The sequence below is a fragment of the Phodopus roborovskii genome, unplaced genomic scaffold, assembly GCF_943737965.1.
Source record: "Phodopus roborovskii unplaced genomic scaffold, PHOROB, whole genome shotgun sequence".
Taxonomy (NCBI): Eukaryota; Metazoa; Chordata; class Mammalia; order Rodentia; family Cricetidae; genus Phodopus; species Phodopus roborovskii.
In genome coordinates this window covers 1,637,116-1,781,294 of record NW_026126549.1, presented here as the reverse complement: position 1 = coordinate 1,781,294, position 144,179 = coordinate 1,637,116, and the positions used below count along the sequence as shown (strand labels likewise).

At 45.1% G+C, this 144,179-nt stretch overlaps 2 protein-coding genes across 3 annotated transcripts; one reads left to right on the top strand and one right to left on the bottom strand.

Annotated features, from left to right (window-relative positions):
- The first annotated feature begins 31,881 nt into the window (after positions 1-31,881).
- Fgf1 (fibroblast growth factor 1) lies at positions 31,882-116,100 on the top strand. 2 transcript variants are annotated; one of them, XM_051201022.1, is made up of 4 exons: positions 31,882-32,200; positions 95,500-95,702; positions 107,216-107,319; positions 112,624-116,100. In XM_051201022.1, exons 2-4 carry the CDS (start codon positions 95,534-95,536, stop codon positions 112,813-112,815), a joined length of 465 nt encoding a protein of 154 aa, XP_051056979.1. In that variant the 5' UTR covers positions 31,882-32,200; positions 95,500-95,533; the 3' UTR covers positions 112,816-116,100. The 2 variants fall into 2 exon arrangements, with proteins under 2 accessions (XP_051056979.1, XP_051056978.1); XM_051201021.1 differs by having other exon boundaries at positions 31,894-32,200; positions 112,621-116,100.
- On the bottom strand, positions 110,288-110,877 carry LOC127234193 (60S ribosomal protein L29). The gene has a single exon (XM_051201023.1). It carries the CDS (start codon positions 110,857-110,859, stop codon positions 110,392-110,394), a length of 468 nt encoding a protein of 155 aa, XP_051056980.1. The 5' UTR covers positions 110,860-110,877; the 3' UTR covers positions 110,288-110,391.
- Positions 116,101-144,179: the final 28,079 nt, after the last annotated feature.

Sequence of the window (144,179 nt, the reverse complement as noted above, 5' to 3'; positions counted from 1 at the left end):
GTCATCATACCCTAAGGAGAAGGGCACCCCAGTGTTCAAATACTCCTGGATAGATTGGATGCTCAGGCACACAGAGTATTATACTAGTCCTCTATTAAAGAGGAGGCTTGAAAAGTCAGATCATGGAGGAAAATCATGGCTAATGTCTTTGTGAAACTATCCAGTCACCATTTCCCTAGTCCTTGAGTGTAAGATTGGGGTTGATGAATTTAGCGGTTAGGGTAGTAACAACATTGAATCATTGGCCTGAAGGATAAGAGACCAACCATTAAAGCTGCCACCTCCTCTTTACCAAAACAGTAAACAAAAAATATTGTATGTGGGATGGAAACAGCAACACTATTAAAAAATCTAAGAGAAGGACCAGGGCTGTTGTAGCTCAGTGGAATGCTTTCCTGTCTACATGAAGTCCTGGGTTTGATCCCAGCATCAACTAGGTATGGCAGTGCATGCTTATAATTTCTGAGAAGGTAGAAGCTGGAAGATTGGAAGATCAGTGGCTTCTTCACTGCATAGGGAGTTTGATTCCAGGCTGGGCTATGTGAGACCCCTGTCCAAATCAACAACAATGAAACAAAACAAAACTCAACAACAAAACTCTCAACAATCTGAACATGGTGGTTTGTTTATAATTCCAACAGTTAGGAGGATGAGTAAGGAAGAACCTCAACTTCAAGGCCATGGGCTATACAGTGAGTTCCAGGCTAGCCCAGGCTACTGCCATATGTCCTAAGACCCTAAGGCATGCAAGACTGACAGTCCATCTTACATCTTCATTTGTTGAGGACCAGGTAAATCCTGGAGACTGACTGCTGTTACAAGCTCCTCTGAAGGGTGTCCTTGAGCTTGGTGGCAGCATTGAATGTGGCACTGAGCTAAAGAAGGTTAATAAGGCCCCCTCCCCACCCCAGGAAGTGTACAGCCATTGGCTTGACTCATAAATTCTTTCCTATTCTACTTAGGAGAGAGGATCTGTACTGTCTCACTTTATCATAAAACTGATAACACCGATTTGTTTTTGTCACCGGGCTATTTTAAGTCCCCTGTTCTCATTGTAAGACAGCCTGAAGAGCACTGTGCCCCTGGAACTCCCACAGAATAATCACAGGGAAGCCTCTTGTTGATGGCATCACACTGTTCTGACAGAATGCACCAGGAGTGACTAACTGTGGGAAAGCTTGCTGAGACAAGGGTACCTCACAAGGGGGAAGGAATGCTATAAAGACTCTGGGGCTGCCACTTGCCATGAGTTGACAGAATGTCTCCTCTAAGGTAAAAGATACCATTGCAGCTCCCAGTGGGAGAATCACAGCACAGCCCTGGGATTTCAGAACAGGATCATGTTGTCTGTGTCAGACAAGCACATGCTATAAGAGAAGCCACTCCTCATGGGCATAGAACTGGCAGACAGTTCACTTGGCCATGGGGAACAAATTGATCATCTGTCTGAAACTACCTGTTATGAGCTGGGATCTGTGAATCTACGAAGTCACAAAGTTGAACATGCTTAGCGTGCTATATTGTATGGAATCAACTTTCATCAACAGACAACTCTCAGGTCCCCTGTCACATGTGATGATATAAACTGTGTCCTCGCCAGCAACAATATCCAGAAGTTTAGGGAGCAGCTAGGCAATAGTTGTTCTCATGGATAGCTTGTGTATGCAGCCTTTGTCTTAGTCAGAGTACTGTTGCTGTGAAGAGACATCATGGCCAAGGCAACTCTTACAAAAGAAAAAAAGAATGGAACTGGGGCTTACTTACAATTTCAGAGGCTAAGTTTGCTACCATCGTGGCAGGGAACATGGTGGCATGCAGGTAGGTGCAGTAGCTGTAGCTGCAGCTGAGGGTTACATCCTAATATGTAGGCAGAGAGTGCCTGGCATGGAGTTTCGAAATCCCAAAGCCCACCCTAGTTGCACACTTTCTCAAACAAGGCTATAACTACTAATCTGTCTAATCCTTTCAAATAGTGCCACTCCCTGATGACTAAGCATTCAAATGTATGACCCATGGGAGCCATTATTATTCAAATCACCATAGCCTTCACAGGGCACTGGCATGTGATCCATCAAACTCATCATACAAAAGCATCCATATCATTGAGCCTCAAGGACTTCTAAAGGCACAGCTGAAGGATGGGGGTCATGCATTAAATCAGAGATCTCAAGATGCCTCTGAATTCTCAGAAATCAGTAGAATCAGGAGCGGCCCCATTTACCATTAAGCCTATACATGCACCCTGGGACTTTGGATTGCCTGTTCTCTACAGCTACAGTAACTCGAGTTGAGAACTATGAGGCTCCTTCATCACCAGGAAAGCCACAAAGATCTGCAGATCTGCAGAAGTGATAAAACTAGAGGTGAATGAAATTGTAAGTGGATAGAGGAGAGGGAGATGATAAGAACTGATTCAAAACTATTGCTGCCCTAACAGCCATAATTGGTCCCCATTGAGTAAGTGAGAGAAGGGGGAGGAAGGGAGAAAGGGAGAGAGAGAGAAAGAGAAAGAGAGAGACAGACAGAGAGAGAGAGACAGAGAGACAGAGAGAGAGAGAGAGAGAGAGAGAGACAGGGAGAATGTATAAATGTGGGAAGACCAGAGATACACCTTGGGTACTGTTTCTCAGACAGGATCTCTCACTAAATCCAGGTCACCATTTTTCTACATGGGTGCTAGGGATCCAATTGGGGTTCTCTTTGCATGACAAGCATTTCACTGGTTGGACTATCTCCCCAGCTTGTAATCAGCTCTGACTTCCTTCTAATGTTCACCTGAGCAACAGATACCAATGGAGCTATAGAGGAGCTGAGTACGTATGAAGGAGAGCAGTTGTGAGCATGAGGCTGGATTGTTGAAGGCATGGGGATCCACCACTGAGTGTCCCTTGAAGAGACAACCTGCTGTGAGGACTACAATTTACTGACAGTCTTCAGCCTCTTCACATTCAACTTCATGTTCATGCTGGGACCACTTGCTCCCCAAACATCTCCTAGCCAAAGACTGATAATGTCAGAAGTTATGAAGCCATGTCATTTTCTAGCCAGTATGGACCTCTTTTGGGGCATGCTCCTGCTGGAAATGCCAGTATGTTCTCAGAACCACATTGCAATCTAAAACTCATCTTAGGTCCTCTTTCCTTCTCCTTCTCCCTTTCATGAAGTCTGAAGGTTCTCCTTAACTAACTCCTGCCTCTTGACCTCTTCATCTTTCCTGAAAGTTATAGCCAATAAACCTCTGGCACCTCTAATGGCCTCTTGGCATCTGCTGCCCAGGGGTCTGACTCAACAGCCTTCCACACTGGGATGGACAAGGACTCTGGAGCTTGCATGGCTCTTGAAGAAGAGAATTAAAACAGAGGGTCAGAGTGTGCTTCCTAAAATGCAAACAGGGATTGTGACTTTCCTGTAGGAAAGGGATGAGCACACAAAACAGAACAGAGGAAGAATGTGGAGCCTGCCAGTCTCCTTTGCTGCCTTATCCCCATACCTAGGCCTCTGAGTAGTGAGCAATCTTGGGCTCAGCCCTTGGATACTTCAATTCTTTTTTAACAAAATCCCTAGTTAAAGAGTATTGTGGACTTTTATGGCTTTTGGTGGAGATGCTGAAGACTCTCAAATTTATATGACAGATCATCAAAATTAAAAGATCTATGCTTCAAAGGATAAAATCAAGAAACAAAAGACAAGCCACAGGATAGGAAGAAATGTTTGAGATTCTAGTATCAGCTAAGAACTTCATCCAGAGTATTCGAGGAAGCCTTGCTACTCAATACCAAACAGACACACAACCCAAATGAGGAAAATAGACAAGTAATTTAAACAGCTATTTCCTCCAAAGCAAATATACAATTGACCATCGAGAGAGAGAGAGAGAGAGAGAGAGAGAGAGAGAGAGAGAGAGAGAGAGAGAGAGAGAGAGATGTTCAAAATCCTTACTCACTGGGGAAAAACAAACCAAAACCACAATAGGACTTCCACTTTCTCATTTACTAGCTAGAATATACAGAAAAGCCTATTAATTACTAGAAGAGACCAGAGTGCTCAGATCTTGCTGATGAGACTGTAAATGGCAACCAAACAGTAGGTTGGTTCTACCTGAAGGTGTCAAAGTATGCTATGACCCAACATTTCTCTCCAGAGTATACCAAAGAGGACAAAATACACACACTCACACAGCAACTTGTATGTAACTTGTGTGTAAGCACTCACAGTAGCTTTAACTGCAAACTATTTGAAGGTCCATTAAGTAATAAGCAGACAAACCAAACACAGTGGAATACTACTAAGGGATGGATTATTGATGCAGATGAGTGGACCTTAAGAACATTATCCATTGTGATGACAGGCTGGCCAGTACACCTGCCTGGAGTTTATGTGGGTACTGGGGATCTGAACTCCAGTCCTCACACTGTACAGCAAATTATTTACCCACTGAGCCATCTCCCCTTTCCCTACCATTGCCTTCTTATGGGTCAGACTCTCTTTCCCAAAACTTAAGACACTGAAGTTTCAAGTGCAATGCCTCTGAATATGATTGAATGTGACTTTAGAGGCCATGGAGGTGGCCTCTAAAGCTATCTGATTGTTGCCTTTAGGAGATACCAACAGACACAGAGAAGACATGGGGATTGTGCACATGGAGAAAGACTGTGTAAGGACATGCCAAGAAGGCTGTCATTAAAAATTAAGGACAGGGCTGGGAGATAGCTCGGGGATAAAGGCAGTTGATGCCAAGCCTAATGACTTGCTTTGGATTCCTGGTCCCCACATGGTGGAAGGAGAGAACCAAGTTGTTCTCTGGCCTTCATAAGCACACACTTGCTGAGGAACAATCCTTCAGTACACTGTGTGACTATGGGTTGCTATGATTGGTTTAATGAACAAGCTGACTGGCCAATAGCTGAACAGGATACAGTTAGCCTGTATTCTCAGCCAAACTGAGAATGAAGGGATGAAGAAGGGCGGAGTCAGAGGAGTGCCCGGCCAGATGCAGAGTGATGCAGACAGACAAAATGGCATAGAGGTAAGAGCCTGGGGGCAGCACATAGACTGATAGAAATGGCTGAAGTTGTAAGAGCTAATTAGGAACAAGCCTGAGGTATTGGCTGAACATTTGTAATTAATATCAAGCCTCAGAGTGGTTACTTTGGAACGGACAGTTGGGACAGGAAAACTCTACCTACACATATCAATAAATGTGAAGGAAAAACAAGCAGGGATTGGGGTATGGTTCAAAGGTGGAACACATGCCTAGCAAGCTCACAGCCCCAGGTTCCTCCTCTAGCACCACCAGAAAAATAGTGACAAACCTGAGAGGGGCTTTGGGAACAAGCCAAACCTGAGAACACATCCACCTGGACCTTCTAGCCTCTAAATTATAAGGCTGTCCACTGATGCACCAGCCACCCAGTCTGCTACTTTACTGTGGAAGTCTGAGCAAACGCTCCTACCCACAACCTATTCCCCACCATCTAGCCTTTCCTCCAATTCCCTCTGTATCCAAAGTTGGCCTTAAACTCCTGCTCTCCCCTCTTATCTCCCAAATGCTGGCACTCTACGATGTGCACCAACCTGCCTCAGCGATGCTATCGCTCTCTGCTGTCATCCACTCTCTGCATGCCCTCCCTCTACTCTGACCTCTCCTCCACCTGTGCCGGCTGTTGCACAGCTCCAGGCGGCAGCCATGCTTCTTTGCCCCTTCCTCCCAGCCCGCTTCCCTCTGCTGGGGCCACTCTGGCCCTGTAGATGTTCCAGATATAACTCCTGGCATGCTGCTTGGCTTTGTCCCCAAGCTGAAACACTTCTCTCCCACACATCCGGTGGCTCACTTCCTCACCCTACAGCTTGGTGTCCAAATGTTGTCACTCCCTGAGGGGACTTCCCCCAGCGATGCTATTCAAAACCACCATGGCCATTTTCTGCGCCAGGGAATGATGTTTCATCTTGCTTTTTTAGCGCTTCTCATCCCACATCCAGAGTTGCTATGGACTTCATTGCTTATCTATTGTTTCCAGCCTCATCTTCCCTCATACTCCACACCCTATGTCCCCCTCCACTCACACCCCCACCCCACATCCCTATCTACCCCGCCCATACCCCACTCACATCTATGTCCACCCCTGCTAGAAAGTCTGCCCCATGAAGACAGGAACTTGACAGCCTCTTGGCTATCACCTTGTGCCTAGGGCAGTGCCTGACCTTTGCTTCAAGATCAATGAAGCTGACCTTTCACTAATAAAGGAAGAGGTAAAGAGACTGAGCTTCATCCAGGGTGTCTTTTAAGGCTGGGTGCTTCTTCTCTTGAAAAAAAAAAATACCAAAAATCTCAGAACCAAATTTATGTGCTATCTTTGGTAGACATACCAGAGGATTTATGCACAAATCTGCTGGTTTTGTTGTTTTTGCTTGCTTCATTTCCCCCTTTGTTTATATTCCTTTTCCTGGGATAGTCTACCTTTCTGTTGGCTATCTTCATTTTCTGAAATGTTACTGAACGCTGTGAAAAGTGTGTGGAGGTTTCCGGTCTGCCATGGCTGTTGGCTCTCTGGCTGCCACAGGGGCTGAGAGGAAGGTACTGAACAAATCCTAGCCCATTTTTTTAAGTGGACACAGATTTGTCTTGTGTCAGGCATCCCTGGGGGAATTGTGCAGCTCTGCACATTCTCCCAGGGATCATTAGCTGCAGAGGAGGACCTCACGGTCACAGAGAAGTCATGGAAAAACAGTGAGGAGGCAGCTGTGTCTCCTTACTCTGTAATCTGTTGGGCCAAAGTTGAAGAGAGTGCTTTCAAACTTGCCTGCCCTGAAGGGCACAAGGAAGGTTTCTTCTGGGTTAACTGCCTGGGTGCCAGCAACTGCGTGAACAGAGCCGGCATTGTCCCACAGGCTGAGTCCCTAGAGAACAGCACTGCTCTTTTCTCCACGTGGAAGGTTCCCCATGGCTGGAAGTAAAGCCACACTGAGCTACCTCACAGACATTAGGAATGCATCCCTCTGCTCCCTCAGAGGTCAGAACCTCTAGGCTGAAGTCAGTGTCGGCAGCCACTGCACCCACAGGCACTGGCCCAGACTGCTGAAGGGAGAGTGAGGCCAAGCTGGCTGAGAAATAAATGCTGGACTGCTTCGAGGCCAAGAAGAGGTTTCCATGGAGAACTGTGCTGGTCATTTTGCACCCTCAGTTTGGGCTCAAGGGCTGGGTCAGCACCCAGGTGAGGAACGCCGTGTTTTTCCATCACAGTTTCTTGGCCTCTGACTCAAGGTGGCCTCAAATGACACCACTTTCCTACCTTTCTTTGTCTTATGTTGGCAGACACTTAGTTTGGCTCCTGAAGACTGGTTGAGTCTGGAAAAGAGATCGAGGGTCTGTGAGGGAGAAACCTGAGCTTTGAGGCTAAGCTCTCCACATCACAGTGCATCAGCGATTTCCACACTGCACCTCTGCTGCAGGTTACCTCTTAAAAATGAAGCTGCCGGGGCTGCAGGGTGGAGCTCAGTGGATGGAATGCGTCTTAGTTTCACATTCTTCATTTCCCTCTTTGTTTCTATCTTTTTCTGCATTTCATTGTCTATGACAAGTCTTGAAATGTTATGAAGCAATGTGAAAAGCATGTCTAGGCGTTTTGTCCTTCTATGGCTGTTTGCTCTGCAGCTGCTGGGTGGTGGGTGTGAGAGAAGCATTCGGAAGCTATGAGCATCATATCCATACACATAATCCTAGCACTTGGGAGGCTAAATCAGAAGTAGGATAAATGTTCTTCCTCAGCTACATACTGAATTTGAAGCTACTCTGGAATAGAGACCATTGTCTCCATAGATAGACGGATGGATGGATGGATGAAAGTAATTAAGTAAAGCTGTCCATGTTCTAGAGCTGTTTGTTTGTTTAGTGGGCTTAGGTAGGCACAAGGACCCTGCATCCTTAACAACTACCATGGGTGCTAGGATACAGGCAGACTAAGATCGCACTGTGTGAAATTAGTCTATAGAACTGGCGAACAATACTGACGGTCCCAGACCCTGAGGGATAGAGTGAAAGCAAGAGGTAATAAAGAAACTGAACTTCAAATCAGAATCTTTTCCTGGACAGTAAGACTCAATGTGTTACTCTTTTTGTCTTTCTTTTTCTTTCCCCCCTGAGACAGGGTTTTTCTGTGGGTAGCCCTGGCTGTCCTGGAGTTTACTTTGCAGACCAGACAGGCCTTGAACTCACAGAGATCCACTTATCTCTGGCTCCCAAATGCTGGGATTAAAGGTGTCTGCTCCCACGCCTGTCTCACAATGTGTTACTCTTGTGGCACCAGGCAGCAGAAGTGAACCATGGCTCTCAGCCCAGCCACTTGAGGTAATAATCATCACTACCTGTAATGCATTGCCAAGCTAGGGTGTTCAGCAGCTTTGGTGTAAAGACACATTTTTGATTAATAATCTTCAACTTACAATGGAATTCTGAGGAGTCTGGGTCTCACCCATGCCTGTCGATCCAGAATGTTATTTTTCACAGAGAAATCTGGCACACTGATAAGTGGACTCTACTGCTGCAGAAATTATTTCATTCAGAAAAAAACACCCAGCTCAACTTTAATTTTGATGTCTCATTCTTGGGTTCTTATCATCACCTGAACATCCTCACACAGACCTGGTATAGAAACCTTGGGAGAACCCTCCTTGTATAGGGCAGAGGAGAAGGCTGGGTGGATAGAGCACTCACTGGATATCACCTGGTTGAAATGATAGCTCCAGGATCAATAAATACAGTGGAAAGTGATTAAGGAAGACACTGGACATCAATCTGCAACCTGACCTCTAATCGCATATGTACTCACTTATGTATGAATATATACATGTGTACCCAACATACACAAACACACAAACATTCGGACAAAACAAAATACTGCATGGTGGCCTAGCAGCAAAGAAAGGCCCACGGCTGTCATTAGTGATTTTTACCTTAGCCATTCTGACAGGAGTAAGATGGTATCTCAGAGTCATGTTGATTTGCAATTTCCCTGATGGCTAAGGATGTTGAACATTTCTTTAAGTATATCTCAGCCATCTGAGATTCCATTGTTGAGAGTTCTCTGTTTAGATCCATTTTTTAAAATTCAATTATTTGGTTTTTTGATGTCTAGATCTTTGAGTTCTTTATATATTTTGGAGATCAGCTCTCTGTCAGATGTGGGGTTGGTGAAGACTTTTTCCCATTCTGTGGGCTCCTGTTTTGTCCTATGGACAGTGTCTTTTGCCTTACAGAAGTCTTCAGTTTAATGAGGTCTCATGCCGGAGAGGATGTGGAGCAATGGGAATACTCCACCACTGCTGGTGGGAGTGCAAACTTGTACAGCCACTTTGGAAATCAATATGGTGGTTTCTCAGAAAACTGAGAATCAATCTATCACAAGACCCTGCTATACCAACCATTCTTGGGTATATAACCAAAGGATGCTCAATCCTATCACAAAGGCATTTGTTCAGCTATGTTCATAGCAGAGTTATTCAAAATAGCCACAACCTGGAAACAACCTAGATGATCCTCAACCGAAGATACAATGTAGTATTACTCAGTTCTTAAAAACAATGATGTCAGGAAATCTGAAGGCAGATGGATAGAACTAGAAAAAAATCATCCTGAGCAAGGTAACCCAGACCCAAAAAGACAAACATGGCATGAACTCATTCATAAATGGATATTAACTCTAAAAGTAAAGGATAACCAGGCTACAACCCATAGCCCCAAGAGGCTAGGTTAAAAAAAAAAAAAAAAAAAAAAAAAGAGGGCCCAAAGGGGGACGTATGGATTTCCCCAGGAAAGGGAAATAGATGAGATCTCCTGGATAGACTGGGGGGGGGGGATGAGAACATGGGAGATTGGCTTGGGGAGTGGATGGAGGGGGAGAGTCTTAATATGGGGGGGTGGCATTTGAGGGCCAGATAGAAACATGGTGCAAAGGAAACGCCCAGGAACCCACAAGGATGACCCCAGCTAAGACTCCTAGCAATAGTGGAGAGGGTGCCTGGACTGGCCTTCCCCTGCAATCAGATTGGTAACTACCCCAATTGTCATCAGAAAGTCTTCATCCAGTAACTGATGGAAACAGATGCAGAGCCCAACAGTCAAGCAATGGGCCAAGCTTGAAGAATCCTGTTGAAGGGGGGGGGGAGGGTTGTAGAGCCAGGGAGATCAAGGTCAGTACAAGGGAAGCCACAGAAACAACTAACCTGGGCTCACAAGCACTGACAAAGTCTGAACAGATAACTAGGAAGCCTGCACGGAACCAGCTTCTACATATGTGTGACAGTTGTATAGCTTAGTCTACTAGGGGGACCCCTGGGGTTGATCTGCTCTGAGTTAGTCTGGAAGAAGTAAGGCATTGGTGGCAGCTGTATCTTTGAGTCATCCAGGAGCCACTGTGGTGGGCATGCATCCTGTGCAGCAACATCCTGCCACCAGATGGGCTCTTCCTTGCCAGGTGCCACTCTGCTGCAGATGCCTGGGGGACAGCGCTCTGCCAGAAGGGCTGTCTGCAACAGGAGCAGTGATGTAAGCTGCAGGAGTGAGTAATAGATGAGATGGCATGCAGACAAGCCCACAGGCAAATTATGGCCCATTCAAGTGCAGGATCTGTGGTTACACTTGCCTGTGGCATATCCCACAACTAACACGAGTCAGAGCAGCCTGCCAGACAGCATTGCCATTGAGGGCTAGGCTCTGCTGAAATGTGCCTTCCCCCACAGCACATTTATCCATCTCACTGGCAGCAAACACTCTCCAGGGCCTTCTCTGGAGCCTGTCTACGTGCTCAAAGATTGGCCCCTTACTTCCCAGCACCCTTACCAGTATCCCTATGTCCTCCTCTCCATTGGCAGTCCCAAGAAAGTTCTTCACTTCCCGTCCCCTGGCTCCTGGTGACACCAGCTCAACACCCTGTCCCCCTCTGGTGTTTCCAACAGCTGCTTTCCACATTGCTTTGGAGTCCATGAAAATGACCCCTGCATGCTCTGTGTTTTCCCTCGGCCCCTGGTCTGGTATAGAGCCCTAAGACTGCATAGGTGCTTGTAGAATGACTAACGTCAGCACCCTCAGGTGTCATCAGATAAGGGACTCTGAGAAGATGCTGGCATGCAGGATAGGGTTCTTCCGTTTCACCTCTTGGCAGAAGTGTGAACAGATCAAATATCAGCGTGGTTTTATCACCAGGGATATGTAGGAAGGTGTCCTGACTACGGAGCAGTGGCTCTAGTCCCTGAGACTACTTTATCCTGGGGGATGGGGAGCAGCCGTGGAAACACATGGCAAATGTGGGGTTCACTCCTATAATCCCAACACTCCAGAGGCTGAGGCAGGGAGATACTTGTGAGTTCAAGGCCAGCCTGGGCTATGGAGCTTATTTTTAAATATCTTTATTATTGTTCTTTTAGCTGAAATTGTTGACACAAGCTTGTGATCTCAACACTTGGGAGGCAGAGGCAGGGGACTCACTGAAAGTTCCAGGCAAGCCTAGACTACAAAATGACACTTTGTCTCAAAAAAAACAAACAAACAAAAACCAAAACAAACAAACAAACAAACAGACAAAAAACCAAAATGGTATATGTCTAAGGGTCAGGGTCAGGGGTCAGGGTCGGGCATCCAGAACACACCTATAAATTTAACTATTAGAAGACTTTAGTCAGGGGGTCATAAATTCAAGGACAATCTGAGCTCTGGATGGAGACCCTGTCTCCAAAACAGTAACAAAACCCAAAGAATAAACAACAGGACCAGAGAACACTGGACCCAGAGCCACAGATCCTACAGAGTGTCACAGGACCTGAGAACTGAATTCCCTAAGCTACTAACAGGTGGTGGCTGGATGCAGATACTGCATCTTGGAACCTCACTCTGAGAAACCTGTCTCTAACTTGCAAGGGCAAGGTCTACGTAAACCCCCAAATTTTATCACTTTGGGGATCTTCAGAAAGAAAGGTGGAGGTTTCCTCATGCCCCCTTCACTACTGAGCCTTCCCTTTTCAGAACCCTTGTGGGGTGCACAGATGCTCATGGCTGAGTTGAGGGTGCCCCCTAGTGGTCTATATGAAAACCAACCTGCTCTTTAATGCCTTTGCCTTTACAAGGTAAGCCAACCTTTAAATTGTATCTGCATGAAAAAAAGAACCAGGGAACTATGCTCACCATTGGCAAGGATCCTGTCCAGGTGCAGAGGAGGGCCAGAGGCCCATTGGCTGCATGCTGGGTGAAACAGGTGGCCTGCTAATGATACCATGGCTTTGGAAATTTTGTTCAAATGAGAAGTCTAAGACTTACTGTATTTAAAAAATCAAGATGGAGTCTAAGGTCAACTTAAGAAAAAGTGGTCATAAAAAAATTTTTAAAACAAAAATAAAGGAAAAGTGGCCATGAGAACTAACCTTTGCAAGACGTTCCCTGTGAGCTGCGCACTGTGCTCCACACTGGACATACCTTATCTCCTCTCATAGACCCATCAGGTAAGTGTGTGGTAATTGCCCTGCTAGAGTCCCTGTTAAAGAGACCCCAAGTTTAAGAAGTTTGCCCAAGATTGCCCAAATAGCAACTGGCAGAGAAGTGAGAGGGAAGAAAGGAGAGGGGATTGGGGGGGGGGAACAAGTGCATTTGATACAATTTACTGTCCGCTACTTTTACTAATTATTTATTATTGCTTAGTAATAATTAATTATGGTCAACAGGTAGAAGCAACCCAAGCATCCACTGCTGGACAACTGGCAAAATGAGTAGTGCTGCATACAGTGGAGTGTTACCCAGCCTCAAACAGGAAGGGCATTCTGCCACAAGCTGTCACATGGGTAAACCTTGAAGACATCAGGTTAAGAGGAGTAAGCCAGACACAGAAGGATAAATACTACTTGATCCCACCCTCCAGACTGCCCGGAGGGATCGAAGGGGGGATGGTGGCTGCCTGAAGCTAAGGGGTTTGGAGGACTGAGCAGTTACTGTCAGCCAGTCGGAAATGATGAAAGATTTGTGGAGATGGAAGGTGGTGATGGTTGCATAATTATGAGAATGTACACTTAAAAACAGTTAAACTGTAAACTTTGTTATGTCTGTTTCGATATAACTAAAACCATCTGTCGACCAATGGGTTCCAAATTGAGTCGTGTGAGGTTCCCCCAGACCCTTCAGCCTCATTCTGGGGGAGGGGAGGGGAGTTCACTGTAAGTATCCAGGATCCCCCTAAAGGACTACAGGCTATACAACCCAAACTTCTAATTTCAGGGACTCTGAGATGTGCAGATGCACCCAGAGGGGAAGGGGGAACACCCAGCCATTGGCTAACTGCCCCCACCCCATGAGACAGTACCACATCCTGTTGCCATAGAGAATAGCATCTCCCAGATCCCCACTGGCTCATGTGCTGGCATGGGAGGTCCAGGCACTGTACCCTGGGGCGGGCCAGCAGGGGCAGGGTAGTGAAAAGCCAGCACCTAGCCTATGCCTCCCTTGCCTGGCAGCATCCTCCATCAGCCCTTGCAAGAAGAAGCCATTGTAACCACTGAGAACAACATTTGAAATATCTCTAATTAAGGAGAAATACAGAATGGGTTTTCTAAGATGAGAATACACAAGGCAGGAATAAATTACATTTTTCATGCTCCTCCCGCTTTACTCCCAAGCCAAACAGATGTTATTTTTATCAAATAACTCTGTATGCTGTGACATGCTTTGCCAACTTTCTATTATTAGACAAATCAGGGAAAATCTGAGTTTGAGTTCCCTTGGAGTAATCCTTCCCTCCCAGTTTTGCCTGGTTGGGGAAGAATGTAATGACTTGGGAGGGGACCTTGACCTATCAATAGAAATAACAGGGAAATGGCAGCCACCAAAGACTCATGTTGGTGCCAAAACTTCCTAGAAATGGGTTCTTCCTCCTTGGAAATGGTATCAATTGTGGCATCACCCCAGATGCCACAGCTGTGGGACAGGAAAAAAAAAAAAAAAAAACAGGCATTCTAGAATAGTCACAACAACATCCTCACCCCACTCCTTTGAGGGGGCCTTAGTCTCCACCAGCTAAATTCTGGTACATTTCTGCTACAGAATATGGAAACTCGGGAAGGGATATTTGAAAGATGCCATTCTGTGGGTGGGATAACTTGGCAGGGCCACCTAAGAAAGGGCTCTCTCTTCTGAAAAAAGCAGACGAGGTCAGAAGGCCAGGGGGAGGGTAAAAGAGACAGAACCAGGGGGTGCTGAATTATGGGGTGGGAATTCCAGAGACAGATTCAGGAGGTGGAGAAGATGGTAGGCTGTCATTAGGAGACAAGCAAGGGAGATTTTTCAGAAATGCCATTGGTACTATGCATGGAATCCACTACCACCACCCACCCAGCCCTTTGGCATTTTAAAGAGCTTTCAGGAAAGACATAAATTAACTTAAAAACTATGCTTTGCATTGGGGACTAGTGTTTACTCCAAGCATCCTGACTATTGGAAGGCTGGAATGTAATAGGAAGAAGTCCCCCCCTTGCCCTCATTTCTCCCTGCAACTTGTCCTATCCTTAGTACATTTGAAACTGATGTCTTGCACTGGGGATAACCCCAAGTGCTTTTCTGGTTTCTTTTGACTAGGTAATAGCCATTTTGTTGTTGTTGTTGTTGTTTAGTTGTAGGATTGAGAGGGTCTCATTGTGCAGCCCAGGTTGGCCTTGATTCCACTATCCTCCTGCTTCAGTCTGGTGAATGCTGGCTTTCTAGGTGCGGGGCCATCACACCAGGCCTGGGAGGTTTTTGTTTTGTTTGTTTTCACGAGTATTGAAATTTGGAGTGTTGTATTTTAAAAGCCCATGTTTCCTTTTCTTTTTCTTGTACTGACAACTGGTGATAAAAGCCCCCCCACCCCCCCGGCCACCAGGTCAACACCTAACCCAGCATCCACGACTCTCACAAGTGCAGCTGCATGCATGACTGGCTGTTTACATTACCCATCATCTGGTCAGGGCAAACTAAAGATGTCAGACCTGTGTTCCTACTGGCTGTTGGCAACGAGAAAAGCAGACAAACTGAAAATGAAATCTTCTCAAAGGCATCGGAGGCAGAGAGTTCATGAAGGAGCCACCACAAAGGGGTCTTGGGAATGCTGGCACCTGAGGCAGCAAGCTCAGTAGATGGGGTATTTATTCCTTCTGGAAAAGACAACTCAGGAAGGGAGAGGTTACACCACAGCTCGGTATGCGTCCGTGGAGAAAAGCTGGAATACAGTGTCTACCAAATGAGGGAGTGCCTGTAACCTCCAGTCTTGAGCCAGAACCCCCATAGAACTGTACCTTGGGACTGGATGGATTGGAAGCAGACGGGGTTTTGCAAAGCCCCAGCCAACATCCAATTAACTTAATTCATCAAATTAGAATGAGGTGATCCCAGACTGCTATGGCTCCCAGGTGCCTTGCAGAAGCAATGTAAATACTCTCTGGAGAAATATAATAACATCCTATAACATCCAAATAAGCCTGTCATACATAAAAATAACCAAGGACACATGGACATAAGGCAATATGGAAGCGATTCAGCAGAAACAACTATAATAGAAAAAGTTCCAGAGAACTACAGTAATTTGGAGTTAGCAGAAAAGGAGTTGAAAATTATTATGGTTGGGTTAGAGAGATGGCTCAGTGAAAAAGGATACTTACCACTAAGCCTTGAGAACTTGGGACCCATATGGTGGAAGCAGGGAACTGACTCCCAAAAGTCCTCTGACTTCCATAGTGCTTAGTGGCATGCATGTGGCCATACATGTGCATAAACATAAACACAAAATAAATAAATGTAAAAAATTTCATATTATGTTTACTAAATGAGATAAGTTACATGAAAAGAAGTAGAGACATGAAAACCTACAAAAAGAAGATAATTTGATTTAAACAAACCAAATAGAAATTTAGAACTGAAAAATATTACTACAAAACTTTAGCTGAATGTAGTGGCAGAGGTAAATGGGCCAGCTTGGTCTACACAGCAAGTCCCCTGCCAACAAAGGTTACATAAAGGGACCCTGACACAAAACCAACAAACAAAGTAGCCAAATGCAGGAGCTTGACAGATTAAACACAGCTGTAGGGAGGTGCAGGTCAGAAGAAAACATCAAGATAAACACAGAGTAACAACATGATGGAAAATGGCTATAGGGAAAATAAGAAGGTAAAAGATGAAAATTGAGGTTCCAGAAAGAAGCGAGACAAAGAGCAGGGAAGCAGCAGTAGTTGAAGAGAAAATGGTTGAGACATTGCCAACAGTGACTAAAGACATCAAATGGCATATTCTGAAAGCCCAGAGAGCCAGAAGCAGGGCACATTTTTTTAAAGTACATTACAGTAAAATAGATAAAACCAAACATAAATAGATAAGAAGGTCAGATAGCCACCATTGTTTTAATAGACATAAACAAGGAAAGTAGAAATAAGCGAAAGATAAACAACGCAGGTGACCAAAGAAACTAGTCATCACCCTAGAATTCTACACTCAGCGAAAATAGCCTCTAATATTTAAAAAGAAATTAATATAGATTCAGGAACTTTTACCAGCACAAAAACTAAAGGGTGTTCTTTGTGGAAAAGCAAAATGGTTGAAGATGACAGATTAGGGAAAGGAAGTACAGAGATGCAACATAACAATATCTGCTGGGAACCGCCTGAAACAGAGTACAAGCTGATCCTACATTCCAAACAGCTGGACAAAACAGCCCTACAGACTACAGCTAGGATATCTGAATCTTCTTCGAATCCCCCAAGACAGCGCCCCTTACCAGCAGGAAGTAGTTTGGAAAGAACGACGCCCAAATTCCCAAATATTGTGTATAAATGTTTGTTTTCATTTAATTGGACTTTGTTATATAAAATTAAATAAAAAATACTCTATATGCATAAAAAAAACAATATCTGCTGGGAAATAAGAAACATCAAAATGTCTTAGGAGCACATATAAATCAGGAGGGGGATTAACTGAATGAGAATGAAAATGTTCAAAGGTCCTTGTAACATTATGGAAGAAGATAAAAATGCCAATTAACAGCCTGGTGGTGGTGGCCCATGCCTTTAATCCCAGCACTTGGGAGGCAGAGGCAGGTGGATCTCTGTGAGACTGAGGCTAGCCCGGTCTACAGAGCTAGATCCAGGACAGGCTCCAAAGCCACAGAGAAACCCTGTTTCGAAAAACAAACAGACAAAAAGTGCCAATTAACATTAGACATGGAGAACTCGTGGTCTCATATTGTAACCTCTAAAGTTACCTCCAAAGAACAGTCAAGAGATACAGAACTTCCAACATAATAGAGCGAAAAATGAAATATCCAATTTCTGCAAAAACAAGGAATAAAAAAGCATAGAACACACACAAGAAATGTAATTTAAAACTAAGAGAGCAGGGGCAGGAGGATTGGCTTATACCTCAAAATTCTGTCACAAAGAAAATAAACAAGAGAAAGAGAAACAATAACATGGGAATTTAAAAACAGGAGTGGTGGTTAATGCTTGTAATCCAGTTACTTCAGAGACTGAGGCAGGAGGATCATAAATTTGAGGTGGGCTTAGACAATTCAAAGAAACTTTGTTTCCAAGTAAATTAAAGGGACTTGAGATGTAGCTAGGTGGCAGAGCACTCGGCATAGCATGTGAAAAATTCTAGGTATAAAATTCCCAGTACCAAGAGGAAAAGTACTTTGGGTTTAAGTCTAGGAAGATTGGCTGTTACAGTAAATGAAAATGAACTAAGTGCTTTAATTAAAAGTCGTCATAGAACTGGCTAAAACTTTATTCACTGTCCATAAAAAGGTCTGAAACTTTGTATTAAAATGAAAGTATAGAATGGTAATATAAATGCTAATAAAATTATAATAAAGTTAATAGGAATTGCAGTACTATTGGACAAAGTGGACTTGTAAGCTAAAAACAATAGGCAGTTAAAGATGATGATAAAGATTTAATCCCCCATGGTTATAAAATCTGCACAAACCATATGACATGCTGTATAAAGATGGCACTGATAAAAGCTGCCCGCAGTGAGCAGATAGATGAGTGGGCAACCCAGCTAGTTTGCTAGGTTCTCTGCCCTCTAGAGGTAATCACGATCAGGGATTCGGTGAGAATTTCTCCAAAATCATGTGCTTATGCAAAAAGCTCTTATTGGTCAGTGTTTTATCATGGCAACAAAAAAGCAAACAGGACATTCTCTTTCTGTCTTAACTGTCTAGAAGCCTTTTTTCCTGAAGTGTCTCCATCATTTTGTTCAGACTCTTGGAGTATTATTCTTGGCTTAGATTTCATGTCTCCAGAGCAGCTACCTTTCCTCTTTTCACTATGAATGAAGCTGGTGCCCAGGGTCAAAATCCATCGTGCATTCCTGCCTCATTAAATACCCACTTTGTTAGCACTTAACCAAGCTGAATTCTCGTGGCTCACTTGAGTAATTATTAACCTGCTTCCTTCACTCAGTGTCCTCAAGGTAGCCATGGCAAAGAATTCAGCATGTAACAAGTTGGATTTTGCCCACTGTTTTCATCTTTGGTATCTAAAGGCTTGGCAGAGGGTAGATGTTCAGTGAACAGAGCATGACCTCTGCTATCAGGCAGCAATAGTCAGCCCTGGTGAGCCACAATCTTCATGAATGTTCAATGTTTCTGAAACAACTCTAAAAATGTTCCCTGTACATTAAAATTGATATGCTAAGGGGCATCTACATCAATCACTTCAAGGCTCGGGGAATGCAGCAGGAGAGGAGGCAGAAAGAGTGTAAGAGACGGGCTGGAGAGACAGCTCGGCAGTTAAGAGCACTGGCTGCTCTTCCAGAGGACTCAAGTTCAGTTCCCAGCACCCTATGGCAGTTCACGACTGTCTGTAACTCCAGTTCCAGGGGACCTGACACACTGACAGCAATACACATAAAAATATAAATAAATAATAAATAAGACAGGGAGCGGAGCTGTAGAATGAATGCTTTCCACTGTGACGTGGCTACCATGCTCATGAAGCAGCAGCTGCTACAGTTACCTGTATTAAACATGCACAAGATTGGGACTGACAGCATTTTGACATGCATGAGGAGGGGCCCACGAATCTCCACCTCCTCCCGAGGAAGTTAATGGTTACTGGAGGAGGACAGGCAGTTTCTTCAGTGGTGTGGCTAACAGTAAATTGTTCATGATCTCATAATCTCTCACTCATGTCCGTGTAACTAACCATAAGTAAACATCGTGAACACACACACAATGAAAATAGGAAGGGGGCTAATTAGGAAGAAAAGGCAAAAGGAGAAGGGGACAAGAAATGTAATAGGGGGTGACTTTGATCAAAATGCCTTACATGTCTGAACAGAATTATCAAAAAAATTGATCATTAAAAGGGATTTGACCTCACAAGTTCAAGGTTTAGGTAAGCTGCAAAGTGAGTTCAAGCTTTGCTTGGGCAACATAGCAAGAACCAGGCTCAAAATAAAAAGTAAAAAAAAAATAAATAAATAAATAAATAAATAAATAGTAGAGGTCAGTGGCGGGGTACTTGCCTAGCGGGAATGAAGTTCTGGGTTCAATTCCCAGCACAGCACCAGACAAAGTTGTTAGTCACAAGAAAAGCCAAACCTCTCATTTTTTTCACATACACGATTAAAAAAAAAAAAATGCTATGTTAATTTTCACAGTTAAGTTCATGTGGTTTGAAGATTGTAACTTCCAGCATATCATTAATACTGGATTTTAACTTACACTAGGACAACATTCTTTAAGAATATCCTTCTAGAACTGTGGAAAGATGATATAGTAGGTAAAGCGCTTGCATCATCAACCAGAGAATCTGAGTTTGCATCCTAAGCATCTGGCGACAAGTTTGGCTCCATGGAGCATGCTTGTCATCGTAGCACTGAGAAGCAATCAGGAGGGTCCTGGAAGGATTTCTGGCCATACAGACTGGCTGAATCCACAAGCTTGGGGTTCAGCAAGAGACACATCTCAAAAATGAAGGTAGGGAGCAATAGAAAATGACATCTGACACGCCCATAAAACAGGTATACAAACACACACACACACACACACACAGACGGGGTGGGGTGGGGGTGGGGTCTTCTTTTGAATTGTTTCTGCAGATCTAGCACTCAATAGTAAGCTTACAGGATAAGAGTTTGTTCAAGGAGGAATTGCTTAATTTATCATTAAAGAAAGCTGATTTAATGGAGAGCATTAGGGAACCTAGGGATTTCCCCTTTCCCATTTTGGGTAAAAACACCCTATTCAGATTTGCAAGGGTGATGTGTATTCTAAACTTCTATACTAGGAGAAGAATTATTATCGGCACAGGCACATTACCAAGAAAAGTAATTTTCAGAGGACCTGGAAAAAGATTCTAAAAGTCATTCTTAAAATAGTTCTGCTAGACCATCACCCTGGTGTAATGGGACATAAAAGCCTGCAGAGGGCAGTGTTGGACAGGCGGTTGAGTGCTACCTCTGGCTCTTCCTCAAGAGCCTGGGCACTTGGGCTCAGATGAGTTGGGAGCCCAGCCTCAGGCAGCTCAACCCAACTTGCTCTAATGTTTGCACAGTGACTTACTCATAGGGAAATGTCTCCAAGGACAAGGGAGAGCAGAGATTTCCATTCCGTATCTAAACTCAGCCTGGGACAGTTAACATACAAAAAGGCTATTCTCTCTCCCCTTCAAGAACTGAATTTGGGAATGAAATCACAGGTGAATTAATGGGTCCGATTCACCCCAGAGTCTCTTCTTTTTTCTGTTCTGAAAAGAAAAGAGCAGCAAAATCGCACGCATTTCTACTTGAGAAAGCAGCAGAGCATAGTGGTCAAAAAGCGCCAGCTCTGGAGACAGACAGTCTGGAGCCCATACCTCAACCTTCCTGAAGGTAAGGTTCGGACTTTTCCGAATCTCAGCTTCCCTGGCTGTTACACAGAGGAAAGGGTTGGCTGCCTTAAGGATTAAAGGGAATGGAGCAGGGGAGAGATGGCATTCAGCAAGAACCCAGGAGTAAGAGCCCTGACCGTGAAGATGATGAGGTTAAGTTGCATGCCACCAGGTCAAGCACCTACTGCCTCAACTCTCCATTCCTGTTCAGTGAAGAAAAAAAAAAGGGGGGGGGGGGTGAGACATCAACCCTCTTCCAGATTATGTACCACAAGCCTAGGAAACAGGAGCTGCCAGCAGGGCAAGGGAAAACCATGCACTTAGTAACCGAGCCCAGCTTTTCCGTACAGTTTACAGGATGTTTTCTAGTCTCAGGGTCTGCCCCTGTGTTGAATAGAGGATCTCTTTGTTTAAACTAGTGTAGATGGCCATGTAACATGACCACCAACCCCATAACCCACCGACCTCTTGTGCAGAAGTGAAGGCTGTTTCCATTGCACGCATGCTCAGTGATTCTTCAAAGGGCAGTGATCAACTAGTTGGAAAAGCATGGGGAGATGCAAAAGTTGCTCAGGGAAAGACCCCCACCCCTCTGCCTCATATGGGGGAAGGGACAAGGACGAGTTCAGAGCAGGGCATAGACACAACTTGGCCAGCATACTTGTCCTTTCACCTGGCAGATGTCCAGCCCCCAAATAGCCTGTGTGTCTAGTCCAAAAATAAATCACATGAGAGGGGAAATAAAGTGCATGGGCTCTTGTCCTTGGCCAGCCAGCCTTTCAGGGGCTGGAGAAGGTGGCCTTGCCACCCCTTTCTCTTGCCTTCCTTCCTCCCAGGGTCCCAAGGCCAGAAAGCCACCTGTTAAATGGCCAGTGGGGTGTATGGTGTCACTCAGCCTTTCCCTTGGGAGGTGGGGGGGGGAATCTTCTCCGCTCCATTCACACCATGGAGAGACAGCCTCCAGGGGATAAGCGCATCTCTCTCTCTGGATGAACACTCCCTTCCAATCGCCAATGGAAACTCCCTTTCTCGGCAGGCTTCTTGCAGAGAAAGAGAGCCCTGACAGCCCAGCCTGATTGCAGTAGCTGCTGCCACCCCAGAAAGAAAGGTCCCCACAACAAAGAGAGAGGTGAGTGCGCCTGCTCCTCACCTCCCACTTGTTCCCCCTCCACTGCAACCCCCCCCCAGATCTGCATCTGTGTCAAAGACAGGCTGCAGTCTGCAAAGAGTCCTGCCTCTCGTTCGGAGGCAAATTCACCCCCTCCCCAGAAAGAGCTATGCAGAACTAGATCTTAGCCAACAAGTAGGAAATGATTCCTACCCAGTGAATTGTCTGTGCTTAGATCCAAGAAGAGAAGAGGTTACCAGGAAATTGTAGACTGGCCAAATCCCAGCTCCATAAAGTTAATGCTTTCAAAAAAAAAAAAAAAAAAAAAACCCACAGAACAGAAAATTTTCTGTTTCTTGCTCCTCCCTGGTGTTTCAGGGTCCTGCAAAATATACTTAATAAACTAAGTAACTCCTTACTTTAAGAAAGGGAGGGATGAAGTAAAGAGTTGGGAGAGAGTTACTGGGCAAGCAGAGTAAGGAGAAAGAAAGAGAAGTGTAGTTTGCATCTTGGTCTATCCTCCTGTGCCCCTGAGGCACATAACATGGACGCCCATTTGAGGATGTACACAGGAGTCATTATCCCCAGCTCGTGGGTTCTGTTACCACAGACACAGATTACCCCGGGTAATGGCCTGCATATGTCCATGCTAATAAGATATCATCAAGACCCTGACAGAAGCCATGAACTTACACGAATCTGAATTCTTTTAATGATCATAGTCTAAACCAAGATTGAAGAGATTTGGGCAAAAAGATGGGATTTTTTCTCTCATGTTGAAAGCTAAGGCTTTGGTACGCTGGCTCTAGGTAGGAAGATGATAGCACCCTGAATCCTTCTCTCTCCATCCTTTGCCTTTGGCTTCCTGTGATGTTCTGTCCCCAAAAGGGCTTGCCATGATGGTGGCAGTGTGGCTGCCAGCAACTCAGCCAGCAACCCACTGACATACTGCTCCAGCTGGTGTTAGGCTTGCATCTCATAGAACCAACATAGAAAAGACTTCATCTATCGCTGCCACGGGGCAGGGGTCATCTTCTCCAACAAACATCACCTGGATTGAGAGCAATCCCCAAGGGCAATCGAAGTGTTCCTCCCCAGAGAAGGGGGCTGGTTACAGGAGCCAGGGCCAACAGTTGCCACTATGAGGCTCTTTCTGTGATGGTAACTTGGGTCTCCCTTCCTCTTTCACTCCTCCATGGTACTGATAAGTTTAAGAGGAAGAATAACTATTGGTAGAACAGGTCACTAAAAGATGCCCAGTTTGTCATATCCAGAAACCCCCGAGGAAGAAGCTAAAACCAGAAAACTGACTCTGGCTCACAGCTAGATGAGCCCCACGCCCTGACTACTCTAGGCTATCACTCACTGCCTGTGTTATTCACGTTGCTCTTCCCTCCGCTCCACTGTGTTGATTGAATTCATCTTGCCTTGCAACTGCCAGCCTCAGAGTACTGCATCCCTTGTGGCCTTGTCCAACCCTTCCAGATACTTCTGCTGTCTCTCTTCTCTGAACCTGAATGGCAACATCAAGACTGTTGTTTATTGGTTTATGTATTCTTTAAGAACTCCAGGAGGAGCTGGACATGGCAGCTCATGCCTTTAAGCTCAGCACTTGGGAGGCAGAGGCAGATGGATCTCTGTGAGTTCAAGCCCAGTGCTGCCTACGTAGTGAGTTGTTGGCCAGCAAGGGCTACACCATGAGACCCTGTCTCAAAACAAACAGACAAACAAAACTTCATAATTGTTAGTTTCCTTCCTATCTGAATTTTGCATTATTGAGGGAAACGTAAGTTTTGTTCCCAGCCCTCTTTCTTGTGTCTTGTGGTGTCCAATTAAGTGACTTCAACTAACTGGCCAAAAAGAAAAAAAGAAAAAAATTAGCCTTCTCATAGGCCCCAATTCTGACTTTAAAGGGAATCTAACACCAGCAAGCCTTGGTGGAGCTCAGAATGCAATGGGAGACCCTATAGCACCATCCAGTGTAGTCTTCACAGTGGGTCCACCCACCAGCCATGCCCTGCCTGCTACTGTGCTATTTCAGGTGGGTGTGGTACATGCCATCGATTACAGATCATATAGCCAGTAAGTAGTGATGTTGGGGTGTGCCCCAGGCATGCCAGCCACCTCATCTCCTGTTCCATTTAACATATAGATGCCTTTCATTGGCACCTCGGGGTGTCTGATTTTAAAGTCCACGAGAACCAAGGAGGTTGGCAGACTGTGTGTGACCCTCAGATGTTTTAGACACCTCCCTGTCACCTGTCATCTTATTTCATCTCTACAGGAGGCTTTATTGGATACAAGGGATCACAGACTTCACAGAAGGAGGTACTCTGGGGCTCTGAAGAGAACAAGGTGCTTTGCAGTGAAAGGGTGATCAGCCCAAGAACTAGTTAGAAGTTAGGCTTTAGAATTCAAGCTTGCCCCTCTAGGCATTGGTCACTAATGTGACCCTGCCCTTTCTCCTACCCCTATCCTGCTCAGCATGGCTAAGCAGAAAAGGATTAGGCTTTTGTCTAAGTGATAGTCTCAGGGATTCAAGAGGTGACTATATTCTAATCTCAAAGGAAACCCCATCTTGAATAAACGGTGCCTATGGACTCTGAGCTGAAGTGGGTGTCTGGGTACTGACAACACCCTCTATCTAGGAGCACACACTAGCCTATTCATATGGACTTGGCCTTCCAAAGAGTAGAGCCCATTTGACTTCTGTCATTTATCTTCACATTGCTCTGTGAGGGTCACAAGCTAGTACTGTCACCTTCCTTCTAGGGATGATATAACTCCCCTTGGACACCGAGACTAAGTCAAGTCCCAGGATCACCCAGAAGGTTCTAATGGGATGGAAGCACTCTGAGGGACTTAGAATCCAAGCTTGCCTGCTTCTGCATGAGATTATGATTCAGGACACATACACACATACATGTTCACAATTCATGCATATACAAAAGTGAGTGCCCTGAGCACCACTCCTCAGAGCATCTGTGTTCTTTAGGTTAATAGTGAAGAGAAAAACCTCCGAAAGCTGGAGAGATGGCTCAGGGGTTAAGAGAACTTGACGCTCTTGCAGAGGATCTGTATTCAGTTCCCAGCACCTATATCAAGTGGCTCATAACCATCTGTAACTCCAGCTCAATGGGATCAGAAGCTGTCTCCTGGCTTCTATGGGTACTACATGTATGTGGTGCACATACACACACACTCAGGAACACATACATATACATAAAATAAATATTTGAAAAAAAAAACCCACTGCATATTATTTGGTAGATGGAGTAAAATGTGTGTTTCTATACAATGGACCATTCAGCAGTACAATTCAGAAATCTTGATGCGTACTACAATATGATTTAAAATTGAATATGTTATGCTAAGGGGAAACCTTACATTGAATGATTATTTTTATGCAAAATGTCTAGGACAGAAAGAAGATCTGTGGCTGTCTGAGCCTGGCAGGAAGGTATATGTATGTGTGTGTGTGTGGGGGGGGGTGTCAGCTGACCACTAAGAGGCACAGAGCTTCTTTCGAAGTGACAAAAATATTCTAAAGTGACTATGCTTACAGCTCTATAGATTTGTAAATACACTAAGACCTCTGTGTTGAACCCATGTGAGTTATATCTGAGTAAAACTGTTAAGAAATTGTTTTAATTAGGGTTCCCATTAGGGTTCCCAGCTAGAAAATTCATTGGGATCTTAACCCAGTGACAGGGGTTGGTTGACTCTGGTAAGCTTGGGACTCTCCCACAGAATGTGGGCACAGACAAATTGGAAGACAGATGGAAAAGAGAGGGTCCAGGAGCTTGCCCCCTTCCCTGAACAGGGCTGGTTAAAGGCCCTGTTGTTTGCATGGTTTTCTTTCTGCCTGGATTTCAGATCATGCCTCTGTAAATGTTCATTGTCTGTCAATTTATCTTGTTAGCATTTTTGTTGTAGAGCTTACCTGGGATGTTCCCCCAAGGTCTGTGTCATATTTTACATTTAAACCTCTGGTTCATTTAAATAGTAGACTGGGCATCCAGAGAGATTTGTTTGTTTTGCCAAACAGTAAGGCAGTTACCAAACCAGGGGTTTCTACCCTGGGACTAAACTGAGCTTGGAAGCATCTTGCTTCTTTCTGAAATTGAATATAAAAATGCGTGTGAGAGCAAACACACTTAATTTTATGAAAAATGGGGTATCACCCCATTTTATCAGATTTTCAAGGGGCTTGAGACTGTGTAGCTTTCATAGCCTGCTGTGGGCCAGACTGCAGAGTTCTGAGCACCAATGCTGCATGTGAGCCAGCAGCACAGGCAGTGTACTCCAGCCACACTTATCACACCCAATGACAGACAGCTGTGCCGGGTATGCCTCTGGCGTTCCCAGAGTGCTAAGGACAGCAGCTGCTCTCAGGGGCCCCTTTTTGGACCCCTAAAGTGGAAGGGTTCTCATCCCTGGCTGTCAGGTCAATGGGGCTGATAAATCATGTTAGCTGACAAAATTCAGGTTCTTTCTGTCATGAAGACTTACAGAAAGTTTAAGTCCAATACAGAAAAAACAATCCACAAACAGAACCACCATCACAAGAAAAGCGCTGGGTCCATCTGGGCAGGCTTGGCATCGTGTGGTGAGCGAGTAACACAATGGGTAGGGAGGTGTGCAGGGGATGAACTAAGATGAAGTATGACTTGGGAGCTCGGCTTTGCTCTTGGTGCAAAGGAGGGTGCCAGACAGTTCTGAACAAAGAGAGACGCAACCCGACTTACCAGTCTTCAGGACTGACCCATGGGGCTGAAGGGAAGAAATGGGAAGACAAATTAAAGGGAAAAATCACTGAAATCAATAATCTTGAAAGAAATACTGATGCTTGAATGAACAGGACCAATGTCCTCAAATCTCATTCTGTAGCCCGAGCTAGCCTTGAACTCCCTAGCTTCTGCTCCTGCCTCCAGACCACTAAGATTCCAGGGCCTGTACTACCTCACAGGGCCCGGAGGTCTACTAAACAAAAAAACCAATGAGCACTGCAAACAGCACAGCAAGCTATTTGTGTAGTGCAATCACATCCATGGGCACAAAGACATCTTTCCTGAGAGAGCCAAACTCCACACAACCGGCCATCTGTGTGTGTGGGGGGGGGGGAGGGGGACTGCGTTGGTGAGGGCCATCTACTTTTTGGTACTGTATGCTATCACAAGAGCTTTTTGAACATCGAATATAATCACATAGGCCAGATTTGACAGCACAGGCCTGTAATTCTCTGCTAGTTGGCAGGACACTGTCTAGGCTACATTAAGTCCAAAGCCAGCCCAGACAAATGAGTGGAATTTTGTCTCAAAACATGTGAAAGGCACCATATAAAACTGAGTGTAATAGCTTTGCAGGTATAGGCAGGGTGTCAAGGGTTCAAGATCATTCTTAGCTTACACCAGAGTTTGAGGAAAACCTGGGATACATGAGACCGTGTCTCTAAAAAACAAAAAGAAACGACAAGAAGCACAGGGGAGGGTGTCCTGTCGCAGGAGGGCGTCCATGTCAGAGTTGAAGCAGCCCACTTTCCCAGTGTTCTGCCTGAAGCTGCTGAAAAACCCTGGCTAATGTTCTGGGCGACTGTGAGGCAGGGGTCAGACACCGACACCCTTTCTGTGAGCCACTGTACACAATGTCTGTCCTCCAGCTTTGCTGGTGTGTTTGTCCTTGCGGTCATCCCGGGTAACTAATGCAATTTCTTGAGACTGTCTGCCATGCTTCCCAGTCCAATTGGCAGCTGACTCACCAGGTGGCCAGGATGCCCTTGTTTAAAGGCCCTGATTCGGCAGGCGTAAGCAGGCAGAAATACTCTGCTGCAGAGTAGCATCAGCATCTGAGTGTGCCTGTCAGCTGATTAGGATCTGTTGGGCCCCAACAAGGTTAAATTGAGGTTAGGAAGAAAATGCCAGGAGTACGACAGAGACTCACAGAGCAGCATGGCTTATTCGAGTGGAATGAATGAGGGAGAAGGACTGAGGCAGATATCAAATGTCAGCCTCAAGAGTCAAGGATGAGATGCCAGAACAGGCGGCTGTTCTGCCTGAGAGGAAGACAATGTGCTTCCTGGCAGCCTTCGGAATCTTGCCAATCTGTGCTGTACCGGCGCTTCTGCCACCAAGTTAAAGAGTGAGGGTTCCGCGTCTGCTGTTCAAGGGCGCTGAACATGAAATCAGTTGGGTGGGGGTGAGAAGAAAGGAAGAAAAGAAATGTGGCCCTCTGCTTTTATGGACCTTCCAAAGCAGTGGTTCTCAACTTGTGGGCCGCAACCCCTTTGGGAGTCAAACAACCCTTTCACAGGGGTCACCTAAGACCATTGGAAAACACAGATATTTATAGTATGATTCTGAACAATAACAAAATTACAGCTATGAAGTAGTAACAAAAATAATTTGATGGTTGGGGGGTCACCACAACATGAGGAACTTGATTTAAAGGGTAGCAGCATTGGGGAGGGGGGTTCTGGCCCCTGCCTCATTGACAACCACTGTTCTAGAGTTCTCCTAAGAGGTTTGGAGTCATTTTCTGTAGCAGCAGCTGCCTGAGTATTGGCCAAGTCTGGCTCTTAAGATTTTGAAGGAGGATGTAACAGCTGGGACTTTTAACAGCCCCAACACTATAGCCTCGGATAACTCTGGGCAAGCCTGCATCTCTGTGGATACTCCCACCAGGATTTTGGTCAGTCCTCAGAGACCTATTGTTTTCTGTTTTCCTCGGGCCATGCCTCCACAGTGGTGTGTGGTTTCTGTAAAAGGTCTTATTGTGACAGGAGAGGCTTTTACAGTGGCCTAAGAAGATATGATTTCTGTCACACACAGAAGGACCTAGAGAATCATGGGTGCTTAATGAGTGGCTTTGACAGCTATTTTTTCCACAGACTATTTCCTGGTTCAGGGCTCAGGCCTATTCTAGGGCCAGACTCTCTTCCTGGATAATCTCACAGTCTCTTCCTACTCCAGATAATACCTGGGCCAAGAGGCATCCATTGTGATCACTTGGGGTTTTAAAAATTCCATGTATATTATTTCCAGGATAGGTATTGATTATTTATACATGTTGAAATAAATATATAAATTAAGAAATGTTAAAGTAAAACACAAATAAATAAATGCCAACATTAAGAGAACTATATTTATAAATGTATCTTCAAGAACTAGGGTTCTGTTTCCCAGGATTTGGACCATAACATTGCAAACACTTACTGTAGTACATAAATTAGCATATGCCAGCAATTAGAGGTTGCATTGACCTAAAAGGTTGGGTGTGTGATAGTGCTCACAACTGGATACAATGGAGAAATGACATGAAATAACAGCTGACATTTGCACCTTTGAGTTCAGCATGCCAGCACGTTCTTGGCTAAATTTGATTGTCACGGCGCTCTGGGGTTTGCAGAGATGCCATGAGTTGCAAATCTTATTGAGGTCCTTAGGAAAGAAAGAGCCCGGAGCCTGGAAGAGCTGAGTTGTCCAGGAGTGGCCAAGAACACAGTGTGCTCAGGTTAACGAGTATCAGGCTGAATTAGGGAGGGGGATGTTTAGTCACGCAGTGACTTTAGGTGGGGGTGTGACTGTATGGGATGCTAGGCCTGTGTCTTTTGTTCAGAAAGGGACTTTGAGCACATCATTACAATATTACACAGATTTTTCTACTTGATGGTCACCTAGTAAAGGTGGACAGTTCTCAGATGGGATCCACTGGCATGCTGACCTGCACCTTTTCAGACGCACACAAAGCACACTGGCATTCTATTATTTTCCTATTGCTGTGATACGTCACCATGACCAAGGCAACTTATAAAAGGAAGAGGTTATTCTGGCCCACAGAGGGATGAGAAGCCATCGTCATTGTGGCAGGGAAGCATGGCAGCAGGCAGGCATGGCAGCCACTGGGGAGAGCACTCACATCTAAAACCTCAAGCACAGAGCAGGACAACCAGGAATGGTGTGTGGCTCATGAAACCTCAGAGCCCACCATCAGTGACATCATTCCTTCAGCAAGGCCACATCTCCTAAGCCTATCCAAGCAGCACCACCAACTGGAGACCAAGTATCCAAATGCCAGAGACTATGGGGGACATCTCTTCAAACCACCATAAACACCTTTTGGGTTGAAGTCTTGTGGCTCGCTGTACCAAAGCTGCCAAATCCAAAATGTGCACACTGTCATTTCCTTTGGGAATTAACTCCTCCTTCTCACCAACATCAGCCCTCATCTGAATGAATCTCTCAGGGGTGTAAATTTTATACCAAAAACTTTGGATTTCAACACATTCTCCTGAATAAGGACATTGACGGGACCATGCTCACACACAGCACCGTGCTTGAAGGCGGCCACACATGGCACCTTCAGTCATGTTCTGTGTATGACATGTACAGTGGCTATGGGTGAGGAGGACAAAGCTGGTTCCCTTCTAGTCGGGAACATAGCCAGCCTGTATTTCTTCCGTTCTTTCCAGGAAGACTGGGTTTGGTGCTGATGCGATGGTGTCCTTCTGTAGGGCTTCTCTGAGAGCCAGTCCTCTTTGGGAGACTGGTGGTCAGAGCCATGTGATGTTTTGAGCCTCTTGCCTCAGCTCCAGGAGCTGAGCTCCTTGGGCATCCTCATTCCGAAGGCCCATGAATGGCCCTGGATGCTCTTTCAGCCAAGAGACCCCCACCCCCACTGTTAACTTTTACATTACTATAACAAAATACCTGGCAGAAACCACTTATGGGAGAAAAGGTTCACCGTGGTTAATGTCTCCAGAGACATTTCAGTCCATCAGTGGTGGGGAGGACACACGACAGGGCAGTAGAGGGGTAGCTGTTCAAGTGGTATGAACCAGAAATGGAGAGCTAGACCAGAGGCAGGAACAGCCACAGTCTTCACAGACCTGCTCCTACTGACCTCGGGCCATTGCCAGGCCCACTTCTTGAAGACTCTACAGCCTGCAAATTAGTGCCATAAGCTGGAGACCAAATAAGTTCTCAAATTATGAGGGACAATTTCAAACTCAGGCCTTGCCCCCACTCCCCCGCCCGTTCCCACCCAGCCCTTCCTGGATTCACTGCATTGACAAGGGAGAGAGACCTAGGAGTACATTTCCAGTTCCCCCAGGTCCAGAGGCCTCTCTCTATCTGCATTATCAGGTGGGCAGGCTGGAGCCCATACGCACATGAATGCTCACTCATGCCTCCCAGGCTGAAACGCCTATGGGAGGTCTTCTTCAGTGATCGGAAACAATTGATCATATGGTTTCAGTTGGTTTCTTTGATCTGTGTCTTCTGAGCCCACTCCATTCCCAACCTTCAAACCAGAGTTATTTGTACAGGTGGCAACCCTCCTTCCTTCTCTGTGGTATGAAGATGACATCTGTGGTCCGCTGAAGAGGTCCCGGGTTCACGGGAGGACTCCCCTAATCTAGCCAGGATCGGTGAGAACTGTGGTGAGGGTTGCCGGGGACAGTCTCTGATGCCCCGCCTCAGCTCTAACCTGGTGGCCACTACCTCGCCTCGCTCTGCAGAATGCACTTGGTAGGGCTTGGCTCTGGGAATTGTGTAGACATATAGACAGACACTTAACACCATCCGTGAGGACAGATGACAGAACAGAAAAGGGCTCCCTTTCACTAGCTGCCTGATTTTAGAGGAATGTCTTTCAACACTACCAGTTGTTTCCCTGGTGACAGAGGCCTCAAAATAAACAGGACTCTGCTCAGACGGTAGTGCACTGGGCTCGGGCTTCTGCCCCAAGACAACCATGCTAAAATAACACCCAAGGTAGCTGCTCTCACCGCCTGCCATCTCGGCAGTCCCCAGGTCTGCTGCAGACTGTCAAGAGTGGGGGGCACTTAGAACTTCATGTGCACTGATGTGGTGGGGTGGGGCTGTCTGGTGGTCCACAGGCGGGGCCCCTCTGCTGATGAACAAGGGCCAAAGGCAGACCTAGAGGCCGGCGCTCGCTCTCTGCTCCCCCACCCACCTCCCTGCTTCCCACACAGCCCTCTGGGACTGGCATAGTGTCTGGAGGCGGGCCAGCAACCTGATGTGCATGCCACAGCCCGTCCCTCTCCCCACACAGAGCTGCAGTAATCCTGAGGTTCAGAGAGCCGGCTGGAGAGACAGCCTCAGCACAGGGACTGTGATACACAGAGCAAAGGCCACCAAGCGGATTCCATCACCCTTGAGAGCCAGTGGAGTAAGGAGAGCCCCCAAGCTGCCAGCTCTTCAGGTAAGAATTAGTGAGTGTGTTATATCCAGAGATAAGTTTGGCTGTTTTGTCCTAGAATGATTATAAAGCTAGTAAAAAGGGAAGGACAGGGGAGAGAAGTGTTTTAAACAGTTAGCAGGGAGCCAGCATGCCTGCTAGTCCACTCACTGGATGGGCTCCCCTATGGCTGGCTTGAACTGAGTGCAGCCGGCTCTGGAAGAAGGGCCCGCTGAAAGCAGACGTGGAAAAATAACACAGGTTTGAGTCTGAAAAAGTAAGCCTACACCCGGCTGCCCTATCATCATCATTCCACCAGCGCCAGCCTAAGAAGACGGGAGGGGGTGGGGATCATCTGATTGACGGAAGCCCTGGATGCAGCCTTTCAGATCTGTGGAAGCTGAGAGCTATGGCCACAGTGGGTCTGGCTGGCACTATCTTGCTGTGTCATGCTCACCCTACCCAGCAGCCGCGAAACTCAGCTGCCTTGGAAAGCCTGTGGGAAGTTTAGGTTTCTATGGGCTGCTTCATAGAAAAGCTGGAGGTTTAAATAGGATGGACTCTGATGCTCCCTGCCCTGTTGCCTGAGTTACTCATTACCTTCTGATCCTCTTTCTGGTTGCAAACTCATCTCAGGACATCTCCCTTAGGCTCCCGTAGGGACTAGTACATACCAAAAGTGTTCAAGACTCCTGGACAGGAAGCCTTGAGACTCTCAGACCTCTGGGTGCCCGTGTAGGAATTTCAGGTATTTAATCAAGGGCCGTTTTGCAAAGACCTCGCCCCCCATCTCAGTCCTGAGAGTTCCCTGTGTCTCAGCCGAGTTTAAGCCTCCATGCTTCCTTTAGGCTGTCTAGCACCCACCATTCCTTCTCTTCCTTCCTGTCTGCTTTGGTGACCGGCACCTTTGCTTTCCTTCTTTATGGGGATGTCATCGATGGGGCTTTAGCTCCTCATGCTGCATTGAGGGGAGACAGGCATCTCCAGAGAGGCTACCCTGTCTCCCTCCCTCCCAGTTGATGCCATGACCTGACACTGTGGCAAAATGTTGAAAAGATAGCTCAGCTGGCAAAACGCTTACCATATAATCTTGAGGGCCTGGGTTGGATCTCCAGGAGTCATTATTTTGGGGTTCTGAGGGCTTTAGCTGTTGTTATTTTTTCAGTTGGGTTCAGTGGTGAATGCTTGAAAGCCCAGTGCCAGAGAGGCAGAGACAGGTAGATCCCTAGGGCTAGCCAGCCAGCCAGTCTAGTCTACTCACTGAATTCCAGATCAGCGAGAGATCCAAGCTCAAAACAACAACCAGGCAGAAAACAGGACCGGGAAACAAACAAGCAAGACCTAAGGTGGACAGCTCCTGAGGGGTGGCACCTGAGGTTGTCCTCTGGCTTCTGCATGCACATGTACATTTGTGTTCCTGGGAATGTATACACACACACACACACACACACACACACACACACACACACACACACGACTGAGAACAGATGACCTTGCTTTGGGGGTAATGGTATCCAGGAAGAGTGGGCTTCCCTCACGAGGACTGTTGTTTGTGTGACTAGTATGGCTTGACGGAGACTGATTCACAGCCACTAACTCCCTCTATCTTTGTTTCCATTGTGTTGCTCCCTGAAGGCTTCCCAGGAAAGTCCCTCTTAAAAGTTGTATCTTGGAAGGCAAGGTCAATAGTTTGCGGCTGAGGACTAAGGGGCACTTTCTTCTTGTTGTCGCTATCTTTTAAAGTATGAACACATAGATTTGCTGATGTAGCACTTAATAAAAAGCAAAAGTAATTATATTATATTATATTATATTATATTATATTATATTATATTATATTGAAAGTTAAGCAAGAAAAACATCTTGTGTTCACATGTCCTTGCCTGGCTTTTAAAAGTTAAGTGGCTTGGGTTACAGGTGAGTGGCACCAACCATGCTGATGCTATTTTCAGGAGTGATGGCAGGTAGACACTCCATCTATACTAGCAAAGGTATATCCAACCTAGGGAGAGATGCTGAAGCCAGCCTTTTTGCAGATATGAATTCTGTGGACTCTGGCTAAGTTAATCAAGGACCTGCCACTCTGTATACCAGCTGCCATAAGGGCAGAGAGTACACCACTTCTTGTCTGTTGTCAAGGCATTGCTTAACTGACACGATTCCCAGTGCTAAAACAAGAGTTCATAGTCATTCGTACCATGGAATACCCTGTATTAAATAGAGCTAACATCTATTCACTGTGCATAGATTGCAAGTAGGTAAGTCTTTTTCCTTAGGGAAGGATTCAGTTTTTCATTAACTACCAACAAAGTGTCGAAAACATAGGAGACCCGTGCCAGCCCAATCAGACAGAGAAGGGATTGGAGCTATTGAGTATCCAGGTAACAGCAAAGGGTTGGGATGAAAGCTTAAGGCAGAAGACACGAGCCAGTTCTAAGGGAGTGAACTGCAGGGACAGAAAACAAAAGGGCAGAGGAGAGAAGAGTGGCTGTTGTAATTCCTCAGTCGCAGTGGAAAGAAGCACAGTAGGGGCTGGGGAGATGGCTCAGTGGACATGGCCACTGCCACACATGCATAGGGACCTGAGTTTGGACCCCCAGTGCCCATGTAAAAGTGTGGCAGCACAGCTCTGTAATCTCGGAGCTCCTGCGTGATAAGCATACACAGGAGGCACAGCAGAAACTGAAGGGCCAGAGAGTCTGCAGATGCACCAAGGAACAACGAAAGAGAGACCCTGATCTCAAACAAGGTGGAAGGCAAGGGACGGCAGCTAAAGTTGTCCTCTGACCTCCACATGCACATCATACATAGCAAATGCATTCCTGCACTCACACATGAATGAATACACACACACACACACACACACAAGGGTGAGAGCAGTTGAAGACTCCTAGACTCCTATAGTCATTCTCTGGTCTCCACATGTATGAATACATAAGGTACCCATGTACCTGCACATCCATATGCACACATATAACTATGTATACAACACACACACACACACACACCACAAGGAAAACGGTGTGGCAAAGTGGCTAAATACACAGATTCTGCAGTAAGGCAGTCTGAGGTGCAAATTCTGACTCTGTTACTGACTGGTGATGTGCTTGCCCCTCAGATTCCCCCTTTATTAAAAAAAAGTGACAAAATGCTAACCTTGTTAAGGGCAAGCTCAAATGAGTAACAGCATTAGTCCACTACTTAGCTTTCAGTGAGGGACACTGAGCACTGAGGAAGCTGGGATGCCCCAAAGCCAGTTCTGGAACTTTTGCTTTGGCATGGGGCTTTGTTTGCATTTATGAAGATCTGGAGACAGAACAGCTATTGTCCTAGTCAGCAATGTTTCTCGTCTTTTCTGTACCCAGGCATTGGGCTCAGCTTTAAGTCTGCCAACATCCCGCTGAATCAGGGGCTGGCACACAGGTAAGACAGAGGTTCAGTGGAGGTTTACTGGTTTACTGGTGGTCCCACAGCTACCAAGGAGCTGAGTGAAGACTGAGGATCCTAACTGGGACCCTCAGACTGTGCTCCTAACTGGGGAGGCATCCTAAGAGTCAGGTGAAACTTGGTGACAGGAATTTAGCAACAGGTGACATCTGAAGACTCTAGAGCAAATAGGCTGGAATTTGGAACTATTATTCAGAGATGGCAGGACCCTAGCTTGTGTCATGGGCAGAGTCTTAACCTTGAAGACTTATATGCAGGAAAAGTCCAGTCTGCAGCCGACTGGCCACAGGCACTCCAGGAAAGCCATGAATGCATCTCAACATAAAATTATAAACTCACTCAAAACATTATCAGGAAGGTTTTTTGTTGTTGTTGTTTTTAATCCTTTTTCTTTTCTTTGTAACGTAATATATGGTTCTCTTGACTGTGAATTTTGTAGTTGACAGTGTCTGTCTCAATGGTCAGAGGTTGGACACCACTGACAGCATGGTGGCAGGATCTTTAGAAACAAGACATGCTACACAGGTACCATGGCCCCCAGTTTTCCTGAACCAGGGAGTGGGTTGGGCTGGAGAATACAGGAAATGGGGCTAAAAACAGACTCAGGCATGCAGAGAATGCTGAGCCATGACTCTCTGCCTAAGTTCAGAGTTTCTTGAGCTAAGTCTGAGGGTAACATTGGGCAGCCTTGGTTGTAGAGATGGGAAGAATGAATAATCCAAAACCAAGTGTCTTAACCAAGCAAGCTTATGGTGAAGGGAAAGATTCGACTTTTCTGAAGAATATAACCATGTAACCACCACAGATTGGGTGACTGCATAATCCCTCAAGACCATCTCACTAACCTCGTTTACAGGATGCTGGTGATGCTGACATGTGTGAAAAGGCATGCCTACCTTTCAGGAGGCTGTGTAGATATGGAGCATTACTCATGGATATGACTCAGCTCTGCCTCTCCAGGAACTGTGCTCTGGTCCATTCCTGCTAGGCTGGGTGGTGCAGGCCAGCCTGGGCATTTAAAGAGACTATCTCCAAAATGGAAAACAGAAAGAAGGGTAGAGTACAGCCAAGAGGGCCCATCTGATATGCACGGGGTCCTAGGTTTAAACTTTAGCCTTATAAAAGGGGGGGGGTAGATTCTGAAATCCTACACATAGAAGTGATTCAGTGGTTGATGAGGGACTCAGGATTCTGCATTTCCTCAGGGATGCCCACATGGATCTTAAGCCTGTGATCACAAGCCACACTAGAAAAGCTTGGATCTGGCTGCCCACCATGGGTCCTCCCACTTTATTAGTAGTAAGGGGAACACGGTTGTGTGTGTGTGGCCCTAGTGGCAGTTGGCCTCTCCTCCATCACCCTAACTTGCCCAACAGAACTTCCACCTATTATGACAATACTATTGTGTACAAAGCCCCGCTCCCATAGTGCTCTTCTCTCATGAATCCTTCACAACCATGTCATGAGTTAGATGCTATTACTACACACATCTCACTAATGCAAGAAATGAGCCTACCACCAGGAAACTAAGGAGCTGGGATCTGAACTCATCACTAGCAGGCTAGCAGAGCCCAGATGCATAACTGAAAGGCTGTTCTGTGGGGGCAGGATCAGCCCTCCTTTCTCACTTTTAGGTGGGATGTCTTTCTCTAGTTCCCATTCTTGCCTTGCCCACCTTTCCCCAGGGTCACATAGCATTTCTCCCTCTACCCCTGTTGAATTCAATATGTTGGAAGGCTGTAGAAACAGGTATGTGGAAGCAGGAATAGTAGGCTAAATTCATTTGCTGAAATCACCCCAGCCCCTAGAAACTCAGGTCTTCTCTGTGATATCCAAGTTACAATGAGGTTGTTAAAATGATGGATGTCCTTATAAAGAAGGGAAATTTGCACACAGAGGGAGGAGACTGTGTGGACATGCAGCCTCAAAAGAGAGAGCCCTTGAGCAGTCTCTCTCACAGCCAACCTGAAAACACCTTTCTGTTGTTTCCCCAGCAGCCCTGGCCATGTCATACAGTAGGAGGATGTTCCTAGTGCTTCCTCTAGGCCCTGACCTTGGGATGATCTGGCTGAAAGTCAACACACTGTGCCAAGTTGGAGCAATATTTTAATTTTTCAGCTGAGTGTCTTTCTGTTGTCTTTAGTGTCACTCTTGAGGGTCCTAGAAAGGCTCGAGGCTCAGGAGGGAAAGACTAGAGAGAAGGAGGGAAGGGAAAGGAAAGGAGGCAGAATTGAAGTAGGGACTGTGGTAGGGTTTACAAGTGCCAGTAATGACCATGTCAAGTTCATGCAGCTCACCTGTGGGAACTTCCTGTGGCCAGGAAGCACACCAAACACTGAACTCCAGCAGAGCTGAGACCTATAGTTCCCTGAGCATGAGAGGCCACAGATGGCGGTGTGGGTATCGGTGTCTTCCGAGTTACCTGCACAGCACATGGCAAAGGCGCTGGCCGGAGGAGATGCTCGCTTGGGTTGAGATCTGAAAGTCTATCAGGTGGAGGTGGAGGAGGGCAGAGGACTCCAAAAGGTCACAAGGTATGAGGGAACATGGTTACCAAGGAGCCAAAGCAAGGCCAGTGTCTCTGGCGGACAAGGAAGAGAAGCTGCACAGGAGAAGGGCTATTAAAGGTTTAGGTCATGTTCCCATTTACTTCTCTGTTTCTGGATAAACACTAGAAATAATTTGGGATGGCAGGTTATAGCCGGTCTTGGAGGGAGACCAAAGCAGAAACTCAAGGCAGGATCCTGGAGGCAGAAACCAAAGCAGAGAGCATGGAGGAGTGCTGCTGACTGGCTTGCTCCCTGCTTCTGCTCAGCTAGCTTCCGTCTACAGCCCACAAGCACCTGCTACAGGATGACACTGCCCACAGTGGGGCTGGCCCTCCTTTATCACTCAGCAATCAAGAAAACGCCCCCCCAGACATGCCCATAGGCCAATCTGATGGCATCAAAACTTCACATGAGGTTCCCTCTTCCCAAGTGTGTCAAGTTGCCAACCGCAAATAGCCATCACAGGTGCTTAAGCTGTTAAGCCACAGAAAGCTTAGCAGTGGTTCTCAACCTTCCTGGTGCTGCGATAACTGTAACTTTTCTACTGTTTGAGTCATAATGTAAATATCTCTGATATGCAAGATATCTGATATGAGACAACTCCTCCCCAAAGGGGTCATGACCCCACAGGTTGAGAAGCACTGGCTTAGAGGGTGTCTTCAAACCAGGACTAGAGGTGCTAGTGTGGGCAACAAGGAGCCCTGGAGCTAGGTGGATGTCAGCGCCTCAATTTCAGGAGGCTGCATGGTCCTAAGGAAAGGGAACAGTGTTCCAGATATGGTGCTCCCTCAGTAGTGGATATCAAAGCAGCCAAATAGACACAATCTATCAAGTAAAAAAAAAGAGGTCAAATAGACACAATGTATCAAGTGTAAAAACCAAGGGTAAGAAAGACACAATGTATCAAGTAAAAAAGAGACACAATGTATCAAGTGCTTCTCCTTGCTGTGGTCAGATTCCTGGTAAGAAGCAGAGAAAGGCCTAAAGGATTTACTTTGGTTTACAGATTAAGAAATAGAGCCCATCAAGGCAGGGAAGGCATGGTTGATACAAGGGCAGGATATTTGATCACACTGCACCTGCAGGCAGGAAGTCAAGAGAGAGAGGAAGACTGTAAAACTCAAGGCTCACCTCTGGTGACCTATGTCCTCCATCAAGGCTCCACCTCCTAAAGGTCCCACAGCCTTCCACAAAGTACTCCCAGTTGGAGACTAAGTGTTCAAATGTGAGTCCGCAGAGACATTTCACTTTCAAATCACAGCACAGTTAACTGTGGTCAGTAGATCCCATTCACAAGCTAGGCAGGCAAGCAGAGGCCATATTTCAGGTGACTGTACCTCACTGGAAGGGCACAAAGGTTCTGAGGACACAGCCTCTGCTTCTTCAGTAGCAAGGGCTGGCACACATTTGGTGACCTAACTATTCAACAAGGGCTGGGAATGGTGGGCAAAGATGGGGAGAAGAGGGGACAGAGGAGAGCGAATATAAACAGAAGAGAAACCTGCTGGAGACAGGTATGAAAAGAGCAGAAGTTGCTCGGTGGGGAAATGCAAAGGCCACAAAGCTAAATGTGTCTTAGCCGTGACTTTCCTACAAGAAGCTGTGAGTGCACAAGAAGTATGATGGAGTACATCTGTAATCTCAGCACTTGGCAGGCTGAGGCAGGCGGATCACAGCTCAAGGCCAGCATGGGCTACATAGGTGGAGCCTGTTTAGAAGGATTTTTTTTTAAAGCAGTGGACCAGGGCTAGGGGTGGGATTCTGGCTGGGATTTACCTGACTACTTCACACTGCAGTCCCTTCTCTGGGAAACTTACCAGTAACAAATGTCCAGGAATAAGTCACCCGTCCCAAAAGTCTGCTATAGAAAATGGAATGCAGTTCACTTCCACATTCCTCGTCTGCCACAGAAGGAATCTGTAAAGTTTCTGCACAATAATCCCAATCAGACCAAATCATCCAAATTAGAAAAAGCCCGTGTTTAATGGATACAGTGCTCCCAGATGATTTTTCAGCCCCCAACCCCACCCCACCCTCAGAGAGGAGACAGAAAAGAGAGACAGGAAAACCACCCATCTATTTTCTGGAGGACAGTTTAAATACACTGTGGCAATGGTCGTGAGCATCTCTGGGGGAGGGGTCATCACTTGGTGGGCTTTCTGAGATGCAGCAGGGATTATGGAGAGATGGGGGAGGGGAGCATGGGTTTACACTTCCACCAGAACATTCCAGACTCTTTGGGTATATGGATGCCAGGGGCTGGGAAAGCTTCCGCCATAACACAATCTTTATCTCCTTTGGATTTAAAGAGAGACACTGGAGATAGCTAAGCAAGGATAAATTCATGGAACAACTTGGGAGGAGAGAGAGCCGCCATGATACCCTTGAGAGCACCACTTGAGTCCCCATGGTGGCTTCCCTTCTTTCCCTCTGCTGGCCCTTTCCTGCCTTTGAGGCTTTGTAACTAAGTGTGCCATTGGCTTGGAATGCTTTTCTTTGAGTTCCTCACATAGCAGAGTGTCTTGTTTTGTTTATTCTCAGCCTCAGGCCTTACCTCAAAGAGGCTTCCGGTTACTCTAGTCTTAGCCTGTCTCTCCTATGTGGGCTTACCCCAAGTAGTAGTTGTCTTGCCAAACTTTAAAAACATTGTTATTGCCTATTCTATTAGAACAAAAGCCTCACAGGCAGGAACCAGTCCTTGTCTGTCTGGATTCCTGCTCACTCCCCAGTACCTAGGACAGAGGCTAGCCCCAAAGTAGGAGCTCAATAGCTCTACACCTTGGGAGTAGGAGAGTCAAGGCCTGGGGCAGTAATGAGACATCCCACCACCTCTGCTATCCTTACAAACCCTTTGCTGAGTCCAGAGCCTGCCAGTTCTCAGCTGCTCTGGTATGGCTGGCTTGGTACCATCTCTGCAGTCACTTTAGGCTAGTGTTTCACAACCCATGGGTTGTGACCCCTTGGAGATCAAATGTCCCTTTCACAGAGGTTACCTTAGACCTTAAGGCATATCAAGTATTTGCATTATGATTCATAACAGTAGCAAAATTAGTTATGAAGTTAGCCACAAAAAAAATTTTTTTTTATGCTTGGGGGTCACCATGACGTGAGGAACTGTATTAAAGGGTTGCAGCATTAGGAAAGTTGAGAAACCTGCTTTAGGCAGACTGAAGCTCGTCCTGGATGTGTTAGTCACGTAGAAATGAATAACCTCATGGCTAAGATGCATCTAAAGACAGTGAGTGATGTCGAGCTCTCAGAAGGGCACAGAGATTGGGCTTTCCCGGGATTGGCAAGAAGAACAGTGTGGCACATATTGATCACCCAATGTGTGCAAAGTGCCCTCTGGGGACTTCAGAGAAAGAAGTCTGTCAGACTCTCTGTCAGGGTTTGACACAGCCAGGACGGGAGTTAGGAACAAGTGCTACAGAGAGAGGAGAGAGCATGTCCCAATCTCAGAGTCATAGTCTGGGTGGCCCGGCTTTTGGGAGTAAGTTGCATGGGGCAGCTTACTCCAGTTCAATTATTATGTCTGGTAAAGGGACATTTCTAAATGGTGGATGCAGGTTAGGCAGAAAATGGCACATTTCAAAGGTTTCTTTGAAATTTTCATGCAATTCGAAACATAAATCCATTCTCATTCTCCCAGGCTAGTTTAGGAGAAGCAGGGCCTGGGCCCAAAGTAGAAGGCCAAGAAGTCTCCAAGCAGCTCCCATTCTTACCCATCTTTCTAGGCCTGTGGTGCTCAAGTGTGTAGCATAGTGGTCAATGACAGAAGCTATAGGGTAGGACGGTCTGGGTTCAAATTCTGGATCTGGTACTCCACAGCTGTGTGTTCCCAGTCAAGTTCAATAATGTTAAATAAGCATTGCAGCAAAACCTATCCCTTATCTTATGGCTTTTACCAGGAATATGTGAGTTAACACAGGTAAAATCCATAGTACCTATCAGAGATACCTCGGTGTCAGATGTTCCCATCTCAGAAGGTTAGAGATTAGAGATAGCACTCACAATGTCTTAATACACAATGCATAGATAGCAGCTAATGTTTCCTATATGAAATGTGAACTATCACCACTACTGGCAGACTCTGCAGTTTTGCTAAGACTTCTAGAAATCATCATGCAAACATTCTTTACCTTAAAAAAAAAAACTGTACTGGACCATGTAGGTTTCCCCCTGCCCTGCTTATTCTGGCAGCCCCGCCTTGTGCCTCCCCAAAGGGAAGATTGCCGTTCTGGGCTTTTCTTCATACCAGGAACCAGGAACCAGCCTGCAAGAGCTCGCTGAAGCTTGAAGCCCAGAGTAGATGCAGGCTACATGCTTGGCACACTGAGCTATAGATGTCCCCAACAACGACTATGGGCATGCAGGCTTTTGTTACTTTTGTCCTATGCATGCAAAGGCTTGGGTTTCCTACCCAAGGAGCCATGGTTCATCAATTCAGGGCCTCCCCCAAAATTCTGCTCAGTGTGCCCTGTGGTTGGTGTTAGGTTCAGATCACTTGGAAAAGGGCGAACAAAGACTACAGGGGCTGCTGAGAGCGGCAGACTGCACAGCCTCTGCCTGCCTGATGCTCTGCCCTCCCTCCTAATGACTTTAGAATCCTTGACAAAGGGGGGGCTAGAGTCAGACTGGAGGTGACACAGGAAGCAGAATGCAGCTGCCTCTATTGATACTTTCAATGCCCTGTCCTGTCCTGCCCTTGTGACATCTATGTCACAACTGTGGACATGGAAACAGCCAGTGGCGGGCGATCAATGTCTCCATGGCCTGAGAATTGCTTGCCTTACGCCAGGTGACCATGAGCACATCACTTGGCTTCCGACACAGCATAGAGAGATGTAGTCTGGCAAGGGCTCCAGGCTGAGGTCTGGAGGAGGCGATGCTAGCTGCACCCAGTCCCAATCAGCTCATCTTTTATCCCTGCGGTTCAGCAAGTAACATGGATTCAGACCCCACTGCTCTCCGGGGACTTCAGACAGCTGCTCACCGAAGATTGATACTCTCCCAAAAGGAAGCTGGAATGCTTCCAGTCCTACTTTAGCCCTTCCTGATACTCCCCCACCTCCCACGGAGGCCTGATCCACAGCTGGATCAGGGTGGATCCTGAGGCAAGCCCTGCAAGCAAGCAGGGGGGAGGGCGTTTCTAAGGCAATGTCCCAGTTGTTTCTAGTGACCCATTGACCTGACCCTCCCTGCCTTACACAGCCCCAGATTGAGCCAAGCCTTTGGAGGGCGGCTTCACCTTGGTGTAGCTGGCCTAAGCCTACTGTGCTGAGTGGGAGGTTTGGATCCCACGCTGGATGGGCCCTGGGGGAGGGCAAGGGAAGGATGGGCCAAGGAAAGCCTCATCATGTCTCTCCTCAGAGTCCAGCAGTCAGATGAGGGCTGCGGGGGCTCCTGCTCTAGGAACTGACTTGAAAATCTCTTAACACATCTGGACTGTAAGATGGAAACTATCTTGACTGTTCCACCTGACCTGGTGACATGAAGTATTTTCATCAGGCAGGGCAGTGCTTATATGTATGTAATCCTAGCACTTAGGAGGCTGGGGCAGCAGCGGTTGGGAGTTAGCAGTTGCCTGACTACACAGTGAGACTGTTCTGTTGTTTGTTTTGCTTATTTTAAAAAGCATTGTGGGCTGCAGAGATAGCTCCATCAATAAACTGCTTGCCTTTATTTGGAACCCCAGCACCAACATAAAAAGCTAGGACCACAGAGCACATTTGTAATCCCAGCACCAGAGTAGGAAGGGGTACAGGGATATAAGTGGAAGCGGGAAGGTCCCTGGGGTTCACTGGCCCGCTAGACTTGCCCAGTCAGTGAGCGCCGAGGTCAGTGAGAGACTGAGGAAGCCAGTGTCTATGTCTGGCCTCCTCACATGTGTACCTACCTGCACACATACAAACTTGTGTACAAGCACACAGTACATACAGAGAGAGACAGAGAGAGAGAGAGAGAGAGAGAGAGAGAGAGAGAGAGAGAGAGAGAGAGAGAGAGCATCTCATACACTGCAGATGGAGGAAGGGACTTCTGGTTAAAAGCACAGAGCTGTCCATTTGTCAATGGTGGCAGTCTGACAGGGTTTTCCTGTATCCAGATCCTTTTCTTCCTGGCCAGCCTCACATCCTGCTAGGATGCATTTGGCAAGCTTATGTTGCTCATTATCTCTCCCCATCCTCTCTCTACTCATTCCACCCAGAGGGGTTATTTTTAACCTGCACTGTAATGCTAGGACTAAGCAGGACACACTGCCTCCATCTTCCCAAACAGGGCTGCCTGGAAAGACAGCCCCCTTCCCAGAGTGTTTCTCCCTGCCCCCCCCCCATTCTCTCCTTTCATATTTATTTAGCAAGTATTTCCTGCACAGGCTACAAGGACAGGAAAGAAGTGGCCCCTGGTCTCCAGGCGCTTACATTCTAATGTAGCAGAGCTAAGGGCAGGGTAAAAGAAAGAACACACATGAGAGAGAGAGAGAGAGAGAGAGAGAGAGAGAGAGAGAGAGAGAGAGAGAGAACACCAAGGAATAAACCAGTGACAGTAGACTGTGACAGGTCTGTGTTGGAAAGAGAATAAGGAAGCCTTGGCCCAGGGTGACTATAATAAACAGGAGAGACAATCGCTCTGGGAGGTGATGGAAGCAGATATGCTGAGGACATGAGAAGGCAGTCTTCTTCTCCTGAGGTATAAGGAGCTTAGTGTGTTCTAGAATGTAGCAGAAAGCCCAGGGACCAAGGGGGAAGTGGTCTGGGGATGGCTGGGAGCCATGCAATGAGCAGAGGATATAGTGCCTTGGAGCCTTGCAGACTTAAGGCGCTATGCTGACTGCTGTGAAGGAGTCAGCAGGAGTCAGGCAGGAGGCGGCAAGGGGTAATGATGGTCGTTTAAGCTCTCATTTGCCCCCAGTCAAGGGGAACAGACTCAACAAGGTGGCAGGAAAACTGGAGAGAGGTGTGAGATGAAGAGGTCAGAAGGGCTGTCCTAGGAGGAACAGGTTGGCAGCTCCAATTTGCCAATCACTGAACATTTTCCCTCCAAAGGCTGGCAGAACGTCCAGCCCCCACATCACAGGTGCTTAGCAGAATCTACATATTCTAGATAGCCTACTGCCTACAGCTGTTATCTTCACTAGATTTCTAAGTTCAAGAAGCTTTTTGTCTAGCACTGGCCCCTTCTAAGTCTTCTGGGAGGTGTGTAAATACTATTCTCTTTACACCGTGGTACCATCTCTGTCCTTGACATCTTCGGAAAGAGTGTAAAGCCAAATGGGGCAAATGAGTGTGTGTGTGTTTGCGTGTGTGTGTATGTGTGCATGTGTGCATGCATATGAGTATTATATATGTGAGAGAGTTCGTGCATGTATGCACATATGCATGCATCTGAACACGTGTGTGTGTCTGTGTGTGTGTGTGCATGTGTGTGTGTATGTGTGCATGTGTGCATCCTGCATATGAGTATTATGTGTGTGAGAGAGTTTGTGTGCATGCATCTGAACATGTGTGTGTGCATGTGCATGTGTGTGTATGTGTGTGTGTGTGTGTATTACTACAACTTGAACCTGCATGTTAGGCAGTTGCTTTACCACTGAAGTACATTCTTAGTCCTCTTTTCACTTTTCATTTTGAGATGAGGGTCTAACTAAAGTATCCTGATAGGTCTTGAACTTGTGATCTTCCTGCCTCAGCCTCCCTCGTGTCTGACATTAAAGGATTATACCTCCAGGCTCAGCTCAAATCTGTCATTCTCAAAGAAGGTATGTTTTTTATATGTGTACTTTTTTTAAACGTGTGTGTGTGTGTGTGTGTGTTCTCTTGCTGTGTTGCAGAGGGCCTTGCATATGCTAGTAAGTGTAACACTGAGACATAGTCCAGCCCCACTGCCATGTTTGAACATCTGCACAGAAAAGTCCTGAGGGAGGCCAGCAAGACAGTTCATGATTAAACCACACATGACTACCTGAGTTTGATCTCCCAAGCCCAGATGGTGGAAGGAGAGAATGGACTCCTGAATGGTGTCTGACTTCCATACATGGTGCACCCGGCATCCGCAAACAGATGCGCACGCGCACGCACACACACACACAATGCAAAGTCTTTACAAAGTCCAGGAGACACAGTAAACAGTGTTTTAACAGCAGAGCAGCACAAGTGAGTTTGCTGTCTTTTTCACTTTTAGTTTTTTTTTTTTATTGTTTTGACTATGTCTTTCACTGTGTCTTTCACAGTGAATACTCAAAACTTTCTTGTTTAATTACTTTCTTGAATTAATGAGAATATGCCACTCAAAATTATTTTTGGAGAGTTGGAGTAGTAGATTTTATTATTGGAAATGTAAAATAAAGGTTAAATAATTTTAGGAAAAAAATATATTCATTATTGTTAAAGTGTTGGTAATATTGATTTATTCCTTTGTATTTATGTCTGTCTGTCTCTTTACATACCTGCCTACCTATTTCACACAAGAGTAACAAACATGGTATAACACTGTATTTATAAGCTTTTCTCTTAGCTTTTCACTCAATAAACCACAGATAATCTCCACCCTATTTAATATCCTACTGAAACAATATTTTTAGTTGTGGTGGCATACACACACACACATTTCTCTAGAACTTTTTAGTGAGTCTCCTACTGTAGGATATTCAGCTTGTGATGGCGATAGTCAATAGTTCTGCATTGAATATGATTCTTAAAAGACAATTATGCATAGCTGCCATTATGTTTGGGTTCTACACCAAATTCCATAGCGTGAGTGGCTCAAAAGTGAAGACAACTTATTTCTTATGGTTCTGAGTGTTGGGAAGTTCAGTATCAAGGAGCCATCAGTCCTAGTGTCTGAAGCAGGCTGACTTCTTTTCCAACATAGTAGAAGGGTGACTGATCTTCCCAGCCCAGCAATCCCCCATTTATGGGCTCTGCCATTGCGGTCTACTCACTTCCAAAGGCCCTCACCTTCTAACATTATCTTAGGGAGGCATGCTCATCATGTGAATCTGGGGACACACCAACGTTCAGACAGTAGCATTTATGTTACCATTAGAAAGGTAATGGAGTAGCATATCCCTAGGGCCTTCTGTCATGGGCCAGCTGGTATGGTTTTTACTTCTGTCCTTCAGAACAATTGGAGCCAAGATGTTTTGAAATCCTCCAATGCTGCTCATTACTCAGCTTTCGAGTATGTTCTTGGTGTAATTCTGTCACAAAGGGGTAAGTTAGGACTGAAATAGGACTAAATTGATGTGGGTCCTGAACTTAGGTGACTAGATTTCTTTGCAGTCTGACCCCTTACAGCTGTGTGGCCCCAGGTGAGCCTTCCTTGGAGCTTTCTGTCCCTGTGAATTGGCAGAAAGGGTGTCAGGTAGAGCAATTTGTGAACGTGGGGGGAACTTACACCCAGGTTCAGAAAACAACCTCCCACCCTTTTCTGTAGAAACCAAGGGAAATTAATCTTAAAACAACTCAAAATACCTTCTATCTTTATCATTCTTTTTCCTCATTTGGGATTGGAGGGGAAAGGAAGAGTTGTCAAAATCCAAACCATTAAAGCTAGTGGTTCTTTTTCCCTTCCTTCCCAAGAACTGGGCTGATTGGACTAGGGCTAAATTTAAATAACTGTTGTTCACAGCTGCATAAAGAATTTAGCCTTCCTTTTCATGGAGCCAGCTGTGTTTTATAACTGTCTATCCTCAACTCTAAACAAATAAAGAAAGGAAGAAAGAAAGCAGGACTGTCTAGATCCATCCTAAATTGTTCTCTGTTTTATAGAACAATCCAGAAATAACTAGCTCTGCTGTGTAGACTACAGGAAGAGCTAACTTCACTGAGGCATTATGCCTTTGGAACAGACTGATGTTTACAAGCACATAGTAGGTACTCAGTGGGCTGTGCTAGAGGCATAGTATGGGCAGACACATTTCTTATCAACAGCAAACTTTGAAGGAGAGAAACAGAGCAACCATTTAATCTAAACACTGGCTGATCCTGTAAGGAGGGCCAGAGGATGACAGACGATTAAGTGAACAGTTGTGTTTTGAGTTTGTCAGTTGAATGTAGACAATGGTTTTTTCTCTAAATCATAGTTCTTGGAACATGCTGCAATGGAACTGTGGAGGGATTTCTTTAATCCACCCCTGTAGGCACTACGTGTGATAAAGCATTGCTGATGGAAAGGCCAAGCCTTCCCATTTCCGTCTAGCTATGGGAACTATTCCAAAGTCTTAGTACATGTAGCGGTATCTGCTCAATGTCAAGATCACAGATAGCACATCCGACTGTTTGGCAACACACACTGGGTATGCACTGGGCTGGTGTTGGCCAGGTGCCTGCCATACTGCAACCCAGTCAATGATAACTTGGCTTCTCTTGGGACTACAGAGATGGCTAGGTGTCTACAATCTCTGCTGCACAAATATGAGAACTTGAGTTTGATCCCCAAAACCCACATTAAAAAAAAGCCAGGCATGCTTGCACACTTTTGTAACTCTAGCATTTGGTGGGAGTGGGGGCAGGGACAGGTGGATCCCAGTTAGTGAATGCAGCATTCACTGACAGAGCTTACCTTATCTTTTGAGCTAAGGTAGGAATGACAATGGAAAATGACCTTCTCTCTCACACACACACAGAAATGCATGTGTGTATGCACACACACACACACACACACACATATCTGCTTGCACATGCATATACACTAACACAAAATGAACACAACAGAATGGGTTTCTTTTCTTAGATTATAATAATCTAAGCGTTGGAAGGAAAAGACAAGTCAATTATTCTTTCTCATTGTTGACTGCTTGTATCATGTGCATACGGACTTGAGTTCAATCTCCAGAACCTTCATAAAAATGCTAGGTGTGGAATCCCTGGTGCTTTGTGACCAGCCAGCCTAACCAAATCACTGAGCTCCAGGCCAATAGGAGACTCTGGCTCAAAGGAAGTGGATGACACTCCTGAGGGTGACTTCTGAGGTTGTTCTCTGACCCCATACATATATGCACATGCAATCCTTCAGATAAACACACAGAGAGAAAAGATAGGTATTCAGCAGAAGATGGAAGATGGTGATGTTTTCAAAGACAGAAATGTAAGGGCTGTCTCTGTGGCTTCTGCCAGCCATTGAACCTTCCACCAGACTATCCTGTAGTCTTTTCAGAAGCATTTTTTCAAACTTTCTCCTTAAAATATCTATCCCAGCCCCAGTTGCAAGTTTACTTGCAACTTCATGTAAGAACAACATCATTTGAGGTCCTCTATGACCTAATGTCAAACCCTCACACTAACCCTGGACATCCCTATTAAGCCCTCTGCTGGGGAGATGCCCTCTGCTTTCCCATGGGCCTTTGTTCAAGTGATTCCTTTATTCTGTTCCCACATGTACAAAGCCTGTTTGTCCTTCTGGCAGGGACACCTCATTTTCCACAAAAGCTCCCTACCCTATATCCTCAGTTCCTGGTACTGGCCTCATAGCACAGAGACTATCTTATGCATCCTGAATAAACATAACAAAAATAACAGCCATAAGAGGAGATCCTATGTATGCTTTATTTATGAGTCAGGCTCTGGGATGGCTGCTTCCCTTCCACTGGGTAACAAACATGAAGGCAATAACCATGACAAAAGCTGTGGTTGCTTACTTTTATAGGTGAAGTGACTAAAGCTCAGGGCAGTCACATGACTTTGTGGCTTTAATTCCAGGAGGCTCACCTTGAAACCCATGTCTCTAACTATGACTCCCGCTTTATTCTCTTGCCATGTCTAGCCAGTTTTCTTGTTTATAATAGCCTTCACAGAGTGGCTCACTGACCGGACAGGGAAGCACAGAGCAGCCTCTCTAAGGTCATGCTGTAAGTCACTGAAATTTGACCAGTTGTTAGTACCCACATCTTCTCTTGTACTTTTTATCTACGACAATGGTTCTCAATCTTCCTAATGCTTCGGCCCTTTGATACAGTTCCCCACGTTGCGGTTACCCCTAACCATAAAATTATTTTCATTGTTACTTCATAACTGTAATTTTGCTACTGTTATTAATCATAATGTAAATATCTGATGCGCAGGGTATCTGATATTCGACCCCTGTGAAAGGGTCCTTTGACTCCCATAGGGGTTGTAACCCATAGTTGAGAACCACTGATCCAGGACACAAGGGCAACAGTTTCCAGTGGAAAAGTAAATGACTTGAACTGGTTTGCCACAAAAGAGTAGATGGTAGTTTAGTTAGTTCAGGCTCTTTGACTCTAATTTGTCTTGGACAGTGACATGTCCCATCCCACACCCTACTTGGACCTAGGCCCCCATGTTGCTGCCTCTGTCTAGGCTGAACGGTTGTTTGTGACAAAGCTCTGCCTCTTCTCCCCCCCCCCCACTAGACCCAACTTCTCCAGAGGAGAGCAGTGTGGCTTCCAGGCCTGTCCCCATGTGTTACCCTGCTCAGATCCAGACAGGCTGCTTTTGTGAGCCCAAGTGGGTGGGTGGCCCTGTGCGGCATCCCAAGTCAGTGGGAGCAGGGCCAGAGGGGCAGTTGGGTTGGAAAAGTTAAGAGAGTGAGGGAGCAGTAGGCAGACAGCTACCAGCAGGCCAGTGGGGTGCTGCCTCCATTTCTTTCTGAGTTATGAATAAGGTGAAAGCTGGAGATAGAACCCAGAGCCTGGCCTCCTCAGGGCTCCCAAGTCTACCATATCTGTTGGCAGATAAGACTGCCTATTCTGTTCTCCCTATTCTTTGCCCTTCGGTCTGTGTGGGACTAAGATGTTGGTAGCAGCTATAGTCCGAATGTCTCTATCAACTCTCATTCTGAAACATCATCCCCATTGTAAGATATTCAGAGGTGGGACCACAAAGACCCTAGGGAAGGTGGCTGGGTCATGGGGGCCTTGAACAGCCTCATAGAACAATGAGTTATTGAGTTATATCCAAGGTATACACACACACACACACACACATACACACAAAGACCTACATTGGATGGATGGATATACATATATATGTGTGTGTGTGTGTGTGTGTGTATACACATACACACATATATATACACACACATACATGCATTCATATATTCTCTAATGCATTTTGTTCTCTGATTCACTATGTATCTGTGGAAGATGACTTTGAATTTCTGATCCTCCTGACTGGGATACAGACATATGCGACCTTAGGTGAACCCAGGACCTAATACATGTCAGGAAAGCTCCCTACCACCTGAGCTACATCCCTTGCTTACAGGGCAGTAGTTTTCTTTTGTAGTTTTTACATGTATTTACTTAGTTATATGTGTGCACATGTTCATATACATATACTAACACATGCCATGTCACATGTATAGATGTCAGAGGGCAATGTGCAATAGTTAATTCTCTCCTTGTACCGTGTAGGTCCTGGAAACTGAACTCTGGTCATCAGGCTGGGTAGCAAATGTCTTTAGGGTCTTAACCACCTCAGTACCCTCAGAGAAGGTTTGCCTTGACTCTGTAATGTGTCTCTCTTACCATCTGATGCCCAGTGCTACCAATAACTCTGAAGAGAAAGGAGAGTTCCCACTAAATGTGACCTCTTGACCTTGGCCATCTCAGAACCATGAGTTAAATAAACCTTCATTGTTTACAAGTTACTGAGCAGGTGGCTCCATTTATCAGGAGAATGTAGATTTGTTGTTTCTTCCCTTGGCTTGAGCTTGGCTTGGCTTCTCAGCCATGCAGGCATCTTTATATGTTACTCTGTATGTCATAACCCAGCTTAACTGCCATGTTTTTGGAAGACACACCAGAGGATGCACAGACTTACAGATGTGCCAACTGATGGATAAGTGGTTGGTATTGGCCAGTCTCATGTAGTGCACCATGCTTTCCAGACTGATTCAATGGTGCTGTGCTGCTGGGATTTCTCTGAGAGCTACACTGTGCATAGTACATCATAGGACTCTCTAAGGATCAGGAACACGCATTGAGAAGGTGGCATCTGTCTGACATGGCCCTCAGACCACCAGTGATATTCCGGTTCCATAGCCTCTTGGGGTCATTTGCAGGGCCCATGACTTCACTAGAGAACCAGTCCTCTATCAGGACCATGCAGTTGAGGTTCCAGCTGAGCTTCATTCAACAAAATGGGACTTTTATCCCATTCTGCGCAGCATGGCTCTCCACTAACAAAGTCATAGATCCAGGGCTGATTTCCTGACCTTGGTTTCCATGCTGTGAAACAGGGCAGTTAGAAAAGAAACTGCAGGAGGCGGCCTGGTCTCCAAAGAGAATGGCTTGCAGACAGCCAGTCTGGCTATAGATCTATAGCTCCAGCCTCAGTGCCATGAATCAAAGAGACAGAACAGTGATTGAGAAAAAAACAGACCATGCTTGTCTCCTCATGGACCTCACCCAGGATCAGTGAGAATCCCTGTGCCCAGAGTACTGTGGACCGAAAGGACCCCAGTGTCTGCAGGTATAGGGAACCACTGAGGTTGAAGACATAAGGCTATAACAATGATGATGAATGCGACTTCCTAAATAGAGGGGAGATGCTTGAAGGAGAAGAGGAAAATGGGGGCCAGAGAGGTGACATCACCTAGCACAGTTCTCATTGGAAGTTGTAATCAACTCAAGACCTCATGGCCTCAGCTCCTACCCACCAGGTAAAGGGTTCAACAAGCCCAGAGAACAGATACTGAGATATTTATGGCCCCATGAAGCAAATGGCTACCCAGAACCATGGCTACTATTTACCGGATGCCGTTTCCACATCTGACCAGACCTAAAGTACTGTAAGCTATAAATCATTTTGTGCACCACTGGGGGAAAATATTCCATAGCCTGACTCTAGAGATGCCAAGCTACTTACAATAGTGCATCTGAGGTGATGAAAGATTGGGCACCCCAGAGGGTCAGGAGCCTGGCTTCTACTTGCACACCATCCCAGAAATGTCCCTTCAGAGCAGGAGAGGACATGAGGTTTAGAGCAGTGGAGTATGCGCCCACAGCTGGGGAGCCACAGAGGCTAGATCTATTCTGTGCCCAAATTCCACCATGCCCTAACCATTAAGCCATACTGTCATCTGTTCCTCCTTCTAGGCTTTGAAACCACAAGGAACCACCAAACTGTAGGGAAAAGGGAAGCTTGACATGTCATGTCTTTTCCCATCCAGGCTCACGTGTGCCTGGGCTCATTTTTATCTCAGGTTCCCTGGGATTTATGCATCTGTTCTTGGGTTGTGGGGTCAGGACACTTCCATGGGAAGAAATCAGAGCTCTGGATATTTGCTTCCTGGTTTATAAGCCTGCTTAGGGTGGGTCTTTTATTTTATTTCTTTCTGACCCATCTCTTCGTTTCCCAGGCATCCATTTGTGAATGGTGCCAGATTCTGTAGCATCATCCTTGACCTTGAACCTCATCCTTCCCACATCTTCCTTGCCTCTTAACCCTTCAGCATCTCCCTGACTTCTTCCAAAGCCTTATTCATGTCTTAATCACTTCCTGGTCCATTCATACCCCCATCTCTGTAAGGTTTCTTAGAATTCCTGCCTGTTAAGATGAAAATATGGGGTGAAAGAAGTATAACAAAGGGATGTCTGGTGGGAAAAAGGCAATTGGACATTCTTCTTGCTCTCTTTTTTGGCTCCTTGACCACCTCCCCCATTGACTATGGGTCATACACAGACAATCACCTCTTGCCTTCCAACTCTTGTCATCATCCTATATCTCTTCACCCTCTGCCTTGACCTTTTGGCTGTCCTTGCCTGGTTTTCCATGGTGAAAAAGGTAATTTTATCCAATCAAGTCTCCCCCATCTTCTTAGACACTCTTGCTCTCTCCCTTCCCAGCCACTGAGTCATTCTTTCCTGCCACGCCTCTCTCCAAGCCTTCCCCAAGAGGAAGAGTGGGAGTTGGCTCTCTCCTCTCCTGATTTTACTCCCTGCTTCAGAAAGACAATAAAATCATGGCTTGGAAACACTTCCTCACAGACAAGGGCTTTCTATTGGCAGTTCCTACCCCCTCTTTCTCTTGGCAATGTCTGCCCCCTCCCTCCTCCACTGACCTTCTCCTCACTCAGCCTCTGCCTTTAGAACCCATTCTTACCACACTCTCCACTCAGCTAACTCCCTTACATGACCCCACCCGGAGTGACTTTGAAACACTGGCCACTTCAATATGCTTTCAGTCCTTACCGATACTATTTGTTTGTGGCAGACTCACAGTATGAGTCTCCTTGGTTGTAAGCTCCTGGTAGGGTACAGAGGTGTCTGCTGCATTCAACTCTCCACACACCCAGGAGGCTCCATAAGTTTTGAGGACTCCCTTGCTAAGGACTGGGGTGCAGCATTTGCCTCATGTATACAAGGCCCTGGCATGGACTCCCAGAACCTGCAGCACCAATTAAAAAAAAAAAAAAAAGAAGTAGAATAAAAAGAATTCCCAGTCACCACAGAGACGTGCATCCACTTAAGACTTCGCGAAGGCTCCTTTGATTTGGTGAGCATCTATAGAGACCCTGCTGTGAGTTGAGTCTTGTGTGAACAAAACAAAAAACCCTCTGGCTTCTGAAGCTTGTCTTTTAGCAGGAAATACCATTTTGAAGTGATTATATCGTTACTCACCTAATACTGAACTGTTGTAGGTGCATTAGAGATAACCTTTAAATTATTTGTTTTGAGACAGTGTCTCATGTATCCCAAGCAGATCTCAGACTCTGCTATAGCAAAGGGTGACCTTTCACCTCCTGAGTGCTGGGATTAGGCATTCCCTGCTCATTCATGTGTTGCTGGGGACCAAACCCTGGGCCCTTAAGCATGCTAGACATGCACCATGCCAATCCAGCCACATTCCCAGCCCCAAAGCACTGACATAACAGAAAGCTATGAAACTGTAGAGATGGGAAGAGAAATTAGGGTATTTCAAAACTGCTTCTTAGGCCAGGTGGTGGCGCACGCCTTTAATCCCAGCACTTGGGAGGCAGAGGCAGGTGGATCTCTGTGAGTGGATCTCTGTGAGTTTGAGGTCAGCCTATTCTACCGAGTGAGTTCCAGAACAGGCTCCAAAGCTACAGAGAAACCCTGTCTCAAAAAAAAAAAAAATGAACAAAAATGCTTTCTAGATATATAATTCACATATTACAATTAACCATTAAAAAGTGTGCAATGCAGTGGCTTTTAGAACATATACAGGATCGTGCAATTAATGTCACTATCTAATTTAGGGATATTTTCCGAGAGATATCCCTATTGTTTCCTGTTTTCCCCATTTCTTTACTCCTTGGCAATAACCAATTTACTTTCTGTTTCTGTGGATTTGTCTAGTCTGGACATTTCATATACATGGAGTTCTATGCGATGTGACTGGTGTCTTTCACACCATGTTCACCATGCTGTAGCATGTAGCAGAACTTTCCTCCCTTTACTAGCTGACTAATCCATCACATGAAGGCACTTCTTGGCTCTGGTGAGTAATTTTACCAACATTGGCAGACTCATTTTATGTGAACATATGCCTTCTTTACTCTTGGGTATCGACTTAAGGTGTGCAATTGCTGGGTCATATGCTAACCCTGTGCTTCGCCATTTCAGGAACAGCCACCCCTTCCCAAGGTAGCCACACTAAACAGTATGCTCAGCAGCACCATATGAGAGCCCCATTTTCTCCATACTCTGGTCACACTGTCCACCTTTTTCCTTCAAGTCCTCTTAGTAGGTATAATGTGGTACAGAGCTTTGGAGTTTGCATTTCCTCGATGTCTAAGAGCATCTTTGCATGTGGAAATGAAATGTCTGAATTATGTTTGTGAGGCAGGTTCTGACTGGGGTTCCCAGCACAATACCTGCAGAGTGTCAGGTCCTCCGTTTGCTCCATTCCCACAAGAGGAATGCTTTGCAAAGGCAAAGATATACTTTCATTGTTCCCCCCATCCCACTGCTTATAAAGCGTGTCCCAACCCTCTCGGGGACTGAGACGGAGGCCAGAGAACACAGAACAAGGAAGACAGTAGAGTCAACTGCCTAGACCTGTAGCCATTGCACTTAGCTTAGGTGATCTGAAAACGGCTTGCACTCTCATATCACATGACAAGGGTGAGGATGAGGCCTGGCAGACACAACATGGAGCTCCTGCCACTATTGGGGCTGAAGGGGGAGGGGCAATGCCTATCTATCTCCGGAGTTTAGAACCAAAGATGAGGATGTAGAAGAAATACGAAGGGGTCATCTTTAGCTATACAAACATCCTGATGAGTTGGAGGCACACTAAAGACAAAGTCATCCTGAATTGTCGGTCATGGGTGTGGAGCTGGGGTGCTGAGGGTGAATGGGTACATCAGCTGGTGAGTGGGTGTTCTCTGATACTGTTCCCACATGATGTGAGCCAGAGGCCACCATGGAGTGACTCTATAGTGGGGTCAGGGGCAGACCTCCAGGGTAAAGATGCAAAGGCCCACGGCCAGATAGTGTTGGTCAGCCAAGGCGCCGCCCTGAGCCCCAACACAGCCAAAAGAGACCAAAAGCCCCAGTTTGAGTCATAAAGGCAAAGGAATGGGCAGACCAAGGCAAGCAAAGACCGGGTTGAGACCCGGAGCAAGGGCTGTGAAGGACATCTGGGTGACAAGTTCTTTTCTCTTAGAGGACCCTGGCTCCTCTCTCCTATCACCTCTGAGGGGGCCAGGGAGGACGAAGCTGGAAAAGTCTGAGGGACAATGTGTCCCTGACATTGAAGATGGCCTAAGAAGATAGATGACAGCCAAGGTGTTTTTAGCCACCTAATAGCCTGATTAGAGCAGCCATGTTCTACAGGAGCCCAGGACTCTGCTTTTTGCCAGCTGGCTCATCAGCGAGGCCCCTGCACCTTACTGATGAGGTGACATGTCCAATTACTGTTGATGTCCTCAGCCATTTTCAAGGACAGCCTGAGTCAAAGGAGGTTCTAAAGCCAAAAACAAAAAACAAAACAAAACAAAAAAAGCCTCTCCCCTTTGACCAGCCAAACCAGCTTTAAGTATAAGTCCCTGGTGGCTATTCCTTCAGAAAGCCATTTTATTTGGAGGCATTTGGATGGGTCAAGCTCAAAGAAACATTAGTCCCCTACTCGCTGCCTACCTTTTGAGACTTTACTTTGTCCTACATGCTAGGCTGGTTCTCTCCATGTTTCCCAAGTCCTCCCAGCAACCCCCTGCAGGCAGATCTATAGCTATGCATACTTCATTGACAAAGAAACTGGCACCTTGGTGAGGTTTCCCAGGATCTGGGTTAAAAAAAAAAAAAAAAAAGGTCAGCATGGAGGCTGGGAGGCTGGGCGCTTTGCTGCTATGTACACTGTTTCTCTCTGCTCAAAAAAATAAAAGTTGCCCATGGGGCTAAGTAAGATCTATTCCTTGAAGACAAATACAAAAATTCTTCCATTTGTAAAGTACCTACTCATTTCACAAAAAAAGGATGGTTAACAAAATGGTAGCAAGCCTGAGAACTCATGTTAGCCATCTCCCCCATACACAAGCCAACACCGTCTTTAGCCAACAGGCTTTAGCATTGTTGGTTTTGTAACTGTTCCTAAAAGACACCATACTTAACTCTGATCACATTTTTTTCTGCCCATGCACACATGTGTCCATCCATCCACGTATCCATCGATCCAGTTTCTGATAGGCCTTTTTGGGAAAGTTTTTGTTTTGTTTTGTTTTGTTTTGTTTTAATTTATTGTTTTTAGGTATGGGTGCTGTCTGCATGTATGCCTGCATGCCAGAAGAGGGCATCAGATCCCATTATAGATGGTTATAAGCCACCATGTGGGAATTGAACCAGAACAGTTGGAAGAGCAGCCAGTGCTCTTAAGACAATGCTCTCATGGCCTGTCTTACAGGTTTTTAACTTACTATGTGCCAGGCATTGGCAACCCAGAGTCCAGGAGGCTCCCCCCTGTGAGTGGAAAGAAGCCCCACCCCTCAGGAAACAGTACAGAGAGAGATGGCATGAATGTGGCTCTCTGCACCCTACCCCCTCTTTTCCTTCTGGGCTTGGCTTGCATGTCACTCTTCAAGGAATCTTGCCTGTCAGTCTTACTCTTTATTCCTGCTTGGTCCCTTGATAGTGAAGAGAAGGTCCTCCAAACACAATCAGCTGTTCTTCTTTTTAGTCTGTTGATGATGAAGCATGTGTGTGAGTGTGTGAGCAAATATGAGTGAGTGTGTGTGTGTGTGTGTGTCTGTGTGTGTCACCCTGCTATAGTGTGGTCCCCTCAGTGCAAGGACCACAACTTATCACAAAGCTATCTCTAAGGCCTCATTCTGGTACTTAGTCTGCTGCTTAAATAAATAAAGGTTACTGTATTCATTCAAGCTGAGCTGAAAAATTTGGGCTGGGCATCTAGGTAACGAGAACTAGCAGTGCAGATTTGATCAAGGGTAAGGCATGATCAGAGCTATAGTTTCCAAGGAAAGGCTGGCAGTGCTGTGGACAATGGAAGGGAGGAGGAGGAAGCGGAGGACGACGATGAGGAGAAAATGTAGAAGCAAAGAAGCAACTTCCATTGACAAGTCCAGAATACACTGGCCTGAGCTATAACAATGATGGCAGGCAGGAACATTTAATGGGCAGCATCCTGACCAGGAAATGTGGCCACATCTGCCCCGGGGGTGACTTTGTAAGCATTGAACTGCCATCAATCAAGAGGGTAAGGCCAGAACGGGAGGACAAAGGGGCATTATCAGATTGGGCAGGGCTCCTTGTCCTCTTCAGGAGTGAGTTCTTGGTGAGCACGTTATTTTCTTAATACCATCCTTAGGCCTCCCTAGGGGGGCTCCTTGGAGGTGGTGGCTCTGGGTGATTAGGGTGAAGGGCAGGATGGAATCTGGGAGACATGGTTGTCTCCAGGGCTACCATACTTCCTCTGAAGTAGTGGCTGAAGGAACAGAAGTCAGGTAGAGTGTTAAGAGAAAAAAAACCAGAAGCCTGGTACTGGAGAGACAAGAGAAGCGAGAAATTTCTGGGATAGGATTCAAAGTTCTGGTCACTGTGCTGACTTGCTTTGAGGAGCTCGGATGAGCAGCTGGGAGGGGGACAGGTTTGGAGGTGTGGAGAGTAACAAAATTAAAGCGGAGTTCCCCTCAGCCCCTATCCCTCTTGCTTGAGGACTTCGTGTCTTTGGATTTCTCTCCATGTCCTTAACACACAGGTGGCTTGCCCACCATGGTTCTGCACATACGTGTGCTGTTTCCCAAAAGGGCTCCCTGAATTTATCTACTCTACCATGAAGTACTGAGAATACAAAGTGCAGGGAAGAAAATACTTCCCAAGGAAGTTTGTCAACTGAAAACAAGGATTTTAAAGTATTCCAACTTGACTCACTGTTTTCTTTTTAATTAAGATATAGGCTGAAGAGATCGTAGTTATGCAAAAGTAACTCTGATTAACCGGATAAATGTGTCTGAGATGGAAGCACTTCTCAAGAACATAAAATACCACTCTGTCCTCTCAGTTTGAGTATCTTTTACCCCCAGTCAATATGTGAATGAGACACTGACCGAATCCTCATGGCATTTTTGACTCTTAGAGTGTGGCATGTTATTTGTTCACAGATTTCAGGGCCATCAAAGATTCAAGTCCATTAAAATATTTTGTGGACACAGCAATATTCCTGGGATTTGGTATTTAGCATGTGAAGTCAGCTTAATTCTATTCTGGCACGATTGTCTTTGGCATAGAGTGGAGAGACCTTCTCAGCTCCCTGCAGAGAACACAAAAGGAAGGGGGTGGGGGATAGAGACCCAGTGCTAAGGACCCCTGGCTCGCACAATGGCGATGGCACACTTGACTGAGGGTGCCCTCTACTGGCCCTGAGCTTCACTGCACCCACCCCAATTCCAACCCAGTTAAGGGAGGAGCCTGATTTTCAGCTTTTCAAAGGCAACTAGCTCGAGCTCTCCAACCAACACTAACATCAATGAACCTTTGATTTTTCTGATGCCGCTGAGAACCCAAGGTGTTCTGTATTTTCAGGTTGGACAGGGCTCCACCTCCTCTCCAGGACTGATTCCTTGGTGACTTTTAAGCCCTTAGAATTCCATTTGTTAATGGCCAAGGAAGAAACCCCATAACTTTGGATATACAGGAAGCAGGTCCAGAGAATAAAGCAAAGCAGCACAATGCTTCGCACTTCACATTGCGTGTGAGCTCAGTGTGCCTGGGACTGCGGTTTTCTAACACTTTGCAAAATTGGGAGCCTCTAGCAATATTCCCTGAGTGCCTACTGTGTGATAGAAAACATGCTAGGAGAGGGCAGGCTGTAAATAGCGTCACTTTGCCATTATACACGCTAATAGCGTCACTTTGCCATTATACACGCTAATTGGCAGGGATTTTTATTGTGAAGTACTTGGGACTCTCCCAGCACCCTAACTGCAGTCTGGGTGTTAATCTGCATTGCCTTGTGACTATTAAATTTAGCCCTCACTGTTCCAAAGTGGCTTCCTTAAAGGGAGCATCCTTAAAGGGAGCTAGCCTGACCCCAAGGGACCATGCTCACAGTCTCTTGTAATGGGAGGGAGGAGCCAGCATGAAAGGAAACAACTTTCCCAAATAACTGCTTTCCCTGGAGCTCTAAGAGCCGAGCTGAGGCTGCGACGATTCAGATGTGGGAGTCTGCGGTTACCTGGCACTAAGTCCACAAACCCTGCTGGGTGAGCCACAGGCCTGTAACCCTCTGCTCCCTCCTAGTCGCCTTGCCCTGCTCCTCCTGCTCTTCCTGCAGGCAGAAACAGGGCCTCCTTCACCTTTCTTTCTCATGCAGGGGCGCATCTGCCAGACAGAGGGATCCACCCAGGCTGTTCTGGCCAGGCTCAGTGTATAAGGAACAGAGGACAGTACTGGCGGATGAGTTAGATAATGTTATGCAAGAGAGAGATGAAAAACGACCCAGGTGAGACCGAAGGGCTTCGAGGAAGCAAATTCCATACAATGTCCAGTGAGCATTCATTAGTTACTTCTTTCTGCCTAGACTTTCCCTAGACTCTGGCTAGACCCAGGAGGAGCAAAGGTCCTCTGGGTTCACAACCACAATACTGACGCTTCTTGGGGGGAAAACTATGTGTCCTAATATACAGCCCACTCTCTCTTCACCATCTTTAACTTGGCTTTTTAAGAAAGCTACCATTCTTTCTAAAAAAAAAAAAAAAAAAAAAAAAAAAAAAAAAACACTTCGCTCTTTCCAAGACAACTGGAAGAGGGCTGTGTTTTGTAGGGTTGCTTTGTCCAAAGTTCCAACATTTCAGGCGCACTTTCTGAAGTCACGTTGTTCAATTAAGCCCAGCTCATTCAGTCCAACTCACCAAATATTTATTGAGCTGAGCAGAGTGTTAGGAAAAGGCCTGGACACCACCCTCAGGAAATGCACAGACTGAGGGCGAGACATGGCAAACAGACTATTTCAGTACACATGGGTAAATGCAAGGAGAGGCGGCCGCAGCAGGGAACACTCCGTGAGCTACTGTCTGGAGGGAAACTCACACGTAGAAAAGTAGACATTTAACCTCCGACCAGCGCCATGGAGGAGAGGCAGGTGGCACCGAGTGGCTGTAATACCACATTTGGCTGGAACGGGGGAAGAGTAGTGAATGAGCTGAGTGTTCAGGGCACTGGAGGAATGGAAAGGGGGCAGGAGGCCACAGGGTGTAACAGTATTAGGTACTTGTCATTGTGATCAAATACCTGACAAGAACATCTGACAGGAGGAAGGGTTTACTTTGGACTGGGAGTCCATCATGGCAGCCAGTGTGAGGCAGCTGGTTACACATTCTGTCAGCAGCCAGGAAGCTAAGAGCCGACAGGGGGTGGAAGAGACAACAAACCTCCAGGCCCACCCCAAAGGACTCACTTCCGCTCGCAAGGCCTCACCTAAAGATTTCTTAACCTTTCACAACAGAGCCACCCACTGGGGACCAAATGTGTAGACATGCACCTAAGGGAGACATTTCATATTCCAACTTCCACAGTATGTAAGGGGCCACAGGAAGGCTGATGTGGCTAAAACACAAGGCCAGCAGAGTCAGCAACCAAACCCTCTATGGGTGTGGTTGACAGTGGTCTTCACATCCCATGGCTCATCCTTCCTCTGCACCCTCACTGTGTGGGAATGGACGAGCCTTACCACCCCCTCAGTCTCCAGTGTTAGCATCATTCTTATCCCCGTTCCCCGACTGAGCCTGCGGGGAAGGACCTACCAGGCTATTGAATGCTTCTGTTCAGCAGTTCACATGAGTCTGTGGGCACCAGGCCAAGAGGTCTCAGAAGCCGTGGAAATTAGCGTAAATGTCTGTAAAGGTAACCACTGGTTTTCTGGGGACATTCTGAATGAATGACTGGTTAGCCGCTGACCACAAGATTAAAAAAAAAGAAAGAAAAAGAAGAAGAATCCAAGAGTTTATCCTGAATACCCCAAAGGAAAAGGAGAAAAAGACAGAGGCAGGACAGAGCCTTTCAAGAGAAGGCCAGCTATAAATGGAAAATTACACTAAAGGAAAACAAACCTTATTTGATGTGAACCCATTTTTGACTCTGTCTGGAAATCTAGAGCAGAAGGAAGTGGAGGGGACAGGGAGTGAGCAGATCTTCCCAGGCTGAACCACCCACCACTGGGGCTGGGGTGAACGTGTGTGTGTGTGTGTGTGTGTGTGTGTGTGTGTGTGTGTGTGTGCGCGCGCGCGCGCGTAAGTGCACTATGGCAGGCCCATAGTAAAGGCAGGACTCACATAGCCACCATCCAGATACAGACAGAGCCAGGCTCCTGGGGTTGTACATGCTGGCACATTGCTGGCAGGGTGCCAGGCATGCAATATGGGGAGGAGTATTGGGGAGCACTGTGAGGCTCTAGGGGCACATCTACTTACTTCCTCAGAGGGTCATTGTGCCCCTGGATGGGATCCACTGGCTGAGGGATTAGTAACTAACCACTGCTCTCTTCAGAGTAAGGCTGAACCTCTACACTCAAGGCTGACAGCTCCTGTCCCACAGCACATCAGAGAAGCACTGGTCATTTCTAAGTATCATGGTGCTATGAGTTTCTCATTAGAAACGAAAGGCACCCTTATCACTCCTGTAGCCCTACATAAAAATACTGACATTAGTTAGAGGCAACATCAGTGACGGCGCGAGGAAAATGCTTACCTTCTTGGGAGGGTGCACATTAAGCACAGTCCTGAGCCCCACAAGGATAAACATGGGCTGCTGTGTAAGGGTGGCCTCAGAAGATGACAAAACCTGGGGATGTTGTAACTGTCTCAGCTTGTACAAGTAGCGTCAATGTTGTTCGCATGACAAAGCAGACTTGTGACACATTTCTCTGACCATGTCCTTGTTGTGGAATATATGTCTGTCTTAAGACCTGAGGTTAGAATGTCTGGGTTGAAGTCTCAGGGAGACTCCTTCGTAGACACAGGGCCTTGAACAATAACTAAACCCCTGGGCCTCAGTCCTCATCTGTAAAGTAAGACTGTGGATAGCACCCACATCATGGGCTTAAAAAGGATGGCGTGCTGAAGGGCACTCAAAACAGTACCTGGCACCAAGCTCTCACTAAGTATCTGTAATGGCTCTTACTGTGGCTTCTTTCTACCTGTACTTCCCATGATCCTGCTAGCCAGTCCAGGAAATGGAGTTGAAAACAAACTAAATGCCCACATGGTAGAATATCACTTATCACTAAAAAGTCATGGACTATCAAGTTACAAGAAAGTGTGGAAGCCTCTTAAAGACATGCGACTAAGAGAGGCAAGCAAAGGCTGCGGGCTATCTGATCTCTACCATATGGTTATCTGGGAAACCATGAAGATGGAAAGATGTTCATGGCCACCCACAGTTAGGAAAGAGGGAGGGGTGAATCTGTGGACAAAGAAAAGACTTTTCAGGTAGGGAAACAAGCTGTGTGATACTGTAAGAGAAGACAGTGCCATTATGTTTGTTATAAACTTTAGAAGGTACAAGTCCAAGAGCGAACACATTGTAAACTTCAGACTGGGGTGGCATGTGCTGTCAGCATAGGTTCATGGATCTTAACAAATGTGCCACTGTAGTAGAAGGGGATGGCTATGACAGAGGCTTTGTGGGGGGTTAGGGGAGGGACCTAGCTGTATTTTCTGCTTGGTTTTGTTGTGACCCTGAAAGTGCTCTTTTTAAAATCGTGTTTATTAACTAAAAGGAAAGAAAGTGTGTCAACTTATGAAATATTCACATATTGACTATCAAGAGTTCAGGCAAGAACAGTTAAAGGGTACCAGGTATGTTGACTATGTTGACGCATGCCTATGAGCTCAGCATTTGGGAGGTGGCAGTAAAGGGTTGAGAGTTCAAAGTCAGTCTGAGCTGTCACAAACAAGCAGATGTAGGTATCTCTCCACCATCATCACTTATTGGCCATGTAAGGATTCTAGATTAAATATGAGAGAGCAAAAATGGAGAAGTGTGTGAGCTTTCGAAGAAGGCAAACACAAATGCTGGATTTGAAGACAGAGCTCTGCCATAAACAGCTCCATGTTGAGGAAATGCAAAGGGACCTATCATCAGGAAGTGTGACAAGGAGCACACAAAACAACTGGGAAGACTCAGCAGGAGCAGAACCTGCCTGTCTGCTGGACAGAGACCATCAGAGCAATCGTCCTTCCTTCCTCCTGACATGAAGCAAATTCACACAGAAGGCGGGAAAATGGGAAACCAGAAAAACTGAAAGGCATTCAAACAGCAGAATATAAAGAAGACACAGAAGAGCATGGTTCCTGAAGTCCACTAGGCTTGTGGCTGCTGTACAAGAAACCACCTTACTGGGCTGATGTTCCAAGAAAACCCAGGAAAGCCAGTGGCAATTACTTAAGCAAATGTGAGTGTGCCAGATGCTGTGGCACAAGGAGGCAAGTGTGTCCAGGTCACCAACAATCCAGAAAAGGGTGAGCGCACAAATGGTCTTGCTAGCTTGACAGTTATTTCATCAAGACTGTCATGGTGAAGGTGCTCACTGTCTCTTGACTGCTCTGTAACTTCAAAACCACTTCCTTCTATCTGAGGGACACCCCTTTCCTCTGCAGGCTCAGCCTGCCAACTTCGTAACATTTATCCTTCAGGAATTCTGCATTCTGCTGGACCAGAGCTTCTGAAATTGAATATGCTCATGAGTCACCTATGAGTCACCTGAAGCATCTTGGGAACTTCAGAATGAAGGAAGACCCTTCTATAATTATGGCATCAGAATTGATGTTTGAACAATAAGGGATCGGCAAGGAAAGATCTAAGGGACAAAGAGTATCAAGGGTTCAGGGGATAATGTTTGGGGCAAAGGGAACAGCAACTGTCTAAATGCAATCTGGGAAGGCAAGGGAAACTGCAGTTTGGGTGGGAGCACTGTGGACAACTGGGAGAGGAGAATGACAGAGTCAGGCAGAGCTCAGGCGCTACTCAGGCCCACTAAGCACACATTCCATCACAGAGCTGCACCTCCAACTTCCACAAGCACATTTTGAGCGAGCAAGTGAACATAAACTATCTTAATAAAACTGATTCAGGAGCACGAGGTTTGGAATCAGGTGGCCTAGGACATGGTCACTGTCATGGAGAAGGCGGAGGAGCCAGAATGGTGACACATTTGGAGGTAGACCTTGCTGATGAGTTGGATGAGAACAGGTGAAATTCTCTCTTTGTTTCAGGCTGAGGCACTGGGGATGTGTACTAAGATTTGAAATACTGGGCAAGAAAAGCTTGGAGAGTCAACAGTTCTGCCACGTAAAGATAATTTGTGCATTTCCAAGCTGGGCCACCAAGCAGGCAGTGGGATATAAAATCTAGCTATAAATGATCTTTCCTTATCACAGTCCCCATGGACTCATGACTGCCTCAAAGTGGACAGTTTCCTCTTTCTAATGTTTCCCCGGTGCCTGATACGCCTGCCACTCTTAGTGTCTTGAGCCCCCTAATCATGTTCACACACTGGCTCAAGCAAATTACCCCTCAAATAACCAGCCTGGCATATGCCTGTAAGGACTCCTATTAAAACTAGAGGCCAGGGATGTAGCTTGATCTGTAAAGTGCTTGCTGGCATTAATGAATCTCCGGGTTCAATCCCACGTTTATCAAACCAGGCTTGGTAGAACACGTCTATAATCTTGACACTCAGGAGATAAAGGCAGGACGATAGGAGTTCAAGGCCAGCCTCAATTATATAACAAGTTTGAGGCCAGTCTGGATTGTGAGACCCTCAGCAAATTCACATGCAACTCGAGGAGTATAGTAGCAGATGCTTCTACTACCAGCATTCAGGAGGTTAACGGGGGAGGGCTGAGAGTTCCAGGCCAGTATAGGCTACACAGGGAGACCATGTCTCAAGAAACAAAAGTAAAATGCCTAGATGCATTGTTTGTGACATGTCTAATTTTTCCCTATGAGAATTACTAGTGCATATTAATCTCCCATGGTGATTGAAGTCCTAAAATGTAGACACCCACTTTCTTCTTTTATTTTGGCAACATCTTCCATGCTATTCGACAATGTGCTCAGCACAGAGAAGGCTCCACATTCCATATGCTGAAAAAGTGAGCCATGAGTGAGCAGGCTTTGCCCTGAGATGACTATCGGGCTAACACAGTCATAGGCTGTCAAAGGTGGGGCCTCTCCCAACCTCCAGAAGATCTGAAGATAGCTATGTTCCTGGTTCAGTGTCTGGAGATATACCATGCAAAGTTAAGGGTTACACACATGTATATCTTGACATATGCATAACCTGCTATAAGTAAACAGCATTCTTCATAAGAAAAATATTAATCTAATCAAGGAAATCACTGACAAAAGTATTCTTAGATGCTAATATACTCTTTCCTAATAAAAATATTACATTCGTAGTGCTTTATAGCTCTTATACACGCGATATAGAAGCTCTATAGAAGTAAATGTTGGCTCACTCTGCTTTCTACCGGCATGTGCTACCTTTCCTACAGCCCTGGAATCCAACACTGAACCCTGATAATCTTATGCCCTTGTGTCCACTTTGTCCATGAGATCTTGTGAAAACCAGACTGATTGATTCTCATGTATTTTATTGCATGCTGTACTGGGTCGTAGATTCTGAAAATGGAAAGAAATGGTAACAAGTCAGGTATCAGACAGTGGGGTCTTAATATACAAGCTGACAGATTTCTACAAAATGAAAGACCACTTGAAAATGAAGACTGGTGGCCATGGAGGGAGGCTGGGGGTGGTCTGAGCTCAGAAGGACATTAGAGGGGGTGGTCTGAGCTCAGGAGGACATTAGAGGGGGGTGGTCTGAGCTCAGGAGGACATTAGAGGTAGAAGTTAGAGGACAAGCATTGTGAACAAAGGAATGAAAGGGTGTAGGCGGAGAAGATGGCAAGAGAGCATCGCCAGCAATGACAGCCACCACCAATGGTATGTCAATCACATAGGAGTAGAAGTGTTCCACCAATTCTCATATTAGCTTATCCCAATGACCCTGGAGTGGGTATAGTTATTTTATTTATTTTACTCATTTCATGGATGACGCACCTGAGGCGGTGGGGGTATGGCTGGTAACTTACTCAGGGTCACTGAGCTAGGAACTTTAAGAGCCAAGGTTGAGTTACAGCTTTACTCTCTCACATTCTGGTCTTGATTCAGGAACATTCCTCCTATCAAGCCTGCCATGGCTGAGGAACGAGATGTCACCTGACACCCCAGAGAGCAAGGTGCTGAATGATGGGCTAATTTAGAAGTGTAACTCAAAGCCCTTGTAAGACTGAGCTGTCTCAGACACATGCACTCAGCGTCATCAGGAACACTCACACCATTGTGTCTGGCCCCACCTAAATGATTTTTTTATTGTCTGCCCTTTGTCATGAGTAATGTCACTTTCCATTTTAAGTAGGGAGCTTCAGGAGATGGCCACAGTTGCAAGCCATGATTTAAAGCTAAGTGCTGCCTGGGTAGTTACTCACTCCCTTCAAGATGTGTCTGGCACACACCCTCCTCCTCAGAACACTGTGGGACCTGCTTGCCTGCCGGAGCTTGAAGGCAATTTGAATGTCCCAGAGTCAGATGAAGCCTGATGCCAGGGTGTGTGAAGTCTGGTGGCTTGGCTGGCTGTCCACCTGAAATGCTGGCTTGCTGAGTTCCCTGTGTATACTGTGATGGTGTTACTTGTTCATTCGTGTGGCATTTGCTGAGGCCCTACAATGTGCTAGGCACGCTGGTTCTCTGCTAGAGATCCTGCCAGCAGCTGCATAGCTAACAGACCAGGGAGGAATAGCAGGTATTTATCATAAAATGTCACAACCAATAGGGAAAACATATCATCTGGAAGCCCAGGGAGGTTTGGGGACCAGCAGCCAGAGGACTGAATACCATGGTAGACAGAAAGGACAATGAAGAGTGAGCTGGCTTTCTGAATTGTAAACAACCAAAACTAAAGCTGGAGAGAGAAGTTTGGAAAGCCTGGGTTTGTTCCAAGAGTCACTGGGAAAACATGATGGCTCAAGTCGCAATGCAGGAAATCTTTCACTCTGACAGGACCTATGTGGTGTGCGTGTGTGTGTGTGTGTGTGTGTGTGTGTGTGTGTGTGTGTGTGTGTGTGTGTAGGAGAGAATGATGGAGACGGGTGGGGCTGATGACGCCGGGCAGTCAAGAAGGATGACAAATGTCCAGAAAAGCAGGTAGAAGTAGGAAAGGTGGGGAGGGGAGGCTGGCTCAGGATGACCTAAGACATTCTGAGTCAGAGAAGCCAGAGGCCCAGCTTAAAGAGATCACTGGCTTCCTGAGGGAAGCAGGAACCAGGCACAGCCAGGCTCCTCAGGGATTCTTGGCCAGAGACATCTTCTAACCTCTGAAGGCTCTGCTGTCTCTTTAGAAACACAGCCAGGTGGCAGCAGGTAAGCAGAAACTATGTTCTAAGCCTTCTTTGTGTTTAGGTGCCCCTGGGGCCATTCTGGAGGGCACAGTTCAGGCTGTATGGCTTGGACTTATAGAGCCAGCTAACTCAGATCAATGGTCCCCATGTGGTAGGCGGGAAGCCAGTGGGCATGAGAACAGCCAAGCTTGCATGGCTGAGCCAACACAAGCCAAGATGCACTGTCTCATTGCCTCCTCTTAATATCCCCACTAGTTGGCACATAAAGGACTGATATGCAAAGGCTAATGATGTGGCAAAAGTCTGTGGCAGGTACACTGTGGAACCAGGGGACAGATGCAGATCTGGCTGACCACAGCTGTATGTCAACAAGGACAAGGAAATGAGGGTCAGGTGAAGACAAGTGACCATCAGAGAAGACCCTCTTCCATGCTAAATGCCTACCAAGGGCCCCTGAGCAAGCACCTCCCATTTGAAACTCAAAGTCAGCTACTGAGAAATGTCAAGTTTCATTTAAGGGGAGGAGGACCCCTGCTTTCCCTAAGGGACCCTTTGGGGAGAAACTTTCAGCACAAAAGTCAAGGTACTAACTTCTGAACTAGCAAGGGGCATATCCAATATTTTTAATTAGTTATTAAAATTTTGCTGGTTATATAAGGTAGGCCCCTTATAAACTGTTCAGAAAATATGGAACACACATAAAACAAAATAATACATATTAAACAAATAAAACAAGTGGTTATAGGTATCTTACTTATAATCCTACCACCCAGTGCTGCTGGCTGTGGTCATATTTTGAGGGGTGTGTGTATTCTATAGTGTGCACATGTGTGTAAATATATGTATGCATGTGATTTGTATCTTTCCTCTCAGTCATATACATCACTATTGCCTTTTAAAACCACAGTTCTTAATATCAGAAATTGTTATTGCCTGATTTAATCTATGTCCTCCAGGAAGACTCGTGCGCTGATACACATTTTTGGAAAGTCCACAGAGTGAGTATTGACATGTCAGAGAGATGAGTGGACAGAAACTGGACATGGCTTATGGAAATGGAGTATATTTAGGAAGCACTTCAATTTTCATCACTATTCCTAGCTGGCAGCCAGTGCCTGAGAGGAGAGATTAAGGACACAGCTCACCACATGTGGGACATTCAGTTATAATACAGAGACACAAAACGGAGGAGCAGTTTCCAGAGCTGAGCTCTGAGGAGAATCTCCATTCTGACCCCATTTCACCTTCACTGGCCTAGCGGACCCTACCACTTTGCCAAAGGCAGCTTACATCCCAGAATGCAGCACACATGTACGGGCTCTTCCAGATGGGAACTCAGAATGGCCTTCATGGGCTTCCGTAAGCAGATCTCCTTAGAACTGATATGACTCCAGCAGGTACAAAGTCAAGTCCACTCAGCTGCTACTGTCGCTGTCCACCCTTGGCATACCATATGCCACCTACCTTTTGTCCCTCTTCCAAGTCACCAAGACAAAATCCCTGCCAATTTCAGGAGCCTGTGTGTTCCCTCTTTGCATTAGAACTCAGACATCTGTTGTGTGTTGGGAGCCAGTGGCTTTGGCTGTCGAGTGCTTGTGTGACACAGTGGCATTGCCAATGCACTCTGCATTGCTTACCTGTGAGTTTTCTAACCTAGAAACGGCCTAGAAATAGTCCTACAGACTTCAATCAGGCCTCTGGATCCCCCCCCCCCCGGCCTCCATTCCCAGGAATCAAGGAGAATGAACTTACTTCAGTTAATAAGCTATAGCTGAGAGAGGACCAAAACCTGGTTCTTTCCCTTCTTTCTTGGCCACCCTTTTCTGACCAGGCCATTCCCTGTCCTGAGGCAAGGTGACATCACTGTCAAGTACAGCCAATGGGTGAGGTGAACTGGGAAGCCAAGGGCCAGCTGGCTCCTCCTTCAATGGCCATGCACTTATTTACTCCTGGAAGAGGACTTCTGTTGTCCTCTTCTTTGGTCTCATTTTGCTTTGTTTTAGTTTGTTGAGACAGGGTCCCAGGGCTCAGGCTGGTCTTACATCCTCAATCTTCCTGTTTCATCCTCCAGGTGCAAGCATGGCACCTGAATACTCGGGGTCTAGGGATTTGCTTTTCTTCATTTCATCTACTTTTTAAATCTCATTTCCAAAGTAAACAGTTAAATAATACATAGATCTGCCTTCATAGTTCATCATGTCCAACAAAACCCTCTGTTCTACTTTTTACTTTTGTGAAATTCTCTTTATAGGCCCTGTTTGCAAACAAGCCCATAGGCAATTTGATAATCTAAAATACACCTTCCCCTGGGGTTACTTAATTTCTCTAGAGCCGGAGTGAGGAGTTTTTAATCTATAAAACCAAGAGTGGCTGTATGATACATTAATCATGAGATAACATATGTGAAATACATAATATACTCCAAATAAATTTGATTTACTTTTTAATTAACTATATATGCTTTATTTTAAAATATTTTCACTTCTAGGATGACCATGGATGGTGAGTGATGCCTGTTTTTACATTTTCAGTAGTAATAACAAGTTTCCATTTAAAATAAATTCCAGTTTAAACATAGACTTAAATTTAAAAATACTAAAAACAAGAGACCCTGCCTCAAAAAAGTGTGTGTGTGTATGTGTGTGTGTGGTGGGGGCTGTAGCACAGCTGATAGAGTGCTAGCCTAGTGTACACAAATCCATGGGTTCAATTCCCAGAACTATAAAATTAACATGGTCGAAACATGCCTGTAATCCCATCATTAGAAATAGCAGCAGCGTGATCAGAAGTACAAGCTCATCCTTGGCTACATGGTCTCTCTGTCTCTCCCTCTGTCTCTCTCCTCTGTGTGTGTATGTGTGTGTGTGTGCATGTGTGTGCGTGTGCGTGTGCATTTCTTCTCCTAGAGGTATGTTTAGTGGTTGGGGACTGAGTTCTTCAATGGAACAAATTCTCAGCAAGCACTAGACCCAGAGTTCAGTCCTAGTCTGGAGTAACAATTAGAAGAAAGGAACAGAGTTTACCTAGATTATTTATAAATTATTCAGGACAACACATTCCCCTTATATAGAAAACAAACCCCCTCAATAAAAGTTCTTACGCAGGAGACATAAACAGCGAACACTCCCTAACCAGCCAGCTAAACAACTCACCGATAGCCATCAGACATCTCAGAACAAACACAGATGTCTGCGGCCTAGATTTACAGGAAGGCTGAGACACAGTCCCCATGGCTGTTTCCCATCACCATGACCAAAACAGGAGATGCGGTTGGTCCCCACTGGCCCTCCTTTGGTGCCTCCACAATCTTCATTTCTTAACCATGCCAACCTCTGCTGGAAAGCTTGAAGGAGCCAGCAGTCTCCACCAGAAGAGTCATTTCCCAAGAGGTCTCTGGGCCCCCAAATTCTCTCACAGCAAACCTCTTTTTGGAATAGAGATGCCTCCAAAGTATTTCACAGAAATCCTAGCAATCTAATGTAAAGAGTGCCTTTATTCATGGAACATCTACTAAGCATGGCAAAAGACATGACTACAGGTGAAAGGAGGGCCCAAGAACCAATGCCTGCCCCTTAGGACTGAAGATTCATGATAAGGGGCCAGGATGGGGGGGGGATGCAAGCACAGATGCTAGAGACTGTACTTGTAGGGTGAGGCATAGAGACTGGCACAAACAGCAACAGCCAACACTCACAGGATGCTAGAGGAAGAAACAGAGACTTGGGGCCTGGAAGGGGACCAAACGGGTTTAGGAAGAGAGTAATGTAAGCCCCAGAAACCTTCATCCAATAATAAGGCGGTATTAATTCCTGCAGCTCCAGCAACTCATAGGCAATTTGAGTTCCCTGCCCACTGTAGGAGGAAATGTTTGGAAACATGACAGCTTCTTGTTGATGGGGCTCCCCAAGTCTCTTCCAATAGGACAGACTTAGAACATCCCTCACCCCACCTTGCAAGTTCCTACACATCCCCAAATTTTTCCAATGTCAATTCCTCAGAGAACCCCCACCCACCCACTCCCCGCCCACTCATAAGCTGTCCCCTCCTGCTACCCACGGCTCAGAGGGGATGAGGGGAACGGGCCCCATTTCAGATTGTCTTAGTCATGAGTCCAATTTCTTTAATTTTAATTTTTCATTATGTGTATGTTGGGGTGCACATGTGAGTGAGAATGCAATGCTGTTGAAGTCCAGAAAACAGTGTCAGAGCCCCTGGAGCTGGAGTAATAGGCCACTGGGAAGCACCTAATGCGGGTGCTGGAAAACACGCACTAGTCCTTAGCAAGAGCAACAGGGGCTCTTTCCCTCCAAGCCGTCTCTCCAGCTCCCATGTGCTCACTTCTGAAAGTGAAAGGGAGGGGGCTATTCCAAGCTAGTGTGTGCTCAGTTGGCAGAGCACTTACCAGGTATGGGTGAGGCCCTGAATTTGCTCCTCAACTCTCCCTGTGTGAATGAAAGCACGTGGCAATGGCAGCCAACAGTCAACTTTTCTTATTTCCCCTCATACACAGTGCCTGGTAAGTCATAGCCATTAAGTGTCTGTTGAGAGAATTAGAGAATAACAGTCAAATTCAAGCTCACCTCTTCCCCAGTCTCTTCACTCTGCCGAGCTAGAATGCTTTGTGAGGAGGGATCGATGATTTTAGAACATGAATAGAGTTTTGGGTCGACTTTGTTATTCAAACTTCTCACATGGGCTCATAATTGAGCAATAGGGAAAGCTTATCAAGCATTGGCTCATGAGAAAACCTGAGGCAATGCATACCTTTTCATCAAAATGTGTTACATAGGACAGCCACACCCCACCATTCCTACCACCCTCCTTCCTTTCAACAAAGCTAGTTTCACTCTATATTCTTTGAGGCATGATTGGTTTTAAAGGGTATGTGTTTAGCACATACAATGAGGTATGCAGATACATGTGGAAATGTGAAGCCCTGCCATTAATCTCATTTACATACCTACCACCTCCCACAACTTTCAGTTGCCCAGTGAGCACTTAAGGGTACACTACTATTGCATGACTTCTTTTTCTGCTCTTTCTTTGGGAAACTTTGGGATCTTTTTGTCCTTTGAGATAGGGTTTTGCTATGTAGTTCAGACTGGCTCTTGAGTTCACTATCCTCCTGCTTCAGGCTCCTTGGTGCTGGAATTGAACAGTGAGGTAACAGGCTTGAAATTAAATGTCATTTTCTTTCTCTCTAAGACAGGGCCTCATGTAGCTAAAGATGACTTTGACCTCATATTCCTCTTGCCCCCACCTCCAAAAGGCTAGGCCTATGGGTGTGTGCCACTGCAATGGTTCTATACAATACTGGGAATTGAGTACAAAACTTCACGCATGCTGGACAGCGCTCTTCCAAATGAGCTACATCCTCAGCCTCAAGGACACATTATTAACTATTGTCACCACATTGCAAATAGGTCTCCACTTATTCATCCTGACTAACCAGAACTCTGTGCTTACCTCTCTTTTTCATTCCCTGTCTGCAAGCAACCACCACTCTCTGTGAAACTATGGCTTTGATTTGTTTTAGATTCAACATATAAGCAAGATCTGTGCTCTTTGTCTTTCTGCACCTGGCTTATCTGCTTACAAATATCTCGAGGTTCTGTCAGATCTACATGACCCCACCTGGATGGCATTGCCCTACATGTGGAATTGGGGTTGGGGGGATGGGAGGGGAGGGTGGTCAGAGTGCATGTGAGGGGGCGGAGAGGATTAAAGGGAGGGAGGGGGAGAGAGGTAGGGAGAGGGAACTGGGATCGACATGTAAAATAATAAATTAAATTTAAAAAAGTAATATCTCGAGGTTCATCCACCTCGATGCAAATGACAACATTTCTTATGTTTATGGCTGGGCTAGTTCCTCACCTTGACGGCAATAGATGTAAGGAGAAAGATAATCTCTGTTGCAATAGATGTGGGGATAAAGATGTTTTCTTCATATAATGATTTCAATATATTCAATAGCGGGGTTGCTTGCCATCTCTTCAGGCCCAATGATTTATTATTTTATGTGCCTGGTGCCAATGCAAGCCAGAGGAGAGCATTGGGGTCCCTGGAACTGGAACATGGATGACTGCAATCTACCATGTGGGTGCTAGGAACTGAACCCTGGCCCTCTGCAAGAGTAGCCAATACTTTTAACCACCGGGCCGGCTTTCCAGCTCTACTCCCACCTCACACCATTGTGAAGAATCCTTTTCCTCATGTATTTTCCTCTAATAGTTTTAGAGTTTCTGGTTTTACACATAAGATGTCAGTCGGTTGTTTGAGTCATTTTGTGTTTTATATGAGCCAACATACGTATTAAACATGTCTTCTATGCCAGACCTGTAGGAGAAACTGGGAATAAAAAGCTGAGCAAGACAGACGGGGCTCTACACGGATGGAAATGGTCAGAGAGCAAGCGTGAGGCTCACTCTGAGTCTGAGGGAGAAGCAGAAATACCCTGTCTTTCCAGGGCAGGAGGGGGGTGACGACAGGACTGATACAGAGAGGTCCAGTCCAACAGGGAAGCAAGATCAAAGGTGAGCACAATGCTAGCATATTTTGGAACTGGAAGTTCACTCTTATTGGAAGCCACTGATGGGTGTAATGCCAGGGAACTCTTTCGGCCATCTGTTTTCTCTCAATACAAAGACCAGGACAGCTTGGAAACTGAGTGGGTCCCCAGGAAACAGCTAGAATATAAACTCTGAAGGTGTGCTCACCACCAGAGAATCAGGTTGGAACATAGAAGCTTCTGGGGGTCAGGGGCATTTGCAGAGTAAAGGAAAGAAGCCAGGAAGGTGGTCTCAATCATCTTCTCTGGCATCACCAAGTCTAGAAAGAACCGAAAATGGGGAGGCATTTGGAGCTCTGGCTGTCTTCCCTAACCATACCCCTCCTAGAAACGACAGCAGTTGTCAGGAAAGTCAGAGCAGTATGGCTGGAAAGAAAGGTTTTTGAGGTCACACTAAAGACTAGCTGGCTGTCCTGTAAGTACGAAACAGGCAGAAGAGGAGTAGACAACAGTCCCAGGGTCCAGCCTGTCACAACAGGGTGAGCTGTCTCCTGTTAGGTGTCATCGCCTGAGCCATGATGATGCCTCCTCCTTTCAGTCAGCTGCTTAACATCTGAATCATATGTTCCCATGACATGCTGTCACCTTCTTAGAGAAGGTGCTTATACTAATGTCCCCAAAATATGGTCAGGCAGCTGTGAAGAGTGGCTTTGCCCTTGGCCCACACCCATGCATGGGAGGTTCCCTTACCTATTATGTGGGCTTCTCCATACATGTCCCTGTTCTACCTGCCCACCACTCCAGAGTGACCGTTTAAAATTGCAAATCTGATGATGTCACTCCCCTCCCTGCCTTGTCTGGTTGTGTCCCACAGTCCTGCCAAGTAACCTGTCAGCTGCCCCAGCCACAGCCTGCTCTCCTCCTCTATGATGGAGTCTTTAGTTCCTCAATGGAAATATGCCATTTCTGGACTCAGTACTTTGCACATGCCTTTCTCTACTGCCTCCCAATCCTGGAGGAAGGAACAACCCTTCCTCCAGGGCATCTTGCCATCTCTCAGGCTCTGTATACGGCTTGACATCTGTCTCCCTGAAAACTCCCCCACTTCACCGTTCTAATGCCCAGCTCACCCAGAATCCCTTGCATCTCCCTCCTGGGATTTGAACTTCAAAAGTGCCTCATTACGTGTGCCTCATTCACTACTCCTTTCCCCATGCCTGGTACTACTAGGTATTCAGTAAATGCATGTTAGATGAAGGAAAGCACATCAGACTCTTGAACCCTTGGAAGCAACTTTACCAAGGGGGTTGGAGGGGGGATGAGGTCAGGAAGAAGCTAACACATAAGATTGTCCTGTTTCGGTGCTGGTTGTCACTTCATCTACGATGGACTTGCCTGCTTGTGTGCTGTGGGTAGGCCTTAGCTAATTTTTATGGCTTAGTCCACAATGGTCTGTGTTGTAGATTAATCTTTTTGTATACTATGAAGACATGTCACTAGGATGGTTTAACAAAAGCCGAACAGCCAATAACTAAGCAAGAATTCCAGGGCAGAGAGAACATTGGGAAGAAGAGGGAGAGGTCACCAGCCAGATGTGGAGGAATCAGCAAAGCAACATGGGCAGTATAGAATAAAGGTAATAAAGGTACGAGGTAGAAAGTAAATTAACAGAAATGGGTTAATTTAAGTTATAAAAGCTAGTTAGAAACAAGCCTAAGCTATCAGCTGAGATTTCATAATTAATAAGAAATCTCCATGTGGTTATTTGGGATCTGGCAGGCAGGACAAAGAAGGACTTACTATAGGTCTGAGCCTTTGTATTAGGTCCCACCAAAGATAAAGCCTTGGAGGAAACCTACAAACATCAGGCCATGTCCAGTTCCTCATGCTTGGCCCAGCCTCCTGCCATGCAACAGAGAAGGAGCCCCATGCTCTCTGTTTTGCTTTCTCCTCCTCCAGTAGCAACAACAATTATTCAGTAATGGAAATAAGAGTAATGGAAAGAAAGAAAAAAATAAACATTGAAATGGGCAGTGTCCCTTGGCTACTGCTTTAAAATACACACACACACACACACACACACACACACACACACACACACACACACACGGTAGATTTGGAAATATTTCGGTGACTTTGCTAAAGGAAGAAAAATAATCAAGTTTATTCCCCTTAGGCAGAACCACTTTTCTTTATCTTAATACCAAAAGAGAGTTACTGAGGCCCATGGTTCACTCAGTGAGGTTACTTGCTGAGCTAACTTACTAGTCATGGGTTACCAAGGTTACCTGTACATTTGACTAGGAAGTGGGACTTTGTCATAATTCCCAGGAAGATGGGGCACACAGAGAAGAAAGCTCAGGATGTGAGTACTGTGGTAGATCCTGTGCTGGTAACAGGAAAGGCAGCTGGGAGGGGAAGCTCGGATCTCCCAGGAATTCCAAAGGCAGGTGCCAAAGATGCTGAGCAAAGCAAAATGCCACACATCAGACTTGGATATGCAGAAAGGTAAAAGCTGCTTATCTGTCATCTAATCCAGTAGGAAGGGACAGATTCTACATATTCACTTAAGTTAGCACTGCCTCAACTAACTCTGATCACAGGGACCTGTGGCAAGTAGAACAGAAAGGTGATGGTGGCAATGGATTTGGACAAGAAGCTGGCAGTAGCTCATCATGTTCATTAAGACCTTTGTGTATGCTGAGTATGTTGCGTACATTATTTCATTTACTTTCCCTGGCCATCCTACACAGGATTATTACCATCTTCAGTCTATGAGGGAGAATGTTGAGATTCAGGGGATCTGGAGGACTTGTCCAGAGTCACCAGTGAATTGGTGCCAAGCTAGATAGGAATCCAAGTTCCCAAATTTGAAGCTGCTGGTGTAGACCATTATAGTGCATCTCCCTGCTCTCCTAGTGCTTACAATGATCTACCAAATGCCTCCTGAAATGACTCACTAGCCTCTGCTTATAGCATCTAGCATTCCTAGCACGAAGTTCTGATCTCTTCCACATTCTTCCTGCAAACCATTCCCAAAGGCTTACAAACCACATGGTCAGCAACAACCCCCCCACCCCCGTCACTCCATGTACCAATTCCTGTAGTAGTTAGTTTTCATGTTGCTGTGATAAAATATGCTGATGAAAACAGCCTAAGTAAGGAAGGTTTTATTTTGGTGTAAAGTTTGAAGGTTTAGTCCACCACGGCAGGGAACGGATGGTGGAGGAAACATGAGGCTGCTGTCCTCATTATGTCCGTGTTTTCAAGAAGTAGACAATGATGAATACTAGTTCTCGGCTCACATTTTCATTTCTATGCAGTCCAGAACTCCACCTGAAATGATCCTATCATACACAGTTAGAGTGGGTCTACCCAACTGATTTAACCAAATGAAGAAAATCCCTCACAGACACACCCAGAAGCTCATCTCTTCTAGATCCTGTCAAGTTGACAGTCAGTATTAACCATTATGATACGTTTGTGTAAGTATATATTTATATAACTTCGCTTTGTAAAATGTTTACACTTTTAACACAAAAATTGACAGAAGAGTCCAGCATCAAAGCACACAACTTATAAACCCAGCACTCAGAAGACAGAGGAAGGAGGACTAGGAGACCAATACAAGCTTCTGATACACCAGCTTGAACTACATGAGACCCTGTTGAAAAGAAAAAGAAAAAAAAAAATACAGAAAATTTAATGGGAGTTAATTCTGGCAGAAGTAATCATATGCCCCAAAAACATTTTCATTGTTATTTAAGTACATATTCTAATTTTCCCATTTTTTGCCTTATATTTAAGGTAACCTAAACTGTCCACCTCCTGCTTATTTGTTGAATTGACACAACCAGCCTAAAAATTAGCCCAGTTTCCCAGATATGGAACATCACGCCCCTGTAGTATAGTAGAAAATGTCTTTTTAGATATTCTGAGATAGTAAAAGAAAGCCCCTTCCAAGTTTCCATATGCTTTTGTTGTTCAAGGAGAAAGTTCTTGCTTGAGATCAGTATGTTCCTGAAACTTTCCAGAAGAACTGCTATTCTGTTTGTAACCCAAAGCATACAGCAGTCAGGACTCTACCAATGGCATGACAAGTCAGTGACATTCTTCTTTCAAGGAATTTATGGCTAACTTCAACTTATGGGAAATGTTTGTAATTGCTGTACAGAGTTAGTTTCCTTTAGATAATAAAAGCAAAGTTCAACTACTTAGCAGTAACTTGACAAGTTGCAAGTAAGGGATTGTGTAAGAGAACAAAGAACAAGGAAGCATCATGAACCTGTTGGGAGGGAGGGAGAGAGACATGAGATCCGGGGAAGAAAAGGCCTTCTCTCCTGGAGGATTGTCCCAGCAGCTTGATTTCTTCTTTCATTTTAATTCACAAACAATAGCATCAAAATAATAAATGAGCAATTGACTACAGTAATCACCCAGCCAGCATGGGGGTAATTTAAGAACGGAAATCTAAGTCTGGCCAGATAGATTCTGCCGAGGGAATGATTGAAGAGAGAAGCTCCTAAAAGCAGATAAAATTTCTTTGTAATGTTTGCCTGGAGGAAAGGCATCCTTTCACAGGAAGAAGGTCAAATCCGGTCTATTTTTGTAGGAGAATTTCAAGCGGTCAGTTGACTTGTTTCCTGTGGTTCCCAGGAATTGTGCAGCAGACTCTCAAGAGGATGTTGGTGATAGGGAACAGGACTTGATGAGTAAGAATCAACAATTATCTCTATATTTGCCTCTTTTTTCCCTATAAAAATAATCTAGAGGAACTCCACCTGTCTCAGAAATGCAAAGTTAATTTCAGCAGAGAGTAGAGCGGGCATGAAAGCCCTTCAGTATGGCGGAATCCTTGGGTCAAGAATTTACAATCTGAAATTTTCATTTGCCTGCTCATTCCCTCTCCACCTCCCCCCCCCCCACTTTCTCATCACCTAATAAGTACTTGAGCCAACTGTTGAGGACTGAGAAGGAGGTAAGGAAACATGGTCTCCAACCCCAGAGCTCACTGTCTCAGAAAAGAGACACATCAAAAAAGAACTCAGACAGAGAGGAACCGATAATTAAGTATAAGTGGTGGTAAGCACTGAGGAAGAAAAGAACAGGAAACTACTTAGGGTCTGGAGAGATGGTTCAGTGGTTTACAGCACCTGCTACTCTGGCAGGGTCTCAGGTTCAATTCCCAGCACCTACATGATGCTCATAATCATTAATAACTCAAGTTCCAAGAGATCCCACACCCTCTTCTGACTTCTGTAGATACAAGGCATGAATGTGGTATACATACATACATTCACATTTCAGTCTTTCAAAAATTAATAAATATCTCTTGAGAGGGAGAGAGTGTGTGTAAAGGAAGAGGGGTTACTAAACTTGGATAGGGAGTTCAAGGGAAATCTTTGGGGAGGTGGCACTTCAGATATCATCTGAAGGGAAAGTAGAAGCCAACCAGTAACCACTGTTGGGAAAGGACACGGCTGGAAAAGGTGTTCCTTTTATTGGAAGGCTGTGTAGTGAAGACCACAATGAACTCAGGATCCAATAGATGGTAGGAAGGATGGAATATGGAATATGTGAGGATGTGTTGAGCCACATCGCATCATATAGGCCATGCCAGGATTGAGATTTTGCTTTATAGGAATGCAAAGTTATAGGAAAATTTAAGCCAGGGAATGACCAATCTGAAATGTTTTTAGAAGGGGTTTTTCAGAATGCACTCTCTCTGACACAGTGCATTAAATGGCATAGAGAATCATGTAAGAAAAGTTGACTCTTAGAGAAAATAAGACTGAAGGTGTGGTAGGTCAGTGCAAAAATTGGCAAGGGAATTGGTAATGGGTGTACATTTGTTAAGCCTTCACGTGAGTCAAAGTTTGATTGGTATACCTCAGAATTGTCACACAGCTAATAAGAGCTTTGGTAACAGGAGGGAAGCAATTGCTGTAGGCTTACTTAGCAACCATGCAGTATTTTGTAAAAATTCAGACAGACAATGTTGACATATGCCTTTAATTCCAGCACTTGGGAGGTAAAGGCAGGCAGATCTCTATAAGTTCGAGGCCAGCCTGATCTACACCGTGAGTTCCAGGACAGGCTCAAAAACAATACAGAGAAACCCTGTCTCGAAAAAAAAAAATATAAAAACCAAAATCAACAACAACAACAAACCAAAAAAAATATAATAGAGAAAATATTGATATTAAAAATATGACAATAATAATGGGGGAAAGAGGATGAAAGACATGTTGAGTAAGAATAATGAAAATATATAATGTGAGCAAAACAAACCTGATATTGAAACCTAATGAGTTTGTGTGTGTGTGTGTGTGTGTGCGTGCACATGTACATATGGACATTGTGTGTGTGTGTGTGTGTGTGTGTATACAGTTGTGAGTTAGACAGCAGTAATAATCATAAGTTACCTACCATGACATATTTAGTTCTGAGATGAAGGAGGGTAGTGAGGACAGCTTCCTCAGATGAAGGTGGTACAACAGAATTTGATGCTGAGAAGGCAGAAGCCCTGCCTCAAAATGCTGTGTGTTTTCTGTCAATCAAACTCTGTGCCGTGGACTTTTACTGTCTAAGGACTATTCCTATGGAGGGCAATGTTGAAAAGCAACACTCATCTATATATTTACTTCCTGTAAGATCAGACCTATGGGACCATCACACCAGTATGAACATACTGGGATGTGTTCCACATTCTCTCTGCCCCGCCCAAAGACTTAGATTTATAGAACTCTAAAAGAGCCCCCTAGAACTTGCCAAGACCAGGGAGGCTCCAGGAATGTAGATCTTTGGCTGTCCAGCAGAATTATGGCAGCAGAAAGAAGACAGGAGACCCTTTGAGGCCTCTCTGTCCTCCTTGTTGCCCAATCTGTTTTCAAGAGCCAATAACTTAAGTGTCTCCATTTCTTTTCAAACAGCCACACCCAACACAGTGGTTTTTTTTTTTTTTTTTTTTTTTTGACCCCTAAAGTATGATAGGGGTAGTGGATGCTGAAGAAGATAAATGGCTTTGGAAGGCCAGACAGAACAACACGAATGAGGAGGAAGACCATGAGAACTGGGGGATTAGTGCTTTGAGCTACCAGCCAAGCTTGAGTAACCTTTACTAAGAGGCTCCCCTAGGGGAGGGGTGGGCAGCCACAGCTATCAGTATCTACCTGCCTTTAGCATTTTCTGAGAAATGGCGTCTTGACCATAACTCATACCTTCCTGCAGACAGGAGATACCAGGGCAGACTTATCTCTTGCGTTAGTCCTTGGGCATGAGATTTCAGCTCATTTCCAAGCGATTTCATCCTTATCCAAGCCTTCCTCCAAGACCTGTGGTGATGTTTTCTCCTGCTCCATTCCTCTCCCATAATACTCACCCAGGTTGCTAGGCTGTATGGGGACCCGTGCATGGGAAGCTGTGTCACCCGATCCTGAGAGCCATGGGCAGCATTGAAATGCAGCGCAGATGGAAAAATAGCCCTCTGGGGACTATTCATACAGGATCGAAGAGAGTTGGTAAACACAAGGAATTGTTAAGAATAACCAAACCCCTTAAAAGGAAGAATGCCAAGGGGACAAGTGTGCCACTGTCCTAGCGCAGTCCCTGCAAAAACAGCCCTGGAATGCTTACACCAGAGCTCATAACTCTTTTGTTCCTGCCCTTTTGGCTATGGCACCCACAGGGTCCCTTTGCAAATCATGGGCCTCAGCTCTGCCATTGGTTCCAGGCCTGGAGTTCTCAGGGGCCAGCTGGGGCCTCCATAGCTCTCCTTCAAGGTCCAGAACAGACTGAAATGTGAGCAAGCTCCATTTCATTCCTCCCTTCATGTCCAAGCACCTTAAACACCAGCCACACACTGGCCCTGCCACCTCCTCTTCCAGAGACGCCTGGGTAGCATCTGTCTGGCCAAAACGTGAGTTTTGTCCTCCGTTTTCATAGTGTTTTGAGTGAGCCAGGACTGTTGAAAGTGAGGCTGCCCAAGAGTGAGATGATGTTATAAACAAATGTCTTGGGAGCAAGGGCTTTATTCTTGGCTACACCACAGGTTTACTTGGCTGAATTGCACAGTCCCTCTGCATCACAGTTGTCTAGGGTTGAGAAAAATGGGGTGATTATGTAGCTCACAGGAAGAGTAGAAAACAGTCCCTGATGAGCCCCTGAGAAAAGTCCATTTGTTCAAACTGTTCCACGAAACTCCAGATGCCTTACTAGTTTAATGAACCAACCCATCAGGACACACAGTGTGATGAGCAATGTAATAATAGCTAGCATCTACTGACACTCATTGTGTGTCAAGCCCTGTGCCGCCCTTGTTCTCCCTCCCCACAGCACCGTCACAAGACTGGCACTTTTGGTTGCCTTTGCTATCATACTTCTGGAGATGGAACCTAGGGCTGGCATGCTAAACGTGACCTCCGCCATTGAGCTACATTCTCAGTCCCAGGCAAACCACCAGAGCAGCAGAAAGGTCAAGTGACTTGCAATCACAAAAGGAGTTAATGACACCACAGAAAGCACAATCCAAGTCTCAGGCTGTGAGAACTCTTCCTTGCAGGGACATTTTTAATCCTCTAAAGTCAGCCCTTTCCCAAATAGGTTTTGGCCTTGCACCAGACCTTTATCAGCATGGCAACTGACCACCTGATGAGGGCCAAGATGATCTCATGTGACCCCAGGTCACCTTGAGGCATCAGAAGAACAACCTGGTGGTAGCCACCGTAGCACCGTGGGAAGGGACAGTTGTCAGGGGCAAAGACTGTACTTGCATGAAAGCAACCACCCCTTCTTTGAAGCTGTTCATGGGGCTACACCAGTTACAGCAGTCTGGAGGGGACAAAGAACAGAGGAGGTGAAGGGTCGCCCAGTTCAAAGAGCATTTGTTCTCTCGATCACACTGAATCCATGATTAAAATCATAGACTTTGGCATCAGAAAACCCTATGTTCACATCTTAAACTTTCAACACTAAAATAGGCCAGGATACATTTCTGAATTGAAATTATTTCTCTACTCATTTACCACCTTGTTAAAGAGGGGAGGGGGGGCAATGCTTCTCTAACAGAATTTCTTTGAGAATTAATTAGTGTATATAGCGTGTTTTAGGATCATGCCTGATACACTGAACATGGTTAAGACCTTTTACTGTTTATGGTTGTAGGCAGGACCGGCTATTGGGTAATGCATGCTAAGGAAAACCTTTGGCCAGTCCAAATAGATAACAAGCACATACTTCAAAAGACTGTGTTTGAAGAAGCTAAGATTTCTAGGTCAAGAGCGGGTGGGAGGAGAAAAGACTGCAAATACCATCTTCTAAAGAGCAGGGAAGTCAGCTGACTTGGAGAAAGGAATGTCCTTGCTGGGCCCTTCCTGGAGACTGTAAAGTTGCACAACAGATTAAAAAGATTTTTGGAGACACATCAGTAAGAGGAGGTTGAAGAAAGGAGAGCAAGGGCTGCAAGAGCCCCTGCAGAATCACTTAACATTTGGCTCTAAGCCCCGGCTTTAATGCATCAGTCTGCAGGAAGGATATTTCTGTTTAAGATGTGCACAGGTTTTCAGGACACGCTGGACCAGAGTGTCCCATTAAAATTCAGACAGAACCAGGGCCAGCAGAGCGCACCACTGCGCCAGGCAGCCGGCCTCTGCTTTTCCTTTCCGTGTGGACTCTGCTCTCTGCAGGCACTTAAAAGAATGTCTGACCTCCGGTTGGATGCTGGTGCTACGGTGGGGAGGTGTTGGGAGGGGGTGAATAAGTCAGATTGCAGATCTCAGATGGAGGGAGAAATAAAAGATGTTGGAGGTAACCCTCCTGGAGGGTGCATCTGTCTCTCTTTGTCTCTGACCCTCATGGGGTGCATTTGTCTCTCTGTCTCTGACCCTCATGGGGTGCATCTGTCTCTCTGTCTCTGACCCTCATGGGGTGTGTCTGCCTCTCTCTGTCTCTGTGGAGGAATGTAGAGACAAAAACTAAGACTGGGCTGCTGGGGAAGCACCTTGATTAGATCACAGTCCTTCTTCCTGCCAGCTGCACTCGGTCCAGGCAACCATGGCCTTCACTGAAGCCTAGCTGAGTTCCACAAGGCTGATTATAGCCACCTGAAGGGCAGAAAGCACAGTGGCACACCCTTTTTTATCCAACAATCATGTTGCAGAGGCAAATAGATTTCTGTGAGTTTGAGGCCAGTCTGGTATACATAGTAAATTCCAGGTTAGCCACAGTTACATAAAGAAACCATCTCAAAAGATTTTTTTTTTAAGAAGTTGTGATGGCTCATCTATTGTATACCATGGAATAACCCCAGTAGGGTCTAGGACAGTCAGTCCCCTAAGCAAACATAATAGCAATTCCACAGTCAACTGGACAGATGTTAATATTAAATGTGTAAACAAAGGACTTAAAATAGGCTGTGGAGATGCTTTGCCACAATTTGAGTTATGAAGGTATTTCTAGTTTTTTAAGATTTTAGATTGGGAATTGGGGACTTGGGGCTTCTTCTGTCTAAATTCCCAGGACATCTGCAGCAATCTTCCCATGGCAGACACAAGGAGTAGAAGTGATTGACACCTAAAAAATTCCATCTTGATCTCCTTCAAGCATTTGGTTCTGGAAGCCCAGGAAAAGTATATGTCCAGTAACTTGGGGGCCCCTTGGGATTAGAAAGCTCCTCAAGAACTAGAGAGGAGAGTGGGGATGTAGCTGAACTTTCCTAGCATGTAGAAGACACTGGGTTCAATCCCCAGTGCTTACAAGAAAAGAATGGAGAGGAAGACTGTTAAAACCTTAGGCCCTCTGTCATCATGAACAACACAACCTTCAAACTTATGAAATTCACAGAGAGCCCATCACTGTGCGGCTAGCCTTTCCACCTAAGCCAGTGTTTCTCAACCAGTGGGCTGTGATCTCCTGGAGGTCAAATAACCCTTCCACAGGGTTATCAGACATTCCCATTACCATTTATGACAATAGCAAAATTACAGTTATGAAGTAGCACTGAAGATAGTTTTATGGTTGGGGGGGTCACCACAACATGAGGAACTGTATAAAAAGGGTTACAGCATTAGGAAGATTGAGAACCACCAATTTAAGCAAAGGAAAAGACAACATTGCCGCATGTAAGTGATGATGGAACGTTCTATATCCAGAGAGATACTGTTCAAACGCTGCTATGTTAAGACTTAAGTTTGTCCGATTTTAGATCAACATCATTGATGGCTGAGTGTGTGCATAATCAAGACAGCAACAGTCAAATGCTCACATGCTCTCCTAGGGCCAGGCTCAGAACTTCAGATGCGTTGTAGGTTAAGATTCCCCATGACTTGGTACAGCAGCCACGGTTATGGGGAAACTGAGGCTCTGTAAAAAAAGAACAGTTTACCAATGAATGTCCAACAAAATTTAAACTCAGGCTGAATGGTAGGCTGATAATATCAGCCAGGTGGGAGATGGGTAGAAAGAGAAGAAAGAACAGCTTTTTTTTTTAATATAATTTTTTAATTGAAATAGAATTCATCACTTTCCCATCTCCCTTTTCTCCATCTGGCCCTTCCTGGGTACGGTCCCTCCAACACCCCTCCCCAGTTGATAGCCTCTTTCTTTGATTATTATTGTTATACACAAAATGTATATATACTTATGTACAAGTATATAAATATAATCTGTTGAGTCTGTTTCTGTTGTTTTTATATATGGCTTTAAGGCTGACTACTCTGCAATGGACAGCCAATAAGGGGCTCATGCCTGGAAGAGGGTCTTTCTCCTCTGAGCAGTCATTAGTTATCTGTAGTTCTTTGTCTAGGGTGGGACCCTGTGAAATGTCCCCCTTTCCTGTTAGCACGTCCATTGATATCGCCATCACTCCAGTCTTGTTTATGTGGCCATCTCTGTGGCATACGCACTCTCACCAGAGTTTATCTCAAGCTACTAATGATGGCTTAACAGATGGCAGTATGATTCTTCTATAATGATCTTTCAGGAACTTGAAGGGTTCAACTCCTGCACACTCAGGTCAAAGTTCGCCCCACAGTTGAGTCCACAGTTTACTGTCAGTGATGGAAAAAGAATTTCGGCTCATGGAAGAGGACTGGCTTGGGGACAGCAGGTTGGTAGGCCAGCCCAGGCCAGCCAGCCCCACCACACTCAGATCCATAGAGAGCACCAAGGACACAGCAGGAGAAAGAGGGGGAGCTGGGAACACACTGTTTCTTTTCCTGCAGTCAAACTTTCCTTCACTGAGGGTGTGCCTGTCTTGGGACAATCTGTGGCAGAAATAAGGAGACCTGGAATTCTTCTCCCAGGCCCTATCAGTTATATTCCTGGTCAGATATGGAGGCAAGACTTGAAAGTTTCTGACCCTTGCCCTTCTGGACTCAGTAATTTTAACAGTATTTATTCCGAAGAAGTAAGGAAATGATCATTACGAATAGGAACAGGCTTCAGGGTTTCCCTGAAGGGTTTCCCGTGTAATTGCAATTGCAATTAAAACACACCTAAGCCATTTTGGCTCAGCTTCTCTGTTAATATCTGCAGGACACCACCTGTTAATTCAGCCTTCTGATAACATGTTTCCATCAGGACAAATGCACAAAGGTTACCTGCCAAGTGCTAGAGGCAGGGGGAGTCGGTGGCTTCTGTCTCAGAGCCTCAGAGACTAACGAAGCAGGCAGTCAAGAGCCGAGTTAAATTGCATTCATTCACTCACTCTACAAATATTTGTCAAGGGCCCGTTAGGTGCCAGGCATCTTGCCAGCCTCTGGGATACCATGGTGAGCGAGACAGACCAGATTCTGCCTCCATGGACCTGGCAGTCTACTCATGAAGGGAGGTATTAATTAAATAATCATGAGCATGAAGGTGTAATTAAAAACTGATGTAGGAATGGGGAGGGGGTGTTGTGTGTGTGAGGACAGGAGGAGTCTGGCCTGCTTCTGAGAAGTCAGGAAAGGCTTTCTGAAGAAACTGATGTGTGAACTAAGATCCGATGACAAACAGGGAAAGGAAAGTATCCCAGCCGGTTGGAAGAGCTGCCCAGGATGGGAGGGAGAGCTGTGATCTCTAGGTTTGCAGAGGAAGCTGGGTGGAAGATGAGGTAGAGGGAAATGCCCAGGGCCCCAACAACCCTACAGGCTATAGCTAGGTTTTGGTTCTTACCCAGCAACAGGAATCCATGGAGGGTTGTGATAGCAGAACATAGGTGACAGCGACAGTCAGTGCTGCTGAAGGAGCCAAAAGAACCAACATCTGACCTGGTGTGTGTGGCGTGGACAGGCACTGGGGGGAGGTCAAAGTTGGGGCGTGTGTCCACATAGAGCTCTCTGGAGGAGGGCATGTGCGTGTTGAATTTTTGAAGGGTGAGTGTGATTAGCCAGGCTCCAGTGGAAGGGGAGAGAGAACCTGATGCTGTCAGCTTTGGGCTAAGGCCTGGAAGAATGCAAGGGGCGGGGTGGTGGGCACATATAAAGAGCCCAGTTAGACAAGGCGACAGAGTTACCAGATCACAAAAGCCTCACAGGCCATGGCAAGAATAGGCGCTTCACCCTAAGGCGGCAGAACTCTACTGAACCAAACATCTTCCGGAGAGGGCAACCCTCAGGTTCCTGAGGTGGGGAGGTCACAAGCAGCGGTGCTAAAATTGGTGGAAGCAAGTGATGCTGGAGAAGGAAGCGTTCCACGGGCCAGCGTCATTCAGGTGAGAACTATGGTATGTGCTATTGCAGGGGGAGAGAGGAAGCTGTGTGGGGACTCTAAAGGATGCGAGAGCCTCGTCACACCTGATGGGTGGGAGGGGTTTCCATTCAAACAACAGTCTGATAAAACAAATGTTTCTGTTTGGGTTGAGTCTTGCCTCCAGGATCTTGGTGAATAACCCACAGGTCCTCGACAGCAATGGTGTTCACTTTGTCGTTAAGAGAAGATCCTCTCGGACAGTTATTCAGTTAAACTGGTGGCCATGCCCTTCCAGCATCTGCATCCTTGTTTACTGTGCTATCCTCTGAGACAAAGATGTACCAAAAGTTCTCACCCTTATTACAGAGTTATCAACCTCTTGTCCTCTTCTTCTCATTTCTAGCCTTGTATTCACTGAAGCTGTGCCATCAAATCTGCCTGTTGAATTTTTCCATTTACTGTCATGCTGTGATTCCTTTTGCCTGTAATCATTCTTTTTACTTTGGAATTATTTTATCTTGTATCAATGTAGTCAGGCCAATTTTTTTAACTTTTCATTATTATTGGTCTATCATGTTTAGGCTTTTAAAACACTTAGAGAGAGAGAGAGAGAGAGAGTGGGGGTGTAGGTACATGTTTGTGTGCATGGGTGTGCACAGGCTAGAAGTTAGAGTTGAATAGCTTCCTCGATTATTCTGTACCTTGTTTTCTGAGACAGGCTCTCTCATTGAACCTGGAGCTCATTGATTAGCTAGGCTGGATGGCCATTAAGCTTCAAGGACTCTAGGACTACCAATTACATCACAGGGCTTTTTCACAGATGCTGGGGGACCTAGCGTATGTCCTCATTCTTGAGCAGAAGTAATTTTACTGATGGTCTCTCCCCAGTGCCCCCCATGGCTCTTTCCTGCACGCACATTTAGTTTAGGTTGACCTCTGCTGCACCCCCCCACCTGTCCCCCTGCACCATCATCCCTGCTTAACCCTTCCACCCCCAACAGGCCCCTCCCACCTTTGCATCTCACATGCTCTGCTACATTCTCTCTTCCCTAAAGCCTTTTTGTCACCTCCCATGTACCACTTTCTAGTTGCTCACACATAAATATACATGTATAAAAATCAGAAAGTAGGACCTCTATGTGAGAGAGAATATGGTCTTTTTGAACCCTGGCTACCTCACTTAATGGAGTATTCCAAGTTCCACCCATTTTTCCTGTAAACTTCATAATTTCACCCTTCTTTATGGATGCACAAAACCCCATTTGGTATCTGCACATTTTCAATATCCATTCATCAGTTGACTGACATCTAGGTTGATTTCATTCATAGTTGTTGTGAATTCGCAGCAATGAACATGGATACACAACTGCCTCTGTGGTAGGACACAGTCTTTTGGTTGTGTGCCCAGGAGTGGTGTAGCTGGGTCATATGGTGCTTGTACTTTTTTGAGGATACACACACACACACACACAGATATCCGTAGTCCTGCATTGGTTTACACTCCAATCAACAATAACTAAAAGTTACCCCTATGCACATCCTCACCAGCATTTGTTACCATTTGTTTTCTTGGAGACAGCCATTCTGACTAGGATAAGATGGATCTCAAATAGTTTTAATTTTCATTTCCCTAATGGCCACAAATGTTGATCACTTCTTAAAATAGGTATTGGTTATTTGTATTTCTACCTTTCAGAACTTCTATTCAGTTCCTTAGCCCATTCTTGGAGTAGGTTGTTTTACTCTTATTTAATTTTTTTATTTTAGTTCTTTATATATTCCAGATATGAATCTTCTGTCAGTTGACAAAACATTTGTCAGTTTGCAGAGATTTCTCTTCATATAGAAGCTGCCTCTTCACTCTATTAGAGTTTTGTGGGGTTATTTTAGACTAGGTCTTGCTATGTTTGTCCATAGCGTGCATATCCCTGACCCTGGTTTATTTTTATCATTTATTTTAACCACTTTGTATCCTTATGTTTCAAATGAATCTCTTGTATATATGGATTTTAAGAGCTCCTACAGCTAAATAATTTAGTCCATTTATATTTATTGCAGCTATAAATATATTTGCTTTGATTTTATTCATCTACTTTGGAGCGATATCCTATTTTTTCTGGATAATTCATATAAATGCAGCTTTACCTACTTTACTTCTTCCCTCTCACCCCTTCCAGCTTCTGGCTGAAATGCACTTTAATAATTTTTGACATTTAGCATATGCACCTGACTTAATAAGATTTAAAGTGAGCTAACATTACTAGAGGTAGTATTATGGCTTCGGGGTGATTTGATTCATAGAGATGTGGACATTAGTCAGAACCAGAGCTAAGTCCTGTTTTATACATGCTGGGTTTGAGGACCACCTAAATCGAAACTCCCTATCATCAATAGCTCATGCAGTTTCAAAATGCCTTTCTTGATGGATAGTTCTCTGTTGCATAAACAGCAACAGGCAATAACAGGTATTAATGTTTGCCTGGCCTTGGTTCTCAGAATCACATCTTTTTCCTCAGCAGTCACTAGATCCCTAATGAGCACAATGCCTCCTGGGAACATCAGGATTCCCAAGTCACTTACACATCTGACCATATCTGAGTCTGCAACAATGACTTGAATTCTCCCTACATGACCAGCTAATCTTTGCCTTCTTCATCTACTCTGTTATCACGTTTGTGATTGGAGGAGAAGCTTAGCTAATTTATGCCACATATGGAAGAGAATCAAAAACTCTTAAATTAATCTGACCCAGATCACACCCGGCTTCAGCTAGTTTAATATAACCATGTCCTATTATCTCTAAAAAGTTGGGTCACAGTTTTACACTTTCCAAGTGCTTTTAGAATATTGTTTTGTTTTTGTGTGGTGATCTAATAAAGCTTGCCTGAAGATCAAAGTGCAGAGCTAAGCCACTAGTTAGCCACACACACACTAAGCTACTAGTTAGCCACAGAGAACAGGCAGTGGTGGCCACACCTTTAATCCCAGCGCTCAGGAAACAGAGGCAGATGGATCTCTGTGAGTTCTAGGCCACCGGAGGCCACATGAGAGTGAATCCATTTAAAAGAGAAACAGAGCTCACACCTTTGATCCTAGTACTTGGGATGACATGCCTTTAATCTCAGCACCAGAGAGGACTATAAGGGAGTCTGAGGTTTGGTGGAGACAGATTGCATTCCGAGGAATTGTGGAGACAGGATCACCCATTTTGGTCTGAGGTAGAGGTAAGAGCTAGTAGCCAGCCACTTTGCTTCTCTGATCTTCTCTGATCTGTCTCTGGGTTTTTATTATTCATGCTACAGCTTTTGTTTAACCCCTCAGAGGAGTCTGTGTGGTAGGTGGAGTGGGAGTCATTAGAGGAAACATCTCCAGAGTGGGTGACACATCCATGTTCCCATTTCTGCATGACCCAGGGCTATACAGTAAATGCTTGTTATCCCATGTGGAAAAATGACTTGAGTTCCCAGGCTAGAGTATAAGCTTCCCACTGTTTCATCTGTCTGACCCAGGGGCCACAGCTAACAGAGTTTGTCAGCTTTTAACGTGGACGTTCCAATAGGTTTAGTGTTTCTCTCACTTTTATGCCAATGAGAAACCAAGAAAATCGTCTGGCTTTCCTAAAATCTCACCAGTATCCTAAATCCAGGAGGGAAATGATGAGAGGGAGTCCATTGGATTTGATATGATCCATCTTGCATACAGAAAATCCCCTCTCTGGATAGTCACTAAAACAGCAGTAATAAAAAGCAGAGTTTGCAAATCCACATTATTCTTAATGCCTGACTTCACTTAGTTAATGGAATCATTTACGAGAGCAATTTGTAAAAATCCCCAGGGACACTTGTTAAGGTTGTTGCCTTATGGTTTTGCCACACCATAGACTTCCTTTATTCATATCCTTTAGCAAACAATGGATTGGCCAAAGAATTCTGGACCATCCACTTCTGGAAACATAGGTAAATTGTAAATAAAATTAAAAATAAGAGGCAGTTGGATCTCTGTGAGTTCAAGGCCATCCTTACCTACAGAATGAGTTCCAGGATAGCAAGAGCTACACAGAGAGAAACCCTGTCTCAAAAAAGAAAAATAAACAAACAAGGTTTTTCATTACCCCCCCCACTCCACATCCCCAGGCCTCAGATGATCCAGAACTCTACCTACCACAGCTATCAGCTTCATAAGTGAAGCCAGACTTATTTTAAGGAGTCAACACGTGGCTTTCAGCATTCAGGTGCAAATGTGAACTAAAGGGCTAGAAGAGGGAGCATCTGAATGGTGCAGCCATCCTGTGACTATCCCACTTATGAGAGGAGCAGGCCAAGAAGAGAGGTGTGGCCTTATATACTTCAGTTCTCACTGTGTTTCAGAAGGAGGGGCCCCAACGACCTGCTGGTTACAGGCCAAGGTTCTGAACTGACCTAGGTTCTGAAAGGATGACACCTAGACTGCATGGCTTATACATACATGTAATTGAGAACATTAGTATAATCCCTAGACAGAGCTGGTACCTCCAACACCATCCAGCCTTCTGGTATATCTATTCAGCTTTGTGTCAACTGGCGGACACAAGAATACAGGCAAATAGAACCAAATTCATGCCTAGCATTCAGAAAACAACCTAACAGCCACCCCTGGTTTGGACCGAAGAGAGATGGCCATCCTTGAAATGAAGCTGGCCCACACCACTGGAAATGCAAACATGAACTGCCACTAGAGGAGACCCTGAGACAAGGAAGTTCTAATCTCCTAAGACTGGCAATACCAGTGGTAGCCATTAGAGTGTGGTTATTGTTTCCTGTGTAGCAAATTAAGTACACAACTTAGGAAGTATGGGAAATGCAATCAGAAACCACCGCTGAAAGAGACCCTGAGACAACAAGAAAGTTCTACTCCCCTAAGATTGACAATTCCAGCGGTAGCCGTTAGACTGTGGTTATTGTTTCCTAGATAGCAAATTAAGTGCACAATTTAGGAAGTATTGGTGATAAAAATAAATGAAAAAATATATGATCTCTTACTTGCTCTGTTAAGAAGGGGAATCTGTGAGCTAATGGAGCAACACCTGAAGTTTGGGAAGTTAGTCACACCAGAAATCTGAAGTTTGGGAAGCTGGTCACACTGGAAATGGCTGTATTGCTTTACATCAGAGGGGATCCAGGGAGCCAGGTGTAGTCAGTTGTACAGTATATGTTAAATTAGTATGTAGAGCTGAGTAGTGGTTTGGAATGCCTTTAATCCCAGCACTTAGGAGGCAGAAGTAAACAGATCTCTGTGAGTTCAAGGCCAGCCTGATCTACAGAGAGAGTTCCAGTACAGCCACAGCTACACAGAGAAACCCTGTCTCGAAAAACCAAAAACAACTTCTACTGTCTTTGTAGTTATTAGAATTTTCTTTTCCTAAATGGCTAGGCAAACATATGGCTTAAAATTCTAACTTTCTTTGGTTTTGTTCTCAAATCCACCATGTCAATAAGTGACACATTTTACACTATTATGAATGCACATGTAATGGATATATGTAAAGTTAGAGGTTTATAAAATGTTATGTGATAGGCTCTATATTATAAGTACATCTCATATTAGAAAATAATTAAGATGAAGATGGTCTGGGTACAAGGACAGACCTGATTACCCGTGCGATTACAGGGTCTTTGGGGATAGTTTTAAAAGTAGCAGTGACCAGGCACAGCCTTCAAGATGCTCTGTCTCAGAAAGTGTACAATGCTTGCTCTTAAAAATGCCCCAAGCCCCTCTCTCTGCCTTCTTCCCTTCCTCCAGAAAACTTAGAAAGTTGCCATACACATTAGCCCTCTGGTAGCCCTGCTTCACCCTTGGCTCACAGGTGCCCAAATGCCCAGGCCATCTGTGCCCTCCTCCCCACTCTAGCTTGGCAGTATCTAGTCAAAACAGTGTGAGGGTGGAAAGCAGAACCTCAGCCTCGGCCTCTTGGCTTCTGTGGGTTTCAGCCAGACTCCAGGTGTTATTTTAGAACAACTATAGTATTTAATTTGAGGATGCGTGTGGACCAGAAGGAGGAACTGAGACCTAATGTTTTCCCTCATGACAAAATGATTAAATTTGAAATTCTAAAAAAAAAATAGCTTGTTGCAAAATTGCATCCAATTGGGAAGAGAGAGCTGGCTGGAAAATCTCTCCCAGGCAAGGGACCATCCCTCATCTACACTACCCACCTCAAGGCCCCTCCACTTTGGATATCACGTGAGCAGTCCATGGCCCTGCTCGATCCTTCCCTTCCTCAATATGTCTATCATACATTTACTAGAGAACATTCTACAGGTGTGTTTCATTTCTTTCAGTCCTGAGAGTTCCATCATCGGTCGCTGCTGAACCATGGCTGAAGGGGAAATCACCACCTTCACAGCCCTGACGGAGAGGTTTAATCTGCCTCCAGGAAACTACAAGAAGCCTAAACTGCTCTACTGCAGCAATGGGGGCCACTTCTTGAGGATCCTTCCAGATGGCACAGTGGATGGGACAAGGGACAGGAGTGACCAGCACAGTAAGCAGCTATCTGAATTGCACCCACACTTTCCTGTGTCTTCCCCAGTCCAGCATGGGAGGATGGCAGGGACTGGGTACAGGCACCTACTTTCTAAGGCTTTGTGTAGGCAGAATGCATTCACAAGAGAGATAGCATACAAGTACAGGGGGGCTGGCCTTTGGCAGACGGGGAGCTGTGAGTTACCACTTACCTGATTGCATCTTATTACAAGCTTTTGGAAGATTCCTCTGTTGGCCTGACATATCCTATGCTTGGGTTCAATCACTGCACATCAACCCTCCCTTTCTATAACCTAACAGAAGATCAGGCTCTCAAGCCAGACAAGAGCCTGCTCATCCCTGATGGGAAGAACCTAATGGTCAGAGACGGGAAATCTTGCACAAAGATACAGGCTCAATTTCAAGTTAACAGACTCTCCAGGTGATGTCTCCACTCTAACCATAGCCTAACACATCATAAATTATGCAGCTTTCCTGCAGCGCATTGTGCAGATGTGGCTGTGGTATGCAGAAGGGGTCAAATCATTCTCCAGAAACTAATGGAGCCTGAGATGGGAGCCCCGGAGTGAGAGGTTGATGATTCTGGGCTTTCCCAGCAGCGGCTTTCAGACAAGGTTGATAAATGGAGGCGTGGCTTAGGGAAAATAATCTACCTGACCAGTACTTCTACTGTTTGTGTGTGTGTGTGTGTGTGTGTGTGTGTGTGTGTGTGTGTGTGCCCATGTGTGTCAGTGTGTGTGCCTGTGTGTTTATGTGCTTTTGTGTGTGTGTGTGTGTGTGTGTGTGTGTGTCTGTGTGTGATATCAGGTGTCTGCTATCTATAAGTGTCAGAGATTCCCTGAGTAGCACTAGGGTATTAGATGTTGCAGAGAAGTCAAAAGTCAGATCTGCTCCCTGCATAGAGGAGCAGCAATCGCAAGAGCCAAACATGCTTCAAGCAGAGAGACACAGGAAAGCACAAGTGGAAAGGAGACTTGGGACTGGCTTGAAAATGGGAAGCAAATTGCTGATGTGCTGATTTATGTGTTAGATATTGAATTATACCTGGGTAAGCACTGGACTCAGTGCAATGATGGCTTCTGAGATGCTCCTCTGTTCCATCTCAGATGCATAAATGACCGGGATGGGTGTCAGCACTGTCTGTCCCTCTTTCCCCCAGAAAGATGGGTGCTACAGCTTACACCTGTCTTCAAGTGGGCCTCCTACATGTTTTCCATTCTATGAAAAATGGGGACCCAGAACAAGCTAAAAGTAGAAGTTTTAGAACATTAAAAATGACCAAGTCTGGGCTGAGCCTGTGCCCAATTGATAGAGTGTTTGCCTAGCATAGGAGGCCTCACCAAATATAAACTGGATACAGTGTTACACATCTATAATCTCAGTACTCGGGAGGTGGAGGGAAGAATAATCAGAGGCAAATCATCCTACAGCTACACAGTTTGAGCAGGGCTTAGAATAGAGAACCTGTCTGGCAAATAAAGTTAGGTTTTAGTTCATTGTATCAGGAATAATATACAATTCATGTGTCCACCCACACAACCCAGGGGAACAAGCTTTAATTTCTCTGAAATATTTCTACTAAGTCTTAACAATTCTCTGAATTAACGGGGGATATTTTACTTTCCAAGATCCAAACCAAAGTTGATCGTGTGACGTTCCTTGAGATTTGTATGGTTCTTAGAAACCTTAAGCTTCAGGGTAACAAGAGGGTATAGCTACTGGGTTTCTGGACAAATGTCATGTGCCTTCATTCTGATCATTCTATCATTAGCAGTATAGGATGGCTCTGGGTGCATAACATTGGGACAGCTTGTGGTGGGACTTAGCTGCTGGGCTTAAGCTGTCAGAAGCCCTGGAAACTCTGCATAGCTCAGTAGCAGAGCTGTAAGGAAGTACATCCCCAAGGGATGCTAAGATATTTGCTGTGTGAAGTTGGTGAAAATACTCATTGCATGTTCCTTGGGAGAGTTAAATGAAATAATATAGTAAATGTTCTTGGCACAATACCTTCCTGGCCCAGGGTAACAGTTCAGTGCATGCTATCCAATATTGCTGTTACCCTCCAGAGCCTCCAGACTCACTGCGGTGTATGGACATGCAATGTGATACTAAGGCACTTCTCTTGGCCCAGGAAGGGCTGGAATCTGGATTCAGGCTCCTCTGCCAACATTCAAAGCAGTTCTATGAGCTTATTGTTTGCTTACTCTGGAACTAAGAACGAGGGCCAAGGGGACAGTCCTAAGGTAAATAGGCAGCAATCTACCCTGTACTGGTTAAAACCATAATGGACAGTCAGGGCCCTGGAATGCTGGTGCTCATGGCCTACTCTGCCACTTTCTAACCAGACAATTGATATTCTCTCTGTTCTCATGAAGTGCTCAGCTAAAGAGGCTTCACATTGTCTGGTCAATGATTCTTCTAGTCCCCAGTGTTCCCAGAGGCCTCACTCTGTGCCCCCCCCCCCCCCAGCTACAAGCCTGCCACAGAGGGCCTCCTAAGCATGGGTGCAATCTCCCTGAGTGTGGCTCTGTCGCCATCTTCTGCCCAGCAGTGGCACTGCCATTTTGAACCTCAGGCCTGGTAGGCAGAGGCAGCTTTGGGCAGTTTGAAGTGGAAACCCTGGAGAGCCAGGATCCACACACACCATCTGCCAAATGGAAGGTTTTTGTTTGTTTCTTTGTTTGTTTTCTTTTTTGGTTTTTCGAGACAAGGTTTCTTTGTGTAGTCCTGGCTATCCTGAACTCAGTCTGTAGACCGGGCTGGCCACAAACTCAGAGATCCATCCACCTGCCTCCACCTCCTGAGCACTAACCGGGGTTAAATAAAAGCATGTGTCACTACAGACCAGCTTGGAAGTTCTATTCTTTAATTGGTCTGAGAATGACAGGCAGAGCCACATCTCAAAGTTTCCTGAAGGAAAAGCACCCTAAAACATCAGTCAGATACTTAGGTAAATCATAAAACTCACAAGATAGAACTTGCCTCAGAGCCTAGCAAGACAAAAAGTTCATTTCTTTCACAGTTTCTCTCTGTCCTCAATGAGTTGATGTGCTGTGCACAAAGTAGTGAAATTATCCAAATTTGTCTGTCTTACCCTTGGGAGAAATAGTCTCCAGGTACCTTACCTGTGCTATCAAATTCTAAAGGATGCTATGCACTGGCAATCCCAAAATAGACGTAAGTAAAATGTCTCTACCAGATTCCTGTAGAGAGGGGAGGTGGGGCTTGTGCCTTCACCAAGGCTTGAGCCGCAGCTCTGGGCAACTGTCTGTACAGTACGTAAACACTAGTTACAATGCCATAGTATCCATGATAGAGTCAGACATACAGTGTGGACTACCCCCTGGGGTGCAGCTTGTGAAAAGATTGCTTGTCACAGCAGAATGCCAGCCCTGAGAGACAAGTAGATATGAAACTGAGACAGTCTAGGGAGAGCCACGGGGTCATGGGGAGGTGGCCAGTTCCATGTTGGGCACAGAGCACGGGAAGGCTGCCACAGATCTGTGCACTCTTCCTTTGCAGGTTCATTTCTGCATTTCCCTGTGTGGTTGTTTACTGGCTTCTTCCCTGCAGGCCCCCCAAGGACAAGGACACTGTCTCATGATGCTCAGCACTGCAACTTTTGTGTTCAGCATATTACCTGTCACTTGGTTCAGAGCCCAGTAAACATTCATTTGATGAACAGCTAGATGACTTGTATTGTTGGCAGATAAATTTAAACCCAACAATATCTCAAGAAATGTCTGTCAAGCACTGATACATGCCAGGTACTGCACAGATGGTTATTTCCACCTGACAGCAATCCTCTGAGGTCACTAGCCATCATTGCGCTGAAAACACTAACACTAACAGGATGTGACTGGCCCCTCACAGGGACAGTTTGTGGAGCCTGGCCCCTCTGTTCTAATACTAAGACCATTCCCTAAGGATCTCACCACCACCCTGACACTAACACCATGACAGACAGCATTTTCACCCTGAAAACTAGATATATTGGCATACTTATCCTATCACATGGCACAGACAGGCAAGGGCAGGTTGATGTCCCCTGACTGTGTTTACCAGATCTGTGACACCTTGTGGTAGTTACTTTTCCTCTATGCACCTAAGTTTCCTTGTTTTAAAAGTAAGAATGCCAACAGTTCTTTACCTCTTAAGTAAGTAGGGATGTGAAATGTGATATTTCTAAGTGTGCCCAAAACACTGCCAAGCAACTGAATACTCAAAACAGTGCCATTCTCCAGGGTCACCATTGTCCTCTTCCTTAGGCTCATTGGGCCACCTCATCCAATCATCTGATAGCTGGCCATTAAATAAATCCTAAACTTGTTCACAGAACTGCTGATGACTTTACATCCCAGCTTATCTGTCGCAATTGGAGCTCCTGGGACCTGGTGTAGAGCCACAGCCTGCCCAGGCCCTAGCCCAGCAAGCCCTGCCCATCTAACTTTCCTGGGGCAGAAGCCACTAGAGCAAAGGCAAAGAGTTCTATGCTTGTCTGCTCTTCCTGCCAGAGTTTCCTCTCTGGAGAAGGCATGTCTGATCTTTCTCTTCTGTAAGATCAACAGCTGGAACAGCAGCTGGAAAGGAAAAGCACACTCCTAAACATCCCTAAGCTTCAGCCTCCTCCTGGAACCTACAGCCCCTAGCCTCTCCGCTTGTGTGTAGGAAGGAAGCTGTGGGGGTGGGGGTGGGGGGATGCTCGGCACCACTCACCACACAGATGGAAATGTTCTTCAGCAGAGTGTGTGCCAATCAAATATTTATAAATCTAGCCACATCCTAAAAGCACCAGGGGAGTTTGTTCGTCTAAAGGATCTTACTGCAATGCCCTGGATCCAGGCAGACCACACTGCAGTGAAATCCCTCCTTGTATACTGTTCGGGGGTAGTCCAGACTTCCGTTGTCTGGTCTGCTGGGAGTCCACATTTAATGGTAAAGGCATTGTATTCCCCACCAGCTTGGATTCCAAGACAGGACAGCTTTCCAAAGAACCACACTGGGGAGGTCTGGGCCCTGCTGCCATAGCCAGAGAGATGGGCAGGGCTGCAGAGAAGAATGTCCTCCCAACAGGATACTCCTGCCTGCCATATGTGCTGTATCAGCCTCTTGGGTCCCTGAGTCTAACTCAAGACCCCTTGTTTGATTATAGAGGGCTTTTTCTGGAAAAACTACAGTATACATATAACACACACACATATGTATCAGTCTATCTCTGAACTAAATAAAGAAATTTCCTGATTCTTTTCCAGATGTTAAAAGACAAGATATCTTGTCTTTTCCATATGTACACACACACACACACACACACACACACACACACACACACACACACACACACACTTAAAACCGCTGGAATTTTCCCCCTCTAGTCTGTTTTTCCCCTCCTCTGTCTTTAATGTTTTGCAAAGACTGGTTTGTGGTTACACTTTAATTATAAACCCCACTGACATAAAACAACCTGGCTGAGCTCTGAATGAGGCTGACCTCATTTTGAGTAAACACAACCAAGGACGGGAAGTCTCCAACCCAGAATAAACTGGGCACGTAATCTCTGTGGCCTCTCTCTGGGCAGCAGGCATAAAGGGCAGGCCATGCCACACACAAGCAAGGCCCTCCTCTTTGGCTTTCCAGCCCAAGATACCAGCTGTCACCTTCACTGTAAAAATCCCTAGTGCAGGACTGGGGTGGACATGGGGTGTGGGCCCCAGAGCTCACTGCTCTTGGCACTATCCATCTTGGATTCTTTCCCCTTCTTTCTGCTCTAGAAAGTAAGGGATCAAAGCACCTCTCCATGAACAAGCTACTGTTATGACTTCATGGAAGGTTATGGTCACAGAAAAGAAAACCAATGCCAGCTACTCCTTAGGTACAAGGCCAAGAGTACCCGGCAGAGGCTGATGGAGCCCATGGAAAGTGCTAGGCTCCTCTTCAGGAAGGGGCTACAAGCATACAGACCACATCACAATGAACAATGAGCACAGAACATAGGAGGTGATTTTGTATATTTTGGGCTGATATTTACATTTTGTATGCTCAAACCAGGATCCTCCAGCATCCAGGCTTAGCACAAACTGAGGTCATAGATCCAATGCCCAGCCCTAAAACCCAAACCAGAAACAAAACAAAACACATTCTATTGGGACTTTTACAGTCACAGATCTACCAAATAGCCAGAGATGTTTTCTCATGCTTGCCATTCCAGCACTCCAGCACTGAGGCAGGAGAATCACTGTAATTATCACATCGGCCTGAGCCACACATTTTCACTTAGAAAAAAAAAATTACCACACAAGCCTTTCCCAAGCCATTTCAAGTCATTTTTTATACAGCTCTGAATCGACCACTAGAGTACCTTTAGAAAGTTGTTTCCTGTTCTGAAAAAAAAAATTGCTATCTCCATTTCAGACCAGGGATAAAGGAAGTACTCAACTAGCTACCAACTTGGTTTTTCATTAATAAGCAACTTGGGATGCCCAGGGCTGCTGTCCTTCCTGTTGATAGCCATCAGGGTCTCCCTCACAGTGAGGCCGTCATTCTCTGCTCAGGGTGCTCACCTGGTGGGGGGTGTTGAAGGTGGAGAAGTTGAAGCTTTTGTGACCCTCCATTCCATCCTGCACCCCACCCCTGGTACGTCTGGGTCTTAAGAACACTCACCTCTTAAGGATCCCTTTTCAAGCCTGAACTGAGTCACAGACCACATCAGAGGTCACCAGGAGCAAGATCGAGTCTTGGGGCCAGCAAGGTGACTTGGTGGGTAAAGCATTTGCTTACAAGTCTAAACCCTGAGTTTGTTTGGTTTTTCAGAGAGCCTATGTAAAGGTTTTGGAAGGAAAGAACTGATTCCAAAAAGCTGTCCTCTGACCTCCATGCTTACATCATATCATGCATTCAACCTTCCATACACATTTCATATATACACAGTAAGGACATCATAGCATGCATGCAACCTTACACATACATTTCATAGACACACAGTAAGGACATTACAGCATGCATGCAACCTTACACACACACTTCATACACATGATAAGGACCTTATAGCATGCATGCAACCTTCCTCACATGCTTCATATACACACAGTAAAGAAGGAGGACAGGAGAGAAGAAAGAAGGAGAAACAAAGAAAGGAAAATGGAAAAGGGTGAGAGTCTTGAGTAGCTCTGAGGGTCTGCCCCTTGACTAGGAAGAGAGCTTTAAAACATTACCAGCCCTGGGAAACGGGAGGAATTGTGGGAGATGGTGACTATTTGATGAAAACTTCATAACATCTCGTATGTGTGTAGCAAAACACAAAAACATTCACTAGATACAGACCAAAGACCAGCAAATGCCATCAACCCAGGACCCAGAGACGGTTGCAGAAACAGAGAGAGCATGAGGAAGAATGAGACCCTCTGCCTACGGCCCCCAGGCCTCTGCCTATGGCCCCCAGGCCTCTGCCTACGGCCCCCAGGCCTCTGCACCTTCTCAGCCTCCCCAGGGCAGCTTCTGGGCACACTGGCTCATGCTTCTTACAAATTTCTCAGCAAGGATTTACTTATTTCCCTACAATTTCTTTGCTGTATGTCATCTGCTTTGCTCTAGAAGAACAAAGGTAGGGAGATGACAGAGAAAGGGACAGAATAACTGAATGGGGGGGGGGGAGATAATATTTCATTGTACTTTTACTCTTTTATCTACTTTTGCCTTCAAACAAAGGGCCTCTGCTGTTGAGCTGCCCAGTCATAGGTTTGTGTGTCTGTCTCCCCAGTCCTGTGTAAGCCCCGGATGCATGGACCACCTCTGGCACTAAGCACTAATATCAGCACCCATGCCTTGCCCCTTCAACCCCTGACCCTGCTCTGCTGCCACAGGACAAATGAACATGCTGTGTGGCAGCCCCTGCCTCTTTCTGAGGTCACACTTGCTCCTCCCTTGAGTGTTCCCTGTAGCGCAGCTGCAAGGGTGTAGGTCTGCAGAACTAGAATGGTCTGCAGCCCCACCAGAGGCTGGACACCCAGTCACCGACATGAGCGGTGTAAGCTGGGCATTGTGTTTTCCTGCCAGCCCTGCTCGCAGAAATATACGTGTAGGAAACACAGCCAGAAAGAAACCCAGTGAAAATGAGCTACGAAACTTGGACATCCTGGAGAAATAATATTTATAGAGGAAACTCTTGAGCCGACTCTCACCAGCATACCGTCCCTGGCTGAGGGCTGAAGTCATGTGCTAGGCAGACCCTGGCTTTGTTTACCTCTGGGAGAACTTTCCAAGGCCATGATGGGATTTCACAGAAGGAAAGAACTTGCCCTCACCTAGCCCTGCAGCAAGAGACAAAGCATGTACTACAACTGTGTTCCTTTGTATTCCATACACACCGTGCCATTCTGTTCCCCCAGAGCATCACTATTATACTTAGCCACATGCTTCACAGGCTATCAGATCTGGAGAGAACTGGATAGACACAGAACCTAAACACCATCCGTGTGACCAAGATGCATTAAGTAGCCTGGCCAACGTCATCCCACTAGTTGGGGACAGAGGCCAGCCTCAAGCATTATCCAGCTCATCTTGAACCCATTAACTCCAGAGAATGTGTTGGGAGCACAATTCAAAGGCCACAGCTTCTTGGGGATGGTTTGGCAGAACCATCTTTGCCAACATTAGCCTGATGACAGTCATTCAACAGACAGTATGTAGTACATGGAAACACTGGGGACCCAAGGAGTCAACACAAGACAGGCAAAATTCCCTTCCCTTCCTTTCTTTCTGCTTCCTGGATAAAGCTTTAAGTAGTAAGATAATCGCTTGCTGAGTGTATGAATGGAAATAGCAAGTGTGTGAGAAAGGAGGCATGGACCCTAGGGAGGCACAGGCAGGGAATAGGGAACGGAAGACAGAACCCACTGGCATAGTGCTACAGACACTTAAGCAGGCTTCTCTGAGAAGATATTTAGGCAGAGGCCTGAAGGAGGGAAAAAGTGAACCTTATAAACATCTGGGGGAAGGTGCCAGACCAGGTCATAAGATGAGCAAGGATCCTTAGGTATGAGAGAATGAGGGCTGAGGAGACAGCTCGGACAGGAAAATGCTTGCCGTGCTAGTATGAGGATGCAGGATCCATTCCCAGAATGCACGAGGAGAATCTGGGTGTATTGACGCATGTTTGCAATCCCAGTGCTAGGAATGATGGTGACAGGCAGGTTCCTAGGCTCACTGGCCAGCCTAGCATCATCAGTGAGTTCCAGGACAAGTGAGAGAGTTCCGGGCCAACTGAGAGACCCTATCTCAAAAAAACAAGGTGAATAGATCCCGAGGAACAGCATCCATGGTTGTTCTCTTTTCCTCACTCTCACACGTGTACACATGCACACTCAAGCATGCGCACACACACACACACACACACACACACACACACACACACACACACACTGAAAGTTACACTATCCTTAGGCTAGAGAGAGAGAGCAGCTCCTGGACGTCCTTTGGCCTACTTCTCACGACCATCCTCTCAGAGGCTCCCAGCTCCCTTCCTGTAATTTCAATAAACTCGGCTCACCACAGGAAATTGGGGGGGGGGGTCCTTGAGTCTCTACAGCAGACTTCCGAGGATGGAGAGGTGCATCGTCTAAGGGTGATGTAACTATGTGTCACTCTTGTGTGAACTGGAGGATGAGGAAAGCAGAGGGGAAGGGGAAACATGAGCACATCTGTCAGGGTGTGGCCAACAGTAAGGACACACATAGCTACAGAATGAGCACAAGTCAACTGGCAAGAAGAACAAGCTAGAGGGCAGAGAGATGGCTCAGCAATGAAGGGCATGGGCTGCTCTCCCACAGACCTGTCAATTCCCAGCACCCACAGGGCAGCTCACAACTGTCTGTACCTCCAGTCCAGAGGTTCTGATTCCATCTTCTGGCCTCCATGAGCACCATACACAAGTGGAACACAGACACACGTGCAGGGCAAACACTCATACACTTAAAAAAAATCTCAAAAAAAAAAAAAGCTAACTCTTCTGTCACTGACAGTTGTAAGAAGAACTATGTAAAAACAATACCGACACTGTTGTAGAGGGGACCCTATGGACTTGGCGACCCATGCATATGCTCTTTCTAGAAAAAGACACATGCACCATCTCTAGGAGTGGCTTTCTGTGGGCTTCCACCTCCCGGGATAAAGTTTATGTCCAGGAAGGGAGGGCCAGCATCTCAGCCACTGAAGCTGCATATCCATCGCTGTACTGAGGGAGGGTGGAAGGGGTCTAAATGTACCCACAGAGAAATCTGCCCTCTAACCCAGCCCTGCTTATTGGGCTGCCATCCTAGTCCTGATTTCACTACGAATAGAAGCAAAGTAACACCCCACATACCTCTTAACTATATTTTTCCTGTCACAATCTTGACCCTTCCCTGGGCCATCACCACCACTAATCTTTCTATACTTATTCTGGCCCTCTCACTCCAAGTCAGAATGACAGTTGTGACGGTCTAGAGACTAAAGAAATTGTTCAGAAGAGTCTAGAATTAATTCTAGCTACCAAGGATGAACCATTAACATGCCTCTCTTCATAGGTGAACACACAAAATGATAATTGTCTATTGGGTATTAGCCTCTAATGTACATTCATCACTACCCAAGCACATTGGAAGGATCATACGGTGATATGTGTCTCAAGTGACTCGCAATCCTTGCCTGCCATCTAAGGCATCTCAGTGTGGGTTCCGGGGCCTTTAGGGGTTGCCCTCTGCATTGGAGTATGCTTTGAACATGCTTCACCTCTGCCCACTAGTGCCAGTAGTCTTCTCCATCCCCTCCAGTTGTAAAGACACAGACAATCCCCAGACTTTTCCAGGCATCCCCGGTGGGGAAAAATGGCCCCCAGCTGACAGCATTGCTCTTGTCCCTGCATTTATTGGTAAATGGGAAACCCCTTCCCCTTCCTGATCACTTCCTCTCTACCAGGGCCCCATTTGGGATGCCCGGAGGTGGTGGCGTTCACGGAATTTCATTGAGGATGAGTCCTGACTACCTGGAACTATCTCCTCTCTAGGAAAAGAACACTTTCTGGGTTTAAAACATTAATGAGTTGCCACCACGTCCCTCTCTCCTTTGAAAGTGTGTCCCTATCCAACAAGTTAACAGCTAAAGCTGTTGCTGCTGCCTGCTACAGAGTGCTCCAAGAACTCTGGGGTAGCAGAATCAGGGAGACCAGTATCACTTTTCCCCATAATTATTTCCCCTCAGGTGACAGAGGGAGAGGACAGAGGAACTGGGCGAGTACACACACAGGGTAGATGGGCTGTCAAGCTAACCTCTGTCACACTTTTTCTCAGGAATGTAACTCCCCATGAACAGCTCTCCCTGGAGCAGAAAGGAAAGGGAACTACCGTTCTGATTCACAGGAGGCTCATCTTCAGGGTGCTACAAAACAAATAAGCAGAATTTTCCGTGGCCGACTGTTCTGGCTGCAGGGCTATTGGCAAAAGTGCAGTTTGTTGACTTTCGCTTGTGTTATTTTCATTCCAGTTCAGCTGCAGCTGAGTGCGGAAAGCGCAGGCGAAGTGTATATAAAGGGTACGGAGACGGGCCAGTACTTGGCCATGGACACGGACGGCCTTTTATACGGCTCGGTAAGTATGAGGCTGACGCCTCCAGACTCAGCCAAGGCTTGAGGTTTCCAGAAGTCTTGTTACATGGAGTGATGCAAATGAAACACCATCAATTAGTCTTCATTTGTTATTTTTTCCAATGTGATTCCCACCCTCCACCTTGCTTTATTTTAGGCACAAACATAAAAGAGTTTCTTGTGGTATTCTCTCAAAATTGGAGCCAATTATCATACAGGCAGAGAGGAAGTGATGATTGGTACTTTGGTAACTTGTCAGGCACTCATTTCAGAATTCCTAATCCTGCTTTATTCACTCAATCAAAAAAAAAAAAATGTTTCCTGTGTTAAGTGAGAACTGTGTATCTCTTAATGGTCTGCCTGTGTATGGTGATGCACCTGTGTGTGCAGAAATGTCTGAGGGCCAGAGAACAACCTTGGGTACCAGTCCTCAGGTGCTGTCGACCTTAGGGGAGAAAAAGACAGGCTCCCCCACTAGCCTTGAATTTGCCAAGTAGACGAGGCTGGCTAGCTAGAAAACCCCGGGGGTCTGCCTGTCTTCCAATACCCAGTGCTAAGACAAACTCACACCACCAAGCCTAACTTTATTTATTTATTTATTTATTTATTTATTTAATGTAGGCACTGGAAACTGAAGTTAGGTTTATTGAGTATGTTACTTCTCCCACCTCTTAATGTTTTTTTTTTTAAAAAATCAAACTTAGTTTTAACATTTAGTTAGTAGCTTAATGTTTAAAAAAATAAATTGTATTAGAATTTGAAGAAAATCTCTCCTGTTTCGGGACCCCTAAAATGTTAAAACCAACTTACAATGCTTTGGAGTCAGTGACCCCCTTCTCTGCATCCGAGCACTTACAGAATCTTGCCTGTAATTTGTGAACCAATCCTTCCCTTTTGGGAAGATGATGCCCACAAAAAAGGCAGTCTGGAAGGCAGGTTTAGTCTGGAATGACTTCAGTGGTATCAAATTGCCAACCAGTATAGACCAAGGAAACCTGCTGGGTGAGGACAATGCAGCTCTCCCACTGTCCACTAGAGGGCAGAAGATTGAATGCTGTAATGGGAAAGGACTTGAGGTGATTGGAGTTGGGCAGTGATTGCTGCACAGGAAATGGACTTCAAGGCAGTCCTTCCCATCAAATAAGTCAACCAAATGCCATCTTAGACTCTCAAATGAAGCTTGTGACTCTCCTACTCTATCAAGTCATTTGTCCACCGTGAGCCTTGTCTATAGCAACAGACAATACCTACCTCACATAGGCTCAAGACTGTCCAAGAAGACAGCACATAGAACTTGCTCACCAGTTTCTGGCACCTGGGAGACACAACACTGGTGACACCTCTAAGACAATCAGCTTGTGAGCCCCACATACTCACTGTGTGTTAGAGATTGTGGCAAGGTCTTAAAGCTTTTTCCATTTGAAGTTAATTTTGACATTTATTCTAATAGTTTGCACTTACAGACAAATGTTGAGAGAACACTGCCTAAAATCAGTGTTCCCAAGGCTCCAGAAAAAACCTTCTCCTACATCAACCATGGCCATCATTCTAGCTCACCTAAATAAGATCTTAGCGTGTCCTAAAATCTTTGCATATACCACACTGACAAAGAAACATTCTACCACAGCTAAAATCTCTGTCTCATGTTCTAAGCAAATTTTAGGAATTCATTCATTCTAATTCAGATTTGTGATCTGTGTAGAAGGGATATTTTTATTTTGAAAAATGTGGTTTGAAACACTGTATAACAAAATATTAATATCATTACCTACAGGGGTAGTAAGTGGGTGGGTTTATAATATACTAACAGCTTCCTGCATTTTCCAAATTGTCTACAATGAGTGTATTCACCTAAGTAACTGGGGGAAAGCACGCTAAATATGAAAATAGCAACAACCACAACAATAGGCATGAATCAAGAGCTGAGGAACACATCCCCAGCACTGTGCCAAGTGTATAGCGAGTACACACAAAGCCTGGCTGACAGATGCAGTACCTCTGAGATGGCTGGCCACCTCAGCCATGACTCAGCCACTCTGAACATTGGCTGCACCAGTGTGACAAAGACCAACAGGTGGGGAGCAGGACCAACCCCACCTTCATCACTGAACACAGTCCCAACAACCACTGAGGGCCATCATGGAGTGAGCCTACTATAGGGTCATGACAACTCACACTGTCTAAAACCACCTCCTTCCTGCTGTCTCCACAATGTGGCCCAGTACCAGTGTCTGAACAAAGTTCCCTCAGAGGCAGAGCCATTCAATTAAATACTGTATTTATATCCTATTTTGTTCCAGAAGGATCCACAATGTCTCACCCAGGTGTCATTTCCCTAGACTATAAATGAATAAGAAGCTGAACACTTCCTGTTGCATAGCTCCTTCCTAATAAAAGCTAACTCTGGGGCCGGGATGTAGCTCCATGGTAAACTGTTTGCTTAGCAGGAATCTGGCTCCTACCCAAGCAGGAAGAAAAAAGAATCCATTTACCCACTCACTAGATAGTGAAGAGCCATCATCTGCAAAGCTGTGTCTAAGGGGAGATACAAGACCATAAAGGCTAACAAGATCCCATCTCTCTGCTTGGTAGGTCTTATACCCTAATAAAACAAACATGTCCATATGTAAAGAACAATGAATGATCTGATTAAAAACCATGAGAGAGGAAATCACAACTCAACTGTGGTTGAAGAGAGTACATAAGAATCATATGACTTGGAAAAAGGCACAGTCCAATAGACAAGGTCATCAAAAGGACAGAGTGTATATATAGCATAAGAGTTTCCTTTAATTCAAATAAAGTACATGCATTCCAAAATCTGCCCTAATAGAAATTTGAAACACTGATGACTTCTTTCCCTTTTAATAGAAGAATTGCAGGTAAAATATCAGCTGACAGACATTTTCCAAGGAACCACATTATCAATATGCTTGGGCTATTTCTTTTCTTTTCTATTTTAAAACAGGTCTTGCCTCAAGTTTATTTGTAAAAACAGCATAGGGCACAGGTCATCTGCAGAGTGTGAAGATGTATCACACCAGTCCATCTGTCTTCATGGTGGCAGACACCTTTTCTATGGGGCCTTCACAGGAGCCTGGGTGCCTTTGGGAGCCTGAGCTGGAGCTACAGCCTGGGCCTTAGCTGGAGCAGAGGCCTCTGCCTTGGTTTGAACCTTGGGCTTTGGTTGGCAGAGCCTATGAACCTTGACCATGTAGCTTCTAATCTTCTTCCCAAGTTTGGGGTGAACAATGAAAGCAAGACATCTGAGTTTGCAGCTGGAACCCTTTGGCATCTTGGGTTTTACCACCTTGGGCTTCACAAGGGCCTTGATGGCCTCTGCACGTGTACTCATTGCCTTTGAATTGTTTGCTTGCAACTTCTTCAGGCCTTTCTTGTGTTTCTTGGCAAAGCACATGTTCCTCAGGAACTTGGGGTCAACCCCCTTAAGAGATTCATATCTTTGTGATCGGGGTTTCTTGATGCCATTTCTGTGCCATTTCTGGGACTGGTTGTGTGTGGTGTGGTTCTTGGACTTGGTCATGTCTGAATGGTATCCAGCGACTCCTGAAGCTATTTCAATATTTTAATAAGTCTACAGCTGTACTGGGTTCTGCTATGAGCAAGGAACTTTATCCCCTCCAATGATTACTTTGCCATAGACATCTTCCATTGTATTGCCTCAATAGCCAATACTTCAAACCCCACCCTCAACATAGGACTTCATATTCATTCAACTGCCCCCTAATAGTAAAGTCCTAGAAGGGAAAGTGCTGTATCAAAGATCATACATGTTTTAGGGATGGAGGAGTTTACCTAGCATGTGGGAGGACTTAAGTCCCAGTACTGGAAAAAAGAAGCAAGGAGAGGGGGTAGAGAGACACAGAGAGAGGGTGTTTCAGATTTTGATACCTATCATCAAGCCTATACCTATATCAAGAAAGATATCCTAACTAACAAATGATTCCTTGGTAGGAATAATGAATATACTTTCATTAGTTTATTGCCCAACAATAACATCAGATAAGGTGGCGATGTGCACCTTTAATCCCAATACTTAAGAGGCTGAGGCAGGTTGATCTCTGTGAGTTTGAGGCCAGCCTGGTCTACAAAGCTAGTTCCAGGACAGCCAGGGCTGTAAGACAAGAAAACCCTATCTCAGGAAGGAAGGAAGGAAGAAGAGCAAATAAGTAGACTATGACCTTGATAGCTAACGAATCTATATCCAGAGACTTATACATTCTACATGTATATGAAGAGATAGAGGAGAGTATTGTGAACTGTTAACAGTTGTCTAGAGTTGGGAACATAGTTCTGTGCTAGACCATTTGCCTGGAACATACAAGATCCTACATTTAATCTCTGGCTCTGTCCAAATCAACCAACCAACAAATGCCTATGGTTGCCTATGTGGAGGAATGGGCTTTGAGGTTCTTCCTTTTTTAACTAAAGCTGTGATTTGACTTGATTTTTATTTTACTATATATTTATTACTTGTGCTGTGGTGCAGGAGGCAGAACAGGGAGAGAAGTGTGGCATGGCACAAGTGTGAAAGACAGATGACAACTGGTGGAGGTTGGTTCTCCATCACTTGGGTCCTTGGACTCAAACTCAAGTAATGGGTTTGGTGGCAAATGCTTTTATCTGCTGAGCCCTCACCTCATGACTCCCTTATGGTTTTCTTAAGAGTACAAGTCATGACCTGGCTGGATGACTCCATGGCTGAAGGAGGCAGCCATCAAGCCTGAAAACTTGAATTCAGTCCCCAGGACCCACATGTACACCTGACTCACACAAACTGTCTTCTGACCTCCACACGAGTGGGTAATGTGAGTGCACCTAAGTATATGGACACACACACATGCACACACATATACACACATGTACACACTTGTGCGTGTGCACACACACACACATAGGCACACACAATAAAAAAATTAAAAGAGTGTAATTCTCAAAAATAACAAAACAACTAAAATAAGTAATATTATTTTCTTTTTCTAAGTGACCAGGCATGGTGCACAAGCCCATGGAAGGCAGGTAGAAGAGGATCAGGAGTTCAAAGCCTGTCTCAAAACAGCAACAGAAATGCACTGAGGCTCCAGTGTATGTCTTTATTCGCAAAGCAAATTTTACACAAGTATTCGTATTCATAACAATACTGAGGGAAAAATCTCAGCCTTTTAATGAAAACCACCAGTGCGGGAAGGAATTTGAGATTTTCACACAGATAGTGAACAAAAGAGGAACATTATTTCAAACCACTCACTAATTGTTCTGCACCCTTTGGTTTTTATCCTTTTAGCAGACACCAAATGAAGAGTGCCTGTTCCTGGAAAGGCTGGAAGAAAACCATTACAACACTTATACATCCAAGAAGCACGCAGAGAAGAACTGGTTTGTGGGCCTCAAGAAAAATGGGAGCTGCAAGCGTGGTCCTCGGACTCACTACGGCCAGAAAGCAATCTTGTTTCTCCCCCTGCCGGTATCTTCCGACTAGAGGGATCGGTCTGGGTGCTCCCTATTTTGGTTGACCCTAAAATGTTCCCTTGACCATTGGCTGCGCTAACCCCCAGCCCACAGAGCCTGAATTTGTAAGCAGTGCTTCTAAATAGCCAGTTCACCTTTCTGCTGAGCCCTTTCCCCACCAGCACAGTTTGGAACAGAAGGACCAAATTGCTTCTATGGGGTCAACTGGCTGGTCAGTCTAGGTCTGGGTTTGGATATCCAGTTGCCTCAGGGCACCTGCTACAGGCTGGACCTCACAACACAAAGATGGGGCCATGTGAAGCATCCAGAGGGGTCTGAGAAGTTGGTCCTTGGTAGCTCCATGCCTTTTCCCCTACCGAGTAAGCCCTGGTTTGAGTACCCCAGGCACCTAGCAGGTCTACCCTTCCCCCTACCAGCACCCCACAAATATTAGTAAAGAAAACGATAGTGAGACTGGAGGAATTTCATGATAGAGGTAGAAACCCCCCCCCGCTCCCGCCCCTATGCCCACCCATTGCACAGACAGGACTTAAAAATCAAAAGAGGGTGGCATTCCCATGGACATCCTAGAAGCATGGGATCTCAGCATAGAGTAAGAAGGCAAGGCTCAGCCCAGCAGTCATTACCAAGTTACCAAGGAAACATTACTGTCAGGATGAGCCCCGGAAATGGTTTCTTGATAACAGTCAGCACAGTGACCTAGGTTCAAGAGAGTGGGTGTAGGAGCAGCGAGAAAGGGAGGGTACTTTCAGCTGTGGCTGCTAGCCTCTACCAAGGATGCTAGACATGAGGAGAAGGAAAGAGAAAGTGAAGCCATGATAGTGTGCCTGACCACAAGAGACAGGGGCTTTGGAGTCCCAGTATGATGGCCCCCAAATCGTACATGATACAGATCATCTGAGGATCTGGTTTGAATATAAAACCTGATTTGACAGGGCTGGTGCGGGAGTTCTATATTTTGAAAGGGTTCCCAGGTCCTGCTGATGCTGCTGGCTTTCTGACCAGGCTTTCAAGAACAGACAACGTTATTCAAACAAAGATTGCTCGAACCTCACTCCCCTCTGCCTCCACTGCCCGGGTGTCCCTGAACATTCAGGCAGTGTCCACCATAATTAGGCATGGTTTTAAGGCACTTTGGCCCAGTGCCTATTAAATGCCCACTTAGAAGACACAGAAAGCATACTTCAAAAAAGTGTTAAACCTCACCAATAGCTTCTCCCAAGAGACTATTTCTGTTACCATTATTTCTCCAAACAAGTCTCCTCTTAAAGTAAACTTGGCCCAAGTGGCCAGCAAACTAGAAACACTATTCATCTCCGGCATATGACACAAATGCCACGAGAAGGCCTTTTATACGCCATTTCCATAGACTGTGAGAATTTATGCTTTTGTTGCATTTTACACAGCTTGAAGGAACTAAATGGATTCTCATTCAGCCACAGAGACTGATAATAACTGCATAGCAGATATATGCTACTTAGTATCTAACACACTACATTTACTCATGAGACTTACCTTCTTTGTCTTCTACTGTGCTTTAAAGACAGGTATCTAGGGGCTGGTGAGATGGCTTAGTGCTTCAGAGAGCATACTGCTCCAGCAAAGGATAGGAATTCAGTTCCCAGCACTCACATCTCTATGCTCACACCTGATTCTAACTCCACCCCCAGGGACCTGGTATCCCCCTTCTGGCCTCCAGGGGTACTGCAGGCACATGCATATAAATCCACATTCAGTCATGCACACCATTAGTTTGTTTGTTTGTTTTCATCTAAAGCAATGATATGGTGGCCGTGAATCAGAATCAATGACAGTGTTCACTTGTTTGATAAAGATCTGAAGGAATTATCCCCTAAGGAAAAAAATTCCTTCTAACTATGCTGTCATATTTAGGATGGAAGACAGGTGATAAAACTCTTCAAAGTGCTAATGGAGGAACTGAACTGAGTTACTTGACAACATGGTTAATAGTAACGTTTGGCCAGGTGTGGTGGCGCACACCTTTACTCTCAGTACTCAGGAGGATGTCTGTAAGACTGATCCAGCCTGGTCTACACAGCAACTTATAGGACAGCCAGGGGTATATAGAGAGACCCTGTCTTTAAAAGTAATAATAATAACAACAATGTTTTGCTTTTTTACAATAGCATGATTCGTAACTATGTTTTAGTCTATAATTTGGATAATATGATTCTGTTTTGTTTTAGTAAATCTCAGGCACACTGGGAATGATACAGTATGGTTTATCATGTCTTTGTATGATGATTTGAAGATTTTTGTCAGTAAAAGTGAACAGAGAGAGAAGAAATCTATGATATTTAGAATAGTGAGTAGATTTTATTATATAAACCAAACTCCAGTGTAACATTGGCCAAGACAAATTAAAAACCACTGCACATTGATGAGATAGCATCTGTGACTTGACAGAATCAAAGCACAGCTATGCATTGTGGCCTCAACAATCAATCAAGACACCATCCATGTATTTGCTCAATAGATAGTGCAGGCCCAGTGCATGTCAGGCATTGGATAGTGGCCCCTGAGGATCATGTCTGTCTGGTATCCTCTCCCAGGGTGTGTATTTATGAAGAGAAATGTTATGGATTCATTTCTTTCAGTCAAGTAAAACCCCAGACTGCATAGATTTCCTACTGAATCAATGAGTCAACAGTATGTTCTAGAAGTCCCCAATGATATATAACCACAAACAAAGTGACAGGGGACAAGCTTAACAAAGTAAACCCAAGACTTTCAATATGTCTGCCTCATGGGGGTGGACTAGTTTCAAATCAGGAAAAGAACTGTTGGATCTTGCAGAAAGGGAGCAGTAAGCCCATCCCTGTGCTGTTTGGAACATTGACTTGGGAACATTCGGTTGTGCACTCCCTTCCATAAACTAAGCCTCGAAGCCATCTGCTTGTCACGTGCCTCTCACATGCACTCAGTTCCAAGCAGGCTGTGACAAGGCCTTCAACACTCCCTACAAAGTATGAGAAGCATATGGGCTTTTGACAGTAACATACCAGAAATGGTTCTGGGCGTTTCCCCCAATGGCCAACAGTGTGTCCATACAAAAACTAACTGGTACATCAGCTGCCACTGAAGATGAGGCCCCTGCTTTGCATTGAAGGCAGTGAAGCCCAAGTCCTCAGCTCTGCAGAAAACACTGCCTAAAGTAACCACAGTCCCTGGCTGCAGAGCAGGCTCTGATGAAGATGCCTGACATTGTTTACCCTACCCCCTACTGTATCACACTCTGCACCTTATAGAAAGTAATAAATGTTTATGTTAAAGGATGACATGTCTCCGGTTTCTGAGCATCTCCCTGTGGAAGGACATTGGGCATCTTTGAGGTGACATCCAGCCTCTCAGAGAGTCAGCTGCATCATTTTCTACAGTCATCTTACTATTAGATAAGAGACACCAAAGGTGAATGAGAAAAGCTAAGGTTTGGAAACAAGGCAATATGAGGGACTTTTGAGGACTCTGGAAGAAGAATAATCTAGAAACTTGCAAGCCCTATTAATGACTCAAGGGCTTTTTCTTCCTTGTACACAGTATGTGAGATCACGCAGCCATTGTCAAGTTGACAGGCTTCTGCTTAGGCAAAGATATTATAAACTGGAAAACTAAGGATGTATTCAAACTTGTAGGTCAGTGTCCAAGGACTTTGTATTAAGATACGTTGTGAGAATTAAGAATAAGCACTCGGCTGCCTAGCATACTGCAGAGTTAATGCTTTCAAGTGCTGTCTGTCTCGTAAATTCTCTCTCTGTCTCTCTGTCGCTCTCCCTCCCTCTCTGTCTCTGTCTCTCTTTCTGTCTGTCTCTCTCACATGGACCACTGGGAAAAATAGCTGGACAGGGCTGGAGTATAGCTGAGTGGAGAGAGCTTTCCCAAGCAGATCAGAGCCCTGGGTTCAATCTCCAGCACCAAAAAAAAAAAAAAAAAAAAAAAAAAAAAAAATGCAAAACAGATAGGCAGCCTGCACTCCCTCTGTAATTACAGTCAGTACTCCTCCTCCTCCTCCTGCTGCTGCATCAAGTATGGTGCATCAAGTAAGGTGACTCAGGAGTTCATGGTGCTGTTGGCAAGGCTGGCAACCCCAGTCTGATCCAGAGCCCATGTAAAGGTGGAAGGAGAGAATCCACTCTACAGGGCTGCCCTCTGACCTCCACAAGTGCACCATGGCATGCATGCCCCCAGTAATAACAACAAGAATAAGAGTGTTAAGAGTGTTGTATGTTGTCTTAAGTGGTACTTTAGAGTTTTTCAGAGCACCCCCCCCCCAGCATTATAACCCAGAACATGGAAATCCTTACACATACACCAGGCTGAAACACAATTTCACAAAAAAATGTGGGGTACATTGTGTTCTTTCTGTGAACTAAAAGGTCAAGCATAGCTCAATTCCAGACCACACTTTAATGGGTCACAACCACAGTTTGAAAAGCGCTAGCTTAAAGCAACCATTCCCCTTTCCAAAGATGAAGAGGCCCAATTATGATTCTGCGCTATGACTGCAGTGTTTACAAAGACGTGGTTCATCCCTGAATAAATAGGACAAGGGAACATCCTGTGATACAGGCGCCATCTGTTCCAAAGCTTGGTGAGTTCTCTGAGCCATGAATGACACAAAATGATGAGATGCCCGGCGCATCTGCTGTGGCCTCCAAGACAGGTTCAGCCCATATCTGCTGTGGGAATCCTGGAGACTCAGGCCTACTCCCTCTTCCTTGAGAATTCTCGCACTTTGGATCTTAAGGTCATCCCCTCCCTGACTCTTAGTCTTTACCTCTCTAGAGTTCTATTTCATCATCATTTCTATGAATTGTGTAAGATGAATCGGGCCAGGAAAAGTTATAAACCTAGGGCCTTCGAATATCAATTTATGGAAATGATCTTCTCAACTCTTATCTACCCAAAACACACACACACACACACACACACACACACACACACACACACACACACACAAACCTGCCAACATGTCTCAATAATGAGGCAAACGCCACTGCTGACACAATGTAGTCTGTACATGGAGTCAAAATTTCTATTTTGGCAACTCTGTGAGGGGTGAGGAGAGCTGAGACTGCCCCTCTCAGGTGATCATGTGACTACAAAGATCAAAACAGAAATGATGCCGTCACTTTTGATGCTTATATAATGGGAATTCCTACTTGCGGAGGGACTGGGGAAAGAACTCACAGGCCCACAGCACAGGGAGAGTCTTGTCATACTGGCTACCATAGTAATAGCGGTCCATCCAACAGCGGCAAAAGAGTGTGTTTGTGCTTTTCACAAATTTACTTTTTCTTTTTCCATTTCTGTACGTGTATGTGTGATTTCATGTGTGTATGCATGTTTTGGATGTATATGGACATACCTGTGCCTGTGGGGGTATTGCATTCACATGTGTGTGGGCATACATACAAAGACCCAAGGTTGTTGTTGGAAATCATTCTCCATCACCACTGCACCTTAGTTATTGAGACAAGGTCTCTCAATCAACCCAGTTCGCTGATATAGCTACTTCTGCTAGTTGGCTTATTACCTTCTGAAACTGGATTTATTGCAAGTGGACCATCTACTCATCTGGCATCTACATATGCCCTGGGGATTCCAACTCCATCCTTATGCTTGCACTGCAAACACTTTAACCACTTCAGTCACCTCCCCAGCCCACAAAAGTTGTTAGGAGCAGTAAAGACACTATACAGAGATTCAAGGCCAAATGAACTGTGAAGCAAACCTATGTATTCCCCATCTCAAAAGCACTAGTGGTAATTTCTTTCACAACCATTAAAATGGCATAATCCCCTTCCCAAGCCTGTCCTCTGTTCTCTGGATGGAACCTCTTTTTGCCATTGCACATAAAACTTTCTTCTAAATTTCAGCCAGAGCAGGAGGCATGGCAGGTGACACCAGGCAGGCATGCTAACTCTAACCTTCCCTCAAGTTTGGGCAAACTGTGCTAGGTGACTGCTAGAATCTCACTGAAGCATCGGTTCCACTTTGCAACTAACATGGTGACCATGACATATTACACTGTTACCTTTACACCCTGCTTGTTAAAACAAGAAATGAGGTCACCCACTGCCTGGAGCCAGGCAGGGGTTTGCTTCATCCAATCGCATATTACAGGACCTAATTTGGGGGTCTTCTGATGGGGTATGCATGTTTGTGATGTGGGGAGGAGGTATTTCCCAAATTACTTCCTCCTCCTACCCCATCACACCACACAGGCTAAATTTACACAAGCAGCAGCTAAACACTGGTGTCCGCTTTATAACATAAACAAGCAAAACCTCACCCTGTCCTAGCTGCACTTTTCTTCCAGCCTTAATGAAGGGTTGGGTCCTCCCTGCTGGGAACTCTATTCGGTTTAAGGAACTGATTCGCTTGGTCCAAGTGTTTGAGGATGTGAATATAGAAAGGCAATTTGTACAGAAATAGACTTCATTGTGATTTTCATATTTTCCTGTCATGGGAAAACAATGTATATAGTCTGGCTCAGAGATACATAAGATGTTAGATTCTCTTACCCACATGCCTTAGCCAAAACGCTTTTGTCTCTGAAGCAGGTGTGGGGAATGTTCTTGTAGACCAACTTCTGTGTGAGGTGAAAAGCCAGGACTTTTAGAGCTTGGGGATACCAACTGTGTTAAGCATCCAGTCATTTCCTGTGGAGATGAATAGGAAAATAATGACACGCTTGAAACAATACCTGCATTAAGAACTGGACAGTGGTGTGGATTTTAGAACAGGCCAGGCTTTTCCTGACGCTATAAATGCTCCAGGAAGTCTGTGAAGAGAGGGCAAATGAAATAAAAATGCAGCACTACCAGAATGCCATGCAATAGTTAACTGAGTGAAAAAGAGAGATGGGGATTAAGATCACTTGGAAGTGTGCATGACACTTGGACCTCTGGGGCAAATCTGAGAGGGCAGAAATCACCCAGTGCCATGCTCAAACGCAGGACCAGGAAGTAGAAGCATCTATCCTTGATGGTGCACTAACACATCCACTCATTAATCATTTACTGTCTACCCTCATATGAGTCAGCGTTCAAGCAGGAGACAGTATTCACATCAATAATAAGAACAGGGAGATTTTAATGGCTAAGAGAGGTAAAGCAATCCCTCAGGTATACTGGAAAGGCAGGTGCAACGAGCAGCTACTATTCCCAGGGCTGAAGAGAGGAAGGAACTCAAGAAAGGAATAAACTTAAAATCAGCATCCTCTCAAAGAAGAGATGTGCTATACTGGAAAGATGTGTCTGTAGCCCACTGGATGGTGCTTTGGGAGGCTTCCAACTGGAGCGAAGGGGAAGCTCTGTCGATGCAACTTTCTGGTAATAACTTACCAGAAACTGTGCAGTACCAGGTCTCCATGGACACTGCACCCAGCAAGAAGGGAAGCCCCAGAACCCAAACAAAAAGCCGTTCTCTGATGGTGTCCCTCCAGCGCCCTCTACTGACAAACCTAATGACACTGGTGGAAGAGAAACATTTGCATAGTCCTGCCCCAGTGTGGCAAAGCTATGAAAGAAAGAGTGGGGGTTGGGAGCAGACAGCTAAAAAATGGACAAGGCATAATCATAGCTTATACTACACTGGGGTAGACCTACAGTGTTTGGAGATATATATATATATATATATATATATATATATATATATATGGTGCTGGAGAAAAATCTCTATCAAAGTGTTGATATTTTTTGATTCCTTCAAATTAAAGAATGTTATTGACAGGTGGGCACAATGGTGCACACCTATAGTCCCAGTACTTGGGGCAGTGGGTACTGAGGCAGGAGGATTATGAGCTCAAGATTTCATAGTAAGACCATGTTTCAAAAAAAAAATCAAAATAACAAAATTTACTATCTCTCTTAATCATCTCAGAAGAGTCACTGGTATGTTCTGTCTTCAAGGGGGTTAGTCATCACCCAATTTAAATAACCTCAGGGCTAGAGAGATAGTTTGACTATCAAGAGTACTTTTTACTTAGCAGATAACCCAGGTTTGATTCCCAGCACCCATGAGCATGGTAGCTAACAACTGCCTGTAATTGTAGTTGTAGCAGATCCAGTGCCCTCTTCTGACTATACTATGGTGCTTTGAATGAGAGCAGCCCCATAAGCTCATTCATTTGACTATTGTAGTTTGAATGTAATCGGCACCCATAATCCCAAAGAGAGTGGCACTATTAGGAAGTTTGGCCTTGTTGAAGTGGGTATGGCCTTGCTGAAGTAGGTGTAGCCTTGTTGGAAGAAGTATATCACTGTGGTGGCAGGCTTTGAGGTCTCTTGTTCAAGCTTCATTCAGTGAAACAGACGGTCCATTTCCTGTTGCCTTCTGATCAAGATGTCTGCCTGCTCCCCACTCTGATGATAATGGACTAAACCTCACCCTAAATAAATATTTTCCTTTCTAAGAGTTGCTGTGGTCATGGTGTCTCTTCACAGCAATAGAAACCCTAACTAAGACAATGGCCATGAACTCCTATCCCCCTGGAACCATGAGCCCCATATAAACCTTTCATCTGTAAGTTGCCTTGGTCATGGTGTCTTATCACAGTTATCACAGTGGACCAGAACTGACTAACACACATGCAAAAACACTCATTACACAAAAACAAAATGTGAATAAATCTAAAAATACATTGAAGAAGACTTTTTTGAAACTAGACTGCCAGATATGAAATCTTGGCTCCTCTATTAGCTGACTTCGTAAATTTGGGAAAGTTACTTGTACTTAATTTAACCACAGTGCACTCAATCCAAGAGCTCTCTTAATCCATGGGTGTTTCCATTGCCTTCTCAATAAAAGGAAAAACAGCATGCAGGCATGTTGAAAAGTGTGTCTAGCATAGTACAGGGATTGAATAAACATCAGATTTTACTGTTTTTAGAATAAATCTGGTTATAAATGTCATGTAATAAAAAAGGCTAAAAGGGACTATTTAGCTTCTTTGTCCAGTGACCTTGTTGACAAATTTCATGAGTCCACATTTGAAAACATCAAGCTGCAAACAATCTATGTGGAAAAAGACATGAGAATCTTAGTTGACCTGAAGCTTAAGGAGGCTTAAGCTACACTATTTTCCATTGTAGTTCGACTAGTTAGTTTGACTACGAGTAGATAGTACTCCAGATGCTGCATATTAAGTGTAGTTTTTCAATTAAAAAAAAATCAGGTGAGAACAGACTGGAAATGTAGCTTGGTGAGAAAGTATTTGACTGTCACACTCAAGGTCCTGAATTCAATCCTTAGTACCACAAAATGAGATGAAATGAAATAATGAAAGGAAATATTGCCAGAGAGTTGAGAAGCTATCTTTTTAAATAATGTTTAATGAATTATAAAAGATAACTAGAGAAGGACCAGAAAAACATTTTTAAAAAAGCAAATATTTAGGTTTGTTTAGTCAAGAAAAGCTATAAAAGGAAATACAGCTATCAGATATTAAAGAAATCATATAATAGAAATATAACTATCAGAAAATCCAAGTATCATTTGGTTTCTCTGATCTGACATTAAACATAAATATAAAGTTTGTTTTAAAAAATAAACAAACCACAGCTTACCTGAACAAGGAGGAGCTAACGGCCACTAGACTGATAACTGGGAAGCCAGCATGGGACTGACTCAGGCCCCCCTGAATATGGGTCTCAGCCAGAAGGACTGAGCAGTCTAAGAGACCTCAGACAGTGAAGCCAGGATGTATCCCTGGTGCACAAAAGGACTTTGCGAACATATCCCCCATGGAGGGATAACTGCCTTAATCTAGAGACAGGAGAGAAGCCCTAGTCCCTACTTCACAGGACCTGTCAGATCTACATGACCCCAACTGGATGGCATTTCCCTACATATGGAATTGGGGTGGGGGAATGGGAGGGGAGGGTGCTTAGAGTGCATGTGAGAGGGCAGAGAGGGTAAAAGGGAGGGAAGGAGGAAGGGAAGGCTGGGGGGGAGAGGGAACTGGGATCAACATGTAAAATAATAAATCAAATTAACAAAAATACTTTGACTCCAAAATTTAAGTTGAAGGACAAGTTACTGGGGAAAAGGATTTCTATTTTTGTTTCCACAGAAAATGAAAATATGTGGATTCCTTCCAGATTAATGTGGTTTGATCACGCCAGACCGCCTGAAACAGAGTACAAGCTGACCCTACATTCCAAACAGCTGGACAAAACAGCCCTACAGACTACAGCCAGGATATCTGAATCTTCTTCGAATCCCCCCAAGACAGTGCCCCTTACCAGCAGGAAGTAGTTTGGAAAGAACGACGCCCAAATTCCCAAATATTGTGTATAAATGTTTGTTTTCATTTAATTGGACTTTGTTATATAAAATTAAATAAAAGAAAAAAAAAACAAACCAACAAAAACCCAACTGTTTAGTGTCAGAATCTTTCTGTGTGGCCCAGGCTGCCTTCTAACACAACTATGTATAGCTTAGACTGGCCGTGTACTTAAAGTAACACTCTCGCTTCAGCCTCCCAAATGTTGGCATCACTGGCGTGCCCCACCACGTCTGGCTTGGCTTTTGTTTACTATAAAGAAAAAAACTTTGAAAACAGTAAAGACATTCTAAATCCAGTGAAGACATGCCCACAGAGAATGGTGGGCATCTGCCACTTCGGGAGGCTCTCACAATGACAGACACATGTGCAAACTCTGTGCTGTGTTCCCAGCCCCATCAGGAGTCACCCTCTGGCTGTTGGGAGCACCACACACAGGCAGCCCAGAGATGGCCCTTAAGAGAAGATTCATCCCCTAGGTTACACCTTTACGGACAGCTCCGAAAGATCATTTTAGTTCCAGAATTCTGTTGAGATGAGCTCGATTTCCCCTGCACCCTACCTGTTACTATCTCTTCCTTGTGGGCCCAGAGAACTCTCTAACTTGCTACACACTTACCTTCATCTCTGAGTTGGCCCCTGAGGGACCCAGTGTGCAGCAATACCTGTCTACAACCAGGTCAGACCTATAGTACCTGTAGCCCTATGACTCTCTGAGACTTCTGGCATTGAAGGTACAAGCTCTACTTACAAGGGTCTACCCTGCCTCCTCTATGTGTAGTCCATATGGGTGGGCTTCAAGAAAATCCCAGCCTTCCAACTTGCTGGCCTGTCACCAGTTTGACATCGTTCTGGGAAAAAAAGACACTTGTTAAGTTGGTCATTTTATCACCTGTTCAGCCTTTCAACATTTACTTTAAAACAGGCTCTTGTTACATGGTCCAGACTAGTCTTTATACTCCCTCCTTCTTTAACCTCTCAAGTGCCAGGATTACAGACATCTAATACCATACTTCTTTTTGTTTTGTTGTCTTTTTTTTTTTTTTTTTTTTTTTTTTTTTTTTTGGTTTTCAAGACAGGGTTTCTCTGTGTTGGCTGGCTTGGTTGTCCTGTGACTTGCTCTATAGACCAGGCTGGCCTCAAACTCAGAGATCTGCCTGCCTCTGCCTCCCAACTTCTGGATTAAAGGAGTGTGCTACCACTTCCCAGAGTCAATACCATATTTATTAATAACTATTAATTATATACCAAACTTGGGGTAACAGTGGTGCACAATAAAGTTCTTCACTGGAGTTTATTGGTGAGTGCATCATTCCCCAAATCTTGGCCATTTTCACACTTTTCAAATGCTTGTTCACCAAACTCAGGCAACTTATTCATTTATTATACACTTATTATTTAAGATAGATTTAGTTACATCTACTGCAGGGTCATAGTAACATAGCCTACAGTGTTCACAAAGGGTTATTCATTGCCAGGAGGCTGTGCACATTTTTAAAAGCATCTATTAAGAGACCCACAGCCCATAAACACTCTTTGTGAATGAGCCACCTTTACTGGGTGAGCATTGCTACTAAACCTCATCAAAGAGGCCTCTCCTTACATCAAACTGAAAACCACAGCTGAACACAATGCAGAGATCAATAGATCATAGGGAGTCCATCCTCGAGAGAGACACATCTACATCATGGCTCTGCATTGAAGGTTCAGGGAACACCAAGGAAGAGAAGGCAGAAAAAATGTAAAACCCAGAACACCAGGAAGTCTGCTGTGGGACAGTCTCTCTTAGAAATGACCCCATAACAAGACTGTAACGATGGCAATATCAACAGACATGCTAACATGGGAGAGAGAAATTTCCACAGGGCCCCACTCATAGATAAAGAACAGCAGGTAATTAATGACTGTTGGGAGAACCCTCTTCCAGGGATGAATCCCTTTATTGGTTGTCCAATGCGGTGTGGTCAGCCTTGAAACCATATAGACACTACCAATGAAAACTAATTCAGCAGGTTACTTATATATCTGTGACTTATATACATATGTACATGGCAATCAAAGAAAAAGAGAGACTACCAGTGGAAGGGGGTGGGAAGGAATGAAAGGAGACTACCTGGGAAGAGCTGGAAATCAAAACAGAGGGAGACACAGGAGTTCTATTGCAATTAAAATATATTTCAAAATATGAAATAAAAGCATATATTAAAATAAATATACAGCTAATAATATAATAAATATCTGTGTGTCATGTGTCCACACAGACATTCTGCTTCTGGATGCACTCACACACAGACATATATCCAACATTCTCAGGCCATAAAACAGGGATTTTTTTAACTTACTCAAGAGATGTCTTGAGGAAGTAGGCTGACATTGAAGGCAAGAGCAGGAACTGACCCAGATGAAGAGGTATGAGCAAGGCCTGTGAAGAACATTCTAGACAGATCCAGACAGAGGTAGCAGCCAGGCCAAGTCCCTGTGGCAGAGAGAACACACTGACAGAAAAATCAAGTGTAAAACCCAGGGGTGGTGGGAAGCATGGTATGAACCAGATTGCCCAGGGAGAAAAAGATCAATAATAGAAAGAAGAAAGTTGGGGGGGGGGGTGCTCTACTAGCAACATCTGTAAATAACTGTGCACACAGCTGAATTATAACACATCTCTAGACTGTCTGCCAAAGAACACAAATAACCAGCATCCGTATGCATGTATCTGGCCTGGGTTCAAATCTGGGAGTCTGTGAAATGTATTCCAGGCTTGAAAGTTTGGAGGCTGGAGTTAACATTTGCTAAATATTTAGATCTTCTGCCGAGGCTTTGGTTCATTATATCCAGCAGGTGGAGTGCAGGAAAATGCTTTTTGTTCATAACAAATTCCCTTACACGCAAAAGCGAGACAAAGTTTGCCCCCATAGCTGTGGGTGAGGTTTGTGTTAGGAAGAAGTGTGAGTGGAAACACGGTGTAATTGGCTTCTTGCCGCTATGCCTCTAGGGAGCCTGCATTTGATGTTTCCGTCCAAGTCTGGGGGACTTTATTATTGGTCAGTCCAAAAAGAAATGAAGACACTGAAAAGAATCACACGCCGAAACCCACATTCTTTGTATGAAAGAAGCAGAGAGGCAGCCGGGGATCTCTTCAGAGATGGTGCTAGCTCCAGAGCTGGGGAAGGAACTGTATGGATGGAGACCTCTTTATCTGGGCATGAAAACAGAGAACCACAAGACTTTTGCATGACAGCTTGGAACACACTGAAGAAACTATCACTTTAAAGCCTCTAGGTTACATGGGGAACCCAGGGAGAACAAAATAACCTGTTAAAGACTGAATGGAGAATATTTTTGATTCTCTGGTTTCTGTAAGAATTATGGCAGATTCCTTATAGATAACCACTATGAATTGATCTAGTTCTTTTCAATAACAGGATTGAGACTAGCCTGCTTCACAATCAGACAATAAAATGGCCCCTGCTAGGAGAAAGGAGGGATATTAACACATCCTGAAGAATCAAACGGAAAGGTGTTCACTTTGCTGGAGAGTGTGATAGACACACATGTCATTAGAATGTAGCGTGAGGATGCCGAAAGCGGTGTGTGCAGAATGCTGCAGGAACACAGGAAGGAGGAAGAATTCAGCCCAGGGGAACTAGAGAAAGCTTCGCAGAGGACTAATTTGCAACCATGTCTGAAGAGATAGACAGATGCAATGGTTTGACTGTTTATGTGCTGAAGCCTACTCACCAATGTTACAGTGTTAAGAGGTGACTGGGTTATGAGGGCATTGCCCTCATCGATGGGACTTGCCTTTTTCCTGGATAACAGAATGACTTGACAAAATCTTAAAGTTATACTGTAGTCAGTGATGGGAAGGGTTAGAGAAATGACCTGTCAGCCTGGAGCTCAGGCATCCCTGCATCCCTGCATCAGGAGAAAGAAAGCTCTCCTCAGGGATATGATTACCAGGCAGTCCTCAAGAAGGTTGGGGACACACATGTTTACTACCTGCTCAATGCTGGAACTCTTAGCCTTAGAGACAAACACAAAAATTGGCCTGTGACATTCATAAAACACCAAGCAAAGTCATACAGAAAATTCTGCAGACTCAGATCAGGGCTCCGTGTTAACTGTGTGTCTAATCAGTAGTTCACAATCCAAAAACTACTTAGGAAAATGCTGAAAGGGCTAACTGGGGGGGGGGGGGGGGGGGCAACCCTGAACACCCCAGAACTTCAGAAACTGTCCACTGTCCTGTCTTCTCTTTCTCCCTACCCGCTTCCTTCCCTCCTTCCTTCCTTTCTCCCTCCTTCCTTTCTCCCTCCTTCCCTTCTCTTTCTCTCTCTCTCTCTTTTCTTCCTTCCTTTCTTTCTTTCTCTCTTTCTTTCTTTCTCTCTTTCTTCCTTTCTTCCTTTCTTTGAGGTAGCCTCATGTTATATTCCAAGCTGATCTCAAACCGACTGTGCAGCTTATGCCTCTCTGAACTCCTGATTCTTCTTCCTCAGCATCCAAGTGATAGGATTACAGGCATGAGCTATCACCCCTCACTCGACACAACTGTCTTTACAGTGATCAGATACATTTTTCATAAAAAGACTTCTTTTTGAAGAACACAGAGGCTATCATAAAGCAAGACAGGTTTAATGAGGATGGAACTGACTTGGACTTCAACAGGAAAATAGGAACAGTAGAATTGTGAGCCTAGTGGGCAGAATTTTCAGAAATGGCAGACATCTCAAATGGTCATCGAAGATATAACAATAAAATACAGGATAACTAAAAAAAATTAAGAATGAAATAACAACAATAAAGACTATTAAGAACCTAAAATCAAGCAGAAACAAGAAGTAAGAATTAATCTCAAAACCACGAGAATAAGGAGTAAGACTTTTGAGTTGCTCTCTTTCTGGTCCTCGAGTGACACCCACTCTTCACAGGCATGGCTGTGGAAAGAGGAGGGGAAACATCGTCTCAGCTTCGGACAGCGTCAGGGAGCTTTTGTTAAATTTTAAATGTAAGTTCTTATTAGCCACGTTGGGCGCCATTTGTAACGAGTACGGTTTTTCCGCCCGCCACCAAGTCTTGTCCCGCCGCCGCGCCAGCCCCAAATAACACACAGAGACTCTGTATATGATATAATTCTGTTGGCCAGTTACTAGTTTCTTATCGGCTAGCTCTGTGTTAATTATTAACCCATTTCTATGTATTTCCATGTGGTCTTACCAGCAAGAGGCAGCTGGTGGTTCTGGTCTCTCCAGACTCTCCATGTTGACCACTCCTTCCTACTTCCTATCTCCTCGTCTCCTAGTACCTCCTATCTTCCTTTCCTATTGGCCAACAGTGCTTTATTCATTAACCAGTATGAGAAACATATACAGAATGACATCTCCCATCAGTTCTAGGCTGAAAATGTAGACGGAACCTGCAGGAAAAACACTGGCATGGGCAAGACCCTGGAGGAACTATAAACTTGTGAGCATAAACTACCAAGACCCCTCACCAGAAGCCAACCCTGCAGATGTGGTAGCGAGTGTAAAGGACCTAGTGAGGAAGTGGTACAGGGTACATTCTAAACCAAGTATAGGTCCAGTCTTTGAGCAAGTCATGTGGCAAAAACGGGGACCTTTAGAAAGTGCATTTGTCTGTATTATTATTAATGTACGTGTATTCATGTGTATAAGTGCATGTGGAGGTGAGAGGTAGACATGGGATGTCTTCCTCTGTCGCTCTCCACCTTTAAGAAAAATACGCTTAAGCTGGGCTTTAGTGGCACACGCCTTTAAGTCTAGCACTTGGGAGGCAGACACAGGTGGATCTCTGTAAGTACAAGGCCAGCCCAGACTACAGAGCAAGTTTCAGGACAGCCAGGGTTACACAGAAACCCTGTCTCAAATGTGTGTGTGCACGCGCGCGCACACACACACACACACACACACACACTTATTTATATGCATGTGCAAGCACCTTTACACACTGAACTACCTTGCTAGCCCTTCACATTGTATTTTGACACACAGGCGCTCACTGAACCTGGCACTCACTGACCGGATAGACTGGCTGACCAATGGGCTCTGGAGAGCCTCATGTTTCTGCATCCCCTCCATTGGCACTGCCAGCATTAGGGTTACAGATGCTTATGCCCTCACCCAGCTTTTAGGTGGATTCTGGAGATCCAAACTTATGTGGGCATGGCAGACACTTTGTCAACTGAGCTGTCTCCCCAGCTCTGAGAAATTAAATCTTTAGGCTTAAAGTATCAAAAATAATGGTCAAAGATAAGGTACCAAAAAGCTGGGGGCAGGGCACCTTAGAAGTAAGAAAATCTGAGAGTGGCTTCTCTCCCTGCGGAAATCCTTGGCTAACCACCAAATAACATAGGAACAGGTGGACCCTCAAGGAGCCAAGGGGAAGCACAGGGATATGAAGCCATAGAACAAAGGCTATAGGTTGTTATACACCGCAAGGGCAATCTCCTACTCAACCAAAATGCAATGATCCTCCGAAGAACACAACCTAATCTAGAGTTGCCATCAAGTATTATCTACAAGGCCCAATTTTCAACCAGAATTACTACATATACCATGACACACTAAACTGCACTGCACTCAAGGGGAAAGCAGCCCACAGAAACGGGCTGTGAGTAGTTCCAGATGTTGGATTAACAGGCAAAATCTTTAAAGCAGTTATTAAAACCATACACAAAAAAATGAAGGAAAATATGATGTACTGAATGGACTGTTAGGAACTATAAGCACAGAAATGGAAACTAAAAAACAAAACAAAAATGGTAATAATCATAAAGAAAGCTAGGATTAAAACAAACTAATTTGAAAATTAAAAAGTCTACTATATGCACTCAACCAAAACACTGGGACAGACATGTCAGTGAACATAAAGAGATGCCAAATCCAGACAACAGAAAGAATATCTGTAATCCCAGCACTTGGGAGGTGAGGCAGGAGGATTGCTAGGAGTCCAAAGCCATGTCTCAAAAAGAAAACAAGACAAATAAAGTTGAATAAAAAGTGAAGAAAGCTTAGGACACCTGGGGGAACAATATCTAAATGTCCAAGACACAGATAATTCAGATTTCAGAAGGGATCGAGGGACCTCATGAGATGGCTCAGTGGGTAAAGATGCCAGCTACACCATGGTAGCAACCCGGGTTCTGTCCTTGAAGTCCATAGTAAGAGTGAAAAGAAAGAACCAACTCCTCCAAGTTGTCCTCGTCCTCTGACCTACACACATGCATGCACACACAGACGCATGCCATGAACAAACTCGTGATAATAGGAAAATTAATTTATTTTTAAAAGTTTAAAGATGCCAGGTGTGGTGCCACCCTCCTTTAATCCCAGCACTCAGGAGACAGAGACAGGTGGGTATCTGTGAATTTGAGGCCAACCTGACCTACACAAAAGAATTCCAGGACAGCCAGAACTTTACTCAAAAAAAAAAAAAGAGAGAGAGAGAGAAATATTTCCTGAAAACTTCCCAAAGGGACACAAGGACACTGGGAGTGATGGAAGTGCCTGCTTTACACACTCACTAAAACTCCCTAACTGCATAGTATAAACATGTGTATAAAATATATCATGTGCCTTATTTTAAAAGGGAAGTGGGGGCTGGAGAAATAGGACTCAACAGTCAAGAGCACTTCCTACTCTTCTAGAAGATGATCCCCAGTAGGTCCATCGGTGGCTCTTACCCTCCTATAGCTCTGGCTCCAGGGAGATCCCACATCTCTGACCTCCATGGGTACCTGCATTCACAAGCACATATCTACTCATGAGCACACACAAAGTTAAAGTAGAAAAACTAATCTTTTAAAAGGGAAATGGTTCAGCGGTTAAGAGCATTAGCTGCTCTTCCAGAGGTTCTGAGTTCAATTCCCAGCAACCACATGGTGGCTCACAACCATCTGTAATGAGATCTGGTGCCCTCTTCTGGAGTGCAGGGATACATGCAGATAAAAGGGAAGTGAAATATAACATTGCCTTCCACTTAAAAATCTTATGTAATATCTAAAGAGAATGGGAGTGAACATTAAAAATAGCTCTAAAGAGAGTATCCAAAGCATGGTCAGATAATGGCAGGTTCGGGGATTAGAGGATAAGAGGTAGAGTACGAGGAACCAACAGAACATGGACAAATGGGAGGTGGAAAGCCCTTTGGGGTTACCAGTTTTGATGAGAGACAAGAATCCTCAGGTCCCAGAAGCTCAGGATGCCCTCCCAGTACCAAGATCCTTAAGGAAGTACAACAGAGGACCACTCTAGGGGCAGCTGGAGGGGGAGTGGTCATCAGGTGACAGTTACAGTAGCAGCTGACTTTTAACACAATCATAGTAGCAAAGAAAGAAACAACCTGTCCTCAAAGAGCTGAGAGAGCAGAACCATTATCTCCCCGGTGGGGACCCCACTACCACAGCAGTCACTTCTGCAGTTCCGCTTCTCCCCGCGGTGGGGACCCCATACCACAGCAGTCACTTCTGCAGTTCCGCTTCTCCCCGCGGTGGGGACCCCATACCACAGCAGTCACTTCTGCAGTTCCGCTTCTCCCCGCCGTGGGGACCCCATACCACAGCAGTCACTTCTGCAGTTCTGCTTCTCCCCGCCGTGGGGACCCCACTACCACAGCAGTCACTTCTGCAGTTCCGCTTCTCCCCGCGGTGGGGACCCCACTACCACAGCAGTCACTTCTGCAGTTCCGCTTCTCCCCGCGGTGGGGACCCCATACCACAGCAGTCACTTCTGCAGTTCCGCTTCTCCCGCGGTGGGGACCCCACTACCACAGCAGTCACTTCTGCAGTTCCGCTTCTCCCCGCGGTGGGGACCCCCACTACCACAGCAGTCACTTCTGCAGTTCCGCTTCTCCCCGCCGTGGGGACCCCACTACCACAGCAGTCACTTCTGCAGTTCCGCTTCTCCCCGCGGTGGGGACCCCACTACCACAGCAGTCACTTCTGCAGTTCCGCTTCTCCCCGCCGTGGGGACCCCACTACCACAGCAGTCACTTCTGCAGTTCCGCTTCTCCCCGCGGTGGGGACCCCACTACCACAGCAGTCACTTCTGCAGTTCCGCTTCTCCCCGCCGTGGGGACCCCACTACCACAGCAGTCACTTCTGCAGTTCCGCTTCTCCCCGCGGTGGGGACCCCACTACCACAGCAGTCACTTCTGCAGTTCCGCTTCTCCCCGCGGTGGGGACCCCACTACCACAGCAGTCACTTCTGCAGTTCCGCTTCCGGCTTTCTCACCACCTCTTTGCTCCCTGTCCATCAAAATATGCGCAGTATTAAGCTGTAAAGGGATTTTATTTAAAGTGAGCAGTGTTAATGTCCTCAAGGTGTTAATGGTAGACTACTGTGGGTTGATGGCATTGATCCAAATCATTTTTATTATAATATTACTAAAATATGCACAAATATGTAAAACAAGGTATAAACTTCTTATGTGCATATTTTATACAACTATTAAAACTAAACAACTGTGTGATATATAAAAGACTTGCTTATAATTTTTTTTAAAAAAAATTACAATGCCAATAAAAACACAATATGAACACAAATGGCAGAGCGTGCTCTCTACCCATCTGTGGGTGGACAGGTAGCTCCATCTGGAGTCTTAGGTGCTGGGGCCACAGTGTAGCTGTGCATCTTCTGTAAGGCTCCCATACAATAATAGCATAGTGTCTCTGAAGTAACCCGAGTCTAGAGTCAGGCTTCTGGAGTTGAAACCTACATGTGACATTGGCAGATGACCTATGGTCCTGAATGTCTGCCTGTTGTGTGAAGGTGTGGATGCAAAGATTTTACTAGACACAGGATAAATAATAAATGGGAGTTTATTGGGGAACACTTACACAGGAAGACATAAAGAACCATGGGAGCACTTCTCTGCCCTTCCTACCGGATCGGCTGACCGGAGAGAAAGAGCACGCAAAAGGAAGCCACGCTTCAAGCCTCTCTCTTTCCCATCTGCCTGAAGCCACACCCAAAGGGTGGCCACCATTACAGTTGTGTGGTAAAATGGCAAACACACAGGACACACACATGGCATGGGGCTGTCGTGAGGATTCAGTGAAGGATAGGAGGAAAGCAACCAACCAGCATCCGGCACACACAAAAGGGCTTTGTGTGACGTTGCTGTCAGACTAACCTCTGCTCCTAGATGGTTTTACCTCTCCTCCTGCCCCAACTTACTGTTTTTTGTGTGTTTGTTTCTTTTTTGTTGTTGTTGTTGTTTTTTGTTGTTGTTGTTTTTGTTTGTTTTGTTTTTTGTTTGTTTTTGTATTAAGAATCAAATCCTAGGCAAGCATTCTACCACAGAACTCTATACCCCAGCCCTATTCCATTATTTTGAAAAACTGGTTAACTTGAAGAGGCATCCCCCCCCAAAAAAAATTCCATTTGAGGAAAAACTCCCAATGAAGCTAGGATGCCCAGAATGACTGTGTGCAGTGCAATGTCAATGACCAAGTGCCAGGCTCTCTACACAGCCATTTTATTCTGCAGAAGTTATCTAGACTACAAAGAGGACAGATACAACTGTACAGATTAACTTTGTAATTTTAGTTTCTGTGGGACTGAAATTGATGCTAGGAAAGGCTGGCCAGAGCTCCTACCATTACTGCTCGTTTTACCATGGAGGGGAATTCAGTAGGGAAAGGAGCAACAGTAGAAGAAAACCTTCCCGTTGTGTAAAATCATAATGAGTTGGCCAGGGTGTACTGACAATCGTCATCTATTCCTCTTGTGACAGGGTCTCAGGTAGTCCAAAATGGCCTCAAATTCATTATGAATCCAGGGATGACCTTCAGTTTCTGATTGTCCTACATCTACTTCCTAAGTGTTGGGATTACAAGCCTGTTTCACTGTTTAATATTTGTGCATGTTAGACAAGCATTCTGCCAACCGAACTACATCTCCAGCCCTCCCCAGATTCAAACTGTCCCAACTTTGAATTACTCTAAAGGGTGAGGAATTACCTGAGCTAGTGGGGTGTGAGTGGGTTCAGACGGGGTTCCCAAGGAAGCAGGTGCTACAGCACGGACAAGATGTTCCCTGCTTGTTACTTCCTGCCCTTACTTAACTCCTCCCATCTTGGCAAACTCAAGCAAAGCACAGGCTGGTATTGCCTGCAAAATGCTTATCAAAGATCACCTCTAGACCCAAGCAAGCAAACAAGCTACCACAGGCTGAGGAAATAAACAGAGACACCAACATCACTGCTGGCCTTTCAGTACTTCACTGCATAGCTACTGAACCCACAACCAACCTCACAGCCTCCTTCTTTCTTAGGGAGACTGGGACAGCTAGTGAACAAAAAACTAATGGAATTCCTCAAATCTTTATGAACGCAAAGAGCAATGACTAGACTTGAACTAAAATGCCAGATGTTTAGAAGCTGGAATCCCCCTCCTTCTAAGAGTTTAAATTAAAAAGTAGAGGTAGAGAAGAAATTGAAATCCGGAACTCTAATGAATAAATTAATATATTAGCTAATTATTCTATTAATGTACATGACAGCATTACTCATAATAGCTAAAAATGGAAAGAACCCAAGTGGCAGAGGATGTAAGCAAACAAACAAAAATGTATACATACATGTTATATGATATATAATTCATTCCTTAAAATGAGTGAAATAAGCCTGACTTCTTGGTGCATGCCTATAATCCCAGCACTTTGGAGATGGAGGCAAGAGGATCAAGAGTTTAAGGTCATTCTCAATTATATATGGAGTTACAGGACAACAGGATGATGTAAGACTCCATCAGAAGGGAATTTTTTTAAAGTTTTAACACAGGCTACAACATGAGGTGAAATTTGAAATCATTAAGCTAACTGCAATAAACCGACTCACAAGATCAAATATTGCACAAGTCCATTTATATTAGTATCTAGAATGAGAAAATTCATAGAGCAAGAAATGCTACAAGTTGCCAGGAGCTGGTGGGAATGGGAAGTTATTGCTTAATGTTAGCAGTTTCTACTTAGGTACAGAAAAGTCTCAACAGCAAACAGCAATGGTTACACAACACTGAAAGCAATCAGTGCTACCAAACTATACACTTAAAACAGTTAAAGGAACTAGTTTGTCTTACCTATAACATTATGTGTGCACATGCATAGTAAAATATGTTTATTGGGTAGATAACGCCACACATATTTTTCAAAAAAAAAAGAGGAGACCCAAATAACTGGGAAAAAATCCAAATATCCTTCAACAAGTGAAAGAATGCAAAAATTGGCACATTTGTTTGTTGGAATAACATGGAACAAATTATTGACACATAAGAAAAAGGTGTGTTAAACACAAGGGCATTAGGTGAGTGAGTCATGTTCTGAAAAGTGGGCAGAGACCACATTGGTGGCTGCCAGTGCATCGTAAGAGACCTGATTGCAGCAGTAATAATATACCATACACAGATATGAAATTGCGTAGGGATCACCAAAATTTCTAAAGTCAAGTTCAAAAAAGGTGTGGCAGAGAAAGAGCAGCTACTGCTACTGCTGTGCCCATAACTGCCCATAAGTGCTTCCTCTCCCAGGCCACTCTGTTTCCCATGGACTTCTCTATCTCTTAAGATTGACCAAAGATCATTATCTGGGAAACCCGCCTTGTAAAACTTAACAAAGGGTCCATATTTCTATTCTTAGAAGGGGCCATTTCCCCACATCTCATCCATCTGCAGTCAGTTTGTCTTTTTATCTTTGATGTTTTTTTCCTGAACAAAACTTTTTCACTTGGGAACAAGAAATGTGGCTATATCCCAGAGATAATGCCCCCAGAGTCCTGGGAAACATCAGGACACATACCCATCACAACACAAGCAGGCGCTCCATCCTTCTTCAGATGTACAACTTGGAGGATGTGTGTTCTCACAGCTCAATTATCCTAGGTGTTTAATGATGGAAACCCTGAAAGCCTCATTTGTGAATATGAGGACCTGGGTGTAGCCTGCTCCTCATGATCCCAAGTAGACCCTAGTCGAACAAACAGAAAGGTTTGGTTGGGGGGGGGGGTGATTCTAGACCCAAACCTCTAGTCTCAAGAGGACAGCAGCTAGTGAAAGCTCCCAGCTACTTTGTATATCTGTGGTAATTCATGCTGTACTGGCTTCTCTGGCCTCTGGAAGCCCCCATGGGACATTATTTATGGTGGCTGCAGGCAGCTGCAAGACTAGGAACTGGATAAACTGGGGAGGAAGCAAGCCAAACACACTGTTTTATCTCCCTGTGTATTTCCTCACCTCCCATTGCTGTGCTGGGGTGTCACCCAGTGAATGAGTATTTTACAAGCAAACCATTCATCAGAGCTCCTAATTAGGAAGTTGGAAGGCGGGCGCTGGAGCCTGTCTTGCCATCTTCTAACACCTCATTAACCTCATCACTGTTCTTGTTGAGGGTGTGAGGCTCAGGAACAACTTCGAGGGATCATTTCTTATGCTCAAACAGAAAAAGAAACAGCAGCATTTTGCTTTAAACATGACCCACACCCCTTTTGACCACAAGAGTTGTGCCAGATGATGAACCAAGCAGGAAGGACAGACAAGGAGAGGAACAAGTACTAGGCTTTCCTAAATTTAGGAACATCTACCTTTACCCAAAGGAAGAGAGAGAAAGCAAAAGAAGTGACCCATTTTTCCTCGGCCTTTTGTAAGGATGACTTCCCAGGTTCTCCCTACACAAGACACTTACAAATAAATAGTCAGGGACTGGTGGTACCCTGAGAGCCAAAAGCTGCATGATTTTTAATTTTGTTTTTTGTTAGTTTGTTTTTTGTTTTGTTTTGTCTTTTTAATTTTTAATTTTGAAGTGAGCCCAAGTATATTTTCTTTTCTTTATTTTTACTCAACTGAAAACTGTGTGTGTGTGTGTGTGTGTGTGTGTGTGTGTGTGTGTGTGTGTGTGTAACCTGTATTTTAAATACCTTAAATCAACCTTAAGGATATAGTTCACACTGAAGCCATATCCATGTATTATCCCATGACTGGTGAATGCAAACATGAAACTATTCACTCAACCAAACCCTTCTCCCCCACCCCCAGTTTGACTCCAGTACTCTGGAAATGAAGGAATGAGAGCTTACTGAAGCAAGGGATTTAGGCCCTGTGAGAACTGACGAAAACGAGCTCAAAGGGTTTTACAAAGTCTTGAATAACATTCAAAACTAGATTTTACCTGAATCCATGACACTCTTGCTTGCCCCTAGGGACCAAGGTCCCTTCCTTTTTTGACTATCTATTAAAAGAAAGGTATAGAGTGAGCTGGCAAGATAGCTCAGTGGGTAAAATCACTTGGGTTAAGCCAAGAGCTGAGATCTGTAGATGGATAAGATTCAGGGCAAAGGGTTCCTTCTAGGAATAGATATATGGACCTTTTACTATAATTTTACAAGACATGTTTCCCAGCTAATGATTTTTTTGGCCAATTTTAAGATATAGAGAAATCCATGAGAAATAGAGAGGATCTTGGGAGAGGGTCACAGGAGGAAACACTCATGGCATGTTATAAAAAGCAGTAATAGCAGAACCAGAGCTAGGTCAGGGGTTAAGAGCACTGGCTGTTCTTGCAGAGGTCTTGAGTTCAATTCCCAGCAACCACATCGTGGCTCACAACCATCTGTAATGAGATCTGGCGCCCTCTTCTGACCTGCAGGCACACATGCAGACAAAATGTATACATAACAAATAAACCTTTCTTTAAAAAGCAGTAATAGCAATTGCTGTCATTTGTTCTACCCCAGAGCCCAAGTGGTGAGATGAGAGAACTAACTCCTGCAAGTGTTCTCTGGTCTCTATGTACACATGCGCATGCATACACACATTCACTAAATAAGTAAATAAAATGCAACAGAAATATTTCTTACCGAAAGGGTTAAAACTCATTTTTAAAATCAAATGGACCACCAAGAAGCTAAAAGATAGCTTCTCAATCTTACCTAATTTTATCTGGTCTAAAGCAAAGTTAGCGGAGCTATGGTATTTCTGTTTCTGGATCTCTTCAGAAGGTTTAATAGGCACCTCTGTGGTCTAACAGAATGGAAAGGATGTCAAACACGGCAGAAACACAAGGGCACACATTTCATTTCACTTTCTTAAAGATTCATGGTGCACTTGCACAGACAAGCAAGGACATTAATGTGTGATGGAAATATTGACGTTGGAGATGGAAAAAAAAAAAAGACAAAAAGCAGAGATCTGTAGAACAGGCAGAGAATGTGCACAAACCACAATAGAGCAGCACTGGAGAGCTATGGAGCGGTGCAGGCCATGCCCCATGCCCTCACTGGCTCCCACAATCTCTTTAAATTGGCCTTCCTCCTCACGGTCTATCTGGGCCTCTTCTAGTCACTGTTGGTAGCTGTAGCTGCTCTTATGCCTTTGAGGAAACTTCAAGACTGACTCCCAACCTGCATCTGAACTTCTATAGAGAGCTGTGGACCAGCTGGTCCAACTGCCCAGTAGGCACCAGCCAGTGGGTAATCTATAAATACCCTGTAAACCATCTGCTTTCCCTTCTGTCCCCACATGTTCCTCTTCCCATGTTCACCATGAAGATTCTGAACCCCAAAGTACAAATCACTACAAGATGGTTCCATGATGTTTTCTCAGTCTTGCGAGGCCAGAGGGGTCAGCATGCCATATAGACATGCCCACGTGGCTCTGGGCTGGAAGAACAGGCATGGGAAAGGGCACGCCTTGGTGGTGGGGATGATGGGAAGCAGTTTTCAGAAGACAGGAAGGGGCTACCTAAGGTCAGAGAGACTGGTCACAGGATCCTCTAAGGATTCCCAAGAGCTTTTAGTACTTACGCTCTTTGTAATTGTTTGTAAGACCTTCTCTGTTTTTACAAGATAGAGTTGTAAGACATACATACACTCTGCTTAAGAATTCATGGTGTCTTATAACCTTACTCCTATCATTTATACACTGTGTGAAGATGTATTGCTGTGATTGGTGTAGTAAAAATACTGAACAGCCAATAGCTAGGCAAGAGAGATAGGTGAGACTTCCAGGCAGAGAGGAAGACAAAGTAATCATGGTGCACAGGAGACAACATCAAGGTGTAGAACGAGTCAGACACAGAATGGGAGAGAGGTAAAAGGCCATGCAGCAGAATGTAGATTAATATAAGTGGGTTAATTTAAGTTATAAGAGCTAGTTGAGACAAGCTGAGCATTCATAATTAATAATGAGTCTTCATGTCATTATTTGCAGGCTAGCAGTCCCAACCAAAAAAGCACAACTACAATCTCTTGTGATTAGATTGGTGACTGCCCCAATTGTCATCAGAGAGCCTTCATCTAGTAACTGATGGAAACAAATGCAGAGACCCACAGGCAAACATTAGGACGAGCTCAGGGAATCCTGCTGAAGAGAGGAAGGAAGGATTGTAGGAGACAGAGGTGCCAAAGACATCACATGAAAAACCACAGGAACAACTAACTTGGCTCATAGAAGCGCACAGAGTCTGAACCAACCATCAGGGAGCCTGCATGGGACTGACCTAAGCCATCTACATATATGTGACAGAGGGATTCCTAACAATGGGAGCTGGGGCTGCTTCTAATGCTTTGGTCGGCTCTTAGGAACCTATTCCTCATACTGGATTGCCATCCCCAGCCTAAATACAGGAGCAGATGCTTAGTCTTATCATGATTTGTTGATATCCATGGGAAGCCTGCCCCTTTCTAAACAGAAACAAAGGAAGAGTGGATGGGGGGGGGGGATCAGCAGAAGAAAGAGGGCGGGAATGGGAGGAGAGGAAAGAGGGGAAACTTCAGTCAGGATGTAAAAATAAATAAACAAATATTAAGAAACTAAAATTTAAAAAAATACAGTGAGAAAAAAAAAAAAAACAGACTACATGAGAATCCGTTGGGCTTGTTGGCAGGGGTTTATAATCCCAGCTATTTAGGAGGTTGAGGCAGTAGATCAAAGTTGAAAAGTCTACCTGCCACTCAAAGCCATCCTGGGTAACTTGGAGAGTCACTGCCTCAAAAATGAAAAGTTAAAAGGGGGGGGGGGCTGAAACCAACAAATTCACAGAGCTGTAGCTGCCTGCCTAAGACCTGCACAAGATCAAGCCAGTCAGGAGTCTAGCATGAAGAGGAGAGAGGCTCCCAAACTACTGACAGGTGATGGCTTCTGGAGTTTAAATTTATTTATTTTTGTTTGTGTTTTGCCTGTGTAAGGGTGTTGGATCTTAGAGTTATAGACAGTTGCCAGCTGCCATGTGGGTACTGGGAATTGAACCTGGGTCCTCTGGAAGAACAGTCAGTGCTCTTAACCACTGAGCCATCTCTCCAGCCCCATCAGTTTTCTTTAATGGTGAGACCTCTGGTAGATGGACCATGATCCAACTGATGGATGACCCCACACGTTATCAATATGTAGGCAACCCAAACAGAGAGAGAGAGAGAGAGAGAGAGAGAGAGAGAGAGAGAGAGAGAAAGTTGGAAGGAGAAGGGAAGTAGGGAAGTGGGGGTAGGTCTGAGAGGAGTTGGGGCAAGGGGTGAGGATGAATATAACCAAAATGGGTATTGTATGAAATTCTCAAATTAATAAATGACCACATTAAAATATATCCTGTCCTGGGTATGGTAGTGTATGCCTTTAATCCCAGCACTTGGGAGGCACAGACAGGCATATCTCTGTGAGTTTGAGGTCAACCTGGTCTACAGAGCAAGTTCCAGGACAGCCAGGGCTACATAGTAAGACCCTGTCTCAAAACAAATAAACATACACAGACTCTTCTAGAGAATGAGACAACAGTCTTCTAGAAGAAATGGATATTCAGCCATCTCTGAGTCTTCCTCCAGCTCCAGCTGAAGCCAAGCCAAACCCCTTTCTCTGTTCTCATTGATAATGGCTCAGACCTCCTGGAAATTTTATAGAGGATTATAAAACAAGCAAACAAAATAAGGAACAGCCACTTCCTCAAGCTCCCATTTAGGACCTGAGATCTAGACATAATGTAATCATCAGCCTCCTTAATGTTTCTCTTATGAATGAGGAAACACATTTATAGTTTTTTTTTTTTTTTTTTTTTTTTCTTTTTTTTTTTCTTTTTTTTCCGTCCTCCTTCCACACTGGGAAAGGCATCAAACCCAGAGGCCCCAATAAGTATTTAGGCAAGTGCTTTGCCAATGAGTCACACCCAAGTCCTTTGTTTATAGTTTTCAGAAAGAAAACATCCAAAAAGTGTAGGGGAAAGGCCATTATCACAAAAAGATGGCTCCTGTCTGAAAGTTTGTTTTCCCTTGGGTCTGCACTACTGGGTGTCCCAGTACCATCTTGGTTCTGGTACCCTCAACTGGCAGCTGCTTTAGTCAAGTCTTATGTATCCAATTCAAATTTCAACTCTGCTAACAAATGAAACCTTCTATGTCAGAACCCGCCTACCTGCTTTGGGTTTCCCTCCTATCTAAGCTACATGACTAGTTTATAGTAAAGTTACCAGATGTACAGGGCTGACATCCTTAGGCTTACACAAATGGCCACTCCTCTGTTAATTTGTTTCAACCCCTTTGGAGATCTACTGTGAGAACCTCAGAAACATGCATTACACTGTCAATCTGCTAATGCCTTCATCAAGCAACCATTATAACTGAATGTGAATATGCATGCACACACACAACACACACATACATATACACACTCACTCAATACAGTAAGAATCAGAGCACATTTATTGATGGTGATAGTAATTCTTCTTACAATGTTTAGCCCCAAATACCAACAAGCTGTGGCTATAGCATCCTGTGGCTTCAGTCCTGGGCTTTTTGTCCTGACTTTGCTACTTCAGACCTCCAAGATCCTGATCTGCACTCCAACTCAAAGAGCAGAGAATCAGCCTTGATCCACAAGAATTTTATTTCCTTGGAGGCCCCAAACATCATAAAACAATGGTTTTCAAATATCTTGGCTATCTCCATAGGATGGGAATGAGAGACAGTCTTTATATTTGTGAATGATAAATGGTTGAGGAGGAACATTATATGATGTGCAAGATTCCTTTTCTAGAAATTTGTCTATGAAACTAAATTTGGTTTGTTTTACCAGCCAACTTTAAGGAGAAGTTCATCTTTTTCTTTCATTTTTCCTCCAGTGACTTCCCAGGGAAGGTTAAACTATCTTCCTCACCCACAATTCCACTCAGGCAAAGTCTAATTTATTTTCTGGATGTCTGAGCATCCTCTGTCTCTTACTGCTCACACCCATCTCCCCATTTCTGCTCTCAGAAAGAAGCTGCAATACTGGTGGCTGAGGCCACTGCTTTGTGAAGAAGCAGAAGTAGCCAGACTCAATAGGGTGGCTGAAATTCTTTACAAGGTCAAGGCTTAGGAGTTTCCATGTATAGTGTTTGAACATCTGTGCCCTGCTGGCACGCCATGTGCTGAACAGGAATGGAGAATAACTGTGAAGCCACAAAACTTTCAGAGTAATGCCAGGGGCTTCCACACCATCCCTGGGCCTGTAGAAGAGCTCCGGGAAAGACATCACTGGTCCTCTGGAGCGTAATGCCCAACAGGCAACCAGGGAAAACCACCCACAAATAGCAGTAACACATCTCCACTCCACTCATGTGGCCTGTAGGATTCTGGTACCCCATGGAGACAAAGCATCAAAAGAAATGAAACCTGGGGGCTGAAGAGATGGCTCAGTAATTAAGAGGCAATTGCTGTTCTTGAGGAGGATATGAGTTCAAGTCCAACATCAGACAGCCCACAACCATCTGTAACTCCAGTTCCTGAGGCTCTCTTCTGCCATTTGAGGAGACCTGTCCATCCACAGAGATATATAAAATAAAAATACAAAGTAAATCTTAAAAAAAGAAAGAAAACCAAAAGAGAGAGAAATCCAGACTGATATTATTCATGAATGTAGATGTTAAAAATAAAACTTAATCAAATATTAGTAACTTTATCATATATATATATATATATATATATATATATATATATATATATATATATGAAAAAGACCATCATGGTCACCTAATAGAAAACTACTCAGCAATAACAAAAAATACAATACCAATATCTATAAGATCATTGACAAAACACAAAAATATTAATACTACATTGAGCCAAAGAACTGAACTTAAAAGTATATGTGCAAAAATAAAGATGTGTGGTTCACACAGCCCTGGAGACTACAGATCAAGCACAGGAGCAGACCAGCAGTGCCTGAGGTGGGGAGAGGAACAAAGGGCGAGGTGCCCGGGACCATGAGTGGGAAGTGTGCATTGACTACGGTGATTACACAGAGGCTTACTCTTGTCAAAGCTCGTCAAGATGGAATTAAGCATAGATGCTATTGTTTACATGTAAACTGACTAAAACTTTATATAACAACTCTTAAATTAAGGTCTGGGTTTGTAATACAGTGCTAGGGCACAGGCCTAGGATGTATGAGACCCTGGGCTTGTTCTCCAACACCACAAAAAAGAAAAGCCTTTGAAACTGAGCTTGCATAATGGGGCCCTGGCATTTAAAAATATTACAATATGCAATGCAATGGGCTTGAAGAGAACTTAACCACTGAAGCAAAAACTTACTTCCAACACCAGGATTCTCTGATGTGGCCACAGGGGAGTCTTAAGAAATGTATGAACAGCATAAAAATAATTAACTAAACCATGAGAACTTTATATACCCAGTAACTACCTGGAAGGGACATAACATCAAAAATCTACACGGATGAACCTGGGAAGATGGCTTAATGGGTAAAGGGTAAAAGGGCCTGTCCCATAGCATGAGGACCTGAATTCAGATCCTCGGGACCTACAAAAAGAAAAGAAAAAAGAAGAGGGAAAAAAAGATACAATAGTGTGCAACTGTAAACCACACTGCAAGCAGGAGTTGTGGGAGAGAGCACAAGGAGCCCTGGGGCTCTCAGGGTAACCAAGCTAGCTGAAGAACCAGTGAGCTCCAGGTTCTGTGACATGCTTTGTCTTCCTGAAGGTCAGGAGGTCACCTGATATCAACATTTGACCTCCATATGTATGTACAAACATAACTGTACACACATGTACATCCACATGTATAAATGTGGATGGACT

Bases quoted from the DNA above. Each gene is read 5' to 3' on its own strand.
- Fgf1 (XM_051201021.1), top strand. From the start codon at position 95,534: ATGGCTGAAGGGGAAATCACCACCTTCACAGCCCTGACGGAGAGGTTT. The intron at 95,703-107,215 runs GTAAGCAGCTAT...TTTTCATTCCAG, and splicing joins GGACAGGAGTGACCAGCACA to TTCAGCTGCAGCTGAGTGCG. The intron at 107,320-112,620 runs GTAAGTATGAGG...TTATCCTTTTAG, and splicing joins ACGGCCTTTTATACGGCTCG to CAGACACCAAATGAAGAGTG.
- LOC127234193 (XM_051201023.1), bottom strand. From the start codon at position 110,859: ATGACCAAGTCCAAGAACCACACCACACACAACCAGTCCCAGAAATGG.